Source organism: Camellia sinensis, chromosome 4, assembly GCF_055761805.1.
Source record: "Camellia sinensis isolate YWXY chromosome 4, ASM5576180v1, whole genome shotgun sequence".
Taxonomy (NCBI): Eukaryota; Viridiplantae; Streptophyta; class Magnoliopsida; order Ericales; family Theaceae; genus Camellia; species Camellia sinensis.
In genome coordinates this window covers 160,674,932-160,819,110 of record NC_138964.1, presented here as the reverse complement: position 1 = coordinate 160,819,110, position 144,179 = coordinate 160,674,932, and the positions used below count along the sequence as shown (strand labels likewise).

At 36.8% G+C, this 144,179-nt stretch overlaps 4 protein-coding genes, 1 long non-coding RNA gene and 1 pseudogene across 9 annotated transcripts; 3 read left to right on the top strand and 3 right to left on the bottom strand.

Moving 5' to 3' along the window:
- Nucleotides 1–72,204: 72,204 nt before the first annotated feature.
- Nucleotides 72,205–82,781, top strand: LOC114263727 (leucoanthocyanidin reductase). The gene is made up of 5 exons (XM_028204326.2): nucleotides 72,205–72,672; nucleotides 73,912–74,052; nucleotides 79,971–80,208; nucleotides 81,693–81,896; nucleotides 82,150–82,781. Exons 1-5 carry the CDS (start codon nucleotides 72,487–72,489, stop codon nucleotides 82,575–82,577), a joined length of 1,197 nt encoding a protein of 398 aa, XP_028060127.2. The 5' UTR covers nucleotides 72,205–72,486; the 3' UTR covers nucleotides 82,578–82,781.
- Nucleotides 82,782–83,318: 537 nt separating this feature from the next.
- Nucleotides 83,319–99,356, bottom strand: LOC114263728 (uncharacterized). 3 transcript variants are annotated; one of them, XR_014327756.1, is made up of 15 exons: nucleotides 99,171–99,356; nucleotides 98,929–99,082; nucleotides 97,878–97,968; nucleotides 97,653–97,737; nucleotides 97,160–97,244; nucleotides 96,581–96,650; nucleotides 88,621–88,690; nucleotides 87,165–87,210; nucleotides 86,647–86,893; nucleotides 86,339–86,544; nucleotides 86,127–86,201; nucleotides 85,157–85,226; nucleotides 84,639–84,987; nucleotides 83,760–83,839; nucleotides 83,319–83,651 (listed from the first exon to the last, which is right to left on the bottom strand). XR_014327756.1 is itself a non-coding variant. In XM_082866723.1 (15 exons), exons 2-15 carry the CDS (start codon nucleotides 99,060–99,062, stop codon nucleotides 83,573–83,575), a joined length of 1,419 nt encoding a protein of 472 aa, XP_082722849.1. In that variant the 5' UTR covers nucleotides 99,063–99,082; nucleotides 99,171–99,356; the 3' UTR covers nucleotides 83,319–83,572. The 3 variants fall into 3 exon arrangements, 2 of the variants coding, with proteins under 2 accessions (XP_082722849.1, XP_082722852.1); XM_082866723.1 differs by having other exon boundaries at nucleotides 84,907–84,987; XM_082866726.1 differs by having other exon boundaries at nucleotides 84,907–84,987; nucleotides 97,160–97,229.
- On the bottom strand, nucleotides 92,263–92,853 carry LOC145789633 (uncharacterized). Its single transcript, XR_014327757.1, has 3 exons — nucleotides 92,722–92,853; nucleotides 92,569–92,613; nucleotides 92,263–92,398 (listed from the first exon to the last, which is right to left on the bottom strand). It is a non-coding gene; the product is annotated as an uncharacterized LOC145789633 (long non-coding RNA).
- Nucleotides 99,357–108,569: 9,213 nt separating the features above from the next.
- Nucleotides 108,570–121,724, bottom strand: MSH2 (MUTS homolog 2). Of its 2 annotated transcripts, XR_014327754.1 has the most exons (14): nucleotides 121,374–121,692; nucleotides 121,234–121,283; nucleotides 121,070–121,102; nucleotides 115,349–116,422; nucleotides 114,484–115,038; nucleotides 114,297–114,407; nucleotides 114,089–114,178; nucleotides 113,913–113,984; nucleotides 113,030–113,140; nucleotides 111,059–111,185; nucleotides 110,281–110,480; nucleotides 109,284–109,436; nucleotides 108,892–109,154; nucleotides 108,570–108,787 (listed from the first exon to the last, which is right to left on the bottom strand). XR_014327754.1 is itself a non-coding variant. In XM_082866721.1 (13 exons), exons 1-13 carry the CDS (start codon nucleotides 121,420–121,422, stop codon nucleotides 108,954–108,956), a joined length of 2,826 nt encoding a protein of 941 aa, XP_082722847.1. In that variant the 5' UTR covers nucleotides 121,423–121,724; the 3' UTR covers nucleotides 108,570–108,953. The 2 variants fall into 2 exon arrangements, 1 of the variants encoding a protein (XP_082722847.1); XM_082866721.1 differs by having other exon boundaries at nucleotides 108,570–109,154; nucleotides 121,374–121,724.
- On the top strand, nucleotides 116,849–118,281 carry LOC145789632 (xyloglucan endotransglucosylase protein 1 pseudogene; annotated as a pseudogene). The gene has a single exon (XR_014327755.1). The product of XR_014327755.1 is annotated as a xyloglucan endotransglucosylase protein 1 pseudogene (transcript).
- Nucleotides 121,725–128,132: 6,408 nt separating the features above from the next.
- Nucleotides 128,133–129,727, top strand: LOC145824171 (magnesium-chelatase subunit ChlI, chloroplastic-like). The gene is made up of 4 exons (XM_082923785.1): nucleotides 128,133–128,253; nucleotides 128,982–129,110; nucleotides 129,184–129,536; nucleotides 129,722–129,727. Exons 1-4 carry the CDS (start codon nucleotides 128,133–128,135, stop codon nucleotides 129,725–129,727), a joined length of 609 nt encoding a protein of 202 aa, XP_082779911.1.
- The last annotated feature ends 14,452 nt before the right edge of the window (nucleotides 129,728–144,179 follow it).

The window sequence follows — 144,179 nt, the reverse complement described above, 5'->3', positions numbered from 1 at the left end:
CAAGTATTCTAAGGTCTTGGCAACTCTTTGCCCTCACTATCTTCAAGCCAATATGCCCCGTTGCCCAATATCAAAGTGATTCTGTAGGGTCCTTCCTAGTTTAGGCCAAGCTTGCCCTCCCTAGGATCCTTCTTGTTGCCGATGACTTTTCTCAAGACTAGGTCGCCGACTTGGAACTCCCTTGGGTTGACTCTCTTATTATAAGCTTTGGCAAGCTGCTGCTGGTAGGCTGCGAGCTGAATTGCAGCTTTCTCTCTTCTTTCTTCTAGTAGATCCAGATCTCGGGCAAAGAGTATATCATTAGTCTCACTTTCTACTCCCTGGGTTCTGATCCCAGGGATGCCGACTTCAAGTAGAATGACAGTTTCTGTGCCATAGGTCATGGTAAAAGGGGATTCCCTCGTTGATCTTCTCGACGTAGTCCGATATGCCCAGAGCACGTTTGGTAGTTCATCCACCCACTTTCCTTTTGCTGCCTGCAGCCTCTTCTTTATCCCATCTAGGATTACTTTGTTGGATGTTTCTGCTTGACCATTGCTTTGATGAAAGCTTGGGGTTGAAAAGTAGTTCTTGATCTTGAACTTTGCACAGAAGTTCTTGATTAGCTTGCTGTCAAATTGTGTTCCATTGTCAGCAACTATTGCTCTCGGAATCCCAAATCTGGTGATGATGTTCTTCCACAAGAAGTTCTTCACGTCTACATCTCGGATCTTGGCTAGGGGCTCAGCTTCTACCCACTTGGTGAAGTAATCTGTTGCTACCAGCAGGTACTTTCTTTGTCCAGTTGCTTGGGGTAGTTGCCCAACGAGATCCATGCCCCATTGGGCAAACGGCCAAGGATTGGATACTGGGTTAAGGTCTGTTGTTGGCTGGTGTATCAATGGTGCAAACCTTTGACATTTTTCACACTTCTTGACATAGGCTTCTGCGTCTTTTTGCATGTAGGGCCACTAATACCCCTAGGTAATGGCCCTATGGGCTAGTGATCTGCCCCCGGTGTGGCTTTCACAGACTCCTTTATGTATTTTATATAAAAAATCTTCAACTTGTGATGGGTGTACACACCTTAAAAGGGGTCCAGTGAAAGATCTTCTGTAGATATGTCCCTCTGTTGTTAGACTGAATCTTGCCGACTTCAATCTGATCTTGTGTGCTTCCTTGTGGTCATCTGGTAGCTTTCCTTCTTTCAGGAATGCAACAATTGCATCTATCCAGCTTGGTCCCATGTCCACACACATTGCTTCATGCTCTGTGGTCAATGGTTCGATGCTCGGGCCCGACAAGTATTCGACCATTATCGTCCTTGCTTTTCCAGGTTGTATTGCACTGGCCAGATTGGCTAGTGCATCAGCGTGATTGTTATCATCTCGGCTAACCTGATGTAGTCGACAATTATGAAACAAAGCTACTAACCGGTTGACTTCCTTTGTGTAGGCCGACATCCTTTCATCTTGGGCTGCAAACTCGCCCGTTGTCTGGTTGACTATGAGTTGGGAGTCATAGAAGACTATCACTTCATCTGCTACTATTGTAACCGCCAGCTTTAGTCCTGCAATCAATGCTTCATATTCTGCTTCATTGTTTGAGGCCTTGAACCCCAATCGAATGGACTGTTCCAATAATTCACCATCTGGAGATACTAATACTACTCCTGTCCCCGCTCCTTGCCGGTTTGAGCTCCCATCGACAAACAGTCGAAAGGAGTCACCGATGTAAATGCTGCAGGGTCTGAGTTTTTCCTTTTTCCTTTGTTCTGTTGCATTTGGCTGGGCTTCTGCTTGCTTGCTTGGACATCATTCATCTCGGCTCAACGGAGCCCGATGTGCGATGGATTGTAGTGTGAACTCGGCCACGAAGTCGGCCAAAACTTGGCCTTTGATTACTGTTCTGGGTTTGTACTCCAAGTCATACTGGCCCAAAGCGATTGCCCATCTGGCTATTCTCCCTGTCAAGTCTCCTTGTTGCAGTAAGGACTTCAAGGGGTGCTCAGTTAGCACCACAATTTTATGGGCTGGATGTAATGGTTCAGCTTCTTTGAAGCCATTACTAAAGCCAGTGTCAGTTTCTCTAAGGGTAGATACCTTGTTTCTGCATCGGCCAGGGTTTTGCTTACATAGTAAATAGTCCTTTGCTCCCCTTTTTCTTCTCGGATTACCACTGCGCTTACTGCGTGTTCTGAAACTGCTAAATATAGGAACAGCTCTTCCCCAGGTTCTGGATTTGAAAGAACTGGAGCTGTGGTCAAATACTTCTTCAGGTCAGTTAGGGCGGCCTCGCATTCTTCTGTCCATAAGAAATCTGTGACTTTCTTCACTAAATTGAAGAAAGGTTTGCACTTGTCTGAGCTTCTGCTTATAAACCTATTTAGGGCTGCGACCCTTCCAGTCAACATTTGCACCTGTTTTGCTGATGTCGGGCTCTTCAATTCCAAGATGGCCTTAATCTGATCTGGGCTGGCCTCAATGCCCCTTCTAGTCACCAGGCATCCTAAAAACTTACCAGATCCTACTTCAAATGCACACTTCGCTACATTGAGTCGGAGACGATATGTTTTAATGATGTTAAAGACTGCTTTCAAGTCGGCCAGATGACCTTCAGGTTCTTTGGTCTTCACGACCATGTCATCAATGTAAACTTCCATCGTTCTACCAATCAGGTGTGTGAACATCTTGGTTACCAGTAGGGGTGCAACTCGGGCGGGCTCAACCCGAGCAACCCGAGCCCAGCCCGAGTTTTTTTAGGGCTTGGGCAACTATATCTTGTAATCTGGACGGGCTTGGGCAGATTTTTGATACCCGAATTGCAATTCGGGCCGGGCTTGGGCAGAACCAATGGCCAACCCGAGCAACCCGAACCCGAATTCAATTTAATATATTATATAAATTATATAATATATAATATATAATATATATATAATTTAATAAATTATGTAATATATATAAATTAAGTAAAAGAGTTAGTCTTAATTTTTATTTTTTTATTTTTTTTTGTTAGTCTTCTATTAAGTAAAAGAGTTAGTCTTAATTTTTATTTTTTATTTTTTTTTTGTTAGTTTTCTACCATTAGATTAGCATCTTTTATGTCTACCCTTAGATCTACCTACATGTTTCTGAACTCGGGCAATTCGGGCAATTCGGGCAACCCGAGTTCAAAATACAAAGCTTGGGCCGGGCTTGGGCAACAATGTTCGGGTTCATGGTCGGGCTTGGGCGGGCTTGGGCAGTGCCAAATACAATTCGGGTCGGGCTTGGGCAGACCCCCAACCCGACCGAACCCGCCCGAGTTGCACCCCTAGTATTTATAATTTAGCCAAATCTCAAGAGAGGTATATGTAATTTGTCCTTTTTTAAAATATTTGTAAAAAAAAATAAAAAAATAACATAATCCAAAATGAGTTAAAAGTAAAAAAAAAGAAAAAAGACTTTTAATTGTGTATCTAGAAGAAGCCTTAGGGGTTGTTTGAAATGACCTAAATAAGTGTACTTTTTGTCTTTTTACGAAAAGATGTACAGAAAAGTAGAGAGGTGATGTGATAAAAAAAAAGATAAAAAGATAAAAAATGCGTATTTATTTTAAGTAGCCAAACTTGACCTTAATATTTTCTTTGGTTGGTTGATACACAAATAGAGGCTATCATTGATTATTTGTGTGGATGATCAGAGGCTGCACCGTTGCCTCTGTACAGTGATAGAGTCTGGAATTTAATATAAGGACATTTATTAATTATAATTTTAATATTTTTCTTGTCTGATCAATAATAATAATATAATAATAATTTTTTACGTTAATATTAAACATTAAAAATTAATATTTATTATAAAAAAAATTAATTTTAAACTTTTATAATTGATCCTGACGAATTTTTTTCTTTTGAAATCAAAACATTTAAATTTAGCACAAATCACAACAAATCAAAATTTCTAATTTTAGCACAAATTATAGCAAATCAAAATCTCTAATTTAAATATTAATCACTGTAGATTAATATTTTTTATTTTAGCACAAATCAAATCCCTAATTTTAACACTAACAACAACAAGACAAAATTCTTAATTTTAATATAAATCACAACCAATTAATATTTATAATTTTAGCATATCAAAATATGTTATTTTAACATAAATAATAACAAATCAAAAAATTTACAAATCAAAACTTAACAAATAACTATAAATTAATACCCATAATTTTTATTTAAAAGTAAAAAATAATAAATAAAGTTACTTGTAAACAATAAAGAGAAGATATCAAGGTTGTAATGTGGTCTCAAATCTGTGTTGTATAATTCTAATCCGGTGAATCACGTGTCAGTAAATTATAAAGCAACAAAAGGAGACAAAAAAGATAAAGAAAATACGACGACACCTAGTAAGTACTGTGAATAAATAAAAAAATAAAAAATTTCATACGTTTTTAAAGTTTTAGAATTTTAACCTTGCTGTAATTGAAGTTATGTCCACTCATCTAAAAAAAATTATGTGTCAATGTTTTGGTTGGAATTAAAATTCAAAAAGCAAAAGAAAAAAACGTGGGTGCATTTAGTGTGTCAGTGTATTTGGATAAAGGAAAATGTCTCGTAGCTCAAATTTTGTGACTCAAAAGTGGCTCAAATGGCCAAAACGCCGTCGTTTTGGCCATTTTTATGTTGTTCTGTACTCAAAACGACGTCGTTTTGGCCATTTGAGCCACTTTTGAGTCACAAAATTTGAGTTACGTAGCATTGTCGTTGGATAAATTGAGAGGACTATATACATTATCTGTAGGAGGGACATTATGTGTAAGTAAGACCCCCATCAAACAAAAAATATATATATTGAAAAGGAGGGGGCACGTGGCCCTCGGCCCTATGTCCCTTCCCCACTGCCTCCATATATGTTATAAAAAAAAATAAAAGAAAAATCCAATTGGTTAGGATAATTGACCAAAATAATCAAAACAAATCAAATGATTAGTGTCACGATCTCATTCCGCCCTTAATAGAATGGTGCCGTAATAGTCAGTAATCCGAGATTATCAAAGGGCAATTTATAAAGAATCACACACAATCAGAGTATAAATATATGGGGCCTATATGTGCGGAAGTATATTTAAACCTAAGTAGTTCATAAGAGCTGTGCATAGATTAAATGAAATGACATACATCTTAACATGGTCTTACAACTTGGGTACAAATAAAATAAAGTACAAATATTACATCTTGATCAAAAGGCTTCTCAAGCCGAAGTATACAAAAGACATGAATTACAAACTAAGAAGCATAATCTTCAAGACGATACAAAACATGAATCAAACATCTTGCACATAACATCTTAGATGTCATCGCCTTCTTGCTTGCCACCTACATATATATATAAGGAGATGGTGAACTTGGATATTCAGTGAATGATATTAGTAATAAAGGTTTGAATGAATGATATCCGAGATCTTTATCAAAACAATACATATCATAGCTTGTAACAAAACATTGGATGAATCAAGTTCATCAATCATAGTCTTTCAAATCTTCTTGGGATGTTTAATAACATCTACATAATGCATGGGGTGATGACATTCTGGACAAAACAAGGGAATAATCGACCCGGAATCGATTAGACAAATCCACCCGCACAAGGCCGTCGGTGGGGCCATCCGTACAAGACCGTCGATGGCAGAGATCTCTCAAACATGGTGCTACATGGGCTTAAAGTCCCTTAGCATGGAAGGACTTTCCAAGAATGTCATCAAAACAAGATAATATTTGATACAAAAACTAGGGATAATTATTCATGCTTGATCAAATACTTTTTCAAAATGAAGCAAAGTTTTATCAAAACTTTATAACATAGCTTTATTAAAAATACCACTCATATAGCTCTTCGGGTGTAGGGATTAAGGCAAGGATCCAAGACCTACAAATACATAATAAAGTCTACTGAATGCACTTCAAGAAGACAAGAAGAAATGCTCAAAGATGGATATGAAATGCATTCTTAAAACAAGCTTTTCATGAGTGCAAATGATCCTAGCATTTCTTTCCAAAATCAAGTCAAGACAAAGTAAAACATGCTGGGAGTTAAATCACTGTTTTTCATCTAGGGAAAACATACTGGGTACCAACCAGGTCTTGGAATGGATGCACAGAAATGATCTAGGCAAAAATGACCTAGCTGGGTGAACCCGGGAGGTCTTGGCCGAGGTCCCACACCTCTTGGCCGAGGTGTGGTTACCTAGGCTTCGAGGTGTAGCTGCCTACCGAGGTGTTATAAGGTGCCGACAAGGGTGTACCATAGTCGGCCTAGGTGTGTGGTGATCGGCCTAGGTGTGCATGCAAGATAGACTAAGGTGCAAGTGATCATGCAATGTAGGCCAAGGTGAGATACGATGCTTGGCCTAGGTGTGAGACCTAGGCAAGAGTGGTTTCAGTGATCACACCTAGGGAAATGAGGTCTGGAAAATCTGGATTTCCCTCTTGATGAACATGAAGAACATGAAGAACAAAAACATGAAGAACATGAATGCTAAAATCATAACTTCTTTATTCAAAATCCGAGATTTCATGAGATGAGTTTGAAAACATGGACCTGGGTACCCATACTTGAAGATCTTATGAAAACAAACACAAAAATATGGATCTTGATAGAAACTTTCAGATCAAAACATGGTTTTCTTTCAAGAACACAAGAACATCATTTTCTCTTTCTAAAACAAGCTTTAAACCAATGCATGGCTCATGAATCATGTTAGATCATGCAATGTGATCGGATAAATATAAAGAACAACAAGAGTAGATCAAGAATCTAACCTCAAGTCACGGATCTAACGGTTCAAGGTGTGAAGATCAAGCTTAGAAATCTATTCCCTCTCTAAGAACCCCTTTCTCCTCTTCCTAGAGCTTCTCTCTCTTCAAAGACAAGGATATGACAAATGATATGGGTTTCTCTACTGCTAGCAGACTTAACCCTCTGCTGGGACACGTGACAAAGACTGGTTGGCACTCCTAAAAAATGTGACAGAATGACAAGACAAGTGTATGACAAAGTGTATATAACAAGTAAGGTGACATGGGCATTCCGGCAGATAATGATCTCGGCTAGGACATAGGCTTCGGCAAGTAAGGAAACAATGATCTCGGCTAGGAAGGACAACACTTGGCCTAGCTGTGCCACACCTTGGCCTAGATGTGCCACACCTCGGTCTAGGTCATCCCAGTCCAGGAACAAGATCACTACGTGCAAGGATCAAAGATCTAGGACGCCTAGATGATAACGTCTCGGCCTAGATGATACACACCTCGGCCTAGGTGATGCTCACCTCGGCCTAGATGATGACATCTCGGCCAATATGCCTAGGTGATGGTGGAGGTCAACCAAAGTGGTTCTAAGATGGTCTTAGGTGTAAGAGGTTCAAGGGTGTGACCTAGGCTTAACATGACCTAGGCTTGGGACAACAAGGAACGAAACAAAGCATGCAATCAACACTTAGGCAAGTCACATAAGCACAAAACAAGACAGGGACCTTTACTTAGGCAAAACAAATCAAAGTCTTTAAATGCAAGCTTAACAGGACAAAATCATGCAAATGCACATGAACATGACTAAGACATGAATGTGGGTTATTACAATTTGTGTGTGAGTGAATTTGTGACCACATTGCCAAACTCAGTATTCAACTGGAGAGCACTAGCAGAATAGATGGCACCTGACTGACCTGCAACAGAAAGAGAAGATTCCGGCGGTGGTTTGTCCACCCGGGAGTACTCCAACGATCAAGTCAGTATATCTCTCAAAGATAATCAATAGTGCTAATCTACTGTTCAGAATATAAATTGCGTACCTTAAACCCATCGGGGTGCCTCTTTTTTATAGTTAATTCAATCCTAATCTCCATAGAAGCCTAACTTCAATAGACTTCTGCTCAGTGCTTATCCTGGACTCCCCAAGCGATAAAAATAAACTCCGTAAGAGTGTTATCCGTATCCATGCTGAAGTCCTTCCTCATTCTAAGACTCTTGTGCCTTATCTGCTTATCCCGGATTCTGATATCTTCGGAGGTAACCTCGGCCTAGCCGAGATAACCTCGGCGTCATGACCAGGACACGTGACACCTCGACTGACACCTCGGCGTCACATTGGCCATGTGTTGGGACTCAAAAAATATATCCCCACAATTAACCTGTTATTGGTTGAGCATATAATTAACATGAAATTTTTGAAAAACGAAATAATTATTCTAAATTAAAATCCTTTTGATATATTTACGGAATTATTTATAATAATTTTTTTCCTTATTTTAAAAATATATGTTAAAGTGTTCAGTGCATATTCTCCTTTCATTTTATAAGGTGAAAATGACTTTAATGAGTTAGAAAAAAAATAATTACTAAGGGACATACATGATACATCCATATAAAGAGAGAGCAGGGGGTAGCATCACTATGAAGATAACCTAAGTTAAAATCACCCTCGTTTACGTTAATAAATTTTTATTTGGTAAGCTAAAATATATATATATATATATTTAATTATTAACTTTCAACATGTAAAAATTACACCAAATAGACTCTTAGCCTTGTGTCCCACTTTAATTAATTTATTTATTTATTTTAACTACGTTCTATGTTAGTTTGAATCCTTCATTCTTCTTAAAATTTTTATTTATGATGATGGTATCAGTCAAATGCAAGCTATGTTATGTATCATTGGTTTAAAGAATAATTAGCCTCCGTTTGGGAAGTGGGTTGGCTTTTTGACTTTTTGACTTTTTTTTGACTATTTTAGCCTGGGCTTAAAAGCTTGGTTTGGGAAGGGCTTTTTGACTTTTTTGAGTTTTTTTGTGAGAGAAGAATGTAATGATTATGGGTTGGATGTGATGTTTTGTTTGTTATGGCTAAAATAGCCTATTTTGTCTTTTGTGGCTAAAATAGCCAAAAAAGCCCAAGAACCAACTTGCCAAACAGAGGCTTAGTAATCATGGTGACACACTAAGATCAAACTCCAATGATTAAAATATTGCTTACAAAAATGTCAAAGACTCTCTTTTTTTTTCCATCCCCTTTGACCCTCTCTCTCTCTCTCATTGGTTGAATTATTATTTTTTTTCGCTTGTCCTCTAAGCACCACCCGCCACGTGTGTGTGGGATGGTGGAGGTGGTGATTGGAGGGGTCTCCATCACTCCTCTATTGTTTAACTTTAGATTTGGTAGTTACCCAACTAATCCTAGAAAAATCCTTGAAAAATAATTATTGACTCATCATTTAATTACTTCATACATGAAATTTATCATTTTTATGTTAGAAATAGTAGTTAATAATTACTGTAATAATATATTATAAATTATCAAATTATCAAATTTTACTAGCAGTTATTTCATATAATAAAAAAAAAAAAAAAATTTGAAACAAATCCTACTTCAATAATGTCATAAAGGCTACATCAATAAATAAATAAATTATAAAAGCATTAATTTGTGAACCATTACTCATTAAAAAAAAAATCCCAACTAGCGATCAGCTTCTATTAGCGAAATGATCACAAATAATAGAGTCGCGCATAGGATTATTCGAACCGTCCAACCCGTCCAATTCAAATCGATTCACCTATAAATGAGCGGTTTCACAGACACAATATGGACGGATGCGATTTGAAAAATGACATGATTGCTGGTTGCATGTTTAACCCGCACCCACAAGAACCCGTCCGCACTTGGACTCTTTTTTTTTTTTTTTTTATGAAAAACCTAGACCGTTGTTATTTTATTATTTCATTATGGATGAATGTAAAAATTAATAAAGAATTACTTTTAGGTAAGCTTACGATTTTGAATGATTTTATTTTAATTGTATTGTTGGGTAGTAGATAATGAATGACATTGATGATCTAGTTTAGGATTTTGAAAAATATGCTTGTGTTAGTTTATGATTTGATTTAAAAGTTTAAAATTTTGAATGATTTGTTTGTGTTAGGAATTGATTTTGTTATGTTTTCAATTATATAAGTTTTAATTAATTAATTATTAATATTGGAGCATTTTAAAAAATAGGAGGAAAATGGCCAAAAATAAATATTTATAAAATGGGGAAAAAAAAGTTTTAAAATAAATTTTTAAAGGAAAAATTCCAATCCGTAAACTGCCTGTAACCATATCTGTACAAACTACAATCCGCACTGTCGACAATTACGAATTGAATTTTTTTCAAACTATATACATATAGATAATCAAAATCAATGCGTAAACCATCTAAAACTGAACCCCTAACAAAGCTTGCTTGGTTGTGTTTTTCCAAAAATACTTTTCAAAAAATTCTACTTTCTTATTTTTTGTATTTTTTTGTTTTATTGAATTTTTTTAATATTTTAAGCAATTTTTTTTACTTTTTAGACATACCTAACATAAATATAGTTAAAAAGTAAAAAATTTGTGAAAAAAATCTTTTAAAAATTCACTAAATACCAAAAATATAAAAAAATACGAGAATTCAGTACATTTTTTATATTTTTATGTATTTATTAAAATTTTAAAATATTTTTTTACAAATTTTTTCCTTTTTAAATACATCTAAGTAAGGTACATGTAAAAAAGTAAAAAAATGTTTAAAATTTTAAAAATATTTACTAAAAATAAAAAAATACGAAAATTAAAAAATTTAATTCAAAAAATTCAAACCAAATACACTGATAAGCAGTGTCTTGAAAACACAATTTGGTAGTACATATTATGGAAGACAAATAATGATGTCGTGGAAATAAAATTTGTTAGTACATATTATGGAGGACAGCTAACAAACGCTCTGTCATTTTTGTACGTATCGATTTAGGTTTGTTTGATTTGTTTTGGAGAAATAAATTTTAAAATTTTGTTGGGTTTAATAATTTTAGATTTTTTTTTTAAGGGCAAATTACATATACACCCCTCGAGGTTTGGCTAAATTACAGATGCCCCCTGAGGTTTGAGAAATTACGAATTCCCCCCTGAATGCTATATTTGCATAAGAAATTAGGGGGTAATTTGTTATGAAATATAAACCTCAGGGGGCAAATTGTTATAAAAATACAAACCTCAGGGGGCGGGATGTAATTTCCGAAACCTCAGGGGTATCTGTAATTTAGCCAAATCTCGAGGGGTGTATATGTAATTTGCCCCTTTTTTTAAATCACTTTGTACCTCCTACCCATTAAATAATTATTTTTTCTCTTTTTTTTTTCAATTATTTTTTTTCTCACACATATCTATTCAATTATAATAAAATGGAAAATGAGTGAGAGCACCAATTAGTGCTATCACTAATGATGTGGCAGTGGGTCTCACCAAGAATGATTTGATGTTTTGGCCTTGGTGTTGTATTTTTTTCTTTTTTTATTGAGTGTCATGTCATTAGTGGTCTTTTTTTAGAGTTTCAAAATTAGTGGTCTCTATCATTGTTGTTTATATGTAAGGTAAATTTATTATTTAAAAGGTTTTACGAAAATTAATCAATGTGTTTGGTTTGAGTTTTTTAATTAATTTTTTTTAAAATTGAGTTTTGTGGTTTTCATATTTTTTTGTTTTTAGTAAACTTTTTTAAAATTTTAAATATTTTTTTTTACTTTTTTAGATGCACCTTACTTAGATGTATCTAAAAAATAAAAAAATTTTGAAAAAATATTTTAAAAAATGAATAAATACATAAAAATATAAAAAAATGTGCTAAATTTTAGTATTTTTTTATATTTTTGGTATTTGGAGAATTTTTAAAAGATTTTTTTCATAATTTTTTACTTTTTAGTTATATTTATGTTAGATATGTCTAAAAAGTAAAAAAAAAAATTACTTAAAATATTAAAAAAATTCAATAAAAATAAAAAAAAATACAAAAAATAAGAAAATAAAAATTTTTAAAAAGTATTTTTGAAAAACTGTAATCAACCACAGTGAATAACGTTTTTTATCCAATACAAAATTTGTCAGTACATATAATGGAGGACAGCTAGGGCTTTGTCAATTTTGTACGGGGTGATTTAGGATTCGTTTGCGGATTGGGTTGATTTTTTAGTTTTTGGCTTTTTTAGTTATTTTAACTTAGGATTAAAAGTTTGGTTTGGGAAGGATTTTGAATTTTTTTAATTTTTTTAATATTTTTGTGAAAAAAGAATATAATAATTATCGGTTGAATGTGATATTTTATCTTATTAGGCTAAAAAGTTTATTTTATTTTTTGTGGCTAAAATAGTCAAAAAAAACCCCAAGTTAGGCTTTCCAAACGAAGCCTTAGGGTGGGTTTGGTTTATGTTTTGAAATATATTTTTTTCAAAAAACATATTTGGATATAAAGTTTTTCAAAAAAATTTCAAAATTACTTCTTTCTTATTACACATCAATCAATCGCTTTTTCTCTCTCCTCTCTCCTTATCAATCACTTTTTCTTTCACACACATATATTTAACTACAATAAAATATCAAATCATCATAAACTCCCAAACTCCCAAACTCCAAAACTATTTTCAAAATATACAACCAAAGAAATGAAAAAAAAATTATAAATTTTCTCTTCCAAAATTTTTTTTGAAAATTTATCTCCAAACACAAACCAAACACAATTTCTTTGGTTGGTTGATTACATATATGTAGGCTATTGATTATTTTTGGAAGAACTTATGTATAAGTCTTCATGAATAAATTTATTGTCTAATAGGTCTTGTGAGATTTAATGACGTTTTTCATCAAATATTATTACAAAACGTCACTAACTGTTAATTTTCTGTGACAGTTTAAAAATTTTATCACAAAAAAATCAGTAATTATAAATTTTAGCGATAGTTTAAAAAAATTATCAAATAAATTCACTAATTTTCAAATTTCAGCGAAAATTTTAAAAAAATCATTATAGAAAAATATTACTAATTATAAATTTTAGCGACAATTTATAAAAATCATGATAAAAAAATCACTAATTGTTAATTTTTAGCAACATATATAAAACAATCATTACAAAACTTAATTTTAACGATGATTTTATTAAAACTTATTTTTAATAAAACTTAATAAGAATTAAATCTAATTATTGACATCAATTAATAATTTACCCTTATTTTTGTGCAGGATGACAGGTTGCACCATTTGCCTCTATAGCCTTTTTTGGGAAATGAGTTATAATTCATTTTTCAGATTATAACTCACTTTCTCTCTCATAAAAAAACAGCTTATAAGTAGTTTTTTTATTAAAAAATTGATTATAACCACCTTCTCAAAATAACCCTATATATGTTTAAAAAGAACTTTTTTTTAAAACCATCCAATTGGTGACGATACTTAACCAAAAAGCAATCATATCAAATCAAATTAAATGTTCACCGTATTATTGGTTGGCCATAATTAATTGGGAATTTTTTTTTTTAAGGTCTCTATTAATAGTAATTTAAAGAATAAAGGATACCAAAAAAAAGGAATGATGCATTAGGTCCCTCAAAAATATCGCGCTCATTTTTAATTATTTCATGGACCAAAATATCCTTCATAAATTAACATAGAAACTGAATTGAATTCCGACGACTGAGTTCCATTCCAAACATCCAACCATCTTCACGAGTAAGAGAATAGCAGAATTAAGTTTCAATATCATCTTCACCATTGACATTAAAGTTTCATTATCTTCTGCAAAAATCTTTCCCATTCCTTCCTCACAAATTTCTCTGACCTCGTTTTCACTGTTCATCGTCATCTCAGTTCATCTTTCGTCACATTGCATCTTCATCTCAGGGTGTATCAGTTCGTAATTAGCGTTTCATCTTAACTCTGGTAAGTTTTTCTACAATCCAACAAGTTTTTATCTAGAAACACAGTTAATTACATTTTATATTAACCTTCCATTAATTAAGATTTCAATTTCGTAATAAACAGCTACATGAATTTGAAAAAAGTTATTTCTTTGTGTTTTGAACTTATTCTTGAATATGTTTGTGTGATTTTATCTATAAATTTCTCTGACATTTAAATTTCTCTAGTATTTGTTTGATGTATGTTTCTTCTTTGAATTTTCTCTGGCATGTTTATTTTGAAAAAAGTTATTTCTGTGTTTTAATTTTATTCTTGAACATGTTTGTGTGATTTTGTCTGTAAATTTCTCTACTTTGTAAATTTCTCTGAATGTCTATTTTTCTCTAGAATGTGTAATTTTCTCTGGCATTTTCATTTTCTGTGCTTGCTAGATTTACGTTTTTTTTTGAATTTTCTCTGACTATATTTTGCATCTATATATATTATTACTCTCTTGTCTGTGTCTAAGTTTCTCTGACATTTATAATTTTCTCTGGCCACATCACTTTTCTCCCTTGTGTGTCTCTATCATGTTTAATTTTCTCTGGTTGTGTATGTAAATTTCTTTAGCATTTTAATATTATGGACTGCAGATTTTCTCTGGAATGCATAATTTTCTCGGGCATTTTCATTTTCTATGCTTGCTAGGTTTATGTTTCTTTCTTGAATTTTCTCTAACTATATTTTACATCTATATGTAATTTGTAGCAATTTTTGAAAATTTCTTTGTCATATTTATGTTGCTTTGATTATTTTCTCTAGGAATGAAAATTAGTTGTTGCCACATGTATTCCACACGAAAATACCTAGTATTCTCTTGTAAGTGTCTAAGTTTCTCTAGAATTTATAATTTTCTCTGGCCACATTAGTTTTCTCCCTTGTGTCTGTCTGTCATGTTCAATTTTCTCTGGTATGTTTATTTTGTTCAATTCTTAGTTTCAATGTTCTGTAATTTTCTGTGGCATGTTTACATTGTTTTGTTTATTTTATCTTGCTAATTGTGGAATGAAAATTTTCTCTGGCTTGCTATGTTTATTTTTCTCTGTCATATTCATTTTATGTGCTTGCTAGATATATGCTTCTTTCTTGAATTTTCTCTAGCTATATTTTATTTCTATATGTAATTTTAACAATTATTGAAAATTTCTCTGGCATGTTTATATTGCTTTGTTGATTTTCTCTGGGAATGAAAATTTTCTGTGGCTAGATGTATTCCACAGGAAAACAATTAGTACTCTGACATTTATAATTTTCCCTCGCCACCTTAGTTTTCTCCCTTATGTGTAATTTTCTCTGACATGTCTAATTTTCTCTAGCATGTTTAATTTTCTCTGGGATTTAATGTTGACATCTTTATATTTTCATCATTGTCTAGAAATGACAAAATGTAAAAGCAACAAAACACCAGAAACACCAAGCAAGAAACAGAAACTCTCTCAGTCTTCTTATGATCTAAGATCAAAAAGCAGCAAAACACCACAAACTCCTTACCAAAATACACAAGTCTAAGGTGATGAAACAACTAGCATGAAGATGAATACCCCAACTTCAAAAGACTCAAGCTCAAGAGAGAAAAAACCTGTTAAACTCTAAAGAAAAAGAGCTCATTATAGCATTCAATACCGATCCAACCTCTCATCTGTTGTCTCATTTTTTCAAATATTTAAATTCAATTCAAACCAACTTGAAGAGCTTCAAAAGACCCCATTTTGGTATTTGATCCAAGCTCTAACCATTGGAAGGATGGATCCAGGGAAATCTAAGAAATCTGATGATGATGTAGTTTCAATAATCCAACGTTACAATGAAAAAATGAAAGCATTTACAGTTGGTAAAAAGAACTTGACCTTTACAACCAATGATATGACCTTGATTTTTGGTTTGCAAGGAGGTAAAGGAGCCATGTCATTAAGATACTCTAAAAAGCCAAAATCTGCATTCCTAAGGAGAAGATTTCCAAAATACACAAGGCTCATTGGTTCTGGTCTTAAAAATGCTTTGGTCAAAGCAATGAAAGGAAAGTAACCAACTGACTTCAATGATGTAGCAATCATTGTTACCTTGTACTTGTGTCTCACCCTATTTTTTGCAACAAGTGGAAATTCAATAGGGTGGGTTTTTATAAAGTACATGGAACCTCTTGAATCAATGAAGCAGTATGATTAGCCAAAAGCAATCACATCAACATTGATCAATTCTATTACAGCATTGCACAAAACTCTAAAAAAAGCTACGGGGTGTGTCATTGCATTACTGGTAAGTATAATTTCCATTCAAATGTACAGTTATGATACTTACAACTTTGTGTGTTTAGCAAAATTTAATTACTTTAATTTCCATCACAGTATTGGCTATGTGAACATGCGAATATCATTGACTCGGAAGGCAGTAACACAACTGACTTCCTAAGATGTGCCAAGTGAAACCTGCAAAGCTTGACCAAACAGTTGCAGAAAACACCAATCCACTCTTTTGCACCTCGACAGGTTAGATTTCTATCGCCACTGAAATCTCAGTGAAATTCTAAAAATTTCTCTGACCACTGATTTGTTTCCCTCCTTGTGACTTGGTTGATTAAGATCAATTTTCTCTGAACTTTCAATTTATGTTTCTTCTTTAATTACCATTGATTTATTTCGGCCATTGTAATGGATTTTCTCTACAATCCAAATTTCTCTGACAACATTTGTAACACATTAACTTATATGCCCTGATTGATTTTCTCTGATATCTGAATTATGTTGGTTGTTTCATAATTTTCTCTGGCCCATAAAATTATTTCTCCTTGTGTGTAATTTTCTCTGGCCGATAAAATTATTTCTCCTTGTGTGTAATTTTCTCTGGCCCATAACTTACGTGCCTTGACTAATTGAGATCAATTTTCTTTGAAATTTCAATTTATGTTACTTCTTTGATTAACACTGTTTATTTCTACCCTTATAATGAATTTTCTCTGGAATCTAAATTTTTCGGGCATAATTATAGTAACATTAACTTATATGCCCTGATTGATTTTCTCTGATATCTAAATTATGTTGCTTGTTTCATAATTTTTTCTGACTCATAAAATTATCTCCTTGTCTGTAATTTTCTCGGGCCCATACAATTTTCTCTGAAGTTTGTTTCCCATTTGTATGATTCAGATGAATTTTATCTGCCTTATTTGAATTTTTTCTCTCAGTGAATTTTGTAACATTTCTCTAATAAAAGAGCCTCCTGTTACAGATAGATAACAATGAGCTAGTTAAAAACCTATTAGAGGAGTTTTGTCTTGGTAAAAAGAAGAAGAAAGAATAAAAAAAGGTAATTATCAAATTCAAGGAGACATTAGAAGATTCATCTGAAGAAGAAGGAGGGAATGAAGAAAGAGAAGGCAACACAGAAGAACAGGAAGCCAGCAATGGAGAAGAAGATCAAGCAAGTAGTGCAGAAGCGGAAGTTAGAGAAGAAAGTAAAGAAGTAGAAGTAAAAGATAAAGAAGAAAATGAACAGAAAGAAGAAGACAATGTAGAAGAAGATGAAGGCACTGAATCTAAAGAGAAAGAAGAAAACCACGAGAAAAGTGATGAAGAAGAACATAATGAGCCAATGGACCAACATCATGATAGCATTTGTGGTTCAACAATGCATTAGCCTCAAGAATCTGAGGAATCAAAGGATGATCAAATTGCTCATCTACATCAAAGAATAAAGGCACTTTCTAAATCCAAAATAGAAAAAGAGAGAAATTAGAATGAATTAATTATAGAAAAGGACATTGCAATAAGAACCTTGACATCACATAACTTAGAACATCAAGAAAGAGACAGCACAAACCAAATGAAACTAAGGATGTTGGAGGTTCAACAACAAGATGATACAAAAACAATTCAATAGTTGAGGTATTCAATTTCAGAGCTTGAAACTGGAAATGTTAGATTGCATGAACAAATTCAAGAATTATCCGTCCAACTAGCAATACAACCTTACCGAACACCAACACAAGTTCAACCCCAAGGTCAGTGAAAATCTTAAGCCACAAAAAGTTATGTCCTTGTGTCAACATAACTCAAAGAAATTTCTATTTATTACAATTTTCTCTGTCAATGGTAATTTTCTTTGGAAGTTAAATTTCTTTGACCACATTAGTTTTTGCTGCTTATTTCTATTGATTTTTGTTTCTTATTTGATTTTCTTTGTCTATTTGCTTATTTGATTTTTGGGGCTTGTTTGATTTTCACTGTATATAGTTGGAATAGAAGTGGAACAACAACCAATAACCCAACAAGAACAAGTGCCATACAAAGAACAACCAAAACAAAAAACAAAAGTCTACGGTAACTAGAAAATATTGAATCAAATAAATTTACATATTGAAATATGATCTGTTAGTTCAGAGAAATATAACTTTTACTGATATTTTCACTGTCTACAGTGAAAAAAGATCCTATATCAATGATAAAGAATTTAAAGGCAAAAGAAATGAAAGAAAAGAAGCAAGATCCAGAATTTCAATATCTCAATGTTGCGAAGGTGACTACAGGTTCAAAGCAAACAAAGCAAACCACCAAACACAAAGAAGTACTTGATGTCGATGAGTACATCTTGCCTCAACCAACAAGCATCAGAAAATCTTGGGTTTTTCCACAAACTCTACCGGTTTCAAAATTGGTAAAAGAACATATAAAAGATATCTTACAGCACATATCAAACGTATCTAGACTCGAGTAAGTACAACAAATAAAATAGAAGATAACAAACAACAATTTACTAACTTATATTGCATTAACAACTATTAAATCCTTTCTTTATCATCTTGTAGGGCTTTAATCTGGACAAGTGAGTTCAATCTCATTACCTTGAAAATATAAGACCTAATAAAGGAAAAAGAAATTGCCAACAATGTAAGTCTTTCATTAAAATTTCCCTGCAATGTTCCATAAGCCTTTATAAACTAATGTTATAATTATAAATGATATTTTTCAGGGTCATTGATAGCTATGGAGAGATCCTATTTACTGACCAAAAGAGAAAAGGACAACAAACAACTTTGTTTTTTTTCACATGCATGAGCTTAGTATGTTACTACTCTTTTATTTGATTTTCTCTAGAATTTACTTGCTACTTTCTCTTGTTAAGATACTTCTTGAAGCTAGTTGCGTCACTAGTCTAATTTTCTCTATCTAGTTGTGTGCATTTAAAATTTCTCTGTGTGTATATTTCTTAAATTTCTGTCATTTCAACTTTCTCAGAACCATTTTTTGATTTTCTCTGACCGCAGAACTTCATCAAGATAACAGAAAATCAAACTTTCTGAGTCTCATTATCTGACAAGCATCTTGAAACAGCATGGAAGAACTACAGGTTCCTTAATTTCCCAATAAATACCGGGGGCAATGAGAAGTCAACAGATAGAAATCACTAGACCTTGCTAGTCTTGGACAAACAAGACAATTTATGGAGGTTCTACAACTCATTAAGGCCAATGAGAGATATACACAAGACAAATATATCAAAGATGCAAAACAATTGGTAACAAGTGCAAATTTCTCTGATCCATGATAATGTTTATGTGATGATAATTTTCATAGAATCCCATTGATTTGTGTGTAAATTTCTCTGTTATTTAAAAATTATTTTTTTACAGTAAGATTATGTGGAGAATTTTTTGAAAACTTGCCTTGAAAGAGAGGCACAATCACAACCCTCTTTCAAATTGATAGACTCACCAAATACAAATTATGACTTTGAATATGTCAACAATGCTCCACAACAAGACAGTGATTCGTAAGTTTCATACAACATCTATACATAAGATAATCTAATTTGAATGTTTCTTAAAACTAACTATACCTATAATTTCTGTACAGTGTAGATTGTGACCTCTTTGTATGCTACATAATGAGACAATATAGCAACCATGAACCTATTAGCTCGAAATTGTCGACACAAGATGTAAGGTTGATGAAGGCAGAAATCATAGAGAGATTTGTGACCGAAGTTGGCCAGTCATGAATAGAACCAATTCAAATACTACCAGAAAAAGAACCAAAAGTATAATAGTGAAAGCACACTAGTGAAAAAAAGACAACGCACACAATGTAACTTGAAATAACCCTCAAATTTGTTTTTTCATACATTAAAGGAATGATGATGTTTGACATATATGTATATATCTTTTTTTGACTAATGTAAATTTCATAGCTACCAATAGTTAAATATATATATTTTTATAACGCATGCTAAGTTGTGATTGTCAATACAATCCACACAAAGAAAACTGTCTGCAGAAATTTCTCTGGTATGATGTTACCAGAAATTCACAGAGAAATTTAATTCGTATTGTGTCAAAAGGGTACCTATATGATCATGTAATCTCTAATGCACTGCATTGATACAAAATAATCATAAAATTCAAAAAACACAACGTGCATAGTAATTTTCTCTGTTATTGGCAAATTTCTCTAGATGAATTTGACCTCACAAATGAATGAGATGCTAACCGTGCTTATCTCTCGGAGCGGAGATGCTAACCGTGCCACCTTTAACCCCAATGCAGTAGCAAATGCAGTAGATATAAATAAATGAGACGCACCCGTATCTATCAACACATTAGCTAAAAAATTACACACAACAAAAATACCTCTTACAATTGAGGATCCCGGTAACTGTTCTAGCGCGGTAACAACATACACGCGCCCTTGCGGCCTCTGATCAACCTGCTCATCTCTCGGAGCATAAGCTTGTTGCACTGATTGAGCCGAAGCGGCTCCCTGATTAGCTTGTGAAGTCTAGACTGAGTGAGCTTGTTGGTGGCTCTGAGTCTGCCTTGACCTTGATACGCCAGATGTGCCTCCCAACTGCAGGTAAACCCTTTTCATGTGCCCCGGCTGACCACACTAATAGCAAGTAAGCCCTTGCCCTCTACTCTGAGACTGACTCTGGGATTAGTTAGGTGTGGTGGTAGTAACATCTGCTGTCCTCCCTCCTACTGTGGGCATGAAAAAGCCTTGTAACCCGGTTGGCCATACTTAAAACAGGAAAAACCACTCTGTAGACACCCCATTTTTGACCGACCTTAAGACTCAGACGTCACCGATTGAGCGCTTGGTGATGTGGCATATCGTGCTCGTTCAGAAGTCTCAGAGTCGCGGCCGTGAGCCCTGCCTCCAGACTTCCGAACCCTCTTCTGTGCCTTGTCTCGGTTTGCGAACCAGACTCGATTTTCTCTGTTTCTTTTCCTAAGGGAAGGGAGAGGTCCCGTAGACCGTCTCTCAATGTCCGTAGGCTACATTTGGTGGCCGTAGGCCATTTTGCCCATTTCGGAGTCCGGTTCCCGGTTTTCGGGACCGTTGGCGGGGTGCCTCGGTTCGGGACCGCTTAACCATCTCCTATTGCTCTGATTTTTGGCATACTTCCTATTTGCTCCCTTTTGAGGGACACTGGGGTCCCAGAAACCCACTTCGTGGCCGAACGCCACTTTCGGTGCTTAACAGCCCATTTTCGGGATCCCGAACTGCGTGTTTTGGTCCCCGAGCATTCGTTTTGCAACGGTTTCCGTTCATTTTTGGCAGGTACCTCTGTTTTATCACTGGAAAGGTCACTGAAGGGTGAGAGGCCAGCAATTGTTGCAGCAACCAGTTATCTCTCCTCCGGAGCTTCCCAGCACCCGTTTTTCCGACTTCCGGGCTAATGTTGAATACCTTGGAGTTAATGTTGCCAACTTTCAACCACATATCTGTGATCTACACACATGGGAGGCCCCTAAAAGTTGGTGGCCGGCCATTAAGGTTACCTGACCCTTTTGACCCCTTTCTTCCGGGATAATGTTGAACCCCTTGGACCCTTTTTCTTGAACTTTCAACCACATATCTGTGATCTACACACCTGAGAGGCCCCTAAAAGTTCATGGCCGGCCAGTAATTCAAATTGACCCTTTTGACCCCCTCTTTCCGAGCCAATGTTGAACCCCTTGGACCCACTTTCTTGGAATTTTAACCACATGGTTGTGTTGTACACACATAGGAGTACCTCTCTAGTAGCTGGCCGGCCAGAAAATCTCATTGAACCTTTTGACCCCTAGTCGGCCGGCTAGGGGGTGTGGCCGGCCGGCCACCTCCAACAAAAGTGAGAGGCCGGCCGTGTTCCTTGCACTGTGCACTTTACAGCTGTGGGGCAATATCCCCCAGACAAGATATTTATCCGGGGGATATTTTGTGGGGGAGTTTTGCTCTCCTTTTCCCCCACCTTTACACCCCCTTTTGAACCCTTATAACCAGCTGGTGGCCTCCTTTGTTGGGGTTAGAAAAACTCTCCTTCAAGCTTCCATAGCCAACTCCATCTCCATCCTTCTCAATTCTTCAAAAAACCCTAAGCCCCTAACCATCATTCCTTCTACACCACCAAGCTCTACCACCACCATCTCATTTCCAGCAGCAAGGAAGGTTTCCCAAAGGCCAAAGAAGCTGCAAATCCATCCAAGAAGCAACAAAAGTTTGAGTCTTCAAGGGTAAGTAACACTTTTACCCTTTTGACCCTTTTTCTTGATCTATTTCTAAGCCCCACCTCATTTTGGTTTCAAGCTCCGGCCCTAACTGAAAAGGGCCCTCTTTTGAGCTCATCTTCACTTTTCATTAAGGGCTCAACCCTGTTTGAGCTCTCTATAATACACTTGTTTCATTGATCCTCTTGTATGTCATATTTTTGCATGCTATTTTTGGCCCGTGAGCAATCTGTTTTTGAGCATGTTGTAAACTGGTATAAGGCTTATTTTGAGCCCCTCTTCAACATTGGAGAAGGGCTCAACATTGTTTGGTACCTCCATGTGTCACTTGTAGTTATATCCCTTATTTGGCCCCATTTTTGCATAAATTGGCAGCCCTCTTTGCTTCTGTTTTTGGACCTTGGTCCGAACTTAAAGTGGCCTTATTTTGGCCTATACTTCTTGTTTCATTAACACTTTTTTTCTTTTTGGTGATTATTTTGTATACTTCATGTTATAGCACCTTTTGAGCCTTGTTTTGCATCACATTTTTAGCATATTTTTATATTGATTTTGAGGCTGCCATATACTGTAAATATTCATATTTTTAGTCCCTCTTCAGTGTTGTAGAAGGAAATTTTTCAGTTTGGGTTTTTCTTATGCCACTTGCTTCATTACCCCTCTTTTGGCCCCTATTCTTGCATGCTATTTTTCCCATACCTATGCTTGCTGTTTGGCCATATTTATAACTGTGAAAGTGCATTTTTTGGGACTGTCTAGCTTCTGTCTTTGCATTGCATGTCCATATTGTGCATGTTTAGCATAGCTATAGGCCATTTCAGGCGCCTAAATCCGCATTTCGGGACATTTCCTTGCATTTCATGTCATTTCGCTTCATTTCGGGACTGTTTTCCCCCATATTTTAATGCTGAAATTTCATTAGTATGCTCTTATATCATTTCCATGTCATTTCATAGCATTTTACCATTGCCTCGGTTTGCGTGCCCGTGTGCACGCATTTCGAGGCACTTCATTTTTATCCGCCGGCATCCTATGTGAGTGTGGCTGAGGCTCACTCATGTTGGTATAAGTCCATTTGTCATTTCCATGTCATTTCATAGCATTTTATCATCGCCTCGGTTTGCGTGCCCGCGTACACGTATTTCGAGACACATATCATCACCTCAGTTTGCGTGCCCGCGTGCACGTATTTCGAGACACATATCATCACGTATTTCGAGACACATATCATCGCCTCGGTTTGCGTGCCCGCGTGCACGTATTTCGAGACACATATCATCACATCGGTTTGCGTGCCTGAGTGCACGCACTTCGAGGCACCTCACTTTCATAGCATTGTATATGTTAGGATTGTATCTTAGTTGCATTTCACGCATATTATGCATATTGTGTCATGTCCGGAATAAGAGTTAGCCCGGGCACAGGAAACGAAGTACATTTCGTACTCCGAGTGACGGAATGTGTCTCAATTCCCCAGTCACCGACACTCCGGATTATCCATGATGGAGCTAGGTTTTAGCTGCAGTCTCATGTGCATTCATCCTATATTGAGTTGTGCATTTCGACTCCTCGGCCATCATGCCTCGGTATGCGTGATTGGTGGCACGAGGATCGAGACATGCATATATCTGTGCAAATACATTGCTATGCCCCTTTCCTGCTCTCTGTTGCAGCAAAACGAAGAATCAGCAACCTTTTGGGGCTTGGCACGCATTTCAAGAACAGGTGTAAACAGAGGCTAATTGGGGCATTCCGGTGGATTTCCGCGCAAGGCAACCCGGACATGCATCATCCATCAGAAGCAAGGCAGTCCCTGGCTTGCACGCCAGTTTTACTTGCTTTCTTAGTTAATTCATTAATTAATTGGAATTTTGTAATATTTTGGACTGTAATATTCTTTTATTTGGGACTGTAATATTTGGACTGTATATTTATTAGGACCCTCTGCGCGAGGGCACAACTGTAATAAGTGTGCGTGAGTGTGATGTATGTTTTCCAACCCCACGTCTTTCTTCCCTTTTATTTATTCGCTTATGATGGTTAGATTAGGGCATATTTAAATTAGCATACAGTATGACAGCATGTTTGCATCATTCATCTGTATTGCATGCACCGGGCTCGGCGCATCATACTAACTGCATTGTACTTTCAATTCCAAATTGAATACATGATAGTTGTAGCATTTCATATACCATTTTAGAATAGCCGAGCCTGCCATGGTTGCATTTTGCATGTGTTGCATTAGGCATTTCTGTATAATTAGGATCATGCATGATTTCTAATAAGTTTCTATTTTGGCTTGGAGTACTCGGTAAGCTTTATGCTTTAGCATCCTTGCATGCGTGTGAGTGAATGCCATGATAGCATGCTTACCATGAGGCTATGTGCTTATCTGATATATCTGCCTGAATGCCTGTGGGTGAAGGTTGGGTTATCTGAATCGGAATAAATCATCAATTGTTTCAAACCTACCTGCGGGTAGCAAACCATTTTCAAAAACAAACATGAAATGTTTCGTTCCAATTCAGGCGACCCGGTCTATATTTGTATGCTGTGAGCATCACATAGTAAACTAGGCTAATAACCGGAATAAGAACACACAATGTTTTCAAAAATAGATATCATGGTTAGTAGAGGCCGGTCTATGACCGGGCGAGCGGGGGTGCTCACGAAGTGACCTTCCCCAATCGTACCCAAGTTCCCGAGCCGAGGCAACTTTGGTGATGACGGACACGTGGCCTTTTGGCACCGAGTCAGGGTTTCCTAAATTTCCCAAAATAAAATATTTAGGTGGCGACTCTGTATCTGGCAAAGCAGTCCATGTTTGGCACTTCTTTCAAAAAATCTGTTTTCTAAAAACGATTTGCCGGATTTGGACTCTTTGGTTCAGATTAGGAACCGTGACTACAAAGTCGAGTCCGAGCTGTAGCGAGGTCCCCCGCGAGCTTGTTACAGTTTCTGGCGACTCTGCTGGGGATTTAGAGAACTTGACTCGAACTCGTGATATCTGTTTTTGACTACACTTGTGTGTTTCTTTGCATTGCATTTGCATTGGTACGCCTAGGACACCGTGTTTGCCATCTGCTATTCCTGAACGGTTTGCCGGAGGCTTGTCTTGTCAAGGCATGACCATAAGGCTGACCGGTTGTGGGCTCTGCCAGTATGGGAACACAAACCCCGGTTTTACCGGGGCACCCTCTTTGACCATTCGACCTAGTGCATATTCGGATCCATAGTGACCATTCCAAATTAGGACAGGTTGCTTACCCGTTTATAGGTTGTTTGAAACCGCTGTGTGCGTAATGAAACCCTAGCTCCTGACACAATAGGACAGGGAAACCCTACCCCAATATAGGGGTGTTTTGGCTCTCATTTATCTGCTATGTGCTTTAGAGTGCGTCTCTACAGGAATGCATGTATCAGTATATGAGTTTGGGTATCAAGCCTGCGGGCATCAGTTCAGTATTGTCAGTATCAGGCCTGCAGGCATCAGATCAGTATATGAGTACAAGTATCAGGCCTGCGGGCATCAGTTTAGTACATGAGTTTCAACATTAGGCCTGCGGGCATCAGTTCAGTATTATGGGTATCAGGCCTGCGGGCATTAGCCAGTATTTGCGAACGAGTTATCTGCGGATATCAGATTCTGTTTCAGGGAACAGTGATACAGGGATAATAATCAGTGTTTGAGGCCAGTGTGTATTTCAGCTTATTGACTGTGTGTTGATTATGCCCGACTGTGTGTCTTGCATTTTATTTTAAGCTGTTATGCTGTCCGTTTATCTGTTTATTTATTGCCTTTTCGCTTTATTTATCTTTTGCTAGGTCAGTTTTAGCACGATTGCTTCCAACCCAACAGGCATTCCCCAAGCACCTTGGACACGAGGTCGTCGACTCCACCGATCTGAGGATCTAATCGACGGACAGCCAGTGTTCCGTTCTCTACCCCCTGTTACCAGAAGGAAACCGAAAAAGCGCAGTGTGTCAGAACAGAGGTTGTCAAGGCAGTGGGTTACCCCGTCAGAGGACAACAGAGGTGAAGTCCGGATCAGTGCTATAAGAGTAGACATACCAGTCAGACAGATGGATCAACCGAATACATCAGGGATGGAGGCTCTAATGCGCCAGATGCAGGAGAGCATGAGACAGATGCATGATGATGCCACCCGTCAAACGGAGTTTTCCAAACAGCAGGCCGCGATCATGGCCCAACAGGCCGAACTAATCGCCAGATTGCAACAGCAGAATACAGCATCTGCTTCACACCAAATTCCTCCTCCGGCAGGGGCTCCGTTACCTGAGCAGGCACCTATTGTTCAGAACGCCCCACCAAATGCCCATAATACTCTGCCGCATGTCCAAAATGTACAAGAGGACACGAATCTTCCAACGGGGCCAGCTCCGCCCCCGCTTCCACCACAACTGTCCAAGGTCCATACATCCAATCACCCGGACTCTCCATTCGAGGTCGAGGTTGATCATACAGCTCTGAAACTGAGCAAATTGGAGAAGCTCTTTAAGAAATCCCAAGGGGTCAAGGCTATGCCGGATATCGGAGATGGATATACCGAGGAGGCCGTAACACTCCCCGATAGGTTCAAAATGCCACAAATCGACCGTTTTGACGGGACCGGCGACCCCATGGTCCATATCTGACTGTTTGCGGATATCTTGCGGCCAATGGGCCTTACACGACCACAGAAGCTCTCACTATTCGGCCGAACCCTGTCGGGTGTGGCCTCCCATTGGTACGCAAGATTACAAGATGAAGTGAAGAAGAATTGGGATGAGATGGCTGAGGCCTTTGTCACACAATATTCATACAACACTCAGATCGAGATCACAACTCGTGATCTCGAAACGACAAGGCAAGAGCCCAAGGAATCTTTTTCGGACTTTGTGATCCGATGGAGGGCGAAGGCGTCAACAATGACTTTAAGGCCCACAGACAAAGATCAAATCCGGATGATTGTGCGCAATCTCCACCCAAAACTGATGCTGAGAATGATTGTAGTCCCCTTCCCTACTTTCGCAGATTTACATGATATGGGGGTGCAAATCGAAGACGCAATGAAACAAGGTCTGTTTGACCACGACAGAGAACAACCGAGGAGGACGTTCAACCGTAACAACAATGCGGGCCCGAGTGGCGCTGCAAATACGAGAGCCTCGGAAGTTGGTATGGTCACCACCACTCCCCCTCCCCCTCCAAGGCCCATGACTGCCACACCCTTCTCCGGCGCGTCCGGAAGCAATACACAAGCCACCAACAGATTCCAACCGCAAGGCCAAAGAACCTTTACCCCACTATATATGCCTCTGACCAAAGTTCTGGGAATACTGATCAGGAAGAATCATTTAAAACCCCTGGAACCAAAGCCATTACCGAATCCACTCCCCCCCTCATACGACTCGTCAAAATACTGTGCATACCACCAACAACACGGTCATGACACCGACCATTGTTACAGATTGCGTCATGAGATCCAAGATCTTATTGACAAACAGGTGATCGCACCTCCCGATCAACCCAATGTCACCACCAACCCTCTCCCACCACATAACCAAGCTCCTCCTCCCAAAAGAATTAACTTTATCCAGACTGGGGTCGCATCTTACGATCCTAGCATCTATATTACACCCACCCACCTACCCAAGCCGGAGGTGCTCCTTCCCGATTGCACTGACTTCTTGTGCATGGTGGACATCTCTAAAACCCAACCAAAACCGATGGTGGTGACCGTCGAAGACAGGGCAGGGCAGATTTCGGGAGAGAATGAGATTGTTGAATCTGAGACTGGGCAGAATTTTGCTGGGGGAGCCTATGATCCAAGCAAGCACATCCTATCAACGAGCCGAATTGGGCTAGGCGTAGAATTGCCAGAGACAGGAGAGCTATGCATGATCCGGGGGGATGGATCTGGGTTTTGGGCAGATAATCTGACAACCGTCGAGGAGGATTTTGCCAACCTGCAATTTCTCGAGGACCAGGAACTGGGAGATGCGTCGATTAATTGGTATGATTACGAGGGATCAGAGGAGGCCACGGGATGGCTCGAAGATCAACCGGATGCAGTGGGGGAAACCCAACCAGAACAGAGCCCGGCAGGGGCAGAAATACCAAGTTGTACCGCCGGAGAGCGCCGGTGTTAAGAATTCCGCTCGGGACACGGGCATTATGGATACGGGAATTATTGAACAAACAGCTGTACTGACGCAGCTGGAGCAAGAAAAGTTTGAGGCTACTGAGAGAGCCAGGAAGGCAAAGGGCCCTGAGGGGACTGAAAGTGCTGTGTGCACGAAGACAGACAATGCTGCGAGCATATGGACAGAGAGCACTGAGAGTGCGAGTGGACCGGAGCCAAACAGGTGTCTGTTGGCTGCCAGTGGAATGTGGTGGGAAGATGACGACTTGTGTCTTGCCCACACGGATGAAGACTGGGGGAATAACCAGCTGGATGATACTTGGTATCTTGATGAAGTGGATCATATGACAAGAAGTGGGCGGTACTTCAAACCCCCACACCTGGACCAACCCGAGGCATCCGGGAAGGATAGAGAAGCGGAGAAACAGAAGGAGAGGCAAATTGAAGATGAAGCTGTGCTGAAACAGTTAAAGAAAATACAAGCAGACATCTCCATCTGGGGACTGCTAATGGCATCACGAGTACGCAGAGAAGCTGTTCTATCTGCTATGGACAAGTCCAAACTCTCCATAGACACCACGCCTGAACAGCTGGTTGGGATGGTTTTTCCGGGAGGAGGTTCCCCAGCATTAACCTTTTCGGACAAGGAGCTACCGCCTGAGGGCACAAACCATAACAAACCTCTTTATATTTCTGTGGAATGTAGAGATAAGTGGATACCGGTGGTACTTGTTGATACCGGGTCTGCGATTAATGTCTGCCCGACCAGAACGGCATATGCAATCGGGTTAAAACCCGCGGATTTCGTCCCAACCACCCAAGTGATCAGAGCATACGATAATACCAGCAGAGAGGTGATGGGGACTGTTAAAATTCAAACCAAGGTTGGTCCAGGACAACACAGCATTGAATTTCATATCTTGGACGTTCCCGCAACCTTTAACCTACTTTTGGGGCGACCGTGGTTGCACCAGGTCAAAGCAGTCTCTTCCACTCTACATCAAATGCTAAAGTACCCTCACAGGAAAGGGGTAGCAATCGTTTTTGGGAATTCATCCATCCATCCGCCGCCGGAGGTGTCTACACCTGTCTTGGAGATTGAGCACGGCACGGAGGATGTGTTTTTGTCGGGGTTCACTTTGGCCGAGGCTCAAGTGGTGCAGAATGTCATGGCTGCGAATGAGGGCATGTACGTTAGTGCACAATCCATATACCTCATGAACAAGCTAAAGCATACCCCTGGGATGGGATTAGGGAGAAGTGGCCGGAAAGGCGTCTCAGTGTTGGCCGAAGTGCCACACAACCCTCATGCCTTTGGACTGGGTTATCTACCCACCAAAGAAGACTGGGTGAGGAAAGGAAAAGAAATGGCCGGAAGGGCCAGAGCAAAGAAGGCCGAGAAGCCATTTGATTTAATGCACAGGCCCATCTGGGGTACCCTAAACGGACGTTTCGTCCGGGAGGGGGAAGATTTTCCATTCTGCGGCTTCCCGGAGCCATGGCTAAACGCGGAGGGGAAGCGCGTGCCTGGTTTTGAAATCTTCTTCGACATACAATTATCTGGGGATGACGTTGCCGAAGCGCAGACAGACCCACCAACTGAGGTTGAGCAATGTGAAGCAGTGGATTCTGAGAGCACAGAGCTTGAAATGGGGGTAGCACTGGCGAGTCTACTATCAGATCCTCCGATCGGCCAAGAGTGCTTGGGGGATAACTCTTCGGTTTCTGTGATTGGAGATGAAATAGCTGCGGGCTTTCCAGCGCCGATCTTAGATGCATCTATCGCACCTTCTCTCATCTGGCAATATGAAGAAGGCTTTTTATCTAGCTGCTCCGGGTCAGGTAGTGAGCCGGAATCTGATTCTACCGAATCTTGTGTGTCGGAATCAGATTCCAGCTCGACTGAGTCTGAGTCCGGTATTCCTGGGAGTGATAACCCGGATGCCACAGTCCTGTCTAGGTCGTCTTTTTCATTTTCTTTTGAGTCTGTTGTAACAGAGGAATCTGACGGCTTGGAAGTATTTAATGAGAATGATGTGGATGTGGTTTCCGAGTATTTTTCTGTGCCTTTGATTTATTGCTTAAATCAGGATTTTCAAAATTTTGATGAAAACAACGAGGAAGAAATTCCCCCAGTTTTGCAACGATTAATTGATCAAGAGCAGGAAAGATTTGTTAAACCTTTAATGGATGAAATCACTACTGTGAATGTTGGTACTGAGAAGGACCCGCGGCTGGTCCAGATCGGGTCCACGTTGTCTTCAGAGGAGCGCGAGCGCTTAGTCGCTTTATTAAAAGATTTCAAAGATGTTTTCGCGTGGTCCTATGAAGACATGCCTGGAATCGATCCTGAGATTGTACAGCACCGGATCCCTCTTGATCCCGAGGCCCGCCCTGTCAAACAGAAACTCAGAAGGATTCGCCCGGACTGGGCCCTCAAAATTAAGGAAGAGGTCACCAAGCAAATTGACGCAGGGTTCCTGCTGGTATCTGAATATCCAACTTGGTTGGCCAACATTGTTCCGGTGCCAAAGAAGGATGGCAGAATTCGGGTCTGTGTAGACTTCAGAGATTTGAACAAGGCCAGTCCGAAGGATGACTTCCCCTTGCCGCACATCGATGAATTAGTGGATTTCACGGCAGGGCACGATTTGCTTTCGTTTATGGATGGTTTCTCAGGCTATAATCAGATAGTAATGGCACCCGAAGACCGGGAGAAGACTGCGTTCACTACCCCGTGGGGTACATATTGTTATCGAGTGATGCCATTCGGGTTGAAAAATGCTGGAGCTACGTATCAACGGGCAGCAACTACAATATTGCATGATATGATCCATAAGGAGGTCGAAGTGTATGTGGACGACATGATTGTCAAGTCCAAAGATAGAGAAGGCCACTACACCGCCTTACAAAAATTCTTTCAAAGGATCAAAGAGTTTCGGCTGCGACTGAATCCCCAGAAATGCATGTTCGGTGTTACAGCAGGGAAGATGCTAGGGTTTCTGATCACACAAAGGGGCATCGAGGTCGACCCTTCCAAAATCAAGGCCATCTTAGAAATGCCACCACCAAGGACTGAAAAGGAGGTGCGAGGCTTTCTGGGTAAAGTGCAATTCATAAGACGGTTTATTTCTAAATTAACCTTGACTTGTGAACCACTTTTTGGCCTCCTGAAGAAAGGAAAGAAATTCCAATGGGACGGCCGATGTCAAGCAGCTTTTGAGCAGATCAAAGAGTATCTACAGAACCCACCCGTGTTGTCGCCGCCAGAGCTGGGGAGACCGTTGATACTGTATCTTTCGGTAACTGAGACTACCATGGGCTGCATGCTCGCGCAGGAGTCAGAAGACAAAGTGGAAAGAGCCATCTACTATCTGAGCAAAAAGATGCTAGATTACGGGACCCGCTATACACCGCTGGAGAAGGCTTGTTTGGCCTTGGTATGGGCAACCAGGAAGCTGCGGCACTACCTGTTAGCCCACTCTGTAATGTTGGTTTCGCGTTTGGATCCCATCAAATATCTCTTCGAGAAACCAGCACTTACGGGTAGGCTAGCTCGTTGGTTGCTGTTGCTCTCCGAATTTGATTTGAAGTATGTAACGCGCAAGTCAGTAAAAGGCAGAGCGGTAGCGGAGTTCCTTGCCGACCACCCGGTTGAGGGGGATGAAGCGATTGAGTATCTATTCCCAGATGAAGCTATTCTACACGTCGAAGATGAAACCTGGACAATGTACTTTGACGGAGCGTCAAACCAGTATGGGTATGGGATAGGGGTGTTGCTGATAGCGCCCGACGATTCTCGTATCCCTTTAGCATTCAAGCTCCGTTTCAAAGTTTCCAACAATGAAGCAGAGTATGAGGCATGTATTGCTGGCCTGGAAGCAGCCCTGGAACTAGGGGCAAGACGAGTGGACGTCATTGGGGACTCGAACCTTGTTGTGTCTCAAGCAAAAGGAGATTGGAAGGTCAAGGAGGAAAGGATGATAATCTACCACCAAACCTTGGATCTGCTAATTCCTCGGTTTGAGAAGCTAAATTTCACCCACCTCGTAAGAGAGAACAACAGGTTTGCAGATTCACTAGCAACTCTATCTTCTATGATAGACATTCCGTCCGGAGTCCGGATGCGTCCAGTCATTATTGATCAGAAGTTCGTGCCAGCATACGAGTCAATTTCCGCCATAGATGAGGTTCAAGACAGCAACCCCTGGTATTACGACATCTGGAACTTCTTGGAAAAGGAGACATGCCCACTAGGGGCAAATGCCAAAGATAAGAGGGCTGTCAGAAGAATGGCTGCTCAGTTTATCATCTGCGGGGGAAAGCTGTACAAAAGGGGGCATCTGGGAATGCATAAGCTTTGTGTAGAAGCTGAAGAGTCGAAACGCTTGATGGAACCCATCCATGGGGGAGAGTGCGGTGCACACATGAATGGAGTAATGCTGGCCAGAAAAATCCTCAGACAGGGCTACTACTGGTCAACCATGGAGGAGGATTGTATTAGCTTTGTTCGGCGATGCCACAAGTGTCAAATTCATGCAAACCGAATGAACATCCCGCCGTCAAAACTGTACAACATGACTTCGCCGTGGCCTTTTTCAGTCTGGGGAATTGATGTGATCGGAGCTGTTACCCCGAAGGGGTCCAACGGGCATGAGTTTATCCTAGTAGCGATAGATTATTTCACAAAGTGGGTCGAGGCCCAATCATACGCGGTGTTGAAGGCGTCGCATGTCGCAAAGTTCATCAGGAACAACATCATCTATCGCTACGGGGTGCCAAACGAGATAATTTCAGATAATGGTTCCCACTTCAAGAAAGAAGTGATAGACTTGTTGGAGAAATACAATGTGGCTTTCCATAAGTCATCTACATATCGGCCGCAGACCAATGGAGCAGTTGAGGCCGCCAACAAGAATATCAAGCATATACTACAGAAGATGGTGGAAACCTATCGAGATTGGCCAGACAAGCTGCCATTTGCTCTGTGGGGCTACAGGACGTCAATCAGAACTTCTACTGGAGCAACTCCATATTCATTGGTCTATGGAATGGAGGCTGTTCTATCCATTGAGATTGAGGTTCCATCTTTACGAGTGTTGGCTGAATGCCAGATAGCCGAAGCAGATTGGCAGCAAAGCAGATTCGAAGAACTCATGCTCTTTGATGAAAGAAGACTGAAAGCACTGTACCACATCCAAGGCTATCAACGCAGAATTGCCCGGGCTTTCAACAAGAAGGTTAAGTCCAGGAATCTGAAAGAAGGAGATTTGGTGCTCAAAGACAACCGAGCTCCCATCCACGACCCAAGGGGCAAGTTCAAACCTAATTGGACTGGTCCTTACATCATCAAAGCTATCTGGTCAGGTGGAGCTGTGGTTCTGATAGATCTAGATGGCTTGGAGTTCTCACAACCGATCAATATGGACAAGTTGAAGAAATACTATCCTTGAGAGGCTCGCTAGGCCGAAAACCCGAAAGGGCGACCTAGGCAAAAGTCAGAGCACAAAAAATTAGAAAATATAAAAACTGAGCTCGCAAGGTTGAAAACCCGCAAAGGGCGGCCTTGGCAAAAGTTAGAGCGCAAAAGGAGAGTGAAAATACTCGAGTGAACCTGAGCCTGAACTACGTAAGGCTTGATTCCCATCTTTGGGATACGTAGGCAACTTCACCTTGAAGTTCAGCCATAAACTTTTCCCCGATCAACTCCGTCCATTTTGATCATCTCAGTCATCTTTATCCATCAGCATTTATCGTGATCTCCGGTACAGTGCTGTTCAGACTAGGGGCAACTTTCCGTTGCTATGCAGTGCCGCTTTGTTCTTCAGACTAGGGGCAACTTTCCAGTTGCAGGGATCTGGGGTTGTGCATTTCAGTGACAGATCTCCGGTGTGTCCAGTTCTGATCCACATCGAAAATAGTTTTGAAAAGTTTTAATGAAAGTTGACTTTGTTCAAATCAATCTTTTTACGACTAAGACCATTTTTGGACCAAAAGCGGAAAATTTTCAGTACCATAACTTTCAATTTCATTGATTGCAAAACTGAGTTCTCCTGCTCTTGCATTACAATCGAGGTTGCTTTTTAGTACATTCATAATGAAAACTTGAAAATGCTAAATAAGCAATAAATTTGGGGCATAGTTGAATCAAGTATCTCTGCGTCCCCTCCCAGAGCTGGACGAAGCATCTGATGCCAAGCTAGGCCCAATCTGTGCCTCCTCATTGAGCCAATCCACGCACTCATCGGATAAAGTGCAACTGAAAGTTGAAGCAGGGGCCAGGAGCTCTCTAGTCCTCCATGCCGTGGCATATCGGGCAAGCTGTGCCCCCCGGATCGGGAAAGCGGCTGGGTACTCAATCCCCTCCGGTGGACAAGTCTGATCATGACCAAACTGACGCAGGAACCGGAACGGAAAATAGAATACGCAGTGGGTCAGACCAACCAATTGGATCCCAATCATGCGAGACATACTATAGCTCATTGCCGGGAGGTTGAGCCAAGGACAACGCCAAGCAATGCCGTCTGCGGACAAATTGCACATCCAATCGAACCACCACCTTTCGTCAAGAGCATTGACTAGGCGTTGCCGAAAGAAGTAGCCTCGAGCTGAATAAGCCGGGCAAGAGTCCACAACCTGCAACTTGTCCATTAACCATACCTAGGGGAGGGATGGAAAATGAGAGAATAAAGAACAGAGAGACATACGATGAGGGAAAAGTGAGACAAGGGTTTTGTGAGAAAAACCGAGCCTGAGGGCCAAGTGATGTGAGCAAATATATATGTGAGGTCGGGTGGGAAACATTACCTGCAGCAGCAGTGGACTCCCGGCAAACCTAGTCGCCCCCCGGCGATAGACAGAATCTAAGCCCATCAATGTCTCGGCCAAGGTCATGGCAATACAGCTCTTTCCTTCTCTCAAACCTTGGGCGACTTCAATCAGGCGAATGCTAGCCCCGCCGAAGCCCGAGGAAAGCAGAAAGTGAGACAACAAACATAAGCAGAGGGCGTGTTGCCGAAAACCCTGCCAATAATGGTTACTGCGGTCACCGGCGTCGGAAAAACGATGGATCAAGCCGAGGATGTCCAATTCCCCACTGCAGATCAGAGATCGAGCGTCATGCGCCGTGAGCCCACACATCTGCCCTAAAGCCTGAGCATGGCCAAAACGGAGCTGGGGCAAGATCACTTCAGAGCACTCAGACTCCATCAAAACCTGAAAATCTTCGAAAGTGGGGCACATCTCTTGGCCGCCGAAGCTAAAAACATGCGTCACTGGATTCCAGAACCTTGCCGCGGCATAGAGAAAAGGGAGATGTAGCGGAGTACGGCTTAGCGTGAATAGTGCATGCAAGCCGAAACCCCGGAAATTCAGCTTTTCCGAGCCATCTAGAGAAGAGATCCAAGATGTGATATTTTCTGCGAGAAACGCCTCCATCTTTGCCTAAAACTAAGATGAAATGAATGTTCCCGAAGTTGAGGCTTTTATAGAAGGAAAAACACTATTCACGGAGACACGTGTCAAAAATCTGGTGGCTGCAGGACTGAATGGCCGGCCAGCCACTTTTTATGGCTGGCCAGCCATTTACTTTTTCAGAAATGGCCGGCCAGCTCCCAGGGATGGTTGGCAATGATGCAGTGTATCTCCCTGGCCCTGTTTTATTCTTCGAGGGAGAGTTCCAAGCATTTCCATGAAACGGGAAAGTCAGAAGCCTTCATCTCCCTCCGTTTCGGATGTGTTCCGATGCCCAGATTGTCAGAGGAACACTCTGTTGTTGTTGTGTTTTGTTTATCGAGTTGTTGTTTTGCTTATCGAGTTGTTTGTCGAGCGGACGTGTTTCGTGTTTTCGAGTCATTGCTCTCTGTTTAAGCAATCTTTGTTAAAGTCTTGTTTATTTGCGTTGTTGCATTTTGTTTATCGAGTTGTAAACTTGCTAAAGATTCTGTTATATCTTAGTAAGTTGAGTTGTTTAGTTTGTTACGTCGGTTCACTACCTGACTTGGTGATTACACAATGCGCATTACCATTCAATTTTATTTTTGTGCGAAATAAATTGATGCGATACGATGCTAAAGTTTAAAATATGAACATCTCTTCAAAAGCTATTTCATTTCATCATGCTTTACAACAAACAAAGGTACAAGTTTTACAAAAAATAAAACTACCTAACAATGTGCAAAGTGCTATAAACTACTAGCAAAAAGAAAAATAAAGTAGGAAATAGCAGCATCAAAGTCCTCGGGAGCGGGAATGAGAAGCACTCCTCGTCCTCTTCTGCGGGACAATCTCCGCACCATCATCATCATCTGAGTTGGAGCCTCCCTCCTCGACAGATGCCTCTGACTGACGATCTGTGGCCTCCTCCTCCTCCTCATCCTCATCAGGCTCCACCTCCACAACGTGAGCCCTGCGTCTGCGGACAGGCCCTCCTCGAGCTCCCCGAAAAGGCCTAGAAGACCCGGCTCCTCTGGAAGGCCGAGATGGCCCCGCCCCCTGAAAAGGCCCAGATGGCCCAGCTCCCCAAGGAGGCCCGGGTGGCCTGGCCTGCGGCTGACCGGACCATGAAGGCATCTGAAAACAAAGAGTTCAATTCAAATACATCAGTCCAAATATATACATCAGATGCAGATACAAGCAAAGGCTACGTGAAGTGGGTGCATGTAAATACAGTGTACAAGTGGGGTGTGTGTCAGATGTGCTCTACACAAGTGGTCTATCGATGCAGTAGAAATCAGCTTGTCATCAGAAGTATGATAAATGCCAGAAAACTGAAGGGTACCTGGATGCCCGCGACAGACAACTGTGCCTCCCTACGCAGGACCATGCCCTCGAGTGTGGCCACCAGTCCAACCACCTCCTCCATGTACCCTCGCGATGGCTGCAAAAATGAGCTCATAATCATCAGTGAACAGAAGAGTGTCTAAACATATGAATGATGAATGAAAAGAAGTGGAGCATACCGGCGGTGAATCCGGATCAATGGCGTATCGATCACTGGGCATCGGAGGCTCTAGTGGAATCGAAGTCGGAAAGCTAGCCCCATACTGCCACGCCATCAACTCAGTAGGCATATCTGGCCATCCAGGATGAGGATGAACCGACGGAGCCGGAGGAACCGGTCTACTCCCACCTCTAGATGTACCGACCCTGCTAGTAGAAGGGGCGTCTGCAGCCCGAGCCCGAGCCTGGTCCGAGGATGACATACCGGCAGGCCTCATCATCGGGATACGAGCTTCCGTCAATGGAGACATCAAATATATGTGACGGTAAGTGGCGTAGTCCCCCTCCTCAATATACAGTAAAGCATCAGTACCCAGCATGGCGCCGACTACCTCTGAGTAAGAGAGTCTGTCAGCGGTCCGCATACTGGCTGGGGGTACTGCGGGAATATCCTGAGAAAGATACCCCCATACCTGGCGCAGAAAGCGCTCCCAGAGGAACCATACCCTGCCAACCGGCCCTTCAAGCAGGACCCTATATTGGGAGATATCCGACGCTCCGGTATACTGAAGTCGGAGGCCGTCACCCAGGGACACCCAGGGCTGCCATGTAATCTGTGGATGATGAATGCATAAACCAATCAGAAATCGAGAATATACAGAGCAAATCAAAGATGAGAATGAAAAGAACTGAAAGTTCTGAAGTACCTCTGAATGTCGCACAGTGTCGAAATACTGTCGCAGGCGAATGAGGGTCTCTCGAGGCCTCGGCCGGTGCGGGCCCTCGAATATCAATGAATATGGGGTCACGGGAATCCCCACCACCTCCAGCTCTGGGGCTAATGATGGGAAGTATACATAGACCCATAGCTGAGAAAAGCAATGCAGAATGTAAGTACGAAATGCTGAGAGCAAAATACAGATTGTAAAAGTGCGCTGTGTGTGCAATGTACAAGTAATGAGAAGCAGAAATGTAAATCAAGGGGACAGAAAGTACCTCCCAGGCTCTCCAGTAACCGCCAAGCAAATCGCCCCGCCCGCGGGAGGTCGCGCTCATATAAAAGTAAAGGGTAGCCAGGCTGGCGCCACCCCAGTCATAACGATGGACCTGTGATAGGTCAACCAGAGCGCTCAGCAGGTATAGCCCAATGGTGTTCCCTCTGTCGGCGAACAGGGTAGTCCCGAAGAGGAACATCAGGAAACCACGGGCATACTGCTCTGTCTCCTCGGGAGTCTCGGGCACCATCTCCGCCCGCCGGAAATGGGAAGAGAACCAAGTGTATCGGACTCTCCCAGAGACCCTGTCAACAGGCGGGTGAGCCCCCAATAGATATGTCCAGGCGGCCTCCCACTCGCCCATATCCTCATCGTAAGGGATGGACCAACCTCCGACGTCTAAACCGGTCAATACAGCGAAGTCAAAAGGGGTCATGGTCATATCCCCGGTAGCAGAGAAATGAAAGGAATTGGTGGTGTCCCACCATCTCTCTACCAAAGCTGCCATCAATGTCCTCCTGGCAGGACAACGTGACAACCCGACGCAGAAGGGCCCGAACCCTGCCAAGTCGACTAAGTTTCGAACACCCTCCGGGAGCTCGGCATACCAATCCCGCGCACTGGTGGAACCATACCCCCGCACACTGCGGGAGCAAACCTGCATTCAAAATGAATACATGTATCAACAATGAAATGAAATGGACTGTGTGCCAATGAAATAAAATGGGCTGTGTGCCAATGAGATGAAATGGGCTGTATGCCGATGAAGTGAAATAAGCTACATGCAAATCTATCTGGGCTGCGTGTTCAGAAAATTTGAAATTTGGGCTGCGTGTTCAACTTTCAGTTAAATTGTGGGCTGCGTGTTCACTATCTATCTGGGCTGTGTGTTCAGAAAATTTGAAGTTTGGGCTGCGTGTTCAACTTTCAGTTAAATTGTGGGCTGCGTGTTCACTATCTATCTGGGCTGCGTGTTCAGAAAATTTGAAGTTTGGGCTGCGTGTTCAACTTTCAGTTAAAATTGTGGGCTGCGTGTTCACTATCTATCTGGGCTGCGTGTTCAGAAAATTTGAAGTTTGGGCTGCGTGTTCAACTTTCAGTAAAATTGTGGGCTGCGTGTTCACTATCTATCTGGGCTGCGTGTTCAGAAAATTTGAAGTTTGGGCTGCGTGTTCAACTTTCAGTAAAATTGTGGGCTGCGTGTTCACTATCTATCTGGGCTGCGTGTTCAGAAAATTTGAAGTTTGGGCTGCGTGTTCAACTTTCAGTTAAAATTGTGGGCTGCGTGTTCACTATCTATCTGGGCTGCGTGTTCAGAAAATTTGAAGTTTGGGCTGCGTGTTCAACTTTCAGTTAAATTGTGGGCTGCGTGTTCACTATCTATCTGGGCTGCGTGTTCAACTTTCAGTTAAAATTGTGGGCTGCGTGTTCACTATCTATCTGGGCTGCGTGTTCAAAAAATTTGAAGTTTGGGCTGCGTGTTCAACTTTCAGTTAAATTGTGGGCTGCGTGTTCACTATCTATCTGGGCTGCGTGTTCAGAAAATTTGAAGTTTGGGCTGCGTGTTCAACTTTCAGTTAAAATTGTGGGCTGCGTGTTCACTATCTATCTGGGCTGCGTGTTCAGAAAATTTGAAGTTTGGGCTGCGTGTTCAACTTTCAGTTAAAATTGTGGGCTGCGTGTTCACTATCTATCTGGGCTGCGTGTTCAGAAAATTTGAAATTTGGGCTGCGTGTTCAACTTTCAGTTAAATTGTGGGCTGCGTGTTCACTATCTATCTGGGCTGCGTGTTCAGAAAATTTGAAATTTGGGCTGCGTGTTCAACTTTCAGTTAAATTGTGGGCTGCGTGTTCACTATCTATCTGGGCTGCGTGTTCAGAAAATTTGAAATTTGGGCTGCGTGTTCAACTTTCAGAAAAATCGTGGGCTGCGTGTTCACTATCTACCTGGGCTGCGTGTTCAGAAAATTTGAAATTTGGGCTGCGTGTTCAACTTTCAGTTAAAATTGTGGGCTGCGTGTTCACTATCTATCTGGGCTGCGTGTTCAGAAAATTCGAAATTTGGGCTGCGTGTTCAACTTTCAGTTAAAATTGTGGGCTGCGTGTTCAGAAAATTCGAAGTTTGGGCTGCGTGTTCAACTTTCAGTTAACTTGTGGGCTGCGTGTTCACTATCTATCTGGGCTGCGTGTTCAGAAAATTTAAAGTGTGGGCTGTGTGTTCACTTTCGAATTCGGGCTGTGTGTTCGACAAATCAGTGTTTGAGCCGTGTGTTCTAATGTGGGCTGTGTGTTCGCAATTAATTGGTGAGCCAAGTGTTCAGAAATTCAAGTGTTGAAACTACATGTTCAAGATGTAAGCAAAGTACTATGTCATAAGCTAAACTGCATGTTCAAGCATGGCAAAGGTGAGAAATGTAAAATACAGAAGATGGGGTAAATACCTCTCGGGCCTCGTGAGAGAGATGCTGCTCCGGCTCTCTGAGAAGCAGATCCCCGGGTGCTCGCTCGTCAAAACTGGTAAAGTGACGGAAGACGGCGCGCGGAAGGACGTGTGCTGGCGGACGGTACCTCCCGGAAATGAAAGGTCGGGTCCTCGGGGGTAGAGTCATGGGATCGAAATCATCGCCGGCACCTGGAAAACCTCCGCCGTGAGGAGAATTGCCCGCCATTTCCAAAAAATCTGCAAAAGGGAGCAAAAATGAGCAAAATGGGCCAAAATTGGAAAAAGTCAACAAAAAGTCAACTCTCGGGAAATGAAAAGTCAACAAAAGTCAACCCCCGAGAAAATATTCCAAATATTGAGACAAATTTACCTCAAGTGGTGAAAATGCAAAAAGAAGCTTCGAAGTCGGAATTTAATCGCTCCAAAGTGCTTAAAAATGAATGTTTTTACGGAAACAATTTGCGCGGGGCGTTGGAAAACGCGCGTGAAACTCAGATCTGGAGAGGAAAGTGTTGTAGAATGCAAGAAAAGAAGGGGGACTCGGCTGCCTTTTATAAGCCTCAAGCCTTGGTTGAAGAGGCATGCAAAAAGGAGGGAAAAAGACCAAAATAGCCTCGGAAAAAGGCCATGGCCGGCCGGCCCTTTTTTCTAGCTGGCCAGCCATCTGCTTTTTGCAGAAATGGCCGGCCAGCCATCTACTTTATTGGAAAACGGCTGGCCACCTCCCTTTGGGAAGATAAATGGCCGGCCATGTTCCCCACCTACCCATCTAGCTCTCTGCAAATTTTGAGGAAGATCGGAGTTCCCGGGACCTGAAAAAATTCAAGAAAAGTACACTTCCGGTCGCGAAATCACTCCGTCGGGGCTTCGGCTTCAAGTTCTGACATATGTCTCATCATCATTCATCAAAATCAAAGTGTATCCTTTTTGAATGAGTTGTAACCTTTCAGGGAAGTGAATCGAAGGCCGCGATTGAGTTACCTTCGTCGAAACACGTGTTTCCGTACTCGTTGTTTCATGACGAATGAGCACCCTGATTTATGCTAGTTTTGTACTATCGTGCGCATAACTTGCATTCTCGTGAGCATACTCACATTGTCATGTACATTTCTTGATATTGGCACACTTCTATGTTTGAGCATACGTTGTTACGCATGTTCCATTCTTGCATTGCGATGCATTCACTCACCGGCACTGCGTGTGTCGAACTTTCGGAATCACATTAAATATATGTTGTTAGCATATTGTGCTCGTTGAGTTTCTCTCTTTTGCAGGCACGATATTGTATGTACGGTTCAATTGAGGCTGGTGCGACCAGACGAATCGCGCAGGTATCGTATCTTCTCCGTGTGAGACGTGGCGGGGATTGAATGATCCTCCGCATTCTTAACTGCATGAAATGTAGTTGTTGCTTTGCATTCTTGCTTAAAACTGTTGCATCTATTTGCGAATACTTGCTTCATTACAGCTTGCTGCATTTGCACGATCATTGGGTTACCTTCGGCTTCTTGCATTTTCATTTGCATTTTGCCCCCTGCCTGCGGGCATGCCTGCGGGCACATCTCTGTTTATCCTGTATGTTTGTCTAAGTCTTCGGCCTTGTCAAAAATGGGTCGTCTCTGGGCTTTGACATTCACTCCCGTCACTTGTGACTTCCGAGTTCTGTCAAAGAGGGGCAACTGTAGACACCCCATTTTTGACCGACCTTAAGACTCAGACGTCACCGATTGAGCGCTTGGTGATATGGCATATCGTGCTCATTCAGAAGTCTCAGAGTCGCGGCCGTGAGCCCTGCCTCCAGACTTCCGAACCCTCTTCTGTGCCTTGTCTCGGTTTGCGAACCAGACTCGGTTTTCTCTGTTTCTTTTCCTAAGGGAAGGGAGAGGTCCCGTAGACCGTCTCTCAATGTCCGTAGGCTACATTTGGTGGCCGTAGGCCATTCTGCCCATTTCGGAGTTCGGTTCCCGATTTTCGGGACCGTTGGCCGTGTGCCTCGGTTCGGGACCGCTTAACCATCTCCTATTGCTCTGATTTTTGGCATACTTCCTATTTTCTCCCTTTTGAGGGACACTGGGGTCCCAGAAACCCACTTCGTGGCCGAACGCCACTTTCGGTGCTTAACAGCCCATTTTCGGGATCCCGAACTGCGTGTTTTGGTCCCCGAGCATTCGTTTTGCAACGGTTTCCGTTCATTTTTGGCAGGTACCTCTGTTTTATCACTGGAAAGGTCACTGAAGGGTGAGAGGCCAGCAATTGTTGCAGCAACCAGTTATCTCTCCTCCGGAGCTTCCCGGCACCCGTTTTTCCGACTTCCGGGCTAATGTTGAATACCTTGGAGTTAATGTTGCCAACTTTCAACCACATATCTGTGATCTACACACATGGGAGGCCCCTAAAAGTTGGTGGCCGGCCATTAAGGTTACCTAACCCTTTTGACCCCTTTCTTCCGGGCTAATGTTGAACCCCTTGGACCCTTTTTCTTGAACTTTCAACCACATATCTGTGATCTACACACCTGAGAGGCCCCTAAAAGTTCATGGCCGGCCAGTAATTCAAATTGACCCTTTTGACCCCCTCTTTCCGAGCCAATGTTGAACCCCTTGGACCCACTTTCTTGGAATTTTAACCACATGGTTGTGTTGTACACACATAGGAGTACCTCCCCAGTAGCTGGCCGGCCAGAAAATCTCATTGAACCTTTTGACCCCTAGCCGGCCGGCTAGGGGGTGTGGCCGGCCGGCCACCTCCAACAAAAGTGAGAGGCCGGCCGTGTTCCTTGCACTGTGCACTTTACAGCTGTGGGGCAATATCCCCCAGACAAGATATTTATCCGGGGGATATTTTGTGGGGGAGTTTTGCTCTCCTTTTCCCCCACCTTTACACCCCCTTTTGAACCCTTATAACCAGCTGGTGGCCTCCTTTGTTGGGGTTAGAAAAACTCTCCTTCAAGCTTCCATAGCCAACTCCATCTCCATCCTTCTCAATTCTTCAAAAAACCCTAAGCCCCTAACCATCATTCCTTCTACACCACCAAGCTCTACCACCACCATCTCATTTCCAGCAGCAAGGAAGGTTTCCCAAAGGCCAAAGAAGCAGCAAATCCATCCAAGAAGCAACAAAAGTTTGAGTCTTCAAGGGTAAGTAACACTTTTACCCTTTTGACCCTTTTTCTTGATCTATTTCTAAGCCCCACCTCCTTTTGGTTTCAAGCTCCGGCCCTAACTTAAAAGGGCCCTCTTTTGAGCTCATCTTCACTTTTCATTAAGGGCTCAACCCTGTTTGAGCTCTCTATAATACACTTGCTTCATTGATCCTCTTGTATGTCATATTTTTGCATGCTATTTTTGGCCCATGAGCAATCTGTTTTTGAGCATGTTGTAAACTGGTATAAGGCTTATTTTGAGCCTCTCTTCAACATTGGAGAAGGGCTCAACATTGTTTGGTACCTCCATGTGTCACTTGTAGTTATATCCCTTATTTGGCCCCATTTTTGCATAAATTGGCAGCCCTCTTTGCTTCTGTTTTTGGACCTTGGTCCGAACTGAAAGTGGCCTTATTTTGGCCTATACTTCTTTTTTCATTAACACTTTTTTTCTGTTTGGTGATTATTTTGTATACTTCATGTTATAGCACCTTTTGAGCCTTGTTTTGCATCACATTTTTAGCATATTTGTATATTGATTTTGAGGCTGCCATATACTGTAAATATTCATATTTTTAGTCCCTCTTCAGTGTTGTAGAAGGAAATTTTTCAGTTTGGGTTTTGCTTATGCCACTTGCTTCATTACCCCTCTTTTGGCCCCTATTCTTGCATGCTATTTTTCCCATACCTATGCTTGCTGTTTGGCCATATTTATAACTGTGAAAGTGCATTTTTTGGGACTTTATAGCTTCTGTCTTTGCATTGCATGTCCATATTGTGCATGTTTAGCATAGCTATAGGCCATTTCAGGCGCCTAAATCCGCATTTCGGGACATTTCCTTGCATTTCATGTCATTTCGCTTCATTTCGGGACTGTTTTCCCCCATATTTTAATGCTGAAATTCCATTAGTATGCTCTTATATCATTTCCATGTCATTTCATAGCATTTTACCATTGCCTCGGTTTGCGTGCCCGTGTGCACGCATTTCGAGGCACTTCATTTTTATCCGCCGGCATCCTATGTGAGTGTGGCTGAGGCTCACTCATGTTGGTATAAGTCCATTTGTCATTTCCATGTCATTTCATAGCATTTTATCATCGCCTCGGTTTGCGTGCCCGCGTGCACGTATTTCGAGACACATATCATCGCCTCGGTTTGCGTGCCCGCGTGCACGTATTTCGAGACACATATCATCGCCTCGATTTGCATGCCCGCGTGCACGCATTTCGAGACATGTCATTTTCTCAGTTTGCATGCCTGAGTGCACGCACTTCGAGGCACCTCACTTTCATAGCATTGTATATGTTAGGATTGTATCTTAGTTGCATTTCACGCATATTATGCATATTGTGTCATGTCCGGAATAAGAGTTAGCCCGGGCACAGGAAACGAAGTACATTTCGTACTCCGAGTGACGGAATGTGTCTCAATTCCCCAGTCACCGACACTCCGGATTATCCATGATGGAGCTAGGTTTTAGCTGCAGTCTCATGTGCATTCATCCTATATTGAGTTGTGCATTTCGACTCCTCGGCCATCATGCCTCGGTATGCGTGATTGGTGGCACGAGGATCGAGACATGCATATATCTGTGCAAATACATTGCTATGCCCCTTTCCTGCTCTCTGTTGCAGCAAAACGAAGAATCAGCAACCTTTTGGGGCTTGGCACGCATTTCAAGAACAGGTGTAAACAGAGGCTAATTGGGGCATTCCGGTGGATTTCCGCGCAAGGCAACCCGGACATGCATCATCCATCAGAAGCAAGGCAGTCCCTGGCTTGCACGCCAGTTTTACTTGCTTTCTTAGTTAATTCATTAATTAATTGGAATTTTGTAATATTTTGGACTGTAATATTCTTTTATTTGGGACTGTAATATTTGGACTGTATATTTATTAGGACCCTCTGCGCGAGGGCACAACTGTAATAAGTGTGCGTGAGTGTGATGTATGTCTTCCAACCCCACGTCTTTCTTCCCTTTTATTATCCGCTTATGATGGTTAGATTAGGGCATATTTAAATTAGCATACAGTATGACAGCATGTTTGCATCATTCATCTGTATTGCATGCACCGGGCTCGGCGCATCATACTAACTGCATTGTACTTTCAATTCCAAATTGAATACATGATAGTTGTAGCATTTCATATACCATCTTAGAATAGCCGAGCCTGCCATGGTTGCATTTTGCATGTGTTGCATTAGGCATTTCTGTATAATTAGGATCATGCATGATTTCTAATAAGTTTCTATTTTGGCTTGGAGTACTCGGTAAGCTTTATGCTTTAGCATCCTTGCATGCGTGTGAGTGAATGCCATGATAGCATGCTTACCATGAGGCTATGTGCTTATCTGATATATCTGCCTGAATGCCTGTGGGTGAAGGTTGGGTTATCTGAATCGGAATAAATCATCAATTGTTTCAAACCTACCTGCGGGTAGCAAACCATTTTAAAAAACAAACATGAAATGTTTCGTTCCAATTCAGGCGACCCGGTCTATATTTGTATGCTGTGAGCATCACATAGTAAACTAGGCTAATAACCGGAATAAGAACACACAATGTTTTCAAAAATAGATATCATGGTTAGTAGAGGCCGGTCTATGACCGGGCGAGCGGGGGTGCTCACGAAGTGACCTTCCCCAATCGTACCCAAGTTCCCGAGCCGAGGCAACTTTGGTGATGACGGACACGTGGCCTTTTGGCACCGAGTCAGGGTTTCCTAAATTTCCCAAAATAAAATATTTAGGTAGCGACTCTGTATCTGGCAAAGCAGTCCATATTTGGCACTTCTTTCAAAAAATCTGTTTTCTAAAAACGATTTGCCGGATTTGGACTCTTTGGTTCAGATTAGGAACCGTGACTACAAAGTCGAGTCCGAGCTGTAGCGAGGTCCCCCGCGGGCTTGTTACACACTCGGTACACTCTTCCCCGAGCTTGTACTAGGCAAGGGAAAGGTGGATCTAGATTGTTGTGGTTAGGACTGGGGTGAAAAAGTGTTGATGCTCTTCTTGTTAGGTCTATAATCCCCTTGTGACTTGTGACCCCTAGGCCTCGAATCCTGAATTCTTTCCTCCTCGGCTTGCTCTGTAATCTCCATATGTGCCGCCGCCTCCACAAGACGATCATTGTTCCGGATCATATTCCCGGCAACTTTGAACAAGATCTTAGTTCTCAACTTCTTCTCGAACTCAATGCAACGACGCTCTTTCGTTGCCACCAACTCCGGTGCAAACCAGGACAAACTAGAGAAGGCCGCCTCAAACTCGGCCACAGACATATTGAGTTACTTGAGGTCTTAAAATTTTTGCCTCAACCTCTCCCTAGCAGTGGGAGGTAGATACTTATCTTGGAAAGTAACCATAAAAGCTTCCCATGTTGGCTCTACCTTACCCTTGGTGTACTTCCACCATTGGCTCGCATCCCCTTTGAGATAGTAACTCGCTAGAGTCACCCTTAGCTCACTGTCCTCAATGTGAAGCATCTCAAATGTCTTCACTGTTTGTTCGAGCCACTCATCCGCTTTCTTGGTCTCGGGGCCACCATGAAACTCATCCGGTTTGGCCTGCAAAAATTCCCTAGTAAGGAAACTCGCTCTTGTCTCAACGGCGTTCTCTCAGGCTTGGTTTTCCACCCTCAACATGTTCATCGACTCCCTCAAAGCCCCCACCATTTCTCGGGCTAGGGCCCCCATTGCGGCTTGACCCGCTTGCCCTGGAATTTCTGTTTGTCCCACTTACTCGGCTATATTAGCTTGGCCTGCTTGTTCGGCCGCATTAGCTTGGCCGAACCCCTCCTCTTGCACCAGAACCTCATGGACCGATACTTCATGCACACCCCGGCAAGTCCTACCATGCCTCCTGCCTCCACCACCACGACCTTGACCTCTTCTTGACATCCTTATAATGGACAAGAGAAATAATTTAGCACACAAACCCACATGTGCTTGCAATTTGCCTCACGCGTTTGACCACAACAATTCTATATATTTCTCTATCATACAAACAATTCAATTTCACTCCACATAAGCACTTAGTCATGTAAGCACATACGTATTATTCTTTTGTGATGAGATTCGTCCCACGAAAAATTAAGAATTCTTAGTAGAACGAGTATTAATCAAGTACTCTTCTAATAACACCTCAAGGAATTTAATAGGCGCAAACAGCATCTCAAAAGTTCAATCCCATACCCATCGAGTCACATAAACATCTTATCACAACCACAAAACACAAAGCATCTCCTAATCATGCAAAATGAACCCATTGTGGTATAACAACCATTTTCCGCGAGCCCAAGTATTCAAACCGGGTAGCTCTGATATCAAGTTGTAACGCCTCGAAAATAATAACATCATATAATTACATCAACTAACATTCATTATAAGAGAGGGAGTGATTCTTCAACTTTTACATCATTGATTATTAAGGTTTGTACAAAATAGTTCCACATGCGAATAATACATTCAATGATATCAAATACATGAATCTATACCATGTAGAACATTAGATCCAAAAATAAACAAATGCCCTCAAGGCTTACAAATTCCAAGGCTTAAGCCCGGTTACACAAAAATGGTCTCTCGGACCCATACAACTACAGCCCTCAGCTAGCAAAAATACATCACAACAAAAGAGGAGCCATATGCCCTCAACAAATATGTCATCGCCCTAATTCGGCGGAATTGCCACATCCTTTCCTGCACCAAAATCCCATAGGGGTGAGCATAAAGCCCAGTAGAAATTTCTTAACAAAGTATATACATTTTATACAAGTTCCGCAATATGATATGCACGTGCCATGCCATGCTTTTTAAGGAAAAATTGCATTTTTACATCTTTTGAAAATCATCATGCTCAATGATAACTTGAAATCTCAACAATTCGAAATTTACAATTTACAATTTTATTCAAAGGGACGGTAAATACGACTTGGGTAATCCCTATGATGGTGTCTGCAAGTAGGCATAACTAGTACTACCAAAATCCCATTTTACCAGTTGCTAACCGGAAGGAAAATGATACCTCCTCCGCGCGTGTTTTCGATTTCTCACCTTGGACACACAGGCCAACTTAATCAATTTCATCTACATCTCCTATCCGGACTTACCAACGTATTTAGTCCAAAACCATTCCATGAAAACTTGTTTCACAACATTCATTTCTCAATGCAAAAGTTTTCAAATTTAAATTCAAAGCTTAACATAATCAAATGAATCGATATAACAATGTGGCAATTAATAATGAAATGCAACATTCCTTCCATTTTCAATCCTTCCACACAATATTACCATTGTGATCAAAATTCCCAACCCTTTTCTCAATGCAATTACACAAGATGAATATATATATGTATATATACTTTTATTCCAATTCATCCAAGGGATAGCACATTTCCTACATTTTGAGCATTCTCAACAGTTTAGTCATTTCAAGACTACATCAATATTTTGAACATCAACTTCGAAAATCACAATTCTCATATTTCATGAAACTCAACATTTATATAAACATGGCACCTAAAGAAAATATGGTCATTTCATTCATGAATTCTCAACATCTTTTAAAAACTCCCAAATTTTCTAGGTTTTCTCACCACAACCTTACATCTCCAAAACATTTGAAAGAATCACACCAAAGGCATCTTTCTTCTATCAATAAAAATTTAAAACCTTCAAATGGTTATTTAAAAAGGAAAAGAGATAACCCACTTTCAAAATCACTCATCTTCTTGAGCCAACAACAAAATTTCAAGCTATCAAAAGGGATTTTGAAAATCATCTAGATTTGCAAAAATATACATATATAACTCAAAGAAAAGAGAAGAAAGCCCTAAGTTTGACGGTGTTGAAATCAAATTTCCACCGCACAAGATGAAGCACTTTGTTAGCTCTCCAAGATTTGTGAAGGATGTTGGCTCAAAACTCCAAAGAATCTAAAGAAATCAAGGTTTTGATCTTGTTTGGTGTAGGAAATGTAGAGAGAATAAGGAGAAAAGGGTTTTTAGAGAGAGAGAGAGAGGCATACAAAGTGATATACAGAGAGAAAAATTGGATTTTTCAGACTCAGCCCATCCCGCACGTGCGGCACTCACTCCCACACTTGCGGAGTATGCCTCATGTACATGCGGCACTAACCCCCGCACGTGCGGCGATCCCAAGCCGTACCTCCGCCCGCACCTGCATATAATGTAGTGTGTACCCTTGGGTCTCCTCTGCTTTCCGCATGTATGGCCAAGGCCCCTGCACGTACGGCTCTGCCCTCTGCCCAGAAAAATTTTCAACTAAAATGCAAAACTCCCGGATTCAACGTCAAGCCTCCTGAAACAAGCGAAACTCAGAATTGAAATAAATAAGGAAAAAAATTTGAGAAAGAGATTTTCAAAAGCGATGAACCCAACAGTCGACAAGACTTCAAGTTAGACCCCGACACTCTAACACGGTGAATCCCAACACGCACAAGGAAAGTAAGACGGGTTACGCACCCGGTCGTCACACCCATATTTGCACAGCAACAACACTGCACTGTCCATCAAAACTAAAAAAAAAATAATAATTTGTTCAATATAAAAACACTTCACAAGAACAACATAAAAGTCCAGGAAAATTTCTAATAATTGTAATTTTCTTTAGATTATAATAACAAGCTTATAATTTTCTCTGGACTCAAATAAAAGGCTTGGAACATTTACAAACTTATATTCACCTTCAAGATAACAAAAAAAAAATCACAAAAAACTTAATGAATCAAGAGATAATCACAGAGAAATTTATTGCTAACTATTAAACACAATCATAGACAAAAATCACATAGAAGATTTGTTATGAAATTATAAGCTTCTCTGTGATTTTCACTGAACTACAAGCTTACAATTTTCTCTGTGTGATTGTGCAATATTGCACTCATATCAAAATCCAGAGAAATTTACAAACTTATATACACCTTCAAGATGACAAAAAACACTGCTTTGTCCATCTAAACTGAAAGAACAAACAAAAAAGATTACTTTTGCTCAAAGAAATAAAAACTTATATTCACTTTGAACTACAAACTTATAATTTTTTCTGAACTACAAATTGAAAGTGAACAACAAACTTATAATTTTCTCTGAACTACAAATAAAAGTCCCGAGAAATTTAAGAACTTATATTCACTTTCAAGATCACAAAAACAAAAACACATTAACATCAAATTGACAAAAATGCAAACTATTCCACACAAATGTAAAGAAACTCACAGAGAAGATCTGTTATGCTCACAAAACATTCAATTGAGAAAAATAAGAAATAAAAAATAACAAACTTATAATAACATGTCCATAACAAATTACAATTTTCTCTGTGATTTTCACTGGACTACAAACTTACAATTTTCTCTGTAATTTTCACTGAACAACAAACTTACAATTTTCTCTGAGATTCTATCTGCATTAGAAACTTCTAATAATATGTCTATATGAACTTATAATTTTCTCTGTGATTTTCGTTGGATTATAATAACAAACTTACAACTTTCTCTGGACTATACCAACAAAAGTATAGAAAAAACAGAGAACAAAACTTAGAGAACAAAAAATGATAAGAAATTTACACTTATCTCTGGTTTAAAGAAATATCTCTGGTTTGAAAAAATAGAGAACAAAACTTATCATTGATAAGCATGTTGATGAAAAATAGAGCACGAAAAATGAACTCTAAACATTAAAACCAACTTGACTGTCAACTCTTTTTGAAATTAATCAAAAAATAGAGAATGAAAAATGAACTCTAAAAATCAAAATGAACTCTATCAAGTTGGACTCTCTCTAAAATTGATCAATAATAGAGGGTCCAGGAGTGGGGGTCCTCTATACCAGGGGCAACATGCATTGGTGGAGGCGGTGTGTCCGGAGCGAGATTGGTGTACTCCGGGATGAAATCTGCAACGGCCTGGCCTTTGATAGCTGTTCAGGGTCGGTAGGAGATCTCGTATTAACTTAATTCAATAGACCACTGCATGAGTCTGCCCGACGACTCTGGTTGTTGCATAACTTTTTTCAAAGGCTAGTTAGTGAGAATTACTATGGAGTGGGCTTGAAAATATGGTCAGACGCGTCTGGAGACGATGATGAGAGCGAGAGCCATCTTCTCTAATAAGGGATAATTTTGTTTTGTCCCTTGAAGTGTGCGGCTGATGTAATAAACTGAGTGCTGGACTGAGTCTTCTTCTTTGACGAAGGTAGCGCTAACTGCAGTGTGGAAGACAATTAAGTAAAGGAAGAGGGCCTCTCCCGGGATTACTTGAGAGATGAGGGGCGGATTTGCGATGCACTGTTTTAGTTGTTGGAATGCCTCCTCGGACTCGGTATTCCAGTTGAAATTCTGTCGGAGCACCTCGAAGAATGGTAGACACTTGTCAGTTGCCCTTGATAGGCAGCTACTCTACCCGTGAGCTACTGGACCTCTTTAACCGTTCTAAGAGACTGTATTTCTATTAAGCCTTTGATCTTTTTTGAGTTGGCCTCAATGCCTCTGTGGCTGACCATGAACCCCAAAAACTTTCCAGACCCAACACCCGAACGCGTATTTCTCTGGGTTTAGCTTCATCTTATACTTACGCAAGGCTTGGAATGTCTCTCGCATGTCGGTTAAGTGATCGAAGGAAAGTTTACTTTTGACGAGCATGTCATCGACGTACACCTCCATGTTCCAACCTATCTAGGTTCTGAAAATGGCATTAACCAGGCATTGGTAAGTGGCTCTTGGATTTTTCAAACCAAATGGCATTACGCGGTAGTGATAAGTCCCTCTGTCAATGACAAAAAAGGTGTACTCCTGGTCGACTGCGTACATTAAGATCTGATTGTAACCTGAGAAAGCATCTATGAAGCTAAGCATCTAGTGTCCCACCATTGCGTTGACTAGCAGATCTATCTGAGGTAGTGGGTAGCTATCTTTAGGGCAAGCTCAGTTGAGGTCGGAATAGTCGACACAAAGTCTCCATTTGCCATTACTTTTGCAGACTAAAACCACATTGGATAACCATTTGGGATAGTCCACATTTCTAACGAACTGAGCCTTCAACAACTTGTCTACCTTAGCAGCGATGAGATTGTCGTGCTCTGGATGAAAGATACATTACTTTCGGTGGAACGGTCAGAACTGGGACTCAATACTAAGGCGATGAGTAATAAAAAAGGGGTCAATACCCGGCATATTTGAGTGAGTCCAAGCAAAGATATCGTTATGCTCAGCTAAGAGGGCTGTAAGGTCAGCCTTGGCCTTAGGGGATAGCTAGCTGCCAATCTTAGCCGTCTTCATCGGGTCAGTGGAATCGATGGATACATCAACAAGTTCTTCTACTGGTTCCCCTCGGATTAGCTCTTCCTCGTCTCTGACATCAAGGCCTTCTATGATTATAGCCTCTCTCGTCTTGACCTCCTTTAACGAGGCGACATAGCATTCTTTGGCCATCGTCTGCTGAACCCTCATCGTGCCAACCCCTCATCGTGCCGACCCCCTGGTCGGACAAAAATTTCATGGCCAAATGGTATATGGAGGTCACAGCTTAGAAAACGTTGAGAGTCATGCGTCCAAGTATGATGTTGTAAGCAGAAGGACAGTCGACGACGAGGAAGGTGAGGAGTTTTGTGGACTATCGCGGATACTCTCCGATGGTGATTGGGAGGTCAATGGAGCCTAGAGAGGTCACCCAATCCCCGCTGAAATCGACTAGAGGGGTTTGTAAAGGTGACATCTTTTCTTCCCCGACTTTGAGTTGTTGGTAGGCGTTGAGGAAGATAATGTTTGAGGAGCTGCCATTGTCGACAAGTACTCGTCTGACTTTGTAGTTTGATAAGAGAGTAGAAATGACCAAGGGGTCGCCGTAGGGGTAGCGAACGCCTATGCAATCTGTCTCCATGAATGTGATCAGTTCAGACCATTGCTTGGGTTGTTTGTAAGGGCGGGCCACCGTTGTTACTTCCTTATCGAAGCCTTGCCTAAATTTTCTGAGCTCAACTAGCTATGTCGATCGGCATGGCCGCACACGAGCCCGCCAGCAATGACCCTGATCTCGCCTATTAGGGAGGCAGGACTGCCTAGTGGTCTGGGTTGTTGTGGAGCCTGGTCATCCAGTTGCCTGGGTGGTTCAGGCTGTCTGGGAAAAATGTGTCGGTTGTTGTGTCTCGGGGGGTTAATCCCGAGCCTTTGGTGAAGACAGGCTACTGTGAACCTATTGAGGAGTCCCTGGTAGATCAAATCCTCGACCTAGTCTTTGAGGTTAACACATTCTTCAGTGGTATGGCCGTGGTCATGATGGAAACGGAAATACTTGGATTGGTCCCATCGGGTAGAGGGGGATTTTGAGGGTTGGGGCCACTTAAGGTTATAGTCACGATGAATTTGATGCAAGACTTGCTCTATAGGTGCATTAAGAGATGTGTGTCGTTCGAACCAACCTGGTGGTCGGGTAGGAGCTGGTCGATTTGAGCATGGGGTCGGTCTGTATACTGCGAAGGTCGGTGAGTGTATTGAAAGTGCCTGGATTCAGGTTTTTTTCTCTTTTTCCTGGACTGTGAAGCTTTAGATGTGGAGTCTTGGCAAGCCGCTAGGGAGTCCTCAGTATTCATGTATTTCTGGGCCTTGGCAAGAAGGGTGACCATTGCGGTTGAGGGATTTTTGGAAAGAGAAAAGAGAAAATTCGACGGGCGCAAACCGGCCATGAAGACTATGAGAATGAATTTGTCATCGTTTTTCTCCACTTATAAGGCCTCTTCATTGAAGCGGGTGACAAAGCTGCGCAGTAATTCCCCCTCGGTCTGCCAGATATTTAGCAGTTGAGTCGCTGGGTGTCATCGATTAAATGGCTCAAGAAAGACTCGCTAAACTGGTAAAAGGAAGTGATAGAGTCTGAGGGAAACTGGCTGAACCAGAGTCGCGCCGACCCCTTCAACATGACGGGAAAAGCACAACACATGATTCATTTGGAACGGCTTGGAGGATCATAATTGTCTGATATGCGTCCACATGGTCGACCGGATCGGTGGTACCATCAAAGGTGTCAATCGATGGCATTTTAAACTTAGAGGGTAGAGCTTTATCTCTAATGAAAACGGTAAAATGGGAGTTGAAGGTGGAAGAAGGTTTATGTTGCATGATCTGCATGACCCCTTGTAGCTGAAGCTTCATGGCTCGTAATTCTTCGTCCCAAACAGAAGCATTATCTCCACAGGCATAAACTGGGGGTTGAACACTGCCAGCCTCGCCTTCATGGACGGCGGCATGGTGTAATGGCGGGTGGTTATGGAACAACGGTGGTCCTTCCTGACGGGGATACGAGCCTGGAGGAGGGGTGCACAGACCGTCGAGGTTTGACGGTTAGGGCTATGGGACAAAGAGCGAGAATATTCCTTGGGATATATATGGCGGGAGTTGGTGATGAATGTTGGTTTGTTCTAGGTTAAAGGGGACTATTTGCGGTGGTGAAAGAGAGATAGGTAATTATGTAGGTGGGTTATTTGGGTTGGAGGACTAGGCTTAAAGGTTACCAGCATTGTGTTGTGAAGCCATGGACCTGGTCGTGACCATCCACTCTGACGTAAGAGACGGGTGTTAAACGGGTTCCCTCCAATGACAATGAACACAACTGTCGACTAGAGAGGAATTCCCACAGACTGCGCCAACTAATAATGCAATGGAGGATGGGTCAGACTGATCCACACTTCTAACGAGTCTGCCGACCTTGGTGTCCTTGAAGTGTGCCTACAAAAAGATTCCAAAGGGGAGATAGTCCCCTGACGGACACTCCGATGATCAAGTTAGGTTAGGACATATTGATCTTAGAGAGAGGGAGAGCAGTAAAGGGGATAAAAACTTAACCTCGACGTATCTCGAAAGCTTCTTTATATCCTTTGCTCATCATTTTCTTGTCTATTCCAAGTTGTCTTGTTGGCCGAAAATCTATAGCTTAGTTGACATCGTTCATGGTGAGTCTGCCCCCTTTGGCGTGAAGGGGTTGCCGCATTTAATGCTACAAGGGCCTCTTTAAATGGCTGATGCGTGGGTGCAATAACTTTACAGGATCTTTGTCTGCTTACGTGGCTAATTCCCTACCTGACAAGTATTTGAATGCTATTGGTCCTGGCTCATCATTGATATCTCAAAGCTACTGGGCTTTAATACTTGGTCGGTGAGCTGGGCCCTGATCCGTGGGCTAGGCCCTCTTGGGTGCCTGTCAGTATCAAGAACTATGGCTGGTAGTGGTTGATATTGTGATTTATACTGCCATCAAATTTTTTTATACACGATTTCCACACAATCCTATAGAATGAATGGTTGTGATTATTAAAAATGAGTAGTTAGTAATTTAGTAGGTAGTTGATTAGAATTTCTAACATTTTTGTATATAAATTAATTTGACAAATTGATCTTATGTTATTCTTATCATTTAAATCCAATAGATTGGATTTAAAATTTAAAATTTTACTATTATATAACACATCAATTTATAAATAAAAATTTGTAAAATTTATTTATTTATGTATTAATATTTCTTCTTCTTCTTCTTCTTCTTCTTCTTTTATTTTATTTTTTATTTTTTTTTTGAAAGCCATCACCCAAACACACTCTACATAAGGGAAACCTATGTTTGGAGGAGCTCTAAAATATGATTTCGGTGCATATTTCAATATTTCGTTTGGTTTAAGTTTTCAAAAATTGATTCCAATATCACATTTCAAAACTCATTTCAGATCATGTTTGGAGAGCAGAGATTTTTTTGAATTTTGAGTCTACCCGGTCATCTTCCCGGACATTCGGCCAATTGACCGGAACAGTAATTTTTTTTAATTTTTTTTTTTGCAATTGCCAATAACCACCTGTTATTTGGGGGGAAAAATTATATTTGTTTTTGATATTTTTTAAATATATAAACTATTTTTTAGACCAAAATAACAAATTATTTTTTTGAATTGAATTTTAAAAAAAGTTTGGTTATGAGTTTTGAATATAATCTTCAATAGAGATTTGAGTTGTGTATTTGGTTATGAGTTATAAACTTTTCAATTAAGTTTTGAAAAGCAAATTTTCTCATTTCATATGTTACATTAAAAATTCAAAACTCTTTTCAAAACTCATAACCAAACAAATTTTCTCTTTTCAAATCATAATTCTAAAACTCACAAACTCAAAATATAACTTTATTATCAAATTATAATTCTAAAACTCTACCAAACACTACATTATTTTTTGCTCCCGGGACATACTGATGTGATGCTTCAACTTAGTTTTATTGATTGAAATAATGAGAGTCACCATTGAAAATCCTAAGTGATTCGTAATTAGATCAATATTTAATTACTCCAATTCCCAATCATTCAAAACACACAATCTAAATCATCAAGCACTTACAAAAGTAATTTAGATTGTTATTTTCGAAAAACAATAAATCGACACAAACGATTTTTACGTGGAAAAATCACAATTGAACTTCAATTGTGATAAAAAAAATCACGGGCGAAACGCCACTAATCAATCCACTGCTGAAGAAAAAAAGATTACAAAGATAACAAACAAATTACCCAAACTCTTCTAATTTGTCTTCAAATCTTCTGTATATCTTTCACCGCAACCTTCGTCTCGGAATTGATTAGACTAAAGTTGAATCCATGACTTCTATTGTTGAATCAACGACTACGCACAGTATCAAACTCCTTTGAAACTCCACGCTTGAATCTCCGGATTCCACCGAAGAAGAACACTTTTGAATATAACCAATCAAGCTCCTTGATATGTGCTTATCACAACATGAGTTTAATAGTCACTCAAATCATCAAGGAAAACTCACAAAAAACTCCAAAAGAAAACCTCAGAAGAAACCCTAAGACCCTTAAAGAAGATCTAGGAAAAGTAATCCTAGAGTTGGACAAACAAGCGAATTTATAGAAGTAGAGATCGCACGGTCCGCTCGAGCATGGAAATGGACGCTCGAGCGGGGACTCTATATCGCGTGTTCCAAATTAGGGTTCATGATCGAGCGAAAGATCCCACGCTCGAGCGTACAAACACATCACCCAATATTTTTGCAGACTCACAAAATATTGTGAGAGTGAAAACTCTGCTCGAGCATCATTTTTTCCGCTCAAGCGGGAGGACTAATACAGGAAAATTACAACTCGATTACAAACTTAGTTTTTCCATGGGTTTTGACAACAAGGGTCCTAACAATCTCCCCTTTTGTCAAATCCAGGACAAAATTGTTCTAAATTAATTTTTCTAACACATTCCAAAACACAAAAAAAAAACATTAAAATCAAAGACCATGAATTATGCAAGTCTTGAACAATCCACCTGAAGAGACAAACACACAAACCAAAATTGTGGAATTGGATAAGTAGCAACAGATATAGATATCTAAAAACAACCCAATATACCCATCTATCCAGAAACAACAATATCACCAAATATCTTAATAAAGCATGCTTCAAGTATTCAAGTACGAACATCCAACATCCAAAAACCCATGTATCATATGAACATCAAAAAACCCATGTATCAAAAACCCATGTATCATAATAAAACATCTTCACTCCCCCTTTTTGGCTAGGAGAGAACAAAAACTAGTATAAAAAAAAACACAAAAACCATATCTATGCATCAATGATCACTGAGCAGGTGGTTGTAGCGGGGACGGCATCTGGAAAAGAGAGAAGATTTGAGACAAATGAGTAGAAGAGTGTGCAACGGACTCCTCAATGCGCCTGGATGAGGCCTCCAACGCAGTGAACCGAGCATCGGCAGTAGTCTCTAGATCCGTGAGCCTGCCCTAAAAAATATCCATCCGGCCCTCAAGTCGATCAAAACAAGAAACAACAGACTGCTCAAAATGGTGGAGCTAGCCACGAATAGTACAGACTGGAGGAGGCTGCTCCCCCTTCCCAACAGCCTCACTACCAGCAGCTGCATCAAACTCAACCTCCTCTGCCATAGCAGCATCAACTGTACCTGTAACGGAACAACCCATCCCAGTAGAAACCTCCCGAACATGAGACTGACTCTGGGAGATAGTCTTTTTGGTAAAAGGCCGGGAAGGTGAAGCAAACTCATCTTCATCAAATAAGGGAACCTCAAACTTGGTGAGAAACCGATTAATGAGGCACCCGTAAGGTAGACCAAGGTTGTTACACTCATACGCAGCAACCATCTTCTGGATGATCAAAGTGGCAAGATCAATGGAGCGATGTTGAGCAATACACTGAAGGACAAACCCTTGTTCTTGATTGATTTCTGAGCTATGGGTGGTCACAATAATGTTGCACACACAACAAGGTTAAGTAACCGAAACTGGGGTAGGAGCTCATTTTGCTTGATTAATGAGCCTGGGAGCCAAGGACGAGATGTACCACATAAAGCAGTGGCCACCTCATTGAAATCGCAAGTGGTTCTCACAGGAAAATGATAGAAAATAGGGAAGACTTTACTAATCCCTAAAAGCTCTCTAATAAGATCAGTGGTAACTGTGATAGATTTGTACCAGACTCAAGTCTTGAATGACGGACCAATGTCATCAAGACTCTCCATATTACAGTAGAATTCTTTAACCCAATTGAGATTTTGAGGACTCGAGAAAAAGAGTACCAAATCCTCACCCAAGGGATCAAAAAGTGGACAGATATGGATAGACTCAAAGGTGTTAGGTAGAACATTTCATTCGAGATGAACGGTTCAAGACGAATAGGACTCTCAAAACAATTTGGCTTTATCAACCGAGGGAAACCGGTCGGTGTTAAAGGAAGGTTGAGAGGCAGTGGACTTCCTTCTCTTTGAAGAAGACATGACTAAACCAAGTAAAAGCCAAAAGAATAAACACAAAACCCCCAACCCAAGACAAAAAGTAAACCAAAAAAAAAAAGAAAAAAAAAAAAATAATGGAGAAACAAAACATTCGTAGAATAATCAAATAATGGTATGAAACAATATGACAATTTCACAACAATCACATAAGAACAGAAAGCAGCAGAGATGAGTCATGGTGAATATAGCAGCCATATCCAAAGACACAAATAGACCCAATGGAAATCAGTAGAACATATGACAGTAATAGATTGTAACCCATCTCAGTATGCCAAAGACTCAATAAAACAGGACAAGATTCACACTACTAATGAGACCCAACCATTACAAACATGAGCGAAGGATAAAACAAAAGTGAAAAAAAAAAAAAAAACTACGTAAACAAACAAAAAAACAGAGACAAAATCGAAGAGAAACATACCTTAGATGTGAGAAAAATCACCAAAGACTACACCAAGGAAGAGCAATGTACTGAATCGCCAAGAAACCCTAGGAGAGAGAATGACTTTTGGGAAAAAAATGAACTCGAGCAGGATCCAAAACACGCATGGATATGCTTGAGCTCGAAAATGGACGCTCAAGCGCCAAAACCACCCTCATAGAACTGCAAAACACTACACTAAATGCTGAATAAAAGAAATTCACGCTCGAGCGTGATAGATTCCGCTCGAGAGAGGACAAAACACCACCAAACTCCAAAACAATTTTTTTTTTTTTTTTTAAAAAAAAAAAAACAAAAACAACTCAACTAGAGAAGAGTGACATGTAAAACAAAGGGGATTATAATTGGAAGACTGTAACACTGGGATGAGATGATCTACACACCATGAAGCCTGTAAACTTGTATATTTAAAAAATATGAACCACAAAATTATGAGCAAGTCAAATAATATTCAATCAATGATCATAAGCAACATGAAAATGCATAACTCAAAAACAAACATGAGAGCTCAGAAAAAAATGTGTGTGTGTGCAATCCTTGAGAGGCCACAGAGCTAGAGTCAATCCTCATAGTGATCGGATGGCTGGACCTCCAGCAAGTGTAACTAAACATCACAGGAAAAGTCATATCACTAGGAATCATGGGGTATTTGTTGAGTAAACGCGAAGGCTCCCCCTCAATCAATGAGTCCTTTTTTTTATTATTATATTTTTTTTTAACTTTTCTTCATTGTGGGCACTCACTGGTGGCATGCACGCTCAAGAGTATAGAGACCAAACGAGAGAAGTATGAAATAAAAAAGGATAGCTTAGTTAGTGCCTCTGAGGTAGCCTTTTCCTAATGCCCAGACTTCAATGAGCTGAGAGAGGAACCATGAAAGTGAAAAAATAATGGTAGATGGTTAAGAGACTCAACATCACCCATGATATACCAGTATAGGTCAATTCCTCCAATAATGAAACAGATACACTGTTAGTGGTCCATAGAGAACTTTGATCACTTGTGCGGAAACCCCTGCAATAGTTTAACTCAAGAATGTGTACAGAATGAGATCATGAAGTCAATGAGTATGAGCATTCAAAATGAGCTATGAACAATGAACAATGAAGTCTAGCATGCAACATAAAAGGTGTTCATATTTTTCTAAATGCAGAGATGGCAGGAATTAAAGAGAATGAGATTATAACATTCAAGTACACAGAAAAAACAATCATACGCACCCCTTTTAGTAACAGATAAACCCTAGCAACTGAGCACTACACCCAAGGCCTTTCTAAGGAACTCAAACCTAAGAAGATCAAGGGGTTTTGTAAAAATATCAGCTTTTTGGTGTTCAGCGGGAACATGTTCAAGTACAACAAGGCCTTCTTCTACTAACTCTCGAATAAAATGATGACAAATGTCAATGTGTTTGGTGTGAGAGTGTTGAACAGGATTTTTTGAAATGTTTATGGCACTTGTGTTATCACAAAAAAGAGTGAGAGTGTTCTGATTTATCCTATAATCATGAAGCATTTGCTTTATTCACAACATTTGTGCACAACAACTCCCTACAGCAATGCACTCAGCCTTAGTAGTCGAAAGAGAGATGGCATTTTGCTTTTTACTATGCCAGGAAACCAAATTATTCCCAAGGTAAAAACACCCCCCAAATGTACTCTTTCTATCACCAGCACACCTTGCCTAGTCGGCATTAGAAAAACTAGTAATTTCAGCTATAGTATCAGTAGAAAACCAAACCCCATACCCCAATGTCCCATTAACATATTTAATGATGCGTTTGACCGCAAAAAGATGAGACTCTTTAGGACTGGCTTAGTAATGGGCACAAACACCTACACTGAAAGCAATATCAGGACGACTAGCAGTGAGGTAAAGAAGACTCCCTATCATACTCATATAAAGGGTAAAATCAACATCAGTACTAGAGGAATCTTTGGAAATGTGAAGACTGGTGCTCATGGGAGTGCGTGCATGTTTGGCAGACTCAAGACCAAACTTTGACACAAGATTTTTGGCATACTTAGTCTGAGAAAAAAATATACCCAAAGGAGACTGTTTAATTTGAAGACCCAAGAAATAAGACAACTCTCCCATCATGCTCATCTCAAACTCATATGTCATGCAATCCGAAAAATATTTCACAAGATGATCAGTAGTGGATCCAAACACAATATCATCAACATAAATCTGAGCAACAAGAATATGAGACTTTGTATGTTTCACAAATAAAATCTTATCCACACTACCCCTTTGAAAGTCATTATCAAGAAGAAAGGTAGTAAGTCTATCATATCAAGCCCGAGGAGCTTGTTTCAACCCATACAAAGCCTTGTCTAACTTGTAGACATGGTTTGGACATTTAGGATCCTCAAACCCTTTTGGTTGCTCAACATAAGCCTCTTCTTTCAAGTACCCATTCAGAAAGGCACTTTTCACATCCATTTGATACAATTTGAAACCAAGAAAACATGCAACACCAAGTAAAATACGAATAGATTCGAGACGTGCAACTGGGGCAAACGTCTTATCAAAGTCAACACCCTCTACTTGTGTGTAGCCTTGAGCAACCAACCTGGCTTTATTTCTAACCATAGTACCATTCTCATCAGATTTATTTTTAAAGATCCACTTGGTACCTATCACATTCATGTCTCTAGGTCTAGGAACTAGAGTCCAAACATTGTTACGTTCAAATTGACCTAATTCTTCATCCATAGCATTGACCCAACTATCATCTAGTAAGGCCTCTTTAATATTCTTAGGTTCAATTAATGAAACATGACAAATATGAGATACCTCATCCCGAATTTGTCTTCGGGTTTTCATTCGATCCGATACACTTCCAATCACCTGTTGAGCTGGATGATTCAGTTTCACCCTTGTTGATGGTTTGAACTCAGAACTTGTGGTGACAGAAACATCAGAAGTGGTGTCTCTCTGTGCACTCTTTGAACACTGACTTACCTGAGAAGATGGTGCTGTCTCAACTTCTTGTGCTTGGACCTTAGCTTCTCTTTGACTTTGTGGTTCAGTATCCAGGATTGGAGACTCACCATTTTCATCCTCATTTGTCGCTGGAGTAAGGGAACCTGTGTCATCTATAACCACATTGATCGATTCCATTAAAGAAGAAGTTCGCAGGTTATAGACTCGAAAAGCCCTACTAATGATTGAATACCCTAGAAAAATACCTTCATCACTTCAGGAGTCAAATTTGCCCAAAGGCTCTCTATCTTTGAAAATGTAACACTTGCTCCTAAAAGTTGTGAAGTATTTTACATTAGGTTTCAAACCCTTCCACAATTCATATGGAGTTTGTAAAGTGTCAGGCCTTAAATACACGCGATTTATGACATAAACAACAGTATTTAGGGCTTCAGCCCAAAACTTTGGAGGTAGTTTCTTACTAAGGAGTATGACCCTAGCCATCTCTTGAACAACCCTGTTCTTCCTCTCAACCACTCCATTTTGTTGTGGAGTAATAGGTGTAGAAAATTCATGCTTAATTCCATGTATATCACAAAAATTCGAAAACGAACTTTTTTCAAACTCACGACCATGATCAGTTCGGATTCTTATGATACGCCCAATGGAAACACCCTGTTCATTTTGGATTTTAAGGACTAAAGCCTAGAAAGCATCAAACGTATCATATTTTTTCCTTAAAAAATTTACCTACAAAAATCGAGTAAAATCATCAACAGTTAAAAAAATGTATCTTTTACCTCCAATGCTTTCAATGCGAGTGGTCCCATAAGATCCATATGAACCAATTCAAGAGGACGTTTGGTTATAGAGTTGTTCACCTTTTTATGAGGGGCACGAGTTTGCTTCCCAAGTTAACATGGTCCACACACATGATTCAGATTCTTACCCAGTTTAGGTACTCCTCTCACAAGCTCCTTGTTGGCTATCTTAGTTTGGTCTTTGAAATTCATGTGACCTAATCTTTGATGCCACAAATCAATGTTACTTATGATGGCTGAGTGACAAGTGAGATCATTAGTAGTAATAATCCCATAGTAGTTATCAGATGTGCGAACCCCATGCAAGACAGTATTTCCCTTTTTATCCAAAATTTCACATTTATTTTTTGAAAACAATACTTCATGGTGGGAATCACACATTTGACTAATGCTCAAAAGATTTTCTTTAAGACCATCAACAAGTCATTCATTTTCAAGCTTGGCAAGACCAGCTACACTTATAGAGCCCTTACCAATGACTCTAGAAATGCCACAATCTCTAAAGGTAGCAATTTCACCTTTATATTTTTCTAGGGAGGTGAAGTAGGATTTGTCACTTGACATGTGACGAGAGCACCTACTATTAAGATATCACATGTGTGAGTCACGTGCTTTTAGAGTAGTGTGAACAACTAAACAAGTCAAGTCATCTTTTCTCACCCATCTCTTTTTGGTCTTAACAAAATCAAGTCTGGCGGCCTTGGTAAATGACTTGGCATTGTGAACGCTCTCATGTATCTTGGTGTTCCGCCTAGACATGTAAGGTTGTCTCCTAACCAAAAAAGTATTCGAATTTCTACCCTTTTCAGACACCTTACCAAACAATTCAAAGCAATAAAGGCGAATGTGGCCATACCTACCACAATGATGACAAATAAAAATAGGTTTTACCTCCCTTTTGTTGATCTTACCCCTGTTAGGTAGATGACGAGGGGGATCACCCTGGTGTACCTTCAATTTTCCCTTTGCATGAGTCTTCAGGTCATGTGATGTAGAGGTCTGCCCCTTGCGAGCTGTCGCATTACCATAGCCTTGCCCACTTTTGTCACAACCCATTTGTTGAGACCCAAGGATGTCTTCTAATGATTTGGAACCTTTGTTCCACATGGCAATTGTGGCTCTAGCAATTTGGAGTTTTTCATCTTTATGACAAACCATCTCTTCCAATGTAGCTTTTGACATTTCAAGGCTTTCCATCTTCTCTTCATATGTGGATTACACTTTCAGGAGTTTATTCCTTTCAGTTTCACAAGATAGAAGTTTCTCACATAGGTCTTGCCTGTCACTAGAGATCTTGATGGCATTATGCTTTACTGTTACAAGTTCTCCTTTTATTTTGACATTCTCGCTTTCACATGCTTTGAGCTTGAGAGTGAGTTTGTCATTGATCTTGGACAAATTCAGAGATTCATCGTAAAGCTTTTCGTAAGCTTGTTGTAGATCATCACCATTAATCTCATCATTGTCTTCTGATGTTTCATCATCTTCTTTTTGCTCCTCATTCTCCTTGACCTCATCCAATCGAGCTACTAAGGCAGGAAAGGTGATAGATGGTAGTGAAGATGACTCTCATCTTTCATGAAATTAGCTCAGAATGTCCCATGCATCTTTAGCCTTTGTGCAGTGAGCAACCCGTTGCTGTTCTTCATCAAAAATTACTCCACGAATAGTAATCAGAACTCTCTGATTGCTTGGATTGTCAGCACTTTCAACATCCTCTTCAATGGCTTGCTAACCTTCTGGGTTGAAAGCTCTCAGAAACGCCTCATTCTGATCTTCCAATACAAGTAATTGCTCCTATCAAAGGTAGGGACATGGTGCAGATTCTGACCACGAGCAAATTCCATTAGCTTCGGAAGAATTTGAGTGAAGTGGACCAAAATGCCATGAAAGCACTATCCCCATCTTCACTGGATTCAGTTTCTTCGGGTTCTTGCTTCAACCCGCTTTCATCATCCCAAGTCACTGTGTAGACTTTCTTCCGATTTTTTTACGAAGTACATTCGAGGGCAATATGTCCAAACCCTTGACGTTCATAACACTTGATCCCTTGCCCCTTTACAATCTTCTTTTCAGTTTTTGGAGCAAGTTTTGGTGGAAAAGTTTTGGGTTTATCATTACTCTTGTCTTTTGAAATAGGGTCTCTGAAATTAGGTTTATTTTTCTTTAAATTTTTTTTGAACTATTTAGTAAATATAGTTGTCATCTTAAACTCTAAATAAAACTCAGTCGCAGGAGTTTTTGCAGTTTCATGAGCACTAGTGAAAGCCACACTATCTTTTTGTTTTATCTTAGAAATCTGACGGGCTTCATAAGTCTGCAAGTTTCTAACCAACTGATCAAGCTTGAGGGTATCAACATTCTGAGTCTTCTCAATGGCTGTAACTTTTGATTGGAACCTCTTGAGTAAAGACCTCAAAAATTTTCCAACAACTTTAATTTCAAGGATTTTTTCACCGAGTGTGAAACAGGAATTCACGATGTCACTAAGTTTAGCATAGAAATCATCAAATGTCTCATCATCACGCATAAAAAAGGGTTTCAAATGCAGAGGTGAGACGTTGAAGTTTTGACCTTTTGACAGAAGTAGTACCCTTGTGAATCGTTTCAAGAATGTCCCAAGCCTCTTTTACTACCTCACACGTGCAAATACGACGAAACTCTTCAGGTGTGATGGAGCAAAAAAAGAAATTGAGAGCCTTACTGTTCCAACTCGAGTTTTGATAATCGGTTGTGTCCGATTTATCAAGGGGTTTGGGAATATCAATACCATCAATGGTGACAATAGGTTCACTCCGCTCATAGATCACACAGTGCCAAACTTTCTCATCGATAGATTTTAAAAACACACTCGTATGAGCTTTCCAATAAGAATAGTTTGTACCATCAAGTAATGGAGGTCTATGGGTCGAGTTACCTTCATAAATTGAATCCATATCACCAATAATACAAAATCACACTCCTATTGTTTTGATAAAAACAAAGAGTGACATGTTCTGATACCAATTGAAAATCCTAAGTATTCGTGATTAGATCAAGATTTAATTACTCCAATTCCCAATCATTCAAAACACACAGTCATTCAAAACACACAATCTAAATCATCAAGCACTTACGAAAGTGATTTAGATTGTTGTTTTCGAAAAACAATAAATCGACACAAACAATTTTTACGTGGAAAAATCATAATTGAAGCACCTTCAATTGTGATAAAAAAAATCACAGGCGAAATGCCACTAATCAATCCACTACTGAAGAAAAAAAGATTACAAAGATAACAAACAAATTACCCAAACTCTTCTAATTTGTCTTCAAACCTTCTGTATATCTTTTACTGTAACCTTCATCTCGGAATTGATTAGACTGAAGTTGAATCCACAACTTCTATTGTTGAATCAACGACTACGCACAGTATCAAACTCCTTTGAAACTCCACGCTTGAATCTCCAGATTCCACCGAAGAAGAACACTCTTGAATATAACCAATCAACCTCCTTGATATGTGCTTATCAAAACATGAGTTTAATACACACTCAAATCATCAAGGAAAACTCACAAAAAACTCCAAAAGAAAACCTCAGAAGAAACCCTAAGACCCTTAAAGAAGATCTAGGAAAAGTAATCCTAGAGTTGGACAAACAAGCGAATTTATAGAAGTAGAGATCATGCGGTCCACTCAAGCGTGGGAATGGACGCTCGAGCGGGGACTCTATATCGCGTGTTCCAAACCAGGGTTCACGCTCGAGCGGAAGATCTCACGCTTGAGCGTACGAACACATCACCCAGTATTTTTACAGATACACAAAATACTGTAAGAGTGAAAACTCCGCTCTAGCGTCACTTTGTCCGCTAGAGCAGGAAGACTAATATAGGAAAGTTACAACTCGATTACAAACTTAGTTTTTCCATTGATTTTGACAACAAGGGTCCTAATAACCATTTTTCATTATCTCATTTTAGCAGACAATTGGACAAGTATCCTTCTAATAAATGATGTGGAGCAATATTCCATGACCAACCAATAACTTCTACTACATAAGAGTAACATTGATAGTGTTTGATAAAGCTAAAATGTAAAAGCTGAAAACTTAAAATTAAGTATTGAAAATTGAATGTTTAGTTTTTTATGTTAAAAACATGTTTGATAAAAATCTAAGTGTTAAACTTAAAATAAGCTGTTTGATATGTATAAAATCAAATTTAAAATTTATTATTTTTAAACTATATATTTCAATTTTTATATTGTGATGGTGGTGGTGATAATATGATGATAGTGATAGTGGTAGTAGTAGTAGCAATAATCATGCTAGTGGTAGTAAAATGATGGCGATATTTATAACAACAATGACAACGGTGATTATCGTGGCAGCAGTGGCATGGTGGTGGTAGCAGCAGAAATGGTGGTGGTGGTGGTGGTAGTGGTAGTAAGTTTATAATAGTGTAATTCTTATGTTTAATATTTATAAATTCAGTTAGAATTAAGTAAGTTTTATACGACTTATTTTTTAAAAAAAAAAATTTAACTTACATTTTATGAAATACTTAAATTTTTAAGTAATATCAATTATAATTATCAAACATGCTTAATTAATTATCACTTACGCCTCTTTTGACAACTAAGTTAAAAGTCAACTCATTAATTTTTTAATTTTTTTAGATCATATCACCTTTCTACTTTTTTTACACATTTTTTTAAAAAAAAAGTCAAAAAACTAACTTTTTAACATACTTTTCAAAATAAACTCTTTCAATTTTAAGTATTAAGCATTCGTTTGGGATGTGAGTTGACTTTTTTGGCTTTTTAACTTTTTAGCTATTTTAACTTGAAACTAAAAAGTCTCGTTTGAGATTGATTTTTTGACTTTTTTGACTTTTATGGGAGAAAAAATAAATGATTATGATTTGAATGTGACAATTTGTCTTATTGTCATTTTAGCCTATTTTATTTTTTTATAGCTAAAATAACCAAAATAGCTTATGCCAAACATAGCCTAAATCAGGTTATCAAATACGTCTTCTAAGGAGTGTTTTGGGAAGATGGTTTAAAGTTAATTTTTTGGTTTTTTTGATTTTTTTGAAAAAACGTGTAACAAATGTAAGAGATGATGTGACTCAAAGGAGTCAAGCTTGTCTCATGTTTGAGATCAAGACTGGACTATCTAGTCTAGCCCATGGGCTCATTTTTTTGGTCCCGTTTGGATAATCTGAACCGTTTAATGTATAGAACTCGTCGACTACTATATCCCTGTAAAAAAATCACGTTAATCGGATATCAATAGCTATTTGATTGGATCAAATTTGTATAAAAAATAGAAGATGAAAAAATAAACAGTTGATAGAAATTTGATCCAATCAAATAGTTATTAATATCCGATTAACGTGATTTTTTACAAGGATATAGTACTTGATGAGTTCGACGCATTGAATGATTCGAATTATCCAAACAGGATCCAAAAATGGGTCCATGGGCCGGATTGGACAGTTCAATCTTGATCTCAAATATGAGACAAGCTAGACTCGACCTAAAATAGATTAAAAGTTAAGAAGTGACTTTTAATCCACTCCAATAAAAAGCGTAAGTTGGGTGAAGGCAGGGGAATATTTGACCAGATTCTCCAAATGTCCAGACAAGTCTTTGACCTACCAGTCTGCATCGCGTATAACTCTCAAAACACCTAACCTAGGGATGGCAATTTGAAACCGGCCCGACGAGGATCCCCGATCCCGACCTCGATTTAAGCAGTTTTTCCCCGAAAAATACCCCCGACGGGGAGGTGACGGTATTTGAAAATCAATCCCCGATCTGTCATGGGCAGGGGACGGTGATCAGTGTTTGATCCCCCGCTCCGCCCCCGTCCCCGGCCCGATCCCTGAATTTCCTCGAAGTGAAATTACTTTTATACCCCTTATATTTATATATTTATATATATATAATAATAATAAACCAAACCGTATATATTATATTTATTATAAACCAAACCAATGCATTAGATTTATTATTTATATATCACTCCTGTTATGTTGCTCTCAAACTCACTCTGTAACTAAGATATATCCCTCTCTCTCTCACTCTCATCTCAACTCTCTCTCACTCTCTCGTTCATCTCGCTGTCAACTCTCTCTCTCGCGGTCACCGACGGCGACGTCAGCACCACCGCTGGCCCCGACTCTCCCTCTCTCTCAAAGATGGCGACATCACCACCACCGCCGCACAACGTCTGTCTCTCTGCCACCACCACCGAACCCACAACCACCGCCAGCCACTCTCGATCTCGATCTCTGTCACCACCACTGAACCCACCGACGGCGTCGCTCAGATCTGTTTGTGTTAGATCTGTCTCTATGTGTGTGTGTGTGTGATCTGATCTGTGTGTGGGGATAACAATATATGTGTGTGTGATCTGATCTGTGTGTGTGAGTGATCTGATATGTGATTAATTTTTTTATTTTTTTTAAAGTTTAAATCTATATTTGTTGATGATGATAAAACATAGTATTTTTTTTTAAGTTCAAATCTATTTCAGACCATTAATAATTTTGTTTCAGATCTGTTTTTAGATGATGTTGTTGTTGAGTTGTGTGTGAGGCATCTGAAATTTTTGTTACCTCTGAAATTTTTAGATAATAATTTTGTTTCAGATCTGTGTGTGTGAGGCATCTGAATTTTTTTTTCTTTTTTTAGCCGGGGAATGCTCGGGGTCGGGGAAACCCGATCCCCGTTGGGGAGAGGGTGGGGGCAGTGATAGGATCCCCGTCCGGGATCGGGGCCGGGCCGAGGAAAATTCGACCATCGGGGATCGGGGACGAGGAGTGTGATCCCCGGCCCCGCCCCACCCGTTGCCATTCCTAACCTAACCTACCAATCAATCCATTAATCATAGAAATTATTAAAAAAATTATCATTTAGTGTAATTTCAAAGAAATAATTATAGATTAATTAAAAAATATAATTATAAATATTAATATTAATAAAATTTACTATTTGTCCATAATTAATTTTTACAAATACACTGTTGTATAATTTTTCCTAAATTATATTTGCACAATATGCAATAAATTCTATAAGTCCGTATGATTATAAACATTGCTAATGTAATTTTTTATAAATTAAAATTATTAATCATAAAGTATAAATTAAAAATATTTATTTCATAAATTTCAGATATTAATTTTTTTAATTTATTTATTTCTAATAAATTTTAAATAAAAAATATACCAAACTTTCAAAATATAGATATTAAAAATAATAAAATTAACTGGTAATAACCCAAATAAGCTTCATCAAATAGGCCTGACTAACCCATGTAATTGTCGGTTGCGCTTCTAAGAACGTAAATTCAAAATTCAAACCAATAAAACAATTCAGTATATTTGATTTTAGTTTTCTGAATTCAGTTTTTTAGAAATGAGTTTTTTATTTTTTATGTTTTTTTGTTTTTAAGGAATATTTTTAAAATATTAAGTAATTTTTACTTTTTTAGATGTACTTCACTTATATATATCTAAATAGTAAAATATTTGTAAAAACATATTTTAAAAATTAATAAATACACAAAAAAACGAAAAATATATTGAATTTTCATAATTTTTTTTATATTTTTGGTATTTAGTGAATTTTTAAAGATTTTTTCACAAATATTATACTTTTTAAGTATATTTATATTATGTGTGTCTAAAAATTTAAAAAATAAATACTTAAAATATTAAAAAAATTCATTGAAAACAAAAACAAAATACGGAAAATAAAAAAACAAATTTTTTTGAAAAGTATTTTGTAGAAACCAAAACCAAACAAGCTAATTGTAACTTTTTATTATAATTTAATTTACTAATCGAAATTAAAAAAAAAAAAAAAGGAAACAGAAAAGTGTGTAATAAAGCAGAGTAAATGCATAGAAAGGACTAGGTCTCTATCCTAATTAGATTAGACGGGACTGGATTGGATTGTTGAACTTTCATAGCCCACCACGAAAGTTCAAATCGATAATTCAAATTATACAATGTATAAAATTTATTAAGTATTTTATTCTCGTAAAAAATTATATTGATTAAATATTGATAATTACTTGATTAGTTTATATTTTTATCAATGATAAATATAGTTTAAAAAAATTATTAATAAAAATATAAACTGATGAAATGAATATTGATATTTAATTAATATAATTTTTTTTAAAAATGCAATTGTCGACAAATTCTACACGGTTCAAATTATTGAGACACGTCCAAAATAGATCCTAAATGGGTCAGATCGGATAGTCCAATTGGACTGTCTAAACAATTATTTAATTACCGTATACAAAACTGTAGTCAGTAGCCCCAATGCTAACATGCGCACCTCGTGCTCTTCACTCTATAACCCCCTCCCCCTCCCCCTCCTAAACAATTATTTAATTCCCAATTTTCTACCATCTTTGCCACCTCTCTCTCACCAAAACATCTCTCTCTCTCTCTCTCTCTCTCTCTCTCTCTCTCTCTAAAAGGGGGGGTAAAAGACACGAAGACGAATTTGACAGACGGACGGACAGACAAGGCCAAAAAAAAAAGCATGACTATAGCAGCAGAAGTAGCCGCCGTGGGTGGGACTATGATCGTGGGTTCGACCGGCTTCATCGGGCGGTTCGTGGCGGAGGCCTGCCTTGACTCCGGCCGCCCCACCTTTCTTCTCGTACGGTCCTTCCACCACTCCGCCACCCTCTCCTCCCTCCGACACAAAGGCGCCTTACTCATTCCCGTACATTCCCCTCTCTCTCTCTTTAATTATATATATATATATATATATTAACGGTGGGTGTAAATGTGATAGTTTGTAATTACAATTAATTTTTTAAAGGGGGATGCACCAATAAATTTCAAATTAATAACTTATGCACTGTTTAGTCCTAAAAGTTTTTTTATAGACTGAAAGGTCTCATTACAATGTTAATAACATCAGATACAATGCTAATAATATCAGAGTCATGTTACAAACATTGGATTTCAAACATCTAATGTTCATCAAATTTCAATAATGTTTGAAAATATAGGATGAAAAACATCTAATGTTCATCAGATTTCAATAAATTTTGAAATTATAGAATGAAACATCAGATCATTTACATCATTCACATCATGCTGATGTAAAAATAGGACTAAATAGAGCATAAGAAAACTTTTAAGATTAAATGGTTCAACGTTTCAAAAACTAGGACTTATGATTAAATTTTTCTTTTTTAAATGACTTGATTATTAATTGTTTTTTTATCATACAATTTAGGATATTTGAAGTTGATAAGTTAGATTATTATGAAAGATCACAGTCTCTCCGACCTTTTTGTTACTTGGTTCATGGACGGACCACTATATCAACTGATCTATCTTGATTATTAAGAAAAATTAATTAATAATTTTTAGTTGTTTGATAAATAAATAAATAAATCATTCAAGAGTTATTGAGTAAGAAAGGCATTCTTAAAATAGAAAAAATATTATATTGTTTACTCAAATATCACAATTATTGAGTAAGAAAGACATTCTTAAAATGGAAAAAATATGATCATATTTACACTAACGGTCATATTTTTTTCTACTTTTCTTAAATACCCATTACTTGTAAATTCTTACATTATATTCAAATCAAATTAAGATCAAAATTTATAATTTTTCACGATTTTAACAGCGCATATATCCTACTAATAATAGTATAGATAGATAGAATAGGTATATGTACAACCAATTAGGAGTATCTTTTCTTTTTTCTTTTTTCTTTTTTTTTAAAATTGTCTTTCACTTTAAATAACTATTGCATTTTAATAACTGTTAAAGTGATTTTCTATTTTTTTTCATTTGCCTATTCAAAAATTTAAATATATAACAAAAAATAAATAAATTGCATTTATACAAACAACCAAACTAATATATATGTATAACCAGAGTTTAGGGGGCATCAATTTTGTGATGATGGTCGTGATGTGTTTAATTATGGTATGTGTAGGGATCAATCAACGACCAGGATTTGATGGAGAAGGTTTTGAGGGAACATAAGATTGAGGTTGTAATCTCAGCCGTTGGTGGAGAAAGCATCTTGGACCAGCTAGTACTCATCCACGCCATTAAATCTGTTGGCACTGTTAAGGTACACAACAAACAATTTAAATATGACATTTGCATTTATTTGCAATAAAATTTGTTAATATGTATAATGAAAAGTCATATACAATATTATGAAATTTAAAAATATTATACAAATTATTAAAATTTATATTAAAAAAATGAAAAAAGGTTGAGGTCTCGAATTTAATGCCTCCAATGTGGCTCGAATTGTGTTTTTTTTTTTTTTTTGAGACTGTATTTGTTTAGTTATTTTTATTATTTATTTGTTAGGTTGTGTTAGTTTGGTTGGTTTTATTTATTTATTTATTTATTTATTTGTTGGGCTGTTGTTATTTTATTTTTATCTTCTTGATTTGAAATAAAAATATAGTAGATACTCGTACAAAATTATATAAAATTAACAAATTTTAACTTGCAGTCTAACTAGTCAGTCAATTTTATCACCCAATCAATCCAACTCAACTCACTCACCTTATCAAACCACATAGGCTAAGTTGTTGTTATTTATTTATTTTTATTTTTTTTGGGCTGTGATGGTTTTTTTTTAATTTTCTTTTATTTTATTTGTTAGGCTGTGTTAGTTTGATTTTTTTTTTTTTTTTCTCTATTAGGAGTTAGGTTTTAAGGTACACATAACCACCCTTCTAAAAAAATAAACAAAAAAAAAAATTCTAATTCGAGACAAATTCGCACCTCTCTTCTCAAGGCCTTTAGCACGGCTCTAAAAAAAAATTGATAACATACGAAGTATGGTGGAGTTGGAAATTTAATATATAAAATGAGTCGTAGAAATAATATAATAAAAATATGTCAAATTAAATATTGAACTATAGAATAAAACTTGACAGATGGGTACAAAAAGAAAAAAGAAAAGTTAGAACCTTCCACTTTTTAATAAAGTGTGATAATTATAAAGCCAATTGGTTAACAAAATAAGAAAATTCAAGTTTCTTGTATTTATATATCTATACTATTATATTATGGGATCTTTTGGGAAGAAGTTAAAAAACTCTAGTTTTTTTATTTTTAATTTTTTTACACAAAAAAATTATAAAAAGTCAATTTTTTAGATAAAAAAATTATCAAAAAAATTAAAAAGTCAAAAAATTAACGTTTTGTCAACTTCTCAAAACACTCGTGAATAATTATATAAAATGAAAGCTGGACTTAGCTTTTGTGTTAAAGCTTTTGCTTGTTGAAACCAAAACTGTCGACTTAGAAAAGAATGCTTTTACCACTGAGACTTCACACATATTATAATATTATATATTATAATATTAAAAAAAAATTATAAATATATTATAATATTAATTTTTTTATTTTATTTTTATTTATTTAAATTTCGCATGCATCGCAAGTGCCGGTGGCTGGGTAGGGTCGTCGCCCATAGGTAGTGTTTGGTAAAATTTTAGAATTATAATTTGAGAATAAATGAGTTTATGAGTTTTGAAATTATGATTTGAAAATAGAAAATTTATTTGATTATAAATTTTGAAATGAGTTTTGAATTTTTGATGGGATATATGAAATAAGAAAAGTTGTTTGGTTATGAGTTTTGAAATTTTTTTTAAATTTAATTTAAAAATTTATAACTCATAACCAAACACACAACTCAAAACTCTATTGAAAATTCTATTCAAAATTTATAACTATACTTTTTTTAAAATTCAATTCAAAAAAATAATTTGTCATTTTGATCAAAAAAAATAATTTGTATATTTAAAAAATATTAAAAACAAATATAATTTTTTTTTCTAAATAACAGATGGCAATTGACAATTGTAAAAAAAAAAAAAAGTATACTGTTTCAGTCAACCTACCGGACATGATGTCCGGGCAAACTACCAAAAATTTAAAAATTATCTAATTTACCAAATATATTTTCAAAATATATTTTAAAATTGATTTGAAAACATAATTTAAAAACTCAAAGTATATATAGCATTCAAATATAAGGGGCAAAACCTGATTCGAAACTTACACCAAACAAAGGCTTTCCATGATGTCCATTTCACTTTATTTTTGGGATTTGATGATTGAAAAGTCAGAGTAAAGAATAATCTTATCTGGTTTTGATTGATTTTTTAAAAATTAAATTTTTTATTTTTTTATTTTTAATAAATTTTTTTAATATTTTAAATAATTTTTTATTTTTTGCACATAATTTAAATGTACTTAAAAAATAAAATATTTATAAAAAATATTTTTAAATTTTAATAAATACACAAAAATATAAAAATGTATTAAATTTTTGTATTTTTTTTCATATTTTTTGCAATTGATGAATTTTTTAAATATTTTTTCATAAATATTATACTTTTTAAGTATATATTTAGGTTAGGTATATCTTAAAAAAAAATCTCAAAATATTAAAAAAATTTACTAGAAATAAAAATATACAAAAAATATGGTTGGTAACCCCCATCAAGTGGGATAACCGGTTGCCAACTAAAAATTAACCCTCACCAAATAGGGGATCCACCACCATTTAAATCGACACACATGCTTACAATGCGGTATAGAGTGTGAGTTGGCCTTGTCGATACCAACCTCTAGGAATAATTACTTTTTCTGATAGCATATAGAGAAAGGTCCTGTTTGGTAGAGTTGTGGGAAAGTGATTATAGTTTATACCTTATAACTGTGAACATAAGCTAATTTTTAACTTATAAATTAAGCTTCTCCTCCCCCACTTAAAGAATAAGTTGATTTTTTACTTACAAAAAGTTATAAGTTGTATTGTTAAGCTGAATCAAACACATTAAAATAACTTAAATTAAGCTAAAAACTGAAATAAGCTGAAAATAAACCCTACTAAACAGGGCCAAAGAAAATAGTATTAAAAAATGTGACACTACTATGGCCTCTTTTCATTACTTGGTTTTTAGCCTCCGTTTGGGAAGTGGGTTGGCTTTTTGGCTTTTTGACTTTTTTGGCTATTTTAGCCTGGGCTAAAAAGCTTGGTTTGGGAAGGGCTTTTTGGCTTTTTGGCTTTTTTGACTTTTTTTGTGAGAGAAGAGTGTAATGATTATGGGTTGGATGTGATGTTTTGTTTTTTGTGGCTAAAATAGCCTATTTTGTCTTTTGTGGCTAAAATAGCCAAAAAAGCCCCAAACTCTTCTTGCCAAACGAACCCTAATCACTTTTTTTAATTTATAACAAAAGTTAAAAGTTAGTTTTTTTTATATTTAAAGATAATTAGGAAGTTAGTTTTCAGTCACTAATAAAATTATAATTCTACTTCTCATGGGTCAAAATATATTACATAAGTGAAATTGTAATTATTTTAAATTAAATCGAGGTAGTTTGATCATTTTATTGTGATTTGACATCAATAACAAATATTAATCAAAAAATTCAAAAGTAAATTTTTACTAATTTTTCAAATTACTTGTCTAAAAAAACTAAAAACTTAGGCCTAGTTTGGGAAGACTAAATAGTGCATTTTTTGACTTTTTATGAAATATGGGTTGGGTTTGAAGTGATGTATTAGAGAGGTGATGTGACTGAAATAAGATGATGTGACTTAAATAAGATAGTGACTTTTTGACTTTTTATCTTTTTTCAATCTTCCCAAGCTAGGCCTTAGTTAAAACTCAAAAAGTCTTTTTTTTATCATCTTTCTAAAACACCCCTATATTAAGTGCTCATTTGGCAATGACTTTTTTAATTGACTTTTTGACTTTTTAAATTTTTTTGACCTGAGATTTTTTTGTTTGTTTGGTTTTTTTTGTTTGACTTTGTTGACTTTTTAGCTTTTGTTTTGGGCAAATTTTTTTTATCCTTTTGTGATTTTTGACTTTTTAAATTTTTTTTATCTTTTTGTGATTTTTTAGCCTAATCCAAAAACCAAATGACGCTAAGCACAAATAAGGTCACCACTTATAAAGGGGACACTTTATGGGGCAATTGTAAAGAGTTCAAAAGATATCACAAGATTTGAATCTGCAATGGAGTGTGCACAACTTATGAATCTTTTTCCATGTTACTTGGTTCTGATTGCACTAAAATAAGGTTGTCATAAAAATATTAATTATTATCAATTTTTATTTTTTAAATTTATTCTAAAAATGAGATGTATAATATAAATTTAAAATTAATGTGATGTGATGTGAGTCATATAAAAAATAATTATAATCTATAAATATATATATTTCTAGATATATAAAATTGTTGTTTTTCAAACTAGTCTAGTCATTCATGATGTGATAATTTATTATTCTTTAAGTTAAGAAATTTATTTATTGAAGTTGTTCATCTACAATACAAAAAAGCAAAACCCATAATGCTAAAACCTTGAACTTTTTCTGATTTATATATTTTTAAAATTTAAATCTCATGGAAGAGAAGAAATGGAATCCATAAAAAGGATCCCAAAAACAAAAAAAAATAGAGTGAAAAATCAAAATACTGTGAAACTCACCTTCATTGTTTGTTGTTTGATTAATATTCCTTCTTGATTTCAATTTTTTGGTTTTTATTTATTTTTTTATTTTTTTGGTTCATTGCACTAGTTTGTTAGAGGAATGTTAATGGTCTTCATCAATGGTTCATTGCACTAGTTTATTTTTTTTCTTTTATGTTGATGAAGACCATTACCAACTTTCGATGCTTAAAAAGAGTCATAAAATGGAATGTAGCCTGGCCCTTCTTTGTTGACTTCTTTAATGTTTTTGAGTTGTCTTCACCTCTTCCCCCAGGCAAAAAAGAAAAAACAAAAACAAAAAACTAATCAAATGTCATATCAAATTATTAAAACTTGCCTGTAGTACTTTATAGAAAAAATAATATTATATGCATGAATTAGTATATTAATTAATATATTAATTGATGGTGCAGCATAATTTAAAAGATTTTTAATATTTGTAATGTGATTAATAAGTAGGGTCAATAATAATGTAATAACTAGCGTTGATATATTAGTTAATACATTAATTAATACATATAGTATTAGCGTTATAGAAATTAATTTGAGAAACCGTGTATTTATTATGTTTTCATATCACGTTTTATATATCGCACTTTGAGGGTTCCTTCCAAGTCTAAAATTTGTTTTTGGAGGATATTTTTTGGATTTTTGGGACCATTAATGATCTGAATTTAATTTTCGTAGGTTCTCATGTTACATTCATCATGAAAAATTCAAATTAATTTGACAATAATAGTAAGATTATTTAATTATGTTTGTCTTAAAAAAATTACAAGCGATATAATTTTTAAACTAGATCATTTATTTTTTTTAAGGTTGATATATATTTTGTCTCCTTATGTTTGGTTATTTCTCATTTTGATTCTTTAAATTTTTTTTCACTTTGGCCCTTCACATCTTAAGTTTTTTTATAATTTATTTCAAAAATTTACTTATGTTCAAAATTAGATAAAAAATTACACATTGACAATCACTTGGTATAAAAATATTTTATTACATGTAACTCATAAATCTTATGCAAACTCAAATCTCAACGTAATAATATATATTTTTTGTCGTGTGGCACCAAGGTGACATTTTTTTATCTAATTTTGAACAAAAAATAGCTTTAAGAATAAATTCGGAAAAAAACCTTGAAATATGAAAGGATAAAATGAAAAAAAAAAATTGAAAAAATGACCAAACATAAAAATATAATTGATCATTTTTTAAAGACAAACATGGTGAATATATAGTCACTATTTACCAAATTAGTTTTTTTAAATAAATTTATAAATAAAAAGGTAATAAAATAAAAGATCAAATCATCAAAATGAGACTTCAATTTAATCCATTATGTGAACTATATTTATTTTGACATCCATTATGTGAACTATATTTATTTGGTGAAATTTTTTTTATGGTAGACTAATTAATTCCTTCCATATGTATATTTATGTACAAACACACATCATTAATATATGTATGTATGTGTGATGTGTATGTGTATATGTATGTGTATGTATGGACAGAGGTTTTTGCCATCTGAATTTGGGCATGACATAGATAGAGCTGATCCAGTGGAGCCGGGACTGGCAATGTACAAAGAAAAGCGAATGGTGAGGAGGGCAATTGAAGAGGCTGGGATCCCCTACACCTACATTTGCTGTAACTCCATCGCAGCCTGGCCCTACCATGACAACACACACCCTGCCGATGTCATCCCACCGTTGGATCGTTTTCATATCTACGGTGATGGCTCAGTCAAAGGTACAACCTACTTCTTCCTTTGTCTTTATGAAACTCACACACACACACACACACACACACAAAATAAGTAGTTGCTTGGTTTCGGCCTAACTATTCCCTTTTTTTTCTTCTTTTTTTTCTTTTTTTTTTTCCCGTATAAAACAAATTTACACATTTTTACTTTTCAGGTTTCATTTGAATGTTAATTTGGGTCATTTATTTTCTAATTATTTGTAAAAATTAAGTTTTCAAATTTTAACCATTGTTTCCACGTACTTCTCCCGTCACTCACGGTTAAAATTAGACCGAAAGCGTTTATGTGATAGCCACATTATTACATTTTAAGGACATTACGCCATGTTTGATTCACAACACTAATAGTGAGGTATTAATAATCCTATTAAATTAGTGTGGTATTAGTTATCCCACCCCTACCCCATTACTAATAATCCTACAAATTTGTTGGATTAATTATCCATTGGATTAATAATCCTAAACTAAAATGTCAAAACAAACATAGGATGATTGGGCCCACGGATTAATAATCCCAATCCTATGCTTTAATCCTTCCAATCAAACATGCCATTAAAGTAAAAAAAAAATAAAAAAAAATTACATTTTTACCATTCAACTTTAACTCAAATTTTACTTTAATTATCAAATTTAATGGTGTTAATATATTTATATTAAGTTGTTTGGGATGATCTAAATAAATATACTTTTTAATTTTTTATAAAAAGTTATACAAAAAAATAGAAAGGTGATATAACCCAAATAAGTGTACTTATTTAGTTTATACCAAATAGTAACCATTATTAGATGAGAGATGAGTGTAGTTATATCAAAATTATAAGACAAATTTCAAGAATATCAAAGTAATTTATCCTTTTTTTTATGCGTGTTTAATGTGAATCTAATTAAATGAGATAATATAGCTTTATTTGACTTGAAATTTGACTTTTGACAAACAAGAAAAGCACGAGTGCAATTTATTATATTTATTAATTTTTGGACCTTTGTGGTTGTCAAAAAAAAAAAAAATGCATTGTAACAACAAAATAGTCTCATATAACTAGGATCCATCATAATCCAACAACGACAACAATAATAACAATAATAAGTAGGTAAAAATAAAATAAAAATTGCCACCTAACCCATGTAATAGATGTCACCCAATAAGTTAGGTATTCAATTTTGTAGCAAAAGGTCAAATCATGACACCTCATATAACTAACGATGACCTCATCAAACTTGTCACTAGTCACAACATTAACAAAAATCATTACAATTTAGTCATAAAAAAGAATTGCCATTATTATCATTGTTGCCGTACTTTTCACCAACATATTATTTGTTGTAATGGGGCGGTGATGGATAGGTGTTGTTTCTATTACAATACAAATGATTTATCACATTTTTATCATATTGCACATTTTTTATAAAAAATCAAAAAATATATTTATTTAAATCTTTTCAAATTTGAAATGATTGTTTCATTTTCGCAGCTTACTTTGTGGCGGGAAATGATATTGGAAAATTCACAATAAAATCGATAGACGATGATCGGACAGTCAACAAATCAGTTCATTTCCAACCAAAATGCAATCTACTAAACATGAATGAGCTTGCATCTTTGTGGGAGAAAAAGCTTGGGCACACACTCCCTAGAGTAACCATCACTGAAGATGACTTACTTGCCGCTGCTGAAAGTATGTATTTCATCTTTTTTGTACAAGTTTAGTGTAGTTTTTCTCAAACTAAAAGTTAAGTGGAAAGCAAAAACTAAAATTACACCTCCTCCAACTTTCTGACTATTAGTTTCTTCTTTTTTTTTAAATTTATTTAAGTTATTTCTGACTCATACAAGTTATGACATGACATATTTGCAAAATGACAAGTTATAAGCAGTTCTAATTAAACAAAAATGGAATGATTTGATGCATATGCATTCTCCTCTTGCAGAGATGTGCATCCCAGAAAGCATTGTTGCATCGTTCACCCACGACATCTTCATCAAGGGTTGCCAGATAAACTATGCCCTCGACAAACCTACCGATGTGGAAGTCATGTCCCTCTATCCAGATGCATCATTTCGAACCATTGATGAGTGCTTTGATGACTTCCTAGCAAAGATTAGTGTTGCTTCAGTGGTAGTTGACAAAAGGGCAAGTGGAGACGCAATTTTTTCACCAAATGCTCCAACGGTGGTTGACAAGGTTACAACTAAAGACACCATCTTTTCACCGGTGGCGGTTGACAAAAGGGCAAATGAAGACACCAATTTTTCACCAAATGCTCCGATTGTGGTTGATAAGGCGGCAGCTGAAGACACCATCTTTTCACCAAATAATGGAACAGAAGCATTGGCTATCACCACTACTTGTTCATGATCTATCATGAAAAATTAACCATCCTATACTTGCAGCTAGTGAATTATTATTCTTTGTTAGAAGGGTTTATCGGTGAAACGAATTAATACTACTAGGGTTCTATAATTTTTGTCTAATCATCAATGTGTGTACTATTGAGATGTTGAGAACAGTTGAAGGTTGTATTCAATGAAAGGTACTTGGTTTGAAGGATTGATGATCCTACATTGTTTCCATTACTTGTCACATATGCATTATACATTTTGCATGACATTTGTAGTTTGTCTTAAAATAGAATTCTTTTTCTTGGCCTGTTTAAACCCCTACCGTCTGGCAACCAAAATGTGGTAGGACTTATACCACTCCACTCCCTTGGGCTAAACAACAGTCCCTTTTTTAAAAATAATCCTTCAAATCTTATCTAATTTTTCAGCATACTCCAACAAAAACATACAATAATCACATGGTATATATAAATCCATCCAACATTTCATGGTATATAAAAAGAGAAAAAGAAAAAAATTGGGTCCCACAATATTACGTATACAAGAATAAAGATTGGCAATACTAACAACAATAGGATATTAGAAAACATGGGGCAACAATGGAAACTAATATAACAAAGATGACCACACTGGCTTAATTTTGGTAAAAAGCTCCTTCAAAACTTGCTCGAAACAAACAGCAAAATCGTTTTGTTTCATGAAAACAAAACAGTATTGGGCATAACAATTGGCTACTTTCATTTCATGAACTTGTGAATTCGATAATAACATTCTTTTTCATTAATGATAGCAGAAATAATTGTACAAATATTGGAAATGGGGAGATCTACAACAAGTCCAAATCATAGTTTCTACCTCAAAGAAAAGTGTAATATATTGACAAAGGTGTAAAAAAAAAAAAAAAAAACTACTGTATTTTGATTATCAAAGCAATGCTCACTGTTGCAAAAAATTTCAACAAGAACATTTCTCTATAATTTTTTATTTTTTATTTTTTTGAACGTTTGGGTACTATACATCATATACAGGTAAGTGTTTCTCAACAGAGACACGGCAAATTGGGCATTTCTTACACTTCTCACTGCAAGTGCTGCACCAAATTAGATGATAATGAATAACTGTACACTAAAAATAGGGGGCAAATCTAAATGAAATGAAAATCGAAAATCAAAATGGCTGAGATTTTGCTAACACATACCTGCAAAGGATGCGATGCCTACAGGGAAGTAGGACTACACTGATCTCTCGTTCAAAGCAAACCCTGCATAAAACTTTTTCCTGGCAAGTCCATCGAGAGAATGTTGTGTTAATGTGGAAAAAACTTTATAACAAAACCTACTTTAACTCAAAGAGAACTTCAGAGAAACTTCAATTGACTACCATGGTTCAAATCAATGGACAGAGTGAACAAAATACCTACACACAATGTGGGCCTCAATTAACTCACTTCGCTTCGCTTTTTTCTAGAGTTACTACTCTCTAGCTTGCCAAAACACTACCTAGCTTAGATCTACTCTCATTTGTGGTATAAGGTATGAAGCTTTAAGTTGGGTCTTGAGATGTTACTATGTTAAGCATGTATTAGCCACTAAAATCGTTGTATTATTTGTCTATTATCACTACACCAACAAATATTGTCTTATATTTGCTTTATCCCTATAAATTACCTATTTTAGTAGCACTTCCAAGTAATTTAGATAGTGAAATTTCCTTAATAAATACATTTTTCACTTTTTTGGCCTTGAAACAAACATAAAGACCAGTATCATTCGTAAAAACACGCTTTTAGGTAACCATAATATTGATTAGAAACCATTACAAACCCTCAAATTGTGAAAAATAGGGTCAAAACATTTGGGTTAATGAGTTTTTACGTGTTGGTTAGTACTTGGAAAAAACAACATGGGTTTGGTTTCTAATTCCCATTATGTATTGGCTAACACTCCCGATACTGCTACACTACAACCACGTCCATTTACTCTGGCCAATGCCACGATTTAAAACCATGCATATGATGTTTTCTCAATCAACCATAACCACAACTAAAAATTAACTAGAGCCTACTAATAATACGAACCGTCAAGAAAGATTTGTCTCCTCAAAGCCTTAGAGTTCCAATGCACATATACTCATGCAGCAACATCTTGTTTTCCCAACTCTAGACCATGGATAACAAACTCCAGAGGGCACTAAGTTATGTTTAGACACGCACGCACACTATAAACCAGCATACCAAAGACTTGAAACAGTAAAACATTGTAAAACAGTAAAGACTCGTATTTTAATTGGTATTAAAACCCTATCAAAGGGGGGACATATTGAAGCTATAACGTTAAGAATTTTACATTTTGAAGCCTTTCATACTCCTGCTGGCTAAATTTTGTGATTTCTGTTTGCTCACCAAGAGCAGCTTGAAGTCTCCAAACCTGAAATACAAGAGAATAAAGTGAAAAATAGGAAAGCAGACAATAGCATGTACAGTTAAAACTCTGGCATTGGGCAATGAGATCAGTTGGTGAGGAAAAAAAACTAAAATGAAAGCTGAGAAAATAACAACTTAATACAGATAACAAATAAATAAAGGATATATGATACCTCCTCTGCCAGATACTTCCTAGGCATTTTCTTCACTATTTCAGGAGGATAACCGCAAAAGGTGTTATAACTGCATATTTAGGTAACAAGTATGCAAATATCAGCCATTTAGTTAGGATTCTTCTAAGTCCTGAAGGCAATGCAGCAGATAGTGATGTTAAATTTCATGCTGTGTAATTAAAATTTTCATGAAAGTGACAACTCATTTTCAAGAAATGATAACATGTAGTCAAAGGTATATAAATCAATCATACATTTTTAGTTCCAAGTGAATCATCTGATACTAGTGCAATTATGTACATTCCTTTCTATACTCTCAAAGTCTGAAATGGCACGTAGCAGGTAATAAAATATAGCAACACAAATGGGAAAATACACGTGTCAGTATTACATGATCAACCGGCTAATGTGTTCTCCATGAAGAAAAAACTAAAGAACTATGAAGGACAAAAACATGACACATATACGAGTCATATGACATAATATGGACACACCAACACTGCAATTTCATAGGTCTTCTGCTTTCAGGGGATAGATTGGTTCATACGACATCCCAACACAACTTCATTAGATCAGCCTCTTTGTACGAAACCTTCACCATTTCTTATCTCTATGCTTATTTGCATATTTTCCTTGAAAGATTCAAAAAATTGAACCCTAATGTCTGGATCAGTTATTGTAGAGCCCAATTAACCCTTTTTATTAAATTTTATCAAAGCAGGTTTTATTCCATGAATTCTTCATATTTCTAGCAAAGAATCATAACACATATCACATATTTTGATTTTTTTTAGCCATTCACCTGCAAATTCAGTTTAAATTTTTTGTTTAAAATGGATTAATTTCGTTTAGTGTTTTTCCTTCACTAATATGAATATGGCCACACATACCATATAAGATCACAAATGCACAAAGGAATGGAATGCAACTCATGGACTTCTAAAACATTTAAGATAAAAACAATACTTACCCAGAGGCCCCACCTTGGAAAAGTCGAGTTCGTTCTTCTCGACTCCCACCATCAATTGACCACCAACCAAGCAGCCTGCTTGTGAGAGAGTCAAAAAGCAGTGAGAATTACTTTGCTATTCCAATGCCACACTTTAATGCTAACATCGACACAGAAAGTGAACAACCTTCGCACTCTAAATTTGCTTTCTGATGAAATGTTTTGACCATTACCTAGAGCCATGATGCAAGTACCCAAAGCACTCCCGTACTTTTGAAGACAACATAAAATATCCTCCTGTGCCAACACCACTATGCAGTAAAACAACGATTTTCTCCACCAATCTAGATGCAGCAAACAGGACGCCAGCACCTTGCAACACAAAAAGAGGAGAGAAAAGAACTGGAAGTGGAATGTTTTTAACACCAGCAGGTGTCCCCTGAAATATGAAACCACTAAAAGATTTGTTCATCAGACATTCCAAATGGTTAAAAAATTTCATCCAGCCAGCAACCACACTAAACACAAAAATATATCATACCTCCAAGTACATAAAAAGAAGGACTTGGAAACCAACTAATGGAACTTTCATAATATGGCCTCCAATATCTTGCAGACCGCACATTCTATCCTGGGACTGATCCTCTGAAGAAACCACTAAACCATTGTTCCAGTCAAGATATCTTATAGCTGTAGAAGACGAGCTAGCTTCTTGTGTATGAGAGTTTCTATGAATAACTGGATTAGACCACTTTGTACAAACAAGAAACGCAAAACACTCTGCAACACTGTCAATAGATAGGAGAGAGCCTAATAATTAGCACTTCTCATGTACAAAACATTAATGCCGTGTTTGGTTGAAGGACTTGGGAAGGGATTTGGAAAAAAGAAAGGGAAAAGTTAGGTGAAATATGAATAAAATATACCTACATTTCACCTAATTTCACACACCTTTTCCTTTTTCTTTTTCTAAATCCCTTCCCAAATCCCCAACCAAACACAACATAAATAAAATCTAAAAATGAAGATAAGGTTGTAGTAAAAGCATATGAACAATACCTAAAATTTATAAATAAATCCCACCAGCCTAGAGCATTCACATCACCTACAATGTTATTTGAAAGAAAATAGAAACCAGAGCATCATTAAGTTGGAATAGTAACATACCTACATTATGAAGCATGTACACAAACATAAATGGTATAATGACATTATGCTTGCAGAATATAGTGTAAGGTGGTTGGGCAAAAGTTCGCAATTGAAATACGGAAGCTAAATATGCCACGTTTTATAAACAGGGGGTGCTTGTTATTAGAAAATAATATGAACAGATAACAGCAGCATCTCTACAAACCTTGTCTATTCTATGCATTGAATAAAGAGTAATGGGGCTGAAGCTCCATAAAATTATTATAAAACAAACATCTTCTTCCATGTCTAACAGATTTTCCCATCCTTTAAAGATATAAAAGCTTCTTGTAACAAAATGTCCATAAAGAACAAAACTATTAAGCATGCCAATAAATCAATTGCAAAGTAAGACCTAAAATAAACCAAAGAAAAAAATGGACTGGCAGAGATCATCCAAGATCACTAAAAAAATTGTCACTCTTTAGAAAATGAGAGTTTCTCCCTTATTAAACCCCATAACAAAAAAGTGAAAATTGATATCCTATGGATTATTTAATAGCTACTGTACCTAGAGTTTGATCATGCAACATACTACCCACACACTGACTTAATTGAGTCTATGAGGAAGAATTAGAATTCTAAATGACAAGAACAATTAGCACATTAACTTTATTTTATTGTGTACATATCAAGTAATTTTTTTGTATGTTAAAAACAATTGCTAAACAATAAGACAGAAAGATATTTTATGCACGTTAATACATGACAAATAACCCCCCACCCAACACAATCTTTTATACCAATGTGTCATACTCTCTCGATTAGGTCATCATAAGAAAATACTGCTAAGGTGTGCTACAACTAACATGAAAGCTGAATAATGTTAGCAAGCTAGGCTAACTTCAAAACACCAATCTAAAGGGCCAAATCCGGAAATTCGGTGCTCAAAATTGCAATCCATGACTTCACTCTTAGCAATCATCGAATTATGTGCAAATTAGCACTGAATTTGTAAATCCGCAAATTGATTCACTGAGCAGTAACCCATTTCAATTGATTAGGTGACTTATTCTCTACCTTTCCAGACATGAAACTCCATATTCTAGCACAATCATCTCATGAATAGTTTGCAAATCAAAGTCCAAGACTGCTACTAAATTTTCTTTTCTCCTTATTTTCTCTAACCAAAAGTTTTTGTTTGCAAGAAACAATCCAAAGCCAAATCAAGAAAGAGGAGTTGTCTTCATGTCATCTAAAAACTGAAAATAAAATGCCATTAGCGTAAAATAGTGAAAGATGGAAATGAAGTAAAAATGCACTACATTGATACTTGCACATTCCATAGTGAAGTAGAGGAAGAACACCGAAGAAGATAGAAAATTACCACACAGCTTAAGGAGGGTGAATAATGTTGCAGCGACGAAGAAAACCATGGAGATTGCCACCCAAAAGTGCTAAAAACAAGAAGTTGACGTTCAGTAACACTTATCTTCATTAGTATCAAGCATATCTACATCAAAACTTAAACAGGATATTACATTGAAAGGCATGTGTTTTAGAAACATCCACATTTGTGCACATGAATTTATTTATGGAAAATAATAGCAAATCTACATCAAAACTTAAACAGGACATCACATTGAAAGGCATGTGTTTTAGAAACATCCACACTTGTGCACATCATATTTATTTATGGAAAATAATAGCAACAAGCAATACTCTAAAATCTTATAGTGCACACAAAATCAGCTGACAAGCAAAAAGGCCCAAGATCCACATCTTTAATTTGTAATTTAAGAGAATATAAAGCTTGGGTGATGATTATGATATCATCACCTTTTATATTAATCAATCATCTGTTATAAAAGGAGGCCCTAAGTCGCTAATTAAAGAATCACCTTTTATATTGATTGATTGATTGACTGATTAAGGAATCACAATCAATCAATTACAATATAATCTAAATAAGGAAACAAGGAAATATTCTAACACTCCCCTCAAGCTGGTGCAAACATATCTCGCATGCCCAGCTTACCTAGAATGTCATGAAATGATTTACTCCCAACTCCCTTGGTGAGGATGTCTGCAAGTTGTTCGCCTGACTTCACAAAAGGAGTACATATCATGCCACTGGTGAATTTCTCCTTGATGAAGTGGCGATCAATCTCAACATACTTTGTCCTGTCATGTTGAACAGAATTGTGAGCTATGTTGATGGCAGCCTTATTATCACAATATAGCCGCATATAGTCTGTCTGGCCCATCCCCAAATCACTCAAAAATAGTCTGATCCACAAGAGTTCACACACACCTTGTGTCATAATTCTAAATTTAGCTTCTATACTCGATCTAGCCACCACATTCTATTACTTACTCCTCCAAGTAACAAGATTGCCGCCCACAAAGGTACAATATCCTGATACAGATCTTCTATTAGTTATTAACCCTACCCAATCAGCATCTATACAACCTTTCACTCTGAGGTGATCATGTTTGAAAAAGTAAAGACCCTTTTCAGGAGAAGATTTCAAGTATCTCAAAATTCTCATAATAGCCTCCAAGTGAATTTGATAAGAAGCATGCATAAACTGACTAACCATACTACCAGCAATAGCAATATCAGGACGACAGTGAGATAAATAAATGAGCTTACCCACGAGTCGTTGATAACTCCCCTTATCAATAGTTGTTCCTCCTTCATCATCACTAAGTTTCTGATTAGATTCCAATTGGGTATCACAGGCCTTACATCCAAGCATCTTTGTTTCCTTCAAAAGGTCCAGAACATACTTCCTTTGTGAGATAAAAAACCCATCCTTGGAGCGAGCAACTTTGATTCCCAGAAAATATTTCGGCCTTGTTTGGTTTGTTTAAGAGAGTAATTTTGGAGAAAAATTTTCAAAATTTTGTTTGGCTTAGTAATTTTGGAAAAAAAATTTCAAAATCACTTTCCCTCTCCTACACATCAATCAATTACTTTTTCTCTTTCCTCTCTCCTTCTCAATCATTTTTTCTCTCACATACATCTACTCAACTACAACAAAATATCAAATCATCCCAAACTCCCATACTCCAAAACTATTTTCAAAATATACAACCAAACAAACCAAAAAAAATTTCTAAAATCTCTTTCCAAATTTTTTTTTCAAAATTTATCTCCCAAAACCAAACCAAACACACCCTTCAAGTTCCCCAAGTCTTTGATTTCAAACTCACTAGCTAAATATTTCTTCAACATGAGTATTTCCTCACTATCATCGCCTGTAAGCACTATGTCATCCATATAAACAATGAGAGTTGTAGTCTTACCGCGTAAGGAATGTTTCAAAAACAAAGTGTGATCTGCCTGACTCTGTTTGAAACCATATTTAAACATAGCCTGAGTGAATCTCTCAAACTAAGTTCTTGGAAATTGTTTGAATCCATATAACGACTTCTGAAACCTGCATACTTTACCCATTATCTGATGATCCTCAAAACTAGAAGGAATGTCCATGTATACCTCTTATTCTAGATCACCATGTAAGAAAGCATTCTTTACATCAAACTAATGAAGTGGTCAATCTAAATTAGCTACTAAAGAGAGAAGTATTCTAACTAAATTCATCTTAGCCACTGGTGCAAAATTCTCCTGATAATCTACTCTATAAGTCTGAGTGAAGCCTTTTGCCACAAGTCGAGCCTTGTAATGTTTAATGGAACCATCTGCTTTGTGCTTCACAGTATACACCCATTTACATTCCACCGATCGTTTACCCTTAGGTAACTCAGCTAATTCCCAAGTGTCATTCTTACGAAGTGCTTTCATTTCCTCAATCATGGCAAGTTTCCATTTAGAGGTAGCGAGAGCTTCTTGCAAATGGTTAAGAATACTAACAGAGGAAACATTTGACACAGACTCTATAAGAGGAAGACAAATGAGAGTAGGACACAAAGTTTGAGATAGAATGTTAAAACAATATCTCACACCCTTTCTCTTAGCAATAGGAATATCAAGATCAGTAGTGTCAAGAATAGCGATATCAGTAGACTTAAGAGCAACAAGAGGTTCAAAGTTACCTGAACTCTTATCAGAAATAGAAGATGGCAGTAGGTGAGCAGAAGTGGTCTCTTGTATCCAAGTAACTTTCTATCTGTCTTTATCCCTGAAGGGATGACTGTGACACCGAAGAAAACAAGAAGTAAGACTGGGACTCAAAGAAGGTGATATCTATGGACACAAATCACTTACAAGAAGGAGGGTGATAACACTTATACCCCTTTTGAGTAGGCGAGTATCCGAGGAAAAAACACTTGAGAGAGCGAGGGTCCAACTTACCATGAATAGGAGAATGATTGTGGACAAAACAGACACAACCAAATATTTTAGGGAGAATGGAAAACAAAGACTCTGAACAAAGATGGACTTAACGTGGAGCTTGTTTTTGCAAAACCTGGCTGGAAAGACGATTAATGAGATAGGCTACGGTGAGAACGGTCTCGCCCCAGTAGGACTGAGGCACACTCATAAACAAACACATGCAGCAAGTCATATTAAGAAGATAACGATTCTTGCATTCTACAACCCCATTTTGTTGAGAGGTATTGGTGCAACATGTCTGATGTACAATGCCATGAGTGGTAAGATAGCTCTTTAACTCTGAATCGATGTATTCACCCCCATTATCAGAACGTAAGATTTGACAATTGCCCCAAACTGAGTACAAATCATTTTATAAAAATTTTGAAACATAAAGAAAACCTCATTTTTTTCTTTCATGAGATACACCCAAGTAGTATGAGAAAAATTATCGATAAAGGTAACAAAACATTTATGGCCTTTTAAAGACATAACACGGGATGGACCTCACACATCAGAATGTATTAAAGAAAAATGAACTAAACTTTTATTAAAACTTGGAGCAAAAAAAGCTCAGTGTTGTTTGCCAAGTTGACAAGACTCACAAAAAAAACTCAGACACATTATTGTTTATAAAAACAGACAGAAATAAATGCCTAAGTAAATGAAAAGAAAGCTACCTAAGACGCCGATGACACAGTCATAAATCCTCCTTAGAGGTTGGGAACTGGATGGAATGATAAGCAAGCTTGTTCGGCTAATCCAAGAAATAAAGACTATTTTTTGCACTACCACTGCTAATCGTCCTCCTCGTGACATGGTCCTGAAAAAGATAATGATGAGGAAAAAATGTCACACTACAGTTCAAATCCTTAGTAATAAAACTCAAGGATAGAAGATTAACAGAAAAATTGGGAACGTGGAGCACTGAACACAGAGGTAAGATAGGGGTAACATGAATTAAACCATTCCCAGAGATAGAAAAAACAGTACCATCTGCAATCCTAACTTTGTCTCGACCTGAAGAGGGCTTATATGCTGAGAAAATGTCAGAAGACACAAACATATGATCTGATGCACCAGAATCAATAATCCATGGTAAAGACTTATGGGAAAAAAAAGCACTAGGAGAAGAGGCTAAGTTACCTAAACGGGCAAATGACGAGAAAGATGCACTGGAAGCAGTAGAAGACCGGCGGGCCAGCAAATGACGCAAAACATCCTCAAGCTCAGGAGAAGTCATACTAAATAAACTATCAAAAGTCGGACCAACTGAAGCGGAAGTAGAATCAAGGGTGTCAACAGCACTAGACTAATGGGCCCGTGGATTAGAACCACGTCCTCTAGACTGGCCAGATAGACCGCCTCTAGTACCAGACCGATCACCCCGACTCCCTGATGGAGCCCCATGAAGCTTCTAACATGTCTCACGAATGTGTTGAGGCTTGCGACAGTAATCACAGATAATAATATCCTTTCCTGAAGGATGGGAAAGAGGTAGTGACAAACCAGTCCCATCTCGAGAAGGAGTTGAAAGTAATGTTGAACGGTCTCCAGAAGCCGATGGTAACATAGCAGAATGACAACTCTCCTCATTTTGTACATATGCAAAGGCCTCTTGAAGAGATAGAAGAATATCCATGCCAAGGACACAACTCCGAACCAGATTAAACTCCACATTGAGACCTTCAAGAAACTTGAAGACCCTCTCCTGTGCAAGAAACTTCTAGTAACCAACTGAGTCAACTGTACAGACAGGCTTGTAATCTAGGAGATGATCTAGGCGTTTCCAACCATTAGTTAGAAAGGTGTAATACTGGAAAACTGTCTGCTCCCCTTGTACTGAGCGCTCAATAGACCGGCGCAGTTAAAAGACTGAGAAAATTTTCATTCGAGAATATGTAACAGTGACTGCTTCCCAAATATCCTGGGTAGTATCCATGGATAAGTAGCCTTTATCAATCTTAGGAACCATGGAATGAATGAGTCACCACATGATTAAAGAGTTGGTAATCTCTCATTAGTCATAGCCAAGATTCGTAATACCGGGTGCTTGAACTCTTCCATTAACATATTTCATCTTCCTCTTACTCTTCAGAAAAAGTGTCAAGACACTGAGACCAGGAAAGATAATTCTGACCATTAAACAGAGCAGTGGTGATTTTGAGGCTAGGGTTCAGGTTCTCTAATGTAATAGTCATAACTAGACTGGAGCTCTCCCCTTTATATAGGTGAGAAATAATGGTAGATTCACTAGTTAGGTCAGCTATAAGAACTCTACAATTTTAACCTAAAAAACCTTGCACGAATCACAATAATGGAAAGAGAAATGGAATGGGCTGGAATAAGCAGAATCACATACAGACCACTATGGGAGCATAACAATCAGATTAATGAGTCATCTATGGACCCAAAAAAAATAAATCAAATACGAGAAAACAAACCTCCAATCAAAACTAGTGTTGAACTGTGTTTAAGAAAGTAGAGGGAAAGAAACTTAGGGCAACAAAAGATGGGCAGCCCTCAAACACTCATCCACAGGAGCCGAAATACACAAAGAGAGGCTAGGACAGCCCTCACAAGGGTCAACTAGGCCAGAGTGGCCTTCGGTTGAAGCTGAAACAGCTCTGTGGAACCTTGGTTCCGATAAAGACTCAAGGGCCAACGGTGGAGGATAGGTGGTGATAGGTGATGGCTGGTTGGTGGCAGCAGCTGTATGGGTGACGGTTCTTAGGGTTTTTGCTCTAATACCATGTAATTTAAGAGAATACAAAGCTTGGATGATGGTGATGATTATGATATCATCACCTTTTATATTAATCAATCAACTGTTACAAAAGGAATCCCTAAGGCACTGATTAAGGAGTCACCTTTTATATTGATTGAATGATTGAATGATTAAGGAATCATAATCAATCAATCAATCAATCAATCAATTAATCAATTACAATCTAATCTAAATAAGGAAATAAGGAAATATTCTAGCATAATTATTACTTTAGCGACACATGACTGTGGCATACACCTAAGGAAAACCTTACTTTATTTTCAAAACTTCAAAATTTTGCAACGAGAGTTGCTTTAGAATAGCCATAAACTCAGGCAACCCAACCAGAGAACTTCATCAAGGTTTTCCTTGTTTGGCAACTCACTGTTTTAGCTTAAAAGTCAAAAAGTCACTAAAAAAACTACAAAGTCAACAACCTATACAAAAAAGTCAGAGATTCCCTTTTCTTTTTACATTTTGCACATCTTTTCGTAAAAAAACAAAAGTCATTCCAAACATACTAATTTTTTTACCTCATATTTTAACCAAAAAACTTACTAAAATAACATGTTCCCAAACGAGGCCCAAGCTATGGTAACGTATGAAGCACGGACACGGACATGGACACGGACACGCATACGGACACGGACACGGCAATTTTAAAAAAATAGGGACACGGACACAGCTGGGGACACGGCAAAATTTTTTTTATATAAATATTTTTATTTTAATACAAGTTAATTATTTTATTTAATTATTATATTTTTAAATAAATATGATTCTATTAATTTTTTATTTTATTTTATTTTATCTACTTTTTTTTTATTAATATATGTATATATATTATATAAAATATAAGATATAAGATATGTTTTTTTTATTAATATTAAATAAATACATATATACATATATATATTATATACCTAATAGATATATTATACATGACTCAGATATATATATATATATATATATTATATACCTATAATAGATACATTAAACCTAATAGATACATGAATCGAATCAGATCAGAGGAGAGAGAGGGCGATCGACGCGAGAGCAAGAGAGAGCAATCGACGTGATCGATGCGAGAGCGAGAGCGAGAGACGCGAGCGAGAAGGAAGGCGAGAGAGAGGGACGAGAGAGAGAGAGAGAGACTTACTGATGGAGATCGACAAGCGAGTCAAGGTCGAGGTCATGGATGGAGGTCGATCGCGATCGTCTGGGGTGTTCGATCGACTGATGGAGCTTGGAGCTTCGATCTTCGACTGGATTCATGGAGCTTCGATCTTCGACAGGTTTGTCTCTCTTCACTCTCTTCCTTCACACTCTCTCCTTTGTCTTTTCCTACTTGCCGTGTCTCACGTCGTGTCCAGATCTGGACACGCGTGTCCCCTACAAGAAAAACAATTAAATTAAAGGGACACGGCAGATGGCGTGTCCCGTACGTGTCCCCAGGGTGTCCCCGTGTCCCCGGCGTGTCCCCGTGTCCGACACCGCCACGGCGCTGATTTTGTCGTGTCTATGCTTCATAGATAGTAACCACTATAAATTTTCCCTCAATGGTACAAACTTCATCTGCAGCAATTCAGGCTACTTCAAAGGTTTTGACAATAAGCAGGTTAGTTCAAAGATCGAAAGTTTCATTAAAATTAAAATAAAAACAATAAAAAATAATAATAATAATGAATAAAAGCAAAAGAAATTGCAAGCCAGCTAACAACCAAAATTAGAGGGCCGCGTTAGCCTTCATATGCTGTAGAAATCACACTGTCATTCCTAAGCAAGATTTGGGATGTCATTAACAGAAATTTGGGATGAAGGTCTTGGTTGAATTTTTTAAAGGGGAATTTTTGGCTTCTTTTTGAGCTTCAGCATTGTTTTAATTGAAGGGGATCCATTATTTGTGATCTATAACTCTTTTGTTTACTTTTTCTTTCTTTTTTTCTTTCTTTCTTTCTTTCTTTCTTTCTTTATTTATTTATTTTGGGTGCTTGTCCTCCTTATTTTGTATTTTTCTCCTTTTTCCTGATGTTAATAAAATTTCCTTCTTTGTTACTGATTAAAAAAGTAAATTTTATTTATTTATCTAATTCCAACTTAAAAAAATAAAAATTGGGAAAAAAAGAAAGAAAGAACAACCAAACAAGAATCAGATGACTTTGTAGCAATTCACATAAACTAGACTATGGCATTCCAAGAATAGTTTTTTGTTAAATCAACTAATGCAGCTAAACTTACAGGAAGTGTCTCCCATATTGCTTCACCACTCATGCTTTCATCATCCCCAGGCAATAGAGCCTTACACATTCTGTACAAGGAAGCACCTTAGTAATAGGAATGATCCATCATTAATTTACAAGATAGACAGTAACATGATTTCAACAATTTGAGAATAAAACATTAGTACATCCATTGGTTTAGCTAAATCAATTAATTAATAGTGCTAGTAATAATGGCAGCAACAGCATCTGCTATAGTAGATTTCAGGTAATATTACTTTTGAAATTCTAAGCACCTAAGAAATTGTTCCCAGTGGAATAGGCCAATTTTCAGCAAATTAATAGAAATTTTGGACAATGCCAAGTGATTAATTGATTATTCAATCAACTAACAAATCAATTAATCAATTTAGCAATTGAACAATCTAATCTATCAATTTCATCAAATAAAGGACAATCAACCTGGAGACAACATATTTAGTGTGGAAACTCTACACAAACCCCATTCTATAGGGAGAACACCACAATCCAACACCCAAAATCAATCTACTATAAGGTAACAAGAATAATGGTTATGAATTAATGCTAGAGAAAACACCTGAAATTGTCCACTAGGATGGTTATTTCAAATGCCAGCAACGGAAGGAAGACAATCTTCAAGTTTACAGCTGCAAAACCATTGACTGTACAAAATAACATATTTACTATTCAAAAAAGACAGAGTTCTTATAAGAGGAATTCATGTTTTAGTCACAAACAGGCATAAAGCTTACAAATAAAAATTAACTAGCATATTTGTCCTATGGTACGAAGTTCCCATGAATGAATAAAGACAAGAACCTGAACTTTCTTTTTATTTTTTTTACTTCTAAATGCTTCCAAAAAAATTTATTAGGACAAGGTGAAAAAGAAGTTGAACTCTGGAGTCTGGACCAACTTGCCAGAGTTAGGCACCCAGGTATCACTCATATGCAATGATGGAAAACAAAATAATTAGCTCGTACAAAATAAAAGCACTATATTGTAATGCATCAAAGATTCAACACACCAAAACAACATTGAATAACAGTGACAGGGTGCTGATTCCCTACCATAGATGCTCTCAAGATATATACAGAGGAGCAGTTCAAATGCAATAAGCAATGGCGTTGCAATGATGGTATGACATGGTGCCCACTGTGCAAAAAAAAAAAAAAAAATGAAACCTTCATGATGCACATTCAAATATAAGCTGAGAAATTCTAACATCCAAAAAACTAAATACGTATTTGTTAAGAATATCTCGAGAAAAGATATTGAGAGGCATGATGCATTACATTACGACCATGGGGAACAGATGGCGCAGGTAAAGAGAACCTTCCTCGGGCAACAACTGCATGAAAAAGCCAAAGTGGGAAGAAAATGACCCTGCAAACCAAATTCAACACATTGTTATTAAGAAACTAAAACCACATTGTGATATTAGAATAATTATATGTTCAAGCAAACAAGAAAAATCTTTTAACAAATTTTACACAATTCATCAATGTTGCAACATTCAGGATACTCAAAGGTGTCAGCAAGCTTTCACACTCCTTGTAAGAAAATTGGAAGGTTGGTGATTGTGTCCGTTTGAAATTGGAAGGTTGGTGATTGGGTTGATTAAATTTTGATTGGTTGGTTGGTTGAATCTGTTGATTAAAACCTATTGATTGGTTGAATCTTCAACTCTCTTTCTCTATGGGTAATAGCAGTGGGGAGGGGCTAGGGTGGAAGAAGTGGTAGTGGTGATGGCGTGCAGAAGGTGTTGGGGCTGAGGTGCTGGTGATGACAATGGATTGATAACAATACCCCTTATTCATTAGTTTTAATTGGTTCAAATTGTATTCCATCTAAAAATTCAGGATTTAATACAAACAAATTAGAAACTCCTTCGGATTATAAGGGTTATTTTTCATAATTTATCCTAAAAATTCTATTACAATATTAAAAAAAACATTTAAGTTGCTGCTTTAAGTCTCAAAATGTCTTGTATCGGCCCTGCAATTAACCACAATCCTTTTATTTGCCACCAAGCATACAATAAAACACACAAGCAAAGAAATTTGTGGGAAACCAATTCACCCATTTCACACACACATATGCAGAGACATGTACCTATGCATACAATACAAGCAATTCTATGGAAAACACATAATTTGTCACCCCAATTCAATTTCCCCAAGGATAATTCAAACAAAACCCATTAATTTCAAAAGTTCCCATCGTTGTTACAGCGAAAAAAAATTCAACCCACAACGAATAAGATAAAATTATAAAAACCCACCAGTAATTTATCAAAGCAAAATAAACCCACATAAATATAGACATAGACATATAGATACTGACCACCAAGAGTAGGAGAGGAGGTGATCGAGCTTGAGAACGAGGAAGAGAGTGAAACAGAAGAGGAAGGTGTGAGCAGCGAGGGCCTGTACGGACTTGGCGACTCTTCGCCAGCACATTGCTATCCTCCGAAGCATCAACGAAAGGGTTTAATACACTGAAAATAAAATCAAATCAAATAAAAACGCAAGCAATCGTGTAGTGTATTAGTGCAAATAGTAAGAGTCGATCTGAGAATCAAATACCGGAGGTAGATTTTAGGGTGCGAACGAAAAAGAAGAAGTTAGTGGGGAAGCCATTAAAGATGTGTCTGTGTATCGATTACGCAAAACAAGAAAAATATTCAATTAAACCCTCCTCTCTCTCTCTCTCTCTCTCTCTCTCTCACATAGTCGCTTTCAGATTACGCCACCATGGCGCTTTTTAATTCTGCTTTTAATTCCTCCATTATATGTTTGGATCACTTCTCGGACCCGGTCCACACTATTCTCTAGTGGTTTAAGAGGTTTTAAATAGGTGTATTTTAAAAAAATTTATAAAATATGAGTTGGATTTAAAATAATATGGTAAAAAAGTAATGTGATTTAAATAATATAATTACTTTTTAATTTTTTGACTTTTTTAATATATGCCAAACAAGACCTTAATAAAAAAAACTTGTGTTTGTTTAAGTTCGGTTGACTTTGGTTCTTTATTTTTGTCCAAATACGGTTTAAAAAATAATTATAAATTTCAAGTTTATCCATCGAGCTATATTTTAAAAAATAAGGAGATTTATTGAAAAATCTTTTTTCAAGTATTTGTATTATAATTAATTCATAAGATATTCTTTTATTTTAATAAATCCTATTATTTGAATATTTGATCTACAAAATCTTAATTCTCATATTTAAAGTATTTTATAGACAATTTTACAATTGTAAATATATTTTGAATGGTTAGTAAATTGGTAGTGTGAATATTCATATTTTACAATCTAAATATTCACATTGACGTGTAAATGTTCACATTGATATGTTAACATTCACATTGACAGTGTGAATATTCACATCACTAAACATTGACATTGTAAATATGAATATTATTAGGGATATTTTAGTAATTATATCATTCATAGATTTATTGGAATATAATAAAATAATGTGAACTAAATAAATATAAATAAGTGAAAACATATTTATGAAAAAATGCCCCCTAAAAAATATATATATTCTATAATTAAATTTAATTACACATCATATTTCTTAAATAAATATACAAACATCATTATAAATTGAAATATTTTGTATATAAATTGAAGGACTTCTTAAATAAATTCAACTAAATATCACTACAATTGTAAATTTCAATATAATTAATAAACATAAAGTTTAGATCTTAATAAAAATATATATATATTTAATATATTATAATTAATTAAGTAATTCAATAGCAGATCGGATCAGCCTGAGTTGAAAGTATAAATCTCAAACTCAGTCCATTAATATATCAGGTTGAAAATATTAGCCTAATCCAGCCCTATGACTTAAAACAACATTTCCAAATCCTAAAAAAAATAAGGCCTAACTAGGTGGCTAACGAGATAATGCCCGACGTAAATTAAATAAGAAATTTACTTTGAAAAATAAAAAATTTGGAATTCTTTCAAGTTTCACTTGATCATTATGTTCGGAATTGTAATTTATTTGAATGATTTGAATCGTTCATTTTGTAAGATTCTTCGTATATATTGATTTAATAATCGTAATTTTTTTAATTTGATCACTTTTGTTCTTAAAAAAATAGATTATCTATTTAAAAAGTACAGTTGTTATATATTTTTTAAAAACACACGCGATAAAATGAAAAATTATTTTATTAAAAAAATTCAATAAATGATTTACATGAAATTTTTTACAAAATGAATAATTTGAATATTCTAAATATAACTTATAATTCACAAGATCGAACATGTCAATTAAGTTCAGATTTAAATTTTTTAAATTTAAAAAAAAAACAGTTAGTGTGTTTGGTTTGAATTTTTTGGATTAAGTTTTTTAAAAATTAAATTTTTTGGTTTTGGTATTTTTTTATTTTTAGTGAATATTTTTAAAATTTTAAACATTTTTTTTACTTTTTTAGATGCACCTTATTTAGATGTATCTAAAGATCAAAAAAATTGTGAAAAAATATTTTAAAAAATTAATAAATACATAAAAACACAAAAAAATATACTGAATTTTGAAAAGATTCTCGTATATATATATTTTTTTTATATTTTTGGTATTTAGTGAATTTTGAAAAGATTTTTTTCACAAAATTTTTACTTTTTAAGCATATTTACGTTAGGCATGTCTAAAAAGTTAAAAAAAAAATTACTTAAAATATTAAAAAAATTCATTAAAAAACACACACACACATGAAAAATAAAAAAATAAAATTTTCTAAAAAATATTTTTGAAAAAAGAGAACCAAGCAAAGTAACGTAACAAAAAAAGAAAAGGATTTTAGATAATTATATATTTGTGGACAATTTTTTCTTAATTACGTTAAAGATAATATTTTATTTTTTTGTTCAAACAATAAAAAAATTTGTTGATAACCATACCTAACTTCTTCGAACGGATTTCTTTAGACCCCACCAATTAATTTCAAATTTTAGTTCACATGTCTTTCCCTTTCTCTTCTTATCACACAGTTAAGCTATCCAACTTATAAATCATCGTTCATATTTGTCCATCGACACTTCTACACTTACCAAATGGATGTGTCACGTTTTAGACGAATGCGGGACAATGAGTGAAAATTTTAAAATTTATTTTTTTTGATTCACACAGATGTTTATAGATTAATTTTTTTTAATCCGCCTTTTAGATGGAATAAAGATTGGAGCCCCATTTTTCCCACCTCTTTGACCCCTTTCTTTTTTGATTGGTCACTTTTTTTTTTTTTCTTCTCTTCTAATCACCACCCGCCACGTGTGTGTGGGGTGGTGGGGGTTGAAATTTGAGGGGGTCTAAATCACTGTTATTTTAGATGAAAAGCGGATTTGAGTTTTATTTTGTTGCAACTGAACCGTCAAACTACGAACACTCCTAATAATTTGTAAGATTTTATGTTTTCAATTTGTTTAGATATTCTGTTTGTGTTTTCAATCAAAAAAAAGTTTAGATATTCCGTTATGTTTTCAATTTGTTTTTAATTTAAAAATATTTTTATCAAGGGTAAATTACAAATACACCATCTGAGATTTAATTAAAATACGAATCGCTCTCTGTGATTTTAAAAATTACATTTCATCCCTTGAGATTTCTAATTTCATAACAAATCACCATTTTATTAATAAATCATCAAGTCAATTAACAGTTTTAAATGATGTTAAAAATATATTTTCATTAATAATTTAGGTAACTTTATTATAATATAGGAGAGCGATTATAAATTTCATTTTTTAGTTAATTCTGTTAAATAAAAAATTCTAATAAGGGGATATTTGTACTTTTTCAAACCACATGGGCCAATCTGTATTTTAAGCAAACTCAATAAGTATATTTGTAATTTACCCTTTTATCAAATAGCAAGTGTTGATATTTAGTATTTTTTTTTTTTTTATGGAAAATGGAATGCTTAAAATTGCCATTAAAAAAACAAAAAAAAAATCAACTTAAATAGTTTTTGAATTAAAAATAATAATTAATGAAATAGTTTTGATACTGCATGATTTTCTTATATATATTTATTATTGGTATTTGACAATTTACTTGATAATCTTTTGGTTATGTTGAGTTAGATTTTATCCACACAAAAAAAAAAATTGGCAAGTTGTTATATTATGTTCAAAATTTGTAGAAGTTTAAACTGCCAAACCGATTTACATCCATCCGTCAATCCATTCAATTCGCATCTATCAATCTGGTTGACATATACGGATTGATTTTTTTCAATCCACCAATCCGACGGACAAATAATGAATTGAAAATTCACCGATTATAACCGACCTGCGAGCAACCCTACCCCTACCCCACAACCACCATTATAATAACACCACCACCTCACTTCTCGTGCCATCACTACCGCTACTCCTGCACCCACTACCACCCATTATCACCATAATCCATCACTGCACAATTCACCCTACAATATCTGATATCCCCTCCTTTGTCCCTCTTTTGCAACTTACTTTCTCTTTATATTTATATATATATATATATATATGATACTAATGGTAATCTGTGTTATGCACAGTATGTAAAAAAATTAATAATATATTTTTATACAAAATAATATAAATAGTTATATTTTTGTATGTAAATTATGAAAACAAAAAAGACTAAAATTTACAATTTAAGTCTCACAATTTTATCACAATTCATTTATTATTTTTTAATTTGTCACAAATTTAATTATGTAACTTTCAACCTTCTTGCTAGAATTGCAAACTTAAGTGAGTTCAACTCAACCGACTTGAGTCGAGCTTAAAATTTTTTAAAAATTGAACAATAAAGTTTTTAATTAAGTAAGAACTTATGCAGAAATTTAAAAATTCAAATTAAATTTAAGTGAACTTGGGCAGAAACACTAAATAACCTGAGCAATCAAAACAAAATTATATATATAAACATATAAATTATTTGCTATTTTTTTAAAATAATAAATAAAATTAATAAAGGGGAAAGCACCAATAAATCCCAAATTTGATAATGTTAACCCATTTAGTCCCGAAGGTTTTTTGATGGACTAATAGGTTCTATTTCTCTAAAAGCTTACTATAGGCCTTTTTATGTTAAACATTATTCATCAAACATCAAACATTAGCAATGTCAGGATTATCCGTATAATGTCGGTGAAAACATTAGCAACGTTAGAATTATTCATCCAACATCAAACATTATCAACGTTAGGATTATTCATCAAACATCAACCATTAAACATTAGGATTATTCATCAAACAACAAACATTATTCATCAAACATCAAACACAACCATTAAATATCAGGATTATTCATCAAACATCAAACATCAAATTTATTTTTAAAAAATTGAAACTATTGCTCGAGATCCATCATTAAATTCATTAGAACATTAAACATTATTCATTCAACATCATATTCATTAATCTAACATCATCAGATTCATTGATGTCCCATTGTTAAGTTTCTGCTACTGGTTCAATTTCAGTTCACCAGTTCGTTCAGATTTCTTGAAGAATAAAAGGAAGAAGAAAAAAAACCCACAGAGAGAAGTGGTTTTATCGGCCGAACCCTAAGGCAGTCTTGCAAAGCTCGGAACGGCGTCGTACCGTGCCGCGATCGGAACTCCGTCCAGTGCAAACAGGTCTCCAACAACGGTTTGGCGTCATACCGTGCCGCGATTGGAACTCCGTCAAGTGTGAACAGGTCTCCAGCAACAGCAAACCGTTTCGCCTCTGATGATTCGAGTGATCATCCATCATCATCATGTATGTGAAACAACTCAAACCCTAACCCTTCTCTCCAGCAATATATATATATATAAATAAATATATGAATCTATTGGTATATCTATGTATATATCAATCTATTGATGATGTTCGAATATATTGGTGATGATGTTCGAATGTTGATTGATGTTGGAACTCCGTCAAGTGCGAACAGGTCTCCGGCAACAGCAAACCGTTTCGCCTCTCATGATTCGAGTGATCATCCATCATCATCATGTATGTGAAACAACTCAAACCCTAACCCTTCTCTCCAGCAATATATATATATATATATATATATATAAATAAATATATGAATCTATTGGTATATCTATGTATATATCAATCTATTGATGATGTTTGAATATATTGGTGATGATGTTCGAATGTTGATTGATATTTGTTGATAGTGATGATGTTTTAATGTTTGATGTTGTTTTGATGATGATGTTGTGATGTTAAAAAAGGACTAAATGGTTTATAAAAAAACACTCAGGACTAGATTGAGTAACATTTTTCAAAATGGGACTTATGAGTAATTTTTCCATTAATAAAAAGGTTAATATTAATGAACAAAAGAAAAAAGGCAATATGCTTAAGATTTCCAATAGAATTTTTCTTGAAAATATATATAAAAAAATATACCTTTTAGAAAAGGATCATCGAATAAGAGTTGTTTGAGAAGTGTCATATTATCTCACTTTTTTTTTTTTTGGTGAATTACACCAACGGTCTCTATAGTTTGGGGTCTGTGTCACTTTGGTCCCTGACTTTTCAATTGTGATACATTTGATCCTGAATTTTGAATCTTGTTCCAAATAAGGACAATTGAAGATAATATTATATTTTTCAAGGGCAAATTCGTCAATTTGATAAAATATAAATTAATTTGATAAAAATAAATGTCAAAAAATTATTTTTGAATTTTTTAAAATTATTTCTACCTACTAAAGATAAAATTATATAAAATTGATAAATCTTTTAGACATTTAATTTTTTTTTACCAAATTAATTTTTATTATATATTTAGATAATGATCATGTAAAATTAATTTTTAAAAATTAATCATGTAATTTTTATCAATTTTATATTATTTTATCTTTGGTGGGTAGAAATAATTTTTTAAAATTTTAAAATATTTTTTTGACATTTTATTTTTGCCAAATTAGTTTATATTTTATCAAATTGACGATTTTCCCATTAAAATTAAGCAAATGTATGTTCAATTGTCCTTATTTGAAACAACATTCAAAATTCAGAGTCAAATGTGTCACAATTGAAAAGTCAGGGACTAAAATGACTCGAGCCCCAAACTATAGGGACTATTAGTGTAATTTGCCTTTTTTTTTTTTATCTTTTTTGGATCACATCACATTTTTACTTTTCTACACATCTTTTCGTAAAAAGGAAAAAAAAATATACTTAATTAGCTTTTTTAGATCACATTACATTTCTACTTTTCTGTACATATTTTCGTAAAAAGTAAAAAAATATACTTATTTAGCACTTCCCAAACTAGCACTAAGTTGATATTAAAAAGGTTTACTTTTTATAATGGCATAAATAAATTAAATATGATTTTTTAGAAATTCTTTTTAATTTAAAAATTACAATAAAATATTAAATAGAATAAAAAAGAAATTTCTTACAAAATAAAAGTATTTGAAATAAAAAAAGGTAAGAATAAAATTTAATATGTTATTTTCATTTAATCTGAAAATAACTATAGATAAACAATAAATTATCATCTATAACCTTTTTTTTTTTAAATAAAAAAAGGTTTAACGAGCTATCACTCTTAATAAATAAATAAATAAATTAACGTTTCTTTCTAATTTATTTTAGTAAAGTAACTTTTTATCAATTTGAGCCAAAGATACCTTTATACTTTATTTTGATTTTTTTAATTGACAATTGAGATTATATATATATAACAAAATACATCATGTTTGGTACGTACTAAAAAAATTATGTTTTGTTCTTTAAAAAAAATATATATTAAAAATATTATTGTTCAAGTCCTTATAGTTTAGAAGGATATAATTTTTTTATAAAATTAAAAAATAAATAAATAAATAATAGCGATTAATAATTTGAATACATGTATTTAAAACAAATTATGTTTAGACCAATAATATTATGACATATCATTATGATATATATGAATATTGAACTCATTCTAATTAAAGTAATATAATTTGAAGAAAGATTTAAATTTGAAATTTTATTTTATAATTTAATGAAGGATACAAAATTTAAGAAATAAATATTGATCTCATTCCAATTATAGTAACATAATTTAAGTAAGAATCCAAATTTAAAATTTTATTTTAAGAATATAAAATTAATTTATAAATCAATCATATTGTCACATGTATTAACAAAAATATTAAACAAAATAAAGAAAATGAGAAAAAATAATTACAACTTTCAACTTTAATGAAATGACAATATTTTGCAATTATAATAGTATATAGATATGGAGCACTTTTTCATAAATCTATTTTCATCTACTTATGTTCCATTTAATTCACATTATTTTTTTATAATCTAATAAGTCCTATGGGTGACATATTTACCAAAATACCCTTAATAATATTCACATTTACAGTATAAACGTTTCGTGATGTGAATGTTAACACCATAAATGTGAATGTTAACATATAAATGTGAATATTCACATTGTAAAATATAAATATTTACATCACCAAATTGCTAACCGTTAAAAAATATTTATAAGGGTAAAAATGTCCATAAAATACCTTAAAAATGAGAATTAGGATTTGATAGATCAAGTATTCAAATAATAAGACTTACTGCTATTCAAGAATATCTTATGAATTAATTGAGATACAAACACTTGAAAAAAGGATTTTCTAATAAATCTCTCCATAGATACATAGATATTTAGATAAATCACGAAATAGATCATTATTTAAAATTTATATATTATGAGATAAATCATTATAAATTAAAATTAAAATTAATGGAATGCTTTCCATATTTATTACCACTCAAATTATCCGAAATGATTGGGCGTAAAGCGTATGTAGGTGGCTTTTTAAGTTTGTCGTCAAATCTCAGAGCTCAATCCTGGACAGGCGGTGGAAACTACCAAGCTGGAGTACGATAGGGGTAGAGGAAATTTCCGATAAAATGGTGAAATGCGTAGAGATTGAAAAGAACACCAAAGACGAAATTTTAATTTTAAAATGAATTAGTATACTTTCTATTTTTTATTTTATATGTTTTATATACTTTCTATTTGAAAATTATAAATCAGGGGATATTATTATTATTATTATTATTATTTTGCTTGAATGAGGACTGTGGAAGATATTTTTTAGTTAAAATCAAAAAATTAAAAACTCTTTTTTACTTATATAATATATAAATAGATAGATTTAGGGATTGTTTAGAATGACCTAAATAAGTGTACTTTTTACCTTTTTATAAAAAGATGTATAGAAAAGTAGAGAAGTGATGTGATGAACAAAGGATAGATTATTTTATAGTAGCCAAACTTGACCTTAATAAGAATTTTTATTTGTTTTAGATATTTTTTTAATATACAAATTACTTTTTTAAATTTTTTTATAAAAATAATTTAACAATTCCATTACTAATCATAATGTATAAAAAAAAGTTGAAAAAAGTATAACAATAGGTATGGAAGAAATCAAAAAGACTTGTAAGTTGAAAAAAATCAATAAATGCTGAGTTTTTTTTTTAATCAAAAAATTAAAATTAAAATATTAAAACTCCCACAATATTTGTGAGTTAAAAATCCTATTTTTCTTATATAATACATAAATTTCATCAAACATCCTCAACCTCACTTTTAAAAAATGTAAATCAAGATGTGTTCCTTCGTAACCCACACCCAACACCAGCACCAGCACCAATACCATTAGCCAACCCCTCACAGGCCAGTACCAGCATCACCACCTTCCTAAACCATCACAGGCCTTCTACCTCTCTCCCTTACCTCCACAGCCTATTCCATCTCCACCACCATAACCCATCACCACATTTACCCCCAATGCATAGATCCAAACACACCCATATTTGTCTCACTATCGTCCATTAAATGACATCAATTATGGTCCTCAATTGGACGTCATTGCCATGGCATTTGATAAGATGGCATTGCTCAAGTCTTCGATCACAATATCATTTCTCTAGCCCATTAGTGTCAGACAACTTCTTTCAAGGAAATAATATCACCACATTGACATTAAACCAAAAAACTCACTATTATACCAGTGAGAAACCACATTAGCCATTAACAAACGACATAACATTTAAGAAGCTATACATACACAAACCACCCATTACTGTGCAAGACTGAGAAAATTGCCTCGGCTTTCTCATTTCAGACTCAGTGATAACCTATCCAAAAAGCATCCCAAGATCACCAATTCTCTGCAAAGAAAGAAACAGATGAGCTAAAGCCACGGCCCATGCGGTTGCACTGAAGACTTACACTCAGAAGATGCAAAAGAGGATAAATTTAGCAAGAGTCAGACCCGTGATTGCAGGTAGCCATTGCCTCACATTTTTAGGACAAACATAACATTTTTTGGACAAACTAGAGAAATTGCTGAAGCCAGAGAGAGTTCACAGCATCCTTCTCCATGTCGTACTTCAATTTATGTACTTGATCCAAAGCCTCCTTCACGTTCATCTTGTCTAGTGGCAATTCAGAGAATTCCTTCAAGAATTGACGAGCCCGGGCAGCACCTCTAGACATATCGTCAGGGTCACACTCTCTCTTCCGTTTAGATCCCACCTGCAAATTATTTGTAGCATAATCAAAAAATATATTCTTAGAGCTCATGACCATAGATGAATAAATCTATATAATCTGAAACCCAATGAGAAGCACAAAGTTATCCATAGCCCACGTAAGGGAACATACATCTTGTTTAGTATCATTTGCAATGATAGTGATAGGTGAGAAATCTTCCAACTCTGCAGCCTTTTCTCTAGCAAGGCTGACCACACTTTCAGGAAAGTTCGCAAATTCAGCAACGTGAATACCAAAACTTTGATCACAAGCGCCTGGCTCAACCTAGAAAATAAGATCAACATAAGAGGGTGAGTGCACACATCTTTAAACAATTACAAAAATAATAAGACAATTTTTTTTTCCCCTTTGTGTTTTGTTTTCGTGTTTTCGTATACAAAACAAATGAAAGTTTGAAAAAACAAATCATCTTCATTTTTGTGCAAAACAAGTTTCGAAAATTCAAAACTTTACAGTGTCTCCTAAAAAATGGGATGTTTTCAAAAAAATTCAATACAGTTTGCAGAAACAGTTCATCAAACAAGTTCTATATGTATTCCGCAAGATGGATGCATAAAACACAACAAAACCACAACCAAAAAGTCTAATTCCCAAACAAAAAATTATTCAAATCTTATTTATTTGAAAAGGTAAGTTCTGAAGATAATACCACAATTTGCCTAATATGTAGACACTTGCCCATGCTAATAAATGAAGCCAAATTTAAGACTCAGAATAATTTTAGTTGTTAGCCTCTAATATAGAACATTGGCAATGCAAATGACGATCCAAAGAAAATTACGGCAGTGGTTCATGTTAGACTGTTCTAAACTAATTTAATATAGTTTAACAAATTTTGTTCAAGTTAGTACGAATTTTGTCAGAAATGAAAAGCAGAACATAAACTTCACACAGAGCAAGTACACTATCCTCTTTCACTTCTTCCACATCTTATATAAAAATTCTTATTCATGAATCTTTGGCTGTTTGTCTTTCATTAAAACGTATAAATATGGTTTGGAATAAAGTGGGAAAGTGGACATGAATGACTTTTTTGATATACTATGTGAATGATAGCAAGAACAAACAGAAAACAAAAACAGTATATTTTTTGGGAGGCTGTACATACCTTGTAAAGCATAGTCAGCTTGTGACTTGATGAGTCAATGTGTGCACTGACATGATAATTTGCCACACCAACAATTTTCTTTGAAGTCTCATGGTCGGCATTTTCATGAGCTAATGCAGTGAGTTCATGAAAATGGGTTGCAAACAAAGTAGGTGCTTTAATGACTTCAACAAGGTGCTCGCAGATGGCCCAAGCCAAACCTGATATTCAGATCACAATATAATGTGACCAAATCTCTCTATGTTTTATCTATGAACACACAAGTGACAGACATAACGAAACCTCAGGTGTGTATGTCTATGAACACACGCACATATGCATGAAGGATATAATCATATTACAAAATTCTTGATCAGACCAAGGCTAGGGCATATTATAGTAATATAATTGCAGTCCGGGGGGGGCTTTTCTCCTCTCTCAAAATTTGATCCAAGCCAGACATGTAATGCATTTATCTGGTATATTGCCCTCCCCTGTTTGCAAAACCCAATGTCCCAGTCCACACCCAATATCACGTTAATTGTTGATTTTCTATGAGTTCAAATGTGAATTTCCTCTGTTTATTTCATTGCCTTGCACTCCACTTTCTGCCCATTGCACTCTACAAAATGAAGTGCAAGAAAGCAAAAAGTAGAGGAAATGAGGTACCCAACATTATTCTTGAAACAATGACTCAAATAGTAATCCATCTAGGAAGAGTGTGGGTGGGTAGGGGTACATTCTATATATTCATAGAGGATAAGTATAACTAATGAAAAGATTCAGGTATGAAACTAACCGAATCCATCATATGTTGATGTTCCCCGGCCCAACTCATCAATGATTATTAGTGACTTGTCAGTAGCTCCTTTCAGAATTGCAGCAGTCTCCAGCATTTCTTGCATGAAGGTAGAAACCCCACGTAGCTGTTTGAGAGAGAGCGAGAGCACGTAATGAGAGTCAAATTACAATAATTCATTACATTCTCCTTATCTTGCAGCCCAGGATACACCTCTGGGATGATAGAAATGCATAAACCAGTGGTATAATAGATGATCAAGATAATATGGTCGTCCCCAAAAAAAAGGTTATACCCAGTGCACAAGGGTCTGGAGAGGTAATTTGTAAGCAGTGTTGCCGCCGCTTTTTATTTTTTATTATTATTATTATTTTTGTGGAGAGATTCATTCTCACAACTCAAACCTGCACCACAACTCTAGGAGCAGTAAAACTGGCCATCATTCTTGGCCACAACCTTTAGTCAAGGTAATATGGCAATCTCCTAAACCACCAATCACTGGTAATCAGTCTATCTATTAAGGACGTTTATGTGATCAACATATTGCTTCATCTTTCGGTACTATAGGTCAACACATACATATTTTAAAACATGCTGACTCGAAATTCAGTAATACATATCAGGGAAATTACATAGAGCAAAAACAAACAGATTGAATGGCAATTAAGTCGCAAAAAAATATCTCTAATTTTTCACAAACATAATACTATCATAGAAATGGAGCTGTTCATTAAACATGGCCTACACTTGCTCACAAGCTTAACACAGAGGAATACAACTGATCTGTTGGTAAATGGATAGAACTTGGATCACTTCATTGGCCCTTAATAAACTTATTCTTTAAGTTAGGATCTGAAAACTAAACAATTGTCGTCAATCTAACTACAAGAAGAGTAATTCATTTATTTGCATATATATATATATATATATATTGTAGGATCAAGCGCTTACCATCTCACCAAAACCCATAGATAGTGGTGAAGGTGCAACTTTATTTCTTTAAAGGGTGCAGCGCCAAGTGTCACAAGTTAAGTACGACTCAACCTCAACCCAGACCTCCGCCACCACAGGATGCTGGCCCAAACCTAGGCCAACAGTCCCCCACCCCCACCCCCACCCCCTAGCACCTGCCCGCAAGCAACATGCCATCTAGGGGAATCAAACTTGAGACCTCGCTCTAATACCTCAACAAAACCCATAAGTAGTGGTGAAGGTGCAACTTTATTTCTTTAAAGGGTACAACGCCAAATGCCGCAAGTTGACTGCGACTCAACCTCAACCCAGAACTCCGCCACGACAGGATGCTGGCCTAAACCTAGGCCAACAATCCCCCACCCCCTAGCACCTGCCCGCAAGCAACATGCCATCTAAGGGAATCAAACTTGAGATCTCGCTCTAATACCTCACCAAAACCCATAAGTAGTGGTGAAGCTACAACTTTATTTCTTTAAAGGGTACAGCGCCAAGTGCCACAAGTCGATTGTGACTCGACCTCAACCCGGACCTCTGCCATGGCAGGATGCTAGCCCAAACCCAGGCCAACATATATATATATGGAGAGAGAGAGAGAGAGAGAGAGAGAGAGAGAGAGCTTCTATTTGAATTTGGATAAGAAATTATTGAAATAAGAGTGCTAATATAAACATGATGAGGCTTATTCTTTCAATTTTGGACAAGGAAAATTTGTATAAAGTGTAAGGCTGCAACTCATGAAAGTTTTTCATAAGGAAAAGCCAAGATTGTTTCAAGGAGAGTAGCACATGCTCATTAAAGATAGGAAAGAAGGGTAAATTCAATGTCACTGAACAAGAATAAACATTTTGGCATGAAATGAGCCATGGATAGCATAATCAAACCAATGCAACTCACCCTCTAACCAATTGTTGCCAACAATAGTAGTTTCCCCAGTGTGTGAGTGGGTTGATATGTTCAGTGTTCTACAATTCCAACAAGCACACCATTAAGTCTCACCTGGCAGTCCCCAGCACCTACACGAGCAAAGATGCAATCACGAACAGAAATGATAGCTTTGTCACAAGGAACAAAAGAACCAACTTGTGCCATCAGGATGTTCACACCAACCTACATGAAAAAATAGAAAGACATATCAAACTGGTAACTAATCAAAAAAAAAAAAAAAACTAGGTTCTGGTTTTCAGAAAAAAAAAAAAAATTTAGAAAATTCTACTTTTTTATTTTTTGTATTTTAATGTTTTCAACGAATTTTTTTAAAATTTTAAACAATTTTTTTAATTTTTAGACACACCTAACATAAATACACTTAAAAAGTATAATATTTGTGAAAAAAATCTTTAAAAAATACACTAAATACCAAAAAATACAAAAAAAAATTTATGAAAATTCAGCACATTTTTTGTATTTTTGTACATTTATTAATTTTTTAAAATATTTGTTGACAAATATTTTACTATTTCAATACATCTAAGTAAGGTGCATCTAAAAAAGTAAAAAAAAAAAAATTGCTTAAAATTTTAAAAAAGATTCACTAAAAACAAAAAAAATACAAAAAACAAAAAACTCAATTTTCAAAAAACTAAATTAAAAAAACTGAAACCAAACATAATATTGACAAAGTCTATGTATCCTGTATATTGTATAACAAGGACAATGAGATTGGTTTGGTGTCTGGCATGGATATCCAGTATGCTAACCTCAAAACAGAATCATCTGCAACATAGGTGTTACTAGTTGAAATGGTGCTCAAGATACATGGTACACTGCAAACAGTACTGACTACGCTAGTTGTCTATATTGGAAAAACGAAAAGTCCACTATTTAACTTGCGAGGGATGGATAGAGAAAGCAGAGTTCCAGCAAAAGAGAAACATAATACCTGTCTGATAAATGTGGATTTTCCACCCATGTTAGGACCTGTGATAATCTGGAACCAACTTTTTCCCCTGACCTGGTGTGACAAAAATCAAAATGAGTAACTAATGAGCCACTTTATATAAAAGACAAAAAAAAGTAAGATAAAGTAACCATCTCTTAAATTGCATAAAAACTCACTAGTTTACAATCATTTGGTATAAAATTCACCCAATCTTGTGCCTCGACACAAGGATGTCTACTTCCTTCTAATACAATATCTCCCACATCCTGTTATGGCCACAATACAATTAGCATACCTACATAACAAGACCACCCTTTCTAACAAAATAGAGCATCAATATTGTTGGAAAAGAACAAAGGACGCAAATAATTTGCAAATCATTACCGAAGTGGTGATGTCCGGTCGTGTGTAGGGAGTGGGGCAACTAACAGCCAGATCAGCAAAACTAAGTAAGACATCCAATTCAGAAAGCAACACAGCTAATGACTCAAAGACCTGCACAACCAAAACTCCAATTAGTTTAGAACAATAGCCAGATGAAGTGTAAAACTGTATTTTGAAATATAACTACCTCAGAGAAAGTTGCAGCAGTTTGAACTACTCGGGCAACCAACTCTTTTTGACAACTCTTATACTCATCAAGTATCTTCTGGTACTGATCCCCTAGCTTCTTAAGCCTTGTATTTGTAAACTTCACCCCATCCTTTCGAGTTTCAAGAACAATGAATTGGGTATTGAGCTTTTTCCTTACTTTTGGCTCTTCCTTCTTTGTAATTCTAAAGACATGTCCAAATTGTGTGCCCTTGTCTAACTTTAGAGCCTTATCTACTGCCAAGTCAAGGTCATTAGCAGTTTGTTTATGCAAATTGTGTATTTTCTGTTCCAATGATTCTTGCTCATCCCTGAGTTCAGATAATTTTGGGTCATAACTGGAAGAAATCATGTATTCCCCATTATCAAGTTGATCAAGGTCTACAGAAGCTTCCACAAGGCCAATGAACTTATTCAAGTGGTCATCATCAGTCAAAAATTCCAAGGGATCCAGATACCTTTGCTTAATTAGTGATGAAAATTGCCCATCATACCTTTCCAAGGCACTTTTAATGTATGGAAGTCTAATGCTGGACTGCATGCAAAATAAGAGACATGAAATAGGTAAATCACCCATTTTCACTAAGAAATATTTGTCAGGAGGTTTATTACCAATAACCATCTACTTTTATACTTTTATTTAACCTACTTAACACAGAGACATGATGCATTCTCAATCCAACTGCAAGTACACTTGATCACAATCACGTTTAGAATGAACTATTTGAAAAAAACGTAATATGACTGAGTGACAAAATATGAATAACAAAGGTATTTTGGCAACCAAAAACATACTATAGGTAATTAAAGCTATTGAGCCTTGCGATACAATGACGATAAAATACCTGATAAAGCTTTACAATATGCTGTAAGACAGCTCTCCTCTTCTCAAGATAGCGCATCAATCGCTCCATATCAGAAATTCTTTTTAAATGCTGCCTCAAATCCTGGCGAAGAGCAGTATCCTCCACAAATGCTTGTACCAAATCTAGCCTGGAGTTGATTTCATTCACATCTAATAAAGGCTGTTTTAGCCACATGTGCAGCAATCTTTTACCCATCCCAGCAGTACAGGTTCTATTCAGGAGTCCAAACAAACTAAAATTTTTGTTAGCATCAGTTTTGCTCTCCATAACATTTAGAGCCCTCATGGCAGCAGAATCTAATCTCATGTAGCTGTCAAGATTGTACTGTCGAATACTATAACTTCCATAATTGCTCTCATCAGCAAGTAGTTCTGCATAAGATAGCAATGAACCCAATGCCCCAGGAGCAAATTCAAACCCAGATACAAAATCTCTAACTGGTTCTATAGAACCTTTGACAAGCCTACCAAGATCCTGCACCAAATCCCTTCCTTTAAACTCAGTTTTCTTTCTCTCTGTTACCATCATGCCACATCTTGACAATGCATCGTGTAAAGGTTTACATTCTGAGGATTTAGCACTGTCCACAGGCAAAAGGCATTCCTTGCAACCAAGAGCAATTAAAGCAGACTCCACATTTGTAAAGTGGCTGTCATCAAGAAATTCAGCCAATCCAAGCACTCTCTTTGTAAGATCAACATAGCCCATCCCAATAGTGCACCCATTTTCACGAAAATTTGGAGTGAGGGAAACAATCACAGGAGAATCTTGCATGTCATTGTTGGCAAACAAAATTTCTTCAAAACTGCCTAGATTTCCAGGGCTTCCACTTTTCACTAGTCTCCAATTCGATCCACTCCCTTCATACAGCTCAAGAGTATGGTCTGTTCTCTCCAAGAGAAGATCACGGGCAATGGTCTCAAACATGTTTTTACTTATGCTAACACTAGAAATAGCATCAGACCCAGTACCCAGCTGTCGTAAAGCAGTAGTAGTATGGTAATATGTCTTTGCAATGAAAGTTGCATTCTCACTATGAGCGGTGTAATAATCCTGTTTGAATGCACATTTTTTTTTTAAAAAAAGGGCAACAAATAATTTCTGCATTCATTTATATGTATCATGACAAATAGGAAACCATACGAAATACATAACCAAATAATGTTTATGAGTTTATGAAAGCAAAATTTCTTTAATTCTTGAACAGGATAAGCACATTAGAGATTGTTAAATACTAGAAAGGGATAAGCAGATCACCAAGAAAGAAAACTTACTTTGACAAGTAACAAACACAAGATATTGGGCTGTAAATGCATTTCATACTTACTACTATCTATATAAAAGAGTAGAACAGTGAATCAGAGACGGAAGAGACCAGAAATGTTAAAAATACAAGTTATAAGAAAAAAACACAACCTTTTTCATGATGTAACACTTAAGCATGGGGACATAATGTTTGAAAAAAGTAGAATATATGTTAAAATCCACCTACTCTCCACCTACTTCACCCACTTAAACCTACTCCACTAAACCTAACCCACTACACCACTACCACCTCACCTACTCCACTAAACCTAACCCACTACACCACTACCACCTCCACTTCACCTACTCCTTACCTACTGCACACTCACCCTCTTCTATATATAGGAATCATAAATCATTGTAATAGAAATTAACATATCAGTTATCAATAAAAATCAATCATAATACATACAATTTATTCTCTCTCTATCAATTTATTTTTACATGGTATCAGAACTATAAGATTTAGGCCTGTATTTCTTTCTCACCGGCGGGCAGCCGGCCGACAACTTTGCCTTCGCTGCCCGCTGGAATTTTCTACACATAGCTTCGAGTTCTTCGCCATCAACGGCGGCGGAAACAGGCGTATGAGGCCGCACCACCACCAGAACCACCTTTACTCAATTCAAAAATCTCTCTTGTTCTCTCTCTTACCTTCTAAAATGGTCTTTCCATTTAAACTCTTGTTGGGTAGTCTAACATGAGGTGATCAAAGGGCAAAGATATTCAGTGGAGGTCAGCTTCTGTCTCTGTCTCTAGACAAGACCTCTGGCTCTGGATTTATATCAAAGAAAGAGTATCTGTTTGGGAGAATTGATATGCAGCTCAAACTTGTTGCAGGCAACTCTGCTGGCACTGTTACTGCCTACTACTTGTCTTCTCAAGGGCCAACACATGATGAGATTGACTTTGAGTTTTTGGGAAACCTTAGTGGTGACCCTTACATTGTTCATACTAATGTGTTCACTCAAGGGAAAGGAAATAGAGAGCAACAGTTCTATCTCTGGTTTGACCCTACCAGAAATTTTCACACCTACTCCATTGTCTGGACCTCCCAGCAAATCATTTTCTTGGTGGATAACACTTCCATAAGGGTATTCAAGAATGGTGAATCAATTGGTGTCCCTTTCCCTAAAAACCAACCCATGAAGATCTACTCTAGCCTCTGGAATGCTGATGACTGGGCCACGAGAGGCGGGCTAGTGAAAGCTGACTGGACAAAAGCACCATTCACAGCATACTACCGCGGCTTCAATGTCCAAACCTGTACTGGTTCATGCACTTCTTCGGTCTCAGGCAGGACATGGCAGAACCAGGAACTTGATGCATACAGTCGAAGGCGATTAAGATGGGTTCAAAAGAATTTCATGATTTCCAACTACTGCTGGACTGACATCGACATTGACATCGATCAGTGGTGCCGCAGGACAAACCACCACATACAGCCTCATCTCCGAATCTCTCTCTCTCTCTCTCATATTTCCACTTTCAAACCCACATTCTTTTTTTTAATAAACCCAAGACCCTCTCTCTCCACCTTATCACATGGGCTTGTCCCCTCTCTCTCCTCCGTTTGATTTCAAAATCACTTATTTTTTATTTATTTTCTCCAAATCACTTTTAATCTCTTTCAAATACCCACTCTATAATAATATATCTTTTGCAGAGGCACTACCCCCAACTTTATTTTGAAACATCCAAAAATATTTTTTTATCTATTTTTTATTTTATTTTATTTTTATTATTAAACAAAACAACAACACAAAATAACACCACCAAAAAAAAAAAAAAAAAAAAAAAAAACATTCCACAAACTTGTCATTTCTTCATGCCGGGGATCAACCCCGATCAGAATTTTACACCAAAAAAAAAAAAAAAAAAAAAAAAAAAAACAACAACAACAACAAAAAAAAAACAAAACAACCACATCCACAGGCGGGATTTTTCTTCTCTACTCTGCCGCCGGTCTCTTCTTCTTGCCTCCGTCCTGGGCGGCCCTTGATGGTGTTGCCTCTATGTTTCCCACTCCACTGGGCACGATCACTCCACCCTGCTCCTCCACTACAGCATATGGCGGACCTCCAAATCGAAACATCACGGTGGCCTTCCGCTTCAGCTCCTTGTTTTCTGTCTTTAGCACACTTATCTCTGCTCACGCATCCTTATACATGCGTTGGAGCAGAGCCAGCTGGGAGTTTAACTGTTGCACCTCATTTGTCCTGCTCTGCAGCCGATGCGACAAGTTTGTGACCGCAGTCATGGTTTCCACACATGACTTCAGAGTATACTGATTGGCCTCAATATCAGTTTGCACCGCCATTTTTTGCTCCACCGACCGCATCGAAAAGTTCAACGGAGCAAAACCAGAGGTGTTTGGTTGAGGTTCACTGGCCACCGCACCAGTTATTTCTCTTGTGGACTCGTTCAGTTCTGGAAAGAGCGTGAGCAGACCACGGGAAGAGGAGGCCAGGTTCTGGGTAGCTGGACGGGAAGAAGAGGCCATGTTGCTGAGTGTTTCAGAGACGGGTTGGTTACAGAGTATTACAGAGTTTCTCTCTCAGCAAAGGAAGAGTTTTTTTTCAGAGGATTTTCAGAAGTTTTTTGTCTGCCTCAGCCTCAGCATCAACCTTGGTTAAATAGCCAAGGCAGCCACGCGCATCATGCGCCGCTCGGCGCTCGACGCCAACCTGGACACGCCTTTTGATGGCACGCCTTTTGATGAATTGGGCACGCCTTTTGATGGCACGCCTTTTTTGACCGATTGGGCACACCTTTTGAGGGTGCGACTTTTTAGGGGTCCGACAAGACTCTGTAAACTGTCCCGACATAGATTCCGGTTAATTTCTACAAGGGTCCGACAAGACTCTGTAAACTGTCCCGACATTGATTCCGATTAGTTTCTACAAGGGTCCGACAAGACTCTGTAAACTGTCCCGACATTGATTCCGGTTAGCTCCTTCATGGGTCCGACAAGACTTTGTAAACTGTCCCGACATTGATTCCGGTTAGTTTCTACAAGGGTCCGACAAGACTCTGTAAACTGTCCCGACATTGATTCCGGTTAGTTTCTACAAGGGTCCAGCAAGACTCCGTAAACTGTCACAACAACTGTCACAACATTGTTTACTACAACGGTCCGACATGACCCCATAAACTGTCTTCTACATCGGTCTGACACCACCATCCAGTGTCCTCTACACCGTTATGACATCACCATACAGTGTCCTCTACAACGTTATGACACCCCCATACAGTGTCCTCTACAACGTTATGACACCACCATACAGTGTCCTCTACAACGTTATGACACCCCCATACAGTGTCCTCTACAACGTTATGACACCACCATCCAGTGTCTTCACCAATGGTCTGACACGACCATACAGTGTCTCCTATCCTCTTTTTATGTATTTTCTTGTTTTGTTACTCTCTCCAAACTCAAGTTGGTTAGTTCCTATCCCCCTTGAGTTTGCGGGGGACTGTTAAAATCCACCTACTCTCCACCTACTTCACCCACTTAAACCTACTCCACTAAACCTAACCCACTACACCACTACCACCTCACCTACTCCACTAAACCTAACCCACTACACCACTACCACCTCCACTTCACCTACTCCTTACCTACTACACACTCACCCTCTTCTATATATAGGAATCATGAATCATTGTAATAGAAATTAGCATATCAGTTATCAATAAAAATCAATCATAATACATACAATTTATTCTCTCTCTATCAATTTATTTTTACAATATATAAGTTATAAACCCAGGAAAAGTATAAAGAATAGATTGCGATAAAATTATAAACCCAGGAAAAGTATAAAGAATAAATTGAGTTAAAATATTTCCGAAATAATAACCTAAAAAATGAAATAGAAATCAACATGACAGTAAAGAAATGATACATAATAGAGAGGTGTCATCTAAAAGTTGTGTGTGCAAGAGTATAGAAAGTCAACACACCAGCTTGTTACCAATGAGAAACAGCAGGAAACATAATCTAAATTACTTTTTTCTCAATAGCATGAAATTTTGGAAATGCAATATGAGATAATAGACATAAATGAAAAAGAAGTGACAACCTCTATTTATATTTGCAATGTCTATAATTACAGGAAAATTTGCAACGGTGAAAACCACCATCATTGACAATCAATTAATAAAACTAAAACCCACTCAAAAATATTAAAAACCCAGTTCTCAAAGTACAATGATTAAATTGGTGCAAAACTTTCTGATCTAAATTTCACTTATTTTGGGAAAAACATACACTAAACCTTAACATCATATTACATTCAAACTGCTAGTTTACATTCAGTCATAACATAACTATTATATATATATATATAGACAGAGAGAGAGAGAGAGAGAGAGAGCGCGCGCGCTAACCCGGCGATCAAAGAATCGAACAGCCCTAGGGTCCTGAAAACAGAGCACCACAATCAGATTAGGGTTGTGAGATTTTTCAAACATTTCCACTCAGAGAGAGAGAGAGAGAGAGAGAGAGAGAGAGAGTCAAAGAAATGCAAAGTATAAAAGAAGGGTTTTCTTACACGGGGTAGGGTTTTGAAGAATGAGAGGAACCCTTGCGCTTGCTTAGCATCTATCACAAAAACAACAAATACCCACAAAAATTAAAGAAAACCCAAATTGAATCGTTACATTTTCAGCAATAAAAAAAACGCAAACATACCGAGTTTGAGCTCAGGAAGCTTGTTCTGTTCCTGCAAATTATCATCCATTTTAACAGCAACAAGCAATGAGATAGACACAGAAATTCTAGGGTTTATTACGCGAAGAATGGCGATTCAAGTCTACTTTAAATCTCAGCATAAAATGCTTACACTTTCTGCTAATCAAAAGCATATACTTTTTAGGTGTATATATATATATATATACTTTTTAGCTGTATATATACATATATATTAGGGCTTTGGTGATTGGCAATTGGCGGGAAAGAAAATGGCGGGGTTCGGGTCTGGGTGGGAGGGGAAGGGGCCGCGTGTGTGCACGCTCCTGTTAGAAACTTTTGCTTCGTTAGATTACCTCCAATGGTTCACCAGATCAGGTATTAAATTTGAAATTTGGTGAAAAAAATACTTTTTAAAACTCTAACGGTTTCATCAAATTGATATCAAATTGAGAATTGAACAAAAAAATCATCAAACTGAGAACATGATACAGATTTCAGCAAATTACTGTTTATGACCGTTGGAGGAGAGAAACCGGTCAACCTGCCGGTTGTCTGGCCGGTTGACCAACCGGTCGACCACTAAAAGGATCAAACAGTTCAAATGGGTAGGTTCAAATAATTCAAATATATATATATATATATATATATATTTTTGCCTTACCGGTCGACCGACCGGTCGACTTCTAAAATGTTCAAACAGTTCAAATAGGCAGGTTCAAATAATTCAAAAAAATAAAAATAAAAATTTTGCCTTACTGGTCGACCAACCGGTTGTCCTTGGAGCAAATTTGATGAAAATCAACCATTGGAACATTCTGTATCAGATTGAGAAAATGGTCATTTTTTTACTCAGAATTGGTGAAAAATTAGGTGAACCGTTGGAGCTACTCTTACCATTGTCACACAAACTATTTTTAAAAAAGAAAAAAAAGAAACGGTCCCGATTCAGACCTCTAATTTATGAGCACGGATCCTCCCCTTGCACTCCTTCATTGCAAGGCCTTCGGGTCCACTTTTAGGCCCAAATTTTGATAATCTGAACCGTTCATATTTTAAGATTTATTCAGTACATCATACCTGTAAAAAATCAAGTTGATCGGATATCAGAAAGCATGTGTTCGAAAAATCGAACTAAAAACTATTTTTAAAAAAAATTTAATAAACAGTTTTTTGAACACATGCTTTCTGATATCCGATCAACTTGATTTTTTACAGGTATGATATACTAAATAAATCTTAAAATATGAACGATTTATATTATCAAAAGTGGGCCTAAAAGTGGGCCTTCAGGCCCTGCAAAGAGGAAGTGCAAGGAGAGGATCCCAATTCCTGGAGGCTCTAAAGGTAGCTCTAAACGTGGGGCGCCCACTAATGGGGGTTGGTCCAAGTGGAAAAGGGACTTGGGTTGCTTAAGCAAAGATCTCGAGTTTGAGTCTTTGTGGATGCAGCAAACTCCCTTGGGAGAGGACCCTGCATATGCGCCTGGCAGCTTCCTCGCGCATTAGTCCTGGGTCCAAAAAACTTAGGAATACCGTGGGAGACCTAAAAAAAACACGGGGCACCCAAGCAGGGAAGATGAATGATAGATATATATACAGTGCGTGTGTTTTACGCACGAAATCCAGTGCGAAGCAAATGTAAAACAGTGGTAAAACAGAGGTATTGCAACTCTATTCCAGAGCTATCTCTCCTTCGCCGTCCCTCGCCTCCACCATAAAGCGTTGAGATTGGAAATCTACTATCTTATCCTCACCCCAAACAAACCCAGTACTAGACACCAATACCATGTCAAGTTATGAACCCCAGCAAACACACACTCAGTAACTCAAAACTCTATCTCTCTCTCTCTCTCTGCAAACACAAAGTTGGACAATGGCCGGTGTTCTCGGAACTTCTTCTACAGCACTCTTCGCCTCTCGTCCTTCTTCTTCTCACTCCTCTAAGTGCCCCATTCATTCTCTCTCTCCAACCCCAGGTATATCTATATGTATATCTGTATTGATATGTAAAGCAACATTTTATTTCTTTACATTCTTGGATTTGGGTAAAGATTATACGACAGAGACCCAGTTCATTTTTAGTTGTAAATTTCATGGTTGCTTTATCTTTTTGAGGTTTGTCATTGTTAATGTATAATGTGCATGTAATGTATAATGTATATAATATAATATATTATAGGACAGAGCATAGAAAGCATAGGATTCTTTTCTTTCGGTTGTAAAGGCCAAACACCACTCACACACTTTCATTATTACACATAGTTTTTGTCTTATCCTTTCGGTGCTTCCTCTATAAATGAGTATCACTCTTGTAACCAATTTATAGTGAATACAACATTCATTCAGATATCTCACATATCTCACATGGTATCAGAGCGTAGGTGTTTTGCCTAGTCTCTTCTTCCGCTGCACTACATTTTTTGCTTAGCAGATTGCTGTGTATCTCGTCTGTTTCACATTTTGACAGATTGTTGCATATCTCGACCTTATCTAACTTACATATTGGACCACACCAGTACCTTCGTCTCCTCACGCCGAATCCAACGCCACAAAATTCATCAACAACCAACGTTCCACGCCTCGCCAGAACTTCATGCCACGCGTTTCCTCGTTCTCAGACGCGCTCTACGCACCTCATACACTTGTCCCGCGCTATTGTGCACCGCGGCCTCATCTGCTAACGTGAGCCGCGTGTTTCTGACGTCAGCCGACGTCAACCCTAGCTGCTTTTGTGCGCCGCTTGTTCTCCTCTGTTATTATACGCCGCGCACTTCTCTGCTAACATGCGCTGCGCCTGTGACATCATCCCTGTAGCCAGTGACATCATCTTGTTTGACCAGAATTGTTGACCAGACCAGTCCACTCACTTTGACAAGCCAATTTAGTGCCTTTCTGGTCATATTTTTTGGTCAGTTCACTCATTTTCCACTGATTTCGACCCTCTGAATTCACTGGTAACCTCGGATTTTTCAGATTCTACCTCGATAGTACTATTTTTCCCTCATGGATCGCCTCGACTCCTCTAACCACCCTATTTCCGTTGTTCTTGACGGGACTAACTATGTCTTATGGGCACAAGCTATGTTTGGGTTCCTCAAAGGAAAGAAACTTTGGTGCATCATCACTGGGGATGTGTGCAAACCCTTCCAAGCCACCACGGAATCCGCTGCCAAATATGTCGACCGTCTGGAGGATTGGGATAGTAAAAACTATCATATCATTACTTGGTTTCGCAATACTTCTATTACATCTATCAACGTTCAGTTTGGTCGGTTCCAACTTGACTCTACTTCCTCTCCAGCCAAGGCCATCTGGGATTTTTTACAGGAACGCTATTAGACTACTGGCCTTGCTCACCAATATCAGCTTCTGAGTCATCTTCACCGTATGCGCCAAGAAACAACTCATACCATTAATGATTTCCTCTCCCCAAATATATTATGTTTGGGATCAGCTCGCTCTTTTTGAACCTCCATGGGATTGTACTAAGGATGCTGCCTTGTTTACTACTTACCGTGACCAACGTCGCTTGGTTCAGTTTCTCATGGCTCTTACTTCTCGTTTTGAGCCAGTACGCGCATCTCTCATTCATCGCACTCCTTTACCCATTCTTGAGCAAGCAATTTCTGAACTCCTGTCAGAGGAAACCCAGTTTGGTACTCTCCATCCACACCCTGTGGACTCTGTTCTTGCTACTCCCCAGATTCGGAGTTCTCCTTTCCCACCTTCACCACAGAAATCAACTTTCTACAACTACTGTCAAAATCGCAGTCTTCCGTCGACTCATCTTCTGGTTAATTGTCCCGTTTGCCTTTGTCGGTTTTGCAACAAGACTGGTCCTGGTCATCTCTAGCAAGATTGTTTCCGCAATCCTGCCCGTGCCTCTCGCAATGGTCCTTCCCCCGGACATTTTTCCCGCAGCACCTCACACCATTCTGGGACTCCGTTTAAACCAATCTCTGCTCAACGCACTACTGCTGCTGCCTCAGAGGATTTACCTTCCCCTGTCCCTATAGATCCTTCCACTCCAGTCTTCTCTCAAACAGATGTCGAAGCCATGTTTCAACATTTTTGGCAGAACTCCGGTACTCCTCTCTCTACAGCTTTGTCTGTCACTGCAGGTAACACTTCCTGGTACTTTGACTCTGCTTGTTGTAATCACATGACCTTTGACTCTACTATTTTTACTCCTCTCTCTTCTACTCCTCATGTTCCTTCTATCCATACTGTTGATGGGTCTCTTTTGTCTGTAAGTCATGTTGGTTCTGTTTCCATCTCTCACTTATCTTTATCCCATGTATATCTTATGCCTGGTCTCACTTTAAATCTTATCTCCATTAGTCAATTATGTGAGCATGGTCTAACTGTTATCTTTTCCCATACTGGTTGTTTGGTGCAGGACCCTCGGACGGGGCAAACTCTTGGGATAGGCCGTAAGCATGGACGCCTCTACGAACTTATCCATCTTCATGTTCCGGATTCCTCTCATATCACAACTCCTACCACTGCTACCACTGCTCCTCCTTTATCTCCTTTTCAGCTTTGGCACTGTCGTTTAGGCCATCTTTCTGTTGGTCGTTTAAAAACTTTAATTTCTAGTGGTCATTTAGGTCCTGTAAGTTCTGATGCTTTAGATTGTGTGTCCTGTCAACTTGCTAAACAACCTGCTTTGTCGTTTAATAAAAGTGACTCTGTTTCTCTTGCACCATTTGATCTCATCCATTCTGATATTTGGGGACCCTCTCCTACTCCCACTATGGGCGGCGCCCGCTATTTTGTTGTTTTTATAGATGATTTTTCCCGTTTTACATGGTTGTTTCTTATGAAAACTCGCTCTGAGCTCAAACAACTTTATTACAATTTTGCTGCAATGGTTAACACACAATTTTCTAAAACTATTAAGCTTTTTCGCTCCGACAATGCCATGGAATATAAAGATTTTGACTTTCTTTCCTTCCTTTAGAGTCATGGTACTCAACCTCATCGTTCCTGTCCCGGTACGTCTCAACAAAATGGACGTGTTGAACAGAAACATTAGCATATTCTCGACACTACTCGCGCTCTTCTCCTGTCTTCCTCTTGTCCGGAACATTTTTGGGGAGAGGCAGCTCTTACTGTTGCTTACACTATCAATTGTATCCCTACACCTGTCATTCATAATCACACTCCTTACGAGCGTCTGCATGGCACCCATCCCCCTTACACCAGCCTTAGGGTCTTTGGCTCTGCCTGTTTTGTTCTTCTCCAACCTCATGAACGTACCAAACTTGAACCTCGTTCCCGCCTTTGTTGCTTCTTGGGCTATGGTATTGAACATAAAGGGTATCGTTGTTGGGATCCTCTCTCCCAACGACTTCGTATCTCTCGTCATGTGGTCTTTTCGGAACACAAAATGTTTTCCTCTCTCTCTCTTCCGTTTGTCCGTTTCCTTACCCTCTCTGTTTTTTACTGATCCTTCCACCGATCTGTTTTCTGATGAGCTTACTCCACCATCTCTGCCAGCCTCTCTCGAGTTTTCTGATCCGCTTACTCTATAGCCCCTGCCAGCCTCTCTCGAGATCACCTTGCCTCCTGGTCTGTCCCATGCCCCTACTCCCTCTAATGGTCCTGCTCTTGCTCCCTCGGGCTCCTCCCCTCCTGCTGAGTCTCTTCCTTTGGCTCCTCCTCCCTCTGCTCGACCGCGTCGGGTAACCCAACCTTCTACTCGTCTTCGTGACTTTATTGTTGGTTCTACTGCTTTTCTACTTATGAACTGACCTTCTATCGTGAGGCTCGCTCTAATCCTCTTTGGCAGCAATCTATGACTACTGAATTGCAGGCTTTAGACAAAACTCATACTTGGGACATTGTTGATCTTCCTCCTGGTAAGTCTGCCATTGGCTGCAAATGGGTATACAAAATCAAGACTTGTTTTGACGGATCTATTGAGCGCTACAAAGCCCGCTTTGTTGCCAAAGGCTTTAACCAAGAATATGGTATTGACTATGAAGAGACCTTTGCTCCTGTTGCTCGTCCCACCTCTGTTCGCAGCTTGATTGCTGTTGCTACCTCCTAACAATGGGATCTTTATCAACTGGACGTGACCAATGCTTTTCTTTATGGTGTTCTTATCGAGGAGGTCTACATGCAACCTCCCCCTAGGTCTACTTATCCACCTCATAAGGTCTGCAAACTTCAGCGTGCTTTATACGGTCTCAAACAAGCTCCACGCGCTTGGTTTGCCAAGTTCAGCTCTACTATTTATGAATGTGGTTTCACCTTCAGCTCTTATGATACTGCTCTTTTTATCCGGAAAACAGCTCAAGGGACCACCTTGCTTTTGCTTTATGTAGATGACATGATTATCACCGGTGATGATATCGATGGTATTCTTCACCTTAAACAGTTTCTTAGCCATCATTTCGAGATGAAAGACCTTGGTCCTCTCAGCTATTTCTTAGGTCTTGAAATCTTTCATGATTCTACGGGTTCTTTTCTCTCTCAGGCTAAGTATACCTCTGATCTTCTCACACGTGCTGGTCTTACGGATTGCAAGACTGCCTCCACTCCCCTTGAGCCTCAGAGTCGTCTTACACCTCTTGATGGCACTCTTCTCTCTGATGCTACCCTATATCGTCAGTTGGTTGGCAGTCTTGTCTATCTCATTATTACTCGTCCTGATATTGCCTATGCCGTTCATATTGTCAGCCAGTTTATGTTGGCTCCTCGTACCCCTCATTATGCTGCCTTAATTCGTATCCTTCAGTATCTCAAAGGCACCATGTTTCATGGTTTTCATTATTCCGCCCGTTCCTCTCTCCAGCTTCGTGCTTTTTCCGATGCTGATTGGGCTGGAGATCCTACTGACCGCCGCTCTACTACTGGGTTCTGCTTTTTTCTGGGTGATTCTCTTATTTCTTGGCGCAGCAAGAAACAATCTCTTACTGCTCGTTCCAGTACCGAGGCCGAATACCGTGCTCTTGCTGATACTACTCAGGAGCTTCTCTGGCTTCGTTGGCTTCTTGCTGACCTGGGTGTTACCCCCTCTAGTGCTACTGACCTCTTTTGTGACAATTACAGTGCTCTTCAAATTGTTCACAATGATGTTTTTCATGATCGCACCAAGCACATTGAGATTGACTGTCATTTTATTCGTCAGCACGTTACTCGTGGTACTGTCCATCTCCATCCGACCTCTTCTGTTGATCAACCTGCTGATATCTTCACCAAAGCTCATTCTCCTGGCCGCTTCGTTGAACTTGTCTCCAAACTCCAGTTGGTTGATGTTTTTCCTCCTTGAGTTTGAGGGGGGCTGTTAATGTATAATGTGCATGTAATGTATGATGTATATAGTATAATATATTATAGGATAGATCATAGAAAGCATATGATTCTTTTCTTTCGGTTGTAAAGGCCAAACACCACTCACACACTTTCATTATTACACATAGTTTTGTCTTCTCCTTTCGGTGCTTCCTCTATAAATGAGCATCACTCTTGTAACCAATTTATAGTGAATACAACATTCATTCAGATATCTCACATATCTCACAGTCATGAAGATAAGACGTGGGGTTTTTTTTTTTTTAAATCAGAATTTGGAATTTCTAAAGAAAATTTGTGATTTTAGGGCAGAGTTATGGGAGGAAATTCTATGGAGGGATTGTAATTCCAGTGAAGCAGGAGAGGTCTCAGTTCCGTGTTTCTATTACTAACGTTGCCAAAAAAAAATCAGTCCTGCCCAATAACAGGTATGGATGTTTCTATATGTTTGGGTTGTCTTCAGATACAGATTACAGTGTTTAATTTGTATCTGGTGCTTTTTATTTTAGGTGGAAGCAAAAAAATTGTTATTAAATTGGAACTATGCCTTCTGCTAAATGTGATCGATCCCAAGATTGGAGGTGTCATGACTATGGGTGACCGAGGAACTGGAAAATCTACAACTGTTAGGTCTTTAGTCGATTTACTTCCTGAAATCAAGGTAGTTGTTGGTGATCCTTTTAACTCTGATCAGGAAGATCCGGAGTCTATGGGCATGGAAGTCCAAGAAAGAGTTGTGAGAGGCGAAGAAGTTCCAGTCGTGAATACCAAAATCAACATGGTTGATTTTCCATTGGATGCCACGGAAGATAGAGTTTGTGGGACAATTGACATAGAAAAGGCCCTTACGGAGGGTGTCAAGGCATGTGTGTGTACAATCAATAGCCCAATATATGCTTATGATGTGTATTTGACCTTACATATGTTTTGCGACTGCTATGGTCAACTGATATCAGAGTGATCAACACATCAGATATTTTGATATTTACACAGATCTTGTGTGAGGACGTTGTCTATTGTGATACTGTAACCTTTTGTTGCTTCCAGGTTTAGAACCAGTGCCCTTGGTAGCATTCTTTTTAGCATTATGGAATTGAATAGTCAAAGCAAATTTCAGCTTCATTTTGAAATATTACAGAGTATTTCTGACAATAAAATACTAACATTCACATACTGTTAACATGTAAAGATCTCTTGATACATGAGTTCAAAACTGAATTAAAGGTTCTTCAACTGAACAAGGTTCCTGAACAAGACCCCTTTATGCACAAATGTTCATCTAACTAGAACAATATTACTAGTAGCTCTAAGGCATTATAGTATATCTTTGTCGAGAATTTTAGGAACCTTGAATTTGGGGTTCTGCTCAAGAAAAGCTGGTGGCCTTTGGTACACAACCGATGCTGCTTTAATCAAAATCCGGGCCGTTAAACCCCATATCACATACTTCTTCTTACTATCTGTTACATATAAAATTTTGTCCCCCATCCACTCTCTCTCCTTTGCTATTCGATTTTCATCCTGAATCAAAACATTGGAAATAAGTGTCTATATAAACAATTGAACTCAATTGGCAATTAGAGGCAAAAAAAGGAACAGGAATAGAAAGAACCTTTATAAACATTTCCAGAGGAGCATCAAATACTGCTTCCACTTCAGCAGCATTTGGAGTAGGGTTAAATGCTTTTTTGTTGGAAAGTATGCCAATAACAGGAATTACTCTGAGGAGATGCTTCATAGAAAATAAAGGACTATCACGAGTGGCAATTCATCAGTCTCAAATCTTCAAAATGATAAGCCATGAGTTTCTTGGCTGGTTCAAATCATCATTCTCAAGACAGATCTATATATATATACATATATATAGAGAGAGAGAGAACTGACCGCCGATCGTTGTTGTGAGTGATTTAATGTTCGTCGTCAGTTACTCAGTCCGCTGATCGTCGTGACTGAGGGTTCGTTGGGGAGCTCAGCGAAGAGAGAGACAGAGAACTCGAACGCAGGAGCGAAAGAGAGAGAACTCGAAGGAATGAGCGAGGGAGAGAGAGACTGAGGGAGGCTCCGTCGGCGACAGACTCTATCGTTGCCAGGGTTGGACAGCTGCGATCGTCAGGGAGCTCAGCGAAGAGAGAGACAGAGAACTCGAAGGAAGGAGCGAGAGAGTACGAAAATAATGTCTGAAATGAAAATTAATTTAAAATTTGAAATAAGTGAGAAAGAGAGAGAAAATGGGGGCGAGTTAGCAATGTCTTTCCAACGTGGGCGCCACGTCCCTAGTGATCTGTTTAGTGGTCAACGTGGTACGAAGCATTTCTCAAAAAGAAAAAAAAAGTTTAAGAGCTCTAAATTAAGAGTTTTACACACCGTTTGGGAAGAAGAATATAAGGTTTTTTTGGCTATTTTAGCCATAAAAGACAAAATAGGTTATTTTAGTCATAAAAAATAAAATATCACATCCAACCCATAATCATTGCACTCTTCTCTCACAAAAAAAGTCAAAGAAATAAAAAAGCCAAAAAATCCTTCCCAAACCAAGCTTTTTAGCCCAGGCTAAAATAGTCAAAAAAGTCAAAAAGCCAACCCACTTTCCAAACCAACCCCTAGTAGCTTTAATTGGTATGTAGATTTTATATGATGTAATATTTTGACTTTGATTTTTTTTTTCACATTATTAGTACTCTTTTAGAGCCCTCAAATTAGAGGAATGTATCATTTTTATTTAAATTTTTTTTTTTGTTTGCCTTTGAATGAATCTTTTTTCATATATTTTAATCTTTTTTTTTGTATATATATCAAGATTATATACATCTATAAAGTAAAAAATTTAATTAAAATATGAAGATTTTTCAAACAAAATTTAACTAAAATGTGAAAATTCAAACAAAAATGTACTATGTAGATTTTTCTTTGAATTATTATTTTTTTTAGTGATTTTTTTTTTAATATTGTAGTTAATTTGTTTTAATTTTTATATGCATGTGCATCTAAAAAGTATAAAGAATCAATATTTTAAAAAATCACTAAAAATAAATGAAAACTCATTTAAAAATATTTTTTGAAAAATCAAACCAAATATTTGTTTTGTTTGTTTGGTTTTGGAGTTTTTTAAAAAGATTTTACTTAATTGTTTTGGGTAAGTTACATTAATATTTTTGAAATTAAAAAAATACAGTTAATCTCATATTTTTTTTATATAATTAGTGTTAGTCACAGTATGAATAACATGATTTTGATAATTTTGTTTTGATTTAATCATTATAATCTATGATTCTCTTGTATTTAACTATGTTTTTTAAGGTCAAAATGAAGTTTAAACAGGTATTGAATTAGGCCTAGGAAGCAGCAACACTAGAGGCCGAGCCCACAAAGGGGCAGTCAACCGGCCGGTCGACCAGCCAAGGCATAATTTGCTCACTTTGTTCTACTACTTAGGACAACCAGGTGAACATCCGGGCGGATGATCGGCCAAGGCATTTTGGTCCAATTTCATTCTAAACATTAGACCAGCAATATGCTCGACGACCGTGAGCAACAACCTTGATGACAGAAACTTCATGGGACATCTAGGCGGACATCCGGGTGGATGACCCACAAACACATAGCTTCACTAAGGACATCCAGGCGGACGCCCCTGTGAACAAAGCTGCTATATCAGAAAGATGCTGAGAGTAGAAAATAAATGTTTTCTCCATTATTCAACTGGTAAAACATATATGGATGTCAGAGAATATCTGAGCATTGAATTATTTATCATCCTTAGCCATTACCATCCCATAACTTCAACGGGAAGAAATAATGGGCTTGTTAGACAGAGACAACGAGCCAAACACTTTCACATCCTTCATCACTCACATATTTCATCTTCTCTAAGTTATCTGAAGAGGTCTCACCTGTGTTTCATTTTCTTCAGTATATCAGACACAGTTTTAGCTTTAAGCTTATTTATCTTTCAAAGCTTCTTAGAAAAATCAGAGAGACTTGAGCTAAGGAATTTCTTTGATTTTATCATCAGTTTCAAACTCATCATTAGAGTTATCCAAAATATTCTCCATTCTTGTTTAATTCATTTTCTTCAAAGAACACACATTGAACCTAAGTCTTATGTCTATTTACCTTTGAGACGCTTTACAGAAAAATCTGAGAGTCAGATTTTTGTATATACCTGTGAGAGGATATTATTTGTAGTTTCTTTGAAAGCAAAAACTTACATTTCCAATCCTATAAAAAGTCACTAGCAAGCCCGTAAAGCTAGAGAAAATTTGTGGAGGATTGCTCCATGTGTATGAGATTACTAGCACCCTTGTGAAACTATGAAATTTGTGGATTATTGTTCCGTGTTTATGAGGTTACTAGCACCCTTGTGAAGTTAAAAGACAGTGGAAAATCTCAAGTGAAACTCGAGGAGTAGATGTAGGCTTGGTTAAAGCCGAACTACTATGAATATTGTTTGCATTCTCTTATTTAATTTCTTTACTCTATTGCTCTAGCTAACTGATATATTTGTTTACATTCACTGTGTTAGACATAATTCTTTGCTAAATTTTTCTAGAACATAATCTGTTATTTACTTTTGTTAAGTTCATCATATGCTATATTTGTTGTACTAGTTAATTTAATTTTTATTGGGAAATTGTTTCCTTTTAATTTATAGAAACCTAATTCACTCTCCTCTTAGGTTACTTTTTGGGTAATGATTAGATTGATCTCTTTTAAGGGTTTAGTTAACATAATATTTAAATAATTTTTAATCAGTAATTTGTTAGTCGTATGAGAAAAATGATGTTACCATCTTTTTATATTAAAATATATATTTATCTCTACTTATTTCAGTATTTATAGCGATTATGGTTTTAGACCAGACCCATTTGATATTCTGAACTCGAGTTTCATGGTTCTGTATTGTTGTTCTTGTCTTATTCATCTTTTCCCTTATTGAGTTTGGCTATTGGGTTGTATTGGCTGCGTTTGGATCAGGTTGGAGGCTTGGTTTTCAAACTTTTGTTGACCAGAATTTTACTCCTCTGCTCAAGCGTCATTTCTTATGTCACACCCCACTTTTTATTACTCGGAAGAGTTACCAAATTCATTACTTAATTCAATTTCAGAGATAACATGCGGAAATAAACTCTTTAGTCCAATGAGTAGAAATAAATAATCATTCTCTCATCCGAATGCAAATTAAATACAACATGAGCATACTGAATAAAATGCCCGAAGGTTTACATCATTTATTTAAAAGAATTAAGAAGAAGGGTGTAACCCTTTTACAACAATGACATTCCACCAACATAAAAGAGGTCCCGTGGCCAACAAATAAGAAGATCCAAAATCTTGTAGCATATCCTGCTTATTACCTGAAAAAGATTTAACAACGTGGGATGAACATATAGTCCAGTAGGGATCTCAACATAATCCTCAACAATAACAACTTACAGATAGCTATGATCATGAATGCTCAATATCATACTACGATAGTAATATGATAGTTTATACAAAATATACATAAGTATAAACTTTTCTCGAAAACAACCGTTTCATTCAACATTACAAGCGATTCACCTTCATTTTCTTTTCATTACCCATTGTTCCCAAACTTTCATAAACAATAACAACTTAGAAAACAATTCCACTAAGCCCATTATTTTCCTCCCATTTTCCATACTTATAACAGATTTTTCCCTTTTTCAGAACATACTTTCAAATACCCAATTTTCCTTCACACTTTCCCCAAAATCTCATAATGGTATTTTGGTTTATTCCCAACATATTCATATCTATACATGCATGCCTTTAATAGAAAGGAGATAACAAATCAACAACATGTATATAATCAACAAATGAGGCAACTCGGCCCTCCAAAACTATAACCATCGCAATCTATGGTATACTCAGGTATACTGAGACAATAATAATAAAGCTCTACTCTACCTGCCATAAGCACAGTAAGTTAAGAATACACCTTACAATCAAATGACTAGCCACATTCTCCAGACACAAGCTGGAAGGTAATGGTACCAAGTTCTCTAGGCGTTAGCTGGAAGGTACTGGTACCCCATATTCTAAGCGCGGTATATAAAACCAACCATCTCAATATAGTAAAGCACAACCAATAAGTGTAATACGTACATATAAACTATTCAAGATACATAAGCAATGTGTTAAAGTATATGAACACATAGGTGTGTGGAGTACATCTTCTATCTCCTCCCACACACTGGAGTACATCACCTATCTCCTCCTTAACAATTATACATATATAATGTATCATAGCACTACATTACCTACAATGGTCAATCAACACAGGTGTAATGCATACACGACAATTCAACACAACCATGGCATCCTCTACCGATGATCAAGGACAAAACCTCTAGATACATGATTTTAATACACCTATTATAAAGACTCAACTCTCATGAGATCATAAACCCAACAACGACACTAGTATGATAGGTAAGGGTAAAACCCCCAAATGTGTGTATTCAACACTCATGATACAATAATTAAATTCTCATATTCATTCTCCGAGACTCACATAGAGTTAACATTTCATTTTCCATTTTTAAAGTCAACTTTCATAAACTTTCCAAGTCAACAAGTTACACCACTTATTCCCAAAAACACCTTTCTCATTCACAAAATCAATTCCATTCTTTTTATTTTACAAAACCAATTCCATGGAAAATCAAAGCCATAATTCAACTCGGTTCAATACATTCATTTCAAAACAACCCCAAAGCCATAGTTAATCTCTTAGGCATTAACACCTTCACCCAACTCATATTAACAATAGTAATTTAGTAATTTACAATTATTGTTCAACTACCCTCCATTTTAATTTACCAAATCAAAACATAATTTAGTGCTTTTTCCTCTTTCCACAATAACATGCTAATTTATACTCCAATTGGCCCAAAGGACTATCAATGATAAAAATAATCATTCTCAAACAACTAACCCTAGGTTCCCTCACATGGTTTTCCAAGAAATTAAACATGATATGATTTTCATGCAATACAAAACTACCACATGTCTATCTATAGACGGAGTATTGAAAAAGAACAAGGAGAATCCCTACCTCAAATGGAGAACCAAGGGGAAGAAGAGCCAAACTCGGAAGTGCTCCAATCCCAAAGTTTTTTGGATCAAAACGAAGCCCACGCAACCCTCTATCTTTCTTACAAAGAGATTAGGGTAGGAACACTCAAGAACTAGATCAATTCTTAGAGAGAAGGTGAGTGTAGAGAGAGAGAGTCGAATCTAGGGTTTGAGACAAAAGGAGAAATCAAAAAGTGAAGAAGAAACTGCTTCTGCGAACTGATATATACATTCCTCGCTCGAGCGACCAGACACAAAGAAACCTCGCTCGAGGGCACAAAGCCTCATTTGAGCGAAAAACACGAAGCTTCAGGTCTGCAACCCAAGCAAATAAATGCTCGCTCGAGCGAAGAAGCCCAAAACATACAGCTCGCTTGCTCAAGCCAAGGCCGCGTCTGAACAAAACTTGAAGGCATGAAAATCCCGCTCGAGCGTACAAACTCTCACTCGAGCGTACAAACTCTCGCTCGAGTGAAGAAGCAACAACACAAGGCTCGCTCGAGCGACAAAGTCCTGGCTCGAGCGAAGAGGCTAAAAACTGGACAGCAACCATATGCTTCCAATCACAACCAACCTGAAACGAACTTGCCCAAAACATCCTATAACTCAAATACAAAGTATTAAAGGACGGAAACAAGTTAAATACAACAACCCACATCTACGGAACCAAGTCCGAAATACAATACTCAATGGAGTGAAAACTGGGATCACTATATCTTATGCTCGAGCGGGCTTTGTAAATTCTCAGTACTTTTGTAGGTCTACAAAACTACTGGGAGAGTGTATTCTATGCTCGAGCGGCATTTCATGCGCTCGAGCGGTATTTCTTGACCTCGAGCATTGGTTTTCTGTCTGCAAAACTACTGGAAGTGTGCATTTCATGCTCGAGCGTCACTTATCGTGCTCGAGCGGAACAACTTATTGTGTCTGAATGCTCGAGCGTCATTTATTGCGCTCAAACGGATTGTGTGTATATCAGTTCATAAAAATCATGTTTTACATAACTTTTTCTTATCCCTCTCTCTCTTTAACTTTTTAAAAACCCTAAGTTGAGACTCTCTCTCTCTAAAACTCACATTCTCTCTTCTAAGACACTTGGATCCATTGATTTCTCCACCCTACTCCCTTTGTTAAAAAGGTATAGCTCATTTAGAGCCTCTTTTTCATTCGAATAGAGTTGGATTTCAACTTCCTCAAGGTTTTTCCACTCTCTCCTTGGTCTTCTAACTTCGAGGTAGGGATTCTCTACACTCTTTTATGATTTTTAACTTAGTTATTTGTTTTTCATAAAGAATATTGCGATTTTGGAAGGTTTTGAACAAACCTAGTGTTTTGGTTTAAAATCAAAAGAGGGGTTTTCAAATGGTTGTATGGAAAATGGTTGTGGGAGTGGAAATGAGGTTAAGTTGTGAACAAATCGTTGATTTTGACTCTTGGATTGGATTTTGGAAAAAAATAGGTTTTGCCCTAAATGTCCCAAATATTTATTTTGTATAAATAAATGGAATTGATGATGGAAATGTGAAATTAGGTGGATGTTAATATGGATAGTGGAGTTTGATATGTATTATCGCTCACATCTTGAATTTTGAAAAGTTTATTTGTATTGGAGATTTTATATCTGTTTAGAAATATCTGTTTTGGGCTGTCAGTAAAGGATAGTTATAATTGTTGTAGAAATTGCATGGGGATTAGGTGAATTAAAACTAATTTCTCATCCACGTGTATTGAACATTTGTTGCTCGTTTAATACATTGTAAATGTATATAATTTTGAGACAAATGGGTGAATGTTGGAAAGATGTGTGTATCACCAAATTAAGTTGGCCTGTGTGTCTAAGGTGAAAGTCTCGAAAAATATGCATATACATGGGTGTCAATTCCCGTGAATGAAATATCCGTAAAATGGCAATAGTAGTGTTTGTACAAACTACATTTACATGGGTGCCGTTTAACGGCTTCCCACGGATGAAATATCCGTGAAAGGTTGTAACGGTTTAAGAATTTCTCTCTTGTTTCCTATGGTAAAGGGCATGATTTGAGAATTGTGATATAATTTGAACATGGTATGATTTTGAAAAAGAAATGTAAATCGTTTTGACATGGGCATTGCATATGCATTTTACCTTTATATCTTTGTTAAGATTCATATATTGTGTTAGATTATTTCTACTGGGCTTTGGTTTACTCTATTTGAGGAAAACATTTTCAAGTACTGGTGATATGTCTCTACCAAGGACTTAACTTGGGAGGACTGTGGAGCTAAAGGCTTAGTTTTGTTCTTTTGTATTCACTTTTGTACAAGCCTAGGGCTTTATTTGTATTGAGCTTAAAACTCACTTTTGATGTACTCAAGCCTTGACTTGAAAAGATGTAAGCCTTCAGGGCATATGATTATCTGTTAAGCCTTTATTACATTAGTACTGTTTTGTAACATATGCTGTAAATTCAAGACGTACTACTTATAAATGTATATCATACGTGTCACCTTTTTGTACAACCAAATCTCATGTAATAGAAGGATATCATACTTTGAGTTATATTGTTATTTACTTATCGTCTTGGATGGTTTATTGCATTTATTTTGGGGTGTGACACCTACCATTGCCATTAGTTTCAATCGATTTAATCATACTAAAAGGAATGTTTTAAAAGTATAAAATTTGTAAATATCTTTAAAAATTCACTAATTACTAAAAAATATTAAAATGACCTTTTATTTTTTATTTTTTTAAATTACATTAATTTCTCTTAATTTTGTGAATAAGGCAATTTCATATAAATACAAAATTTATATATATATTTCATACAGAATAAGCAATTGTTCTTTGGGATTTTAATTTTTTTAGATATTTTGATTCATTGGAATTGAAAAATCTAAAAATCTTTGAAATATTAATTCGTAATTATATTTCAATTTTAAACAGTGAATATCAATTTCAATCAAACAATCAGCAACAAATCGGTACAATGATTTAAAGTGAAAAAAAATACAATTAGAGCACCTCAAATTGTAATAAAAAATTATGGGTCAAAGCCACAAAACAATATAGTAAGAAGGCAAAAAAAAATTACCCATGAGTACCTCAATTACATAGCAAATTCATACCCGAATTGAACCAAACCTGATGTGCCTTTTCCACCACCATCTTCACCTTGAAATTGATTTGTCCAACGTTAAATCCACAACGCCAATGTCGAATCCACAACAATGAGTCACTTCGAAATCCACCAAAGTTTCAGGCCCAAGTTCCCCAAAATTCACCGAAGAACCCCTCTCTTTTGTGAATGAAATAATAAAAACAAACTACTTGATGATGTTAATATGAAGCTCGTAGATCTATTGATTTCTCTCAAATCATCAAGGAAACTAGTACATAAACATCCTCTAATATAGAAAACCTTAGTAGCTATCTTCTCTGAGAATTTGGATAGGTTGAATTCTAAAAATAGAAAGCAACACGCTTTATAACAAACTAAGACACAAAGACCGCTCAAGTGCACACTTTATCGCTTGAGCAGTGTGAGTAAAGGCAGTGCAAACATATAGGCCAACCGCTTAAGTACAATATCCATTGCTCAAGTAGTGAAACATATTTCTTAAAAGTTGAATCTGCAAGTAAAGATACTAGATGAACCAGCTCGATCCCCGTACATAGTCAGCAAAGTGGTAAATAAGGAATGCTCAAGATACGGAATGTCTACACAAATTTCTCTGCACATATACAATTCGGGTTAGATTCGCGTCTAAATGCTCAAAGTCTCACTGAAACGAAATAGCGGATAAAATTACAACTAAAATGAGTTTTGTCAAATATAATTGTCAATTATAAAAATCTAACAGGATTGATATAAAATAATTATTTCTTAGTGAATATTAATTCTATTTAATATATATATGTATAATGTAGTCAATCAATAGTTGACATTTAATGAAATAATTATTAGAGGAAATTGCAAAAAACATGTAACAGTGGAGAAATTATTACAGTAGATACGGAATGTTTTTGGGGGTGTAACTATGGCACACAATGAGAACTTGCATCATGCACATGGAGGATTTGCATGTATACAGTAAAATTGCACCACCATAAAATGCAAATAATCTTTTAGTGTCCCATTGATTTGATATTTTTCCAAAACCAAACACTACTATGGTGTGTTTTGAGAAGTTGGTTAAAAGTTAATTTTTTGATTTTTTTGACTTTTTGTGACTTTTTTTGACTAAAAAACATTAATCAGTGTATTTGGTTTGAGTTTTTTGAATTAAGTTTTTTAAAAATTGAATTTTTTGATTTTCGTGTTTTTTTTATGTTTAGTGAATATTTTTAAAATTTTAAATAATTTTTTTTTACTTTTTTAGATGCACCTTACTTAGATGTATCTAAAAAGTAAAAAATTTTTGAAAAAATATTTTTTAAAATTAATAAATACATAAAAATACAAAAAATGTACTGAATTCTCGTATTTTTTTTTTGTATTTTTGGTATTTAGTGAATTTTTAAAAGAATTTTTTTAATTTTTTTTTACTTTTTAAGTATATTTATGTTAGGTATGTCTAAAAATTAAAAAAATTGCTCAAAATATTAAAAAAATTTAGTAAAAACAAAAAAATACAAAAAATAAGAAAGTAAAATTTTCTGAAAAGTATTTTTAAAAAATGATAACCAAGCATGCTGAATTTTTTTTGTGACTTTTTTGACTAAGAAAACTAAAAAGTTGGCTTTTAACTATGTACCCAAGACACTCCTAATATCATATTTTTAAGTTTGTATTGGGAAGATTATATGTAAAAGGTACGAACAATTTATTGTCTATCCGAAATTATCTAGTAGGTGCAGGATATCATGTGCCTATATTTCTATTTAGGGTGTATTTGTGATGGTTTAAATAAATATATTTTTTAATTTTTTATGAAAAAATGTGTAAAAAAGTAGAGAGGTGATATGATTCAAATAAGTGAACTTATTTAATTAAATACATTTATATAGATTATGCCAAACATTCTCTTAATAATAATTTATAATTTATCTATTATTTTTTTTATTTTTAAAATCATGTACTTTATTTAACTTTATGTTATTAATTGTACATATCACAAACATAAAATTTTTAAAAGACATAATAATGATTCCTCTACATAGGAATGACCATTAATATTTAGCCCATTGGGTACTTTGGTACAATCTTAAAGCCCAATGAAGTTTCTTCGACCCTTGGAAAGCCTATTATAGATTTTTTCAAAAATTTACTTCCTTGTACCTTATCTCCATCAATAAAAAGACAACTCAATATTGCAACCTACCAAGTTAGCCCATCATTATCACCCGTTTCCCATGTACAAGAACTTGGATTCAACTCTCGCCAAAAGCAAGAGTTGAATGGCACTATCTACACTTATTATTTTCTATCTATATCACTAGCCAGCCTTTTCCACCACTTTTCATGGGTGCACTTTCGAAAAAAAGTTCTAAAATGGTACATTGAATGTGTAGATAAGTGTATATTTCACATTTTACATTCAGCCTCCGTTTGGGAAGTGGGTTAGTTTTTTAGCTTTTTGACTTTTTTGGTTATTTTAGTCTGGCTTAAAAACTTGGTTTGGGAAGGACTTTTTGGCTTTTTGACTTTTTTGAGTTTTTTTGTGAGAGAAGAATGTAATGATTATGGGTTGGATGTGATGTTTTGTTTGTTATGACTAAAATAGCCTATTTCGTTTTTTGTGGCTAAAATAGCCAAAAAAGCCTCCAACCCACCTTCCCAAACGGTGCCTCAAAGTTATTTGTGGGTGATCACTGTTTCACGATTATCAGATATGTAACCTCTTATTTATAATAAGAATGAACCATTTTGGTCATTAAATTAATCTCAACAATTAGCTAAGTTAGTTACTATTTTGAAATGGTTACCGTTTAGTCATTATTATTATTTTTATGTAAGTAATCATGGAATAAAAATCAAACTACATATTGTACAAAATCACATGGTATTTTAAAGGAGTGTTACTATTAACCCCTCATTAATTATTTTGGACCTCTATTTCTTTGGACCCATACTTATAAATTCTAAAACTCCTAAAATTTATTTTCTCCTTCCAAATAATACCAAAATTATCATTGTGAAAACATTTCATCCATCCAATTGAATGCACACTCCCACACCCCAAAAAGCCTCTATCTCCAAAACTCTAACAAAGCTCACGAAAATGATTACTATTTCATCTCTACATACTTATTCATGACCTGAGAAAATAAATATGTAGGTTTTTTTGTTATTGATTCAAAATTATTCTTTTGTGGGTTCTGCTATCTTCACGAGTTTCGGTTATCTATTCCCGAACAAATAAGAAATGTTCGATTTCCTGTTCCCAAACAAATGAACAATGTTCAAGCCTATATTTCCTGAATTTTGGTCATATGTTCGAGAGTTCAATCCCCAAAAATGACGAACAAATTTTTTTATTATTATTTTTCATTTTTTTAAGAAATTTACCCTTGTAATGCCAATCTTATCTGAGTTAAGAATACTATCAAAGTTATGAATCTCTTTTGTACTTTTATTGTTACATATCTCTTGTCTCATGGAGTTGTGATTACTGAAAAAACTTTCACTCATTGTCATTGTCGAAAGAGTGTAGGTAATCAAATGGTTACTACTGTTACTTCCAGAATATTGCTGCCAAAAGGTTTTCAAGGTTTTGAGGGTGGTTAGGTTTTGAAGGTAGGATTTGAGAAAGATAGATAAGTGGTAATGAAGGTAGGTGTTCTTATAAACCTAACTCATGATGTAGTGGATGTGAGAGTTTAATTGTGAGATAAAATATCTTAAAATTATTGATATTTTTTTTAGTAATTTTATTTGAGATTATTATTATAATAAAAAAAATAAAAATTTAAAATAATTGATGTACTCATTTTGAAGCATATGCAAATGGCTAAAAACTTGCACAATTATCAGTAGTTGCCCTTTCTTGATGCGACAAAACATACACCTTACAAAAAGAACAAAGGGCAACACAATAATGCATGGAAATGAACAAATGCTTCTTATTTACTATAATTGACAAGGTTGAGCAGACGGCGGTATACTATTTTATTGGGTTTCTTATAAATTTAAGGGTGAATTATACTGATATTCCTGAGGTTTATATTTATTATAATTTCTCTCTTATTTTTTGAAAATTATATCTCTCTATTTGAAGTTTAAAGTTTAATTACAGATTCTTTATTCAGCAATTTAATTTTTTTAAATACCAATTTTACCCTCATTAGGTACATTACATTGACACTCCTCACATTTTAGAAATTACAAATTACAATCTCCTTCCTAAAGTTTAAAGTAACATTACCAATTGCCCCCTTAAATTTATGTTTTTGTAAACTAATTTTTTGAATTTACGTTTTTTTCCTTAAATTTACAAATTGAGACAACAGTTTATAAACTAAAAAAATTATCAAACAAATTTTTATGACAGTTTGTAAAAATTTTGTAAATATAAATTGAAAACTGAAAACGAAATGGTTACCAAATAGGATTCAGATGGTAAAAATATTGTAAAATTAACAAATAATTAAATAAGTTACCAACGTAAGAAATGACTTATCAAAAGATTCTTAGGCTATGTATAGTTTGATTTTTAGAATTTTTTTTAAAAAAATAAAAAATTAATTTGGTTAAAAAATAAAAAATAAAAAATAATTATCATTTAAGGGTAAAAAATAATTATCATTTTAACTTTTAGGCAGGTTATATACATACGTATGATTGTTTCAATTTAATTTGTAAAAAATTATTTCTAACCACTTGAAAAATAAAAATTATAATTATTTTTTATTTTTTATTTCTTAACCAAATTAATTTTTAATTTTTTTAAAAAAATTCTAAAAATCAAACCATACATAGCCTAAGAATATTTTGATAAGTCATTTCTTACGTTGGTAACTTATTTAATTATTTATTAATTTTACGACATTTTTACCATCTGAAACTTGTTTGGTAACTATTTTGTTTTCAGTTTTCAATTTATATTTACAAAAATTTTAAAAACTGTTATAAAAACTTGTTTGATAAATTTTTTTGGCTTATAAATGGTCGTCTCAATTTGTAAATTTGAGGAAAAAACGTAAATTCAAAAAATGAGTTTACGTTGGTTTTTAAACAGAAATTTAAAAATTTTACTAACAATTTTTTTTTTCAATTAATTTTTTTTTCCAATTAATTTTTTTCCAATTAATTTTTTTTTCAATGAATTTTTTTTCCAACTAATACTAATCAAGGGGACAATTGGTAATACTACTTTAAACCTTCAGGAGGAGATTGTAATTTTTAAAATGTGAGGGGTGTCAATATAATTTACCTAGTGAGGGCAAAATTGGTATTTAAAAAAATTAAATTGTTAGGGGGAATCT

What these genes read in the sequence shown, in the direction of transcription:
- MSH2 (XM_082866721.1), bottom strand. Translation starts at nt 121,422, where the DNA reads ATGGATGATAATTTGCAGGAACAGAACAAGCTTCCTGAGCTCAAACTC. An exon ending in CTGCTGCAACTTTCTCTGAG is followed by an intron (nt 114,408 to 114,483) that starts GTAGTTATATTT and finishes TTGGTTGTGCAG; the next exon opens with GTCTTTGAGTCATTAGCTGT. An exon ending in TACCAAATGATTGTAAACTA is followed by an intron (nt 113,985 to 114,088) that starts GTGAGTTTTTAT and finishes TTGTCACACCAG; the next exon opens with GTCAGGGGAAAAAGTTGGTT.
- LOC114263728 (XM_082866723.1), bottom strand. Translation starts at nt 99,062, where the DNA reads ATGCTTCGGAGGATAGCAATGTGCTGGCGAAGAGTCGCCAAGTCCGTA. An exon ending in CAATATGGGAGACACTTCCT is followed by an intron (nt 88,691 to 96,580) that starts GTAAGTTTAGCT and finishes TCTTGTTTTTAG; the next exon opens with CACTTTTGGGTGGCAATCTC. An exon ending in CACCCTCCTTAAGCTGTGTG is followed by an intron (nt 87,211 to 88,620) that starts GTAATTTTCTAT and finishes ATAACATTGTAG; the next exon opens with GTGATGTGAATGCTCTAGGC.
- LOC114263727 (XM_028204326.2), top strand. Translation starts at nt 72,487, where the DNA reads ATGACTATAGCAGCAGAAGTAGCCGCCGTGGGTGGGACTATGATCGTG. An exon ending in CGGTGATGGCTCAGTCAAAG is followed by an intron (nt 80,209 to 81,692) that starts GTACAACCTACT and finishes TCATTTTCGCAG; the next exon opens with CTTACTTTGTGGCGGGAAAT. An exon ending in CTTACTTGCCGCTGCTGAAA is followed by an intron (nt 81,897 to 82,149) that starts GTATGTATTTCA and finishes CTCCTCTTGCAG; the next exon opens with AGATGTGCATCCCAGAAAGC.
- LOC145824171 (XM_082923785.1), top strand. Translation starts at nt 128,133, where the DNA reads ATGTTTCATGGTTTTCATTATTCCGCCCGTTCCTCTCTCCAGCTTCGT. An exon ending in TGGGTTCTGCTTTTTTCTGG is followed by an intron (nt 128,254 to 128,981) that starts GTGATTCTCTTA and finishes TTGTGATTTTAG; the next exon opens with GGCAGAGTTATGGGAGGAAA. An exon ending in GCCCAATAACAGGTATGGAT is followed by an intron (nt 129,111 to 129,183) that starts GTTTCTATATGT and finishes TTTTTATTTTAG; the next exon opens with GTGGAAGCAAAAAAATTGTT.